Source organism: Labeo rohita, chromosome 20 (assembly GCF_022985175.1).
Source record: "Labeo rohita strain BAU-BD-2019 chromosome 20, IGBB_LRoh.1.0, whole genome shotgun sequence".
Lineage (NCBI taxonomy): Eukaryota > Metazoa > Chordata > Actinopteri > Cypriniformes > Cyprinidae > Labeo > Labeo rohita.
Genome location: NC_066888.1, coordinates 4,936,752 through 5,044,284, shown reverse-complemented (window position 1 = coordinate 5,044,284; position 107,533 = coordinate 4,936,752). Strand labels below are relative to the sequence as shown.

Genomic DNA, 107,533 nt, shown 5'->3' with positions numbered 1-107,533 from the left:
ATTATCTGATTTTTACCTTGAAAGAGTCATGAAGGTCTGCTGGGGTCTTCTGATTTCACTTCCTGTTTTATGGTTTTCTTGTCATGTGACAGTAAAATAGTTTTATGCAGATTCATAACACAAATAACTAAAATATTAATATTTTAAAAGGAGAAAGCTTCACTGCTTACCTTGCTTAAAAGCAGTAATAAAAGATTATATAAATACTTTCAGCCTTTTACACGCAAAAAAAAGGGCGGGTGGGATTGTTAACCAGAGGTTGCGTTAACCAAAAATTGTCTATCATCTACAGATTTTTTTTTTATCAGTGACGGAAATTTTGACAGATTACACTGAGGGTAATCTATTATTGTTGCTGCAATCCCACCCCTGGACGAGTGCGCTCCAGTCTGGCAGCAGAGCAGGGGATCCAGAACAAAAATGAAACTGTCAGAATGTTTATCTATGCCTTTGGTTATGCATAGGCGAGTAAACAGAAGCTACAACGATCTATAACGCCATATTAAAGAGCGCCAAAACGGTATACATTGCTCGAATTTCCTAATGAAATAGAATTTGAATTCTGAGACTTTGTTTCATATCAAATGTAACACAAATCTTAGCGATATTGGTTCATTAAAATGAGAATCTATTAAAATGAGAAATCGATTTGTTGTTGTTGTTTACCCAGCCAGCCCTAGTGTATTTTGTTGTTTTTAAACACTACGGTGTCATCCTGTAGGTTCATGATTTAAAATGAAAATGTGAACAAAAAATAAAAGCAATTAAATGTTGTCACGCCTCGTGTGCGGGAAGGAGGAGTAAGGACGAGGAAATAAGGAACATGCACTTTAATAATATGGAACAGGAACAGGAACAGGAGGGAATCCACACGCAAACACAACAAAAATCACACAAAAAGACTTTAGGACCCGACAAACAAACAAAGAACTGAACCAAACTTAAATACCCAGGCTAATGAGATGAGGACAGGTGATAGTGATTAAACAATGACGTCATAACCAGAAACGGAACAGGAAAGACCAAATAAGGACATATAAAGGGAAAAACCAAAGAAACAGTCCACAGGGGTGTGACAAATGTGTTATTCTAATTAAAATATGAACATTACAGTGACGGGTAATAATAGATTATGACTGATTTTTTACGACCCGTCCGTCAAAATGACGGACAATGTTGAAGTCTAGTGCAACCTCTGGTTTTAATGCAACTTTCGGTCAAATATGAACTAACCCAACCTTTGGGTTCAAAAATAATACTAGGCTCGTTTGAGATGTGCCTTGCCGCGCCTGAAATGTAGGCGAGAGTAGGTGGCTGCAGTGAGGGAAGGAGAGAAATAAGCGCAGTTAAGACGGACAGTTCTGACCTCTCGAAGTAGAACAGATACCTACGAGATCAAAGGCGGATATCGCGTTATCACGTTATCACACTCACGTGCTGTGTTGCTGATAAACATGATATAATTTCAGCTCTGCTGTTTTTAGATGAAAATAAATATGATGAACAAGACACTCAAAGTGCTTTCTATTTAATTCTATACGAAAGGCGTATTTATCATCCATTTTTACTTTAATACAAACGTGTACTTTAGATTTTTATAAAAATATGACAACAATCACATATCTCACGCAGAGATCGCACTGGGATAGTGTTTGGGAATATTCATGCACAATTTAAACACATAACCATATGATCAGGGGCAGATCTAGAAAATAATTTTTAGGGTGGCAAAGGGGTGGCATGGGGTCTATGAGGGGTGGCAACTCCAAAGAAAGCCCCCATGCATAGTTTTTGGGGATTTATAGTCTGACATACACAGTTGTGTTCAAAAATACTGCATTACCATTAAGTAATGATCTATACTGTTTAAAATGAAAAAATAAATAACAACATTTCAATGTCCATCATGGCACCAAGTCAATAAACAATATATTAAAAAAAACTTCAACAGGTTATACAGTAAATGTTACTGAGCTTGTATCACTAAAGAAGACATGCAATTCTATTAAATTACTACTTAGATGGTATAAATCACGTTTTAGTGCAAGTTTAAGATGTTAATGTCGATGATTTAATGTTAATTTCCTAACATTAGAAAGAAATTTATTACAATTCTAATTATAATATCAAAGCACTGAAACTGGATCAGTTTTGCAAGCAATGTTTGATTTTGTTATTAACAGAGGTGGGAATGTCTGTAATCACTCATGACACACAATCAACCATAAAATCTAGCAACACCCCAGGAACTGCATAGCAACCACCCAGAATATCCTAGCAACCAACTAGCAACACTTTAGCAAACATCTAGAACATGTAACTGACCAAACTATTTATGTTTTTAAACAAGTCTTAAGACAAGCCAGCATAAATTTGTCTTTCAAATGTTTCTAGTTATTGTAATCTAGTTATTACAGATTATTATTCTTAAATGATTACACACAATTCAAATTCAACGATGACTCTCCTGCCCAGTGAACACTCATGAGATAACACTAACAAAAAAGTCTTATTAGGAATTAATTTGCAACTCAATGTCTATTACAGTATACAACATCAGTTAAATTACAGATTGCTAATTCAGCAATTAACATTTGGGAAAAAATATTTTCATTTTACTACTGTAAAGTAATCTTGCAGCAGATGAAAAGCACCAGAAAAGTTCAAATAACAAAGAACTGTGTATGAACTTGGTATGCACCACAATACAGTACAGTAAAAAATAAAATTAAAAATAAAATTCAGCATCCTCTGCACATTTGACTTAATTTCATTAGAGTATACAGTACTATTTGGTCTCCTGACACAAGACTGTATCTCTAGGTAGTCATTTCTCAGTTCTGCAAAAATGCAAAAAAAAAAAATTGACAGTCACACTTTTGAAGGTGTAAAACATGTGCTACAGTTTACTGTACATATAGAATAGTGAAATTTTCATCATCTAATGTACTGGTACTGTACTATAATTATACTGTATGGGTAACCCTAGTGAAAAAAACTGCATATGCTGGTAGGTATGTTTTGCACCAAAACATACCTTACCAGCATATGCTGTTTTTTTCACCAGGGAAGTATAACACCCATGTAAATGATTCCTTAATTTCTCTCCTCTCTCTGTTGTTGGATGCAGAGATTCTGATTGGTGTGTCATCAGTTTTGCTACTTAATGTTTAACTTACTGTTAAACTTTTTGAGAAATGTGTCTTTGTTTTTAGCACTGAATGAATGGTTTGGGAACATAAGACAACTAGCATCAGTTACATTGTTGTTAACAATTGAGAAAACTGCAATACGACCAGATGCTTAGCTAAATCTGCTATTAGTTTCCGTGATCAGCATCTTCTTATTGATTTCATGCTATTATTGTTTCGTCGGATACGGCAAAAAGGCCTGTATCCATGATGAACGTGGTGTGAGCGGTCAGAGAATCGGATCACCAAACAATTACGCGATAAATCTCAGACATATCTGGACCGGATTAGATGTCTCAGGGGACTTCTGAGTTAGCCAAGAATCAGTAATTATCTGATTCACGAACAAATGTAAAACAATTCGTTAATGAACTGGGCCGCGCTTTGTGTTTTTGACTCAAAACGAACCGGTTCACAAGAGTCATTTGTTAATGAAGTCGTATACACTGGGCGCGCTGCGTGCGCGTGCAACTATCGTGCACATTTTATAGAAATAGGTGTTTTTTGTTTTTTTGCCATTATTTTGGGTTACTCTGTCATCACTGCGGCTAAAAAGTAGCACATGAAACACTGCTTACATTTATATTTTATTCTGTGATAATTCTGGGGTGGCAGGTGGGGTGGCACAGCTTTTTCTTAGGGTGGCAGTTGCCAGAGTCGTATAGAGAGTTGCGACAACGGAAGTTCAAAACGCTCGATCGTCACGTGATTCGTGTAGACTTGGAAAATAGTTCCAGGAAGTTCATAGCGGGCTATAGGTTGTTTGTACATGACGTCATTGCTGTGGCGCGAAATGCAGCTGGAGGGCAGGAAGTGATATTTCTCCATAGGAATCACTAGCAGAAACTCAAAAATGCCTATGTTTTGTGTTGTTTATGGATGCTCAAATCGGTCAAACCGAGAAACCACAAAATATCTTTTATCATGTATGAAAATTTGCTGTTCATAAGGGCGGAAAGGCAAGAAATTGACTGAAAAACGGGATATATTTTTTCCAAATTCTGAGTTGATTATAGCCTACAAAGCGAGCAAATAGCACTTTCATATAGTCACTAAAAAGCTGTGACTCACTTCTCAATTTATCGCAATCTCACAAGGTTCAGTTGTAATCAACTGCAAATATAATATCTTATTTGCATTGTATGTACGTGTGGCATTTATCATTGCGTGAATTCTCACTGTCTCACCCTGTATCTGTTTATATATTTAATATTATTAATCTTTTATTAACCATTCACACACACAAGCATTATCTGATTCTCCTTCTGAGTTCTGACCGCAGACGCAGGTTTACAAGCCACTTTTCACAATTTTTTTCAGTCAATTTCTTGCCTTTTCCACCTTATGCAACAGCAGATGTTCATACACGATATGAAATAAAATTTCTCGATTTGACCGATTTCCATAAACAACTGAAAACACAGTCATTTTGAGATTCTGCTATTGATTCCAATAACAATTCAGTTCACTAAAGCAAGCAGGGATGGTTTGCAGGATTTTATCCAGCTCAAATTGTAGTTTATCTTGTGACAGTAAACTGTGCTTCTCATCAAACAAATGTGTAAGGGGCTTTGGCAAGTTTGTTGCATTTACAGTGCTGTCAGTACAAGGTGTTTCACTCTGTACAACTACTTGTGATTTGTTATGAGATTCTGCCTCAGCTGTAGTGAGAATATCAACCCTGTCTGTGCTCTCCTGCTCTCCCTCAGATGCAGTGACTGTCACTACCAAAAGTCATAGTGGTAAACAGTGCACAGTCTAGGATCTCGTTCTGAAATGGGAATCACATTTAAATCATAATCAAATGTAGTTGTGTAGCATCATATATCATTTCCCAAAAACTTAGTAACCCATTTTTACAGTTAATCCAGATATGTACAATGTCAAAATCATAAATACTTCTCTGACCTGATCTGCCCTTACAAAGTTACTATTTCACAGTTCAAACCATATAAACACACATTATGTATGTACCACACACAGTGGTTGCCAAAATTATTAAAATTAGAACCAGTTAAAAATTGGTTAAGTCAGTTATTTCTATCTTTTGGTGTAGTGTCAGTAGGAAATATAAGTTTACATTTCCAAAGATGCATTTAGCCATTAATTGTAATAGTCCAGTGAGATTTTTGTTTGGCTGTTGTTAGATTTTTTGTACAAACAAAAATCTCACTGGATTATTACAATTAATGGCAAACAGAATGTTTGGAAATGTAAACTGATATTTCCTACTGACACAACACAGCAAAAGATCTAAACCATTTTTTAGCTGGTGAAAACACTAGTGTTGTAATAATTTCTGCAATCACTGTGTGTGTGTATGAAGAGTTTATTTGCAACTCTTTTTTTATTTTTTATTTTTATTTTATCAAAAATCATGTTTTTTATCATTGTGTGCACTTTAATTGAGATTAATTGGAATGCATATTGAAAAACATGATTTTTGAAAACTGTTAAACAAAAAGGAGTTATTTGTTTTTGCAAATGAACTCTTCATATGTACATAACTTGTGTTTATCTATACATGACAATGTGTGCAAAATTATGCTCCTATATGATTTAAGGATATAGTATATAATCTTACATGCATCCTATATATATAGTCACATACACTGAAATGTACATGGATTTTGTCACACATAAGTGCCACTATATCCATTTGCATATCAATGTTTAAGGCTATATCCATGAAAACCATATAGGAACATATTTCATATGTTTTGCATATTTTGTCATTTATCATGTTTCTGTAAATGTTTCCTTACCTTCAAGGACTTAAAAAGAGCGTGCTTGGTGAGACTGGTGTGACTACAGTGGATGTGATGGGATCCCTACTCTGAACTGCTCTTTGTCTGACAGGTTTGGAAAAATCAATGTCTGCCACTGGTTTTGGATCAGTCTAAAACAAAGTGGGATTGTACACTGACTAATCTGCTAGTATCTACTTTTATCTAAAACCAACAACACGTGTGATGAATTAAAATTTTATATTAATTAGATTAAAAAACAACAAAAAAAAAAAAAAAAAAAAAAACACGTTAGCCAGCACTGATTTGCATGCACCTTCTTGTTTATTCGCGACCACACACAGGGCTCAGATGTCACGGATGGAGCATTCAAACCCTCTCTCACACACTGTTCCACCGCAACAAGGATGGCAGCAACATTGCTACACACTTCACCTAATCTAAATTACAAACATTTCCATTAAAACGTATGAAATGATTATGTATGCAATAAATTAATGGAAATCAACAATTCATTTAACAGAATTCAGTTCAGCAATGTGATTTATTATTAGCATAGACATACAGACTTACCCAGCCATGCAAGTACAATGCCCACTAATAACCTCCCCGGTCACTCTAGCAACGAACCAAGCAGAGTACGTTTTTGACAACGTTTGACTTGCTCCAACTTCGCCAAACACAAGATAAACGTCGTCCACATTGTATGAACAAATGCTTCCAACTTTTCCACTAATGAGGTAATTGTAGGCATCCAGACTACGATATGCCTTCACCGCTTCTCTTGTGTAGACGCACTCGGTCTCAACCAGATAATGACACAGGTCTGGATACGTTATTTCAGGTAAACGTTTAACGTTTTGAGTGAAAAGTTGGCGCCTCAGTGTCTGATTTAAGGGGTCCGGTAATTCAACGTCTAGTCTCAGTTTTTGTAAATATCTTGACTGTTCTGTTTTAGCTAGACTTAAAAAATACGTACTAGTCATTTTGTTTTGAGAGGTCTGTGTTTTAAAAATGGCGCCACCGGAAATGCTTTAGGACCAGACATGCGCAGTATCATGGCAACGCATTTGTTATTGTTTACGTCCGTGAAATGGTCTATAGAGAAAAATGACTTCCTGACCTGCAGCTGCATTTCGCGCGTCCTCGGAATCACGTGATTGCAAACAACCTATCGGAATACATGGAGTTGGAGAGGCAGAACTATGATTTTGGCTAATTAGTAGAAAATAAAAGAATGTATTTACATCATTTATAAAATACATCGACATGCATATGTAGTATGCATATGCAGTTATATCAGTGTTGTATTTAAAATATAAAATACGCTAATATTTGAGGATTAATGTGGTCAACTATCGCTGCTTGCCTCGTTAACATATTTTAGGCTAAAGTAACTTTGGTTAAAGACTGCATTTGCTGTTTTGAAATGGTATTGTCTTGTTGGTATGTTGTCTTAATACCAGAGAAGTGAATTATAAAATTAAATTAAGGAAAATTCATCTTGTTTAATGTTTTCGATTCTTGTTCACCCCATAATTATTAATATATAAATATTTTCATAGTATATTCAACTTAAAACATTGTTTTAATCATATATTTTACGTATGTTGACTTTTGTTATACACTTATTTACAGCAACTGATTTATTCATTTATAATAAACGGAAAAGCATGTTGTCCTTGTAGTTTCCTGTGCTACATGGGAATGATCCAGAGTCACTCACAGAAAGCAGAATGAATTTATGGTTTCCTACTGACACGGAGAAAAAAGATGCATCAAGTTTTATTTTATTCACATTTATTTGTATAGCACTTTTTATTATACACAGTGTTTCAAAGCAGCTTTACAGAAAATTAATGTTTCTATGTTGCAAATAAGAGTTCTGTTAACAGGTGTAACTGTCAAAGTAATGTTCATATGGCAGAAATGTTCTAAAATTAGGCTATACAAATCATGCAGTTAGTTAACCTCATGTATTCAGCAGAAACAATGAATACATTAAAGCAATGATCACATGATTTGATCATGTTGATTATAATACAAAGAAAATTTGGTAGTTTTGTGTGTTTATTCAGAGTTGGCGTCATCTGAAGTCCTCTCAAAGCTTGGCGTCATCTCTTCAGAGGTGTTCTCATTACAGGTGGTTCTTGTTCTGAGAGCAAAATAGAGAAGGAGAAAAACATGGGAGAAATGGTACAGTGATGCTCTATCACATATCAGTCCTGTGGCATCGCTGCTCCTCCACACACAGTGTTTCTACAGTAGATAAGAAGTACAAAAGTACAGTAAATATAAAACACATTAATAAAGTACAGGTTTACTGTGATTACATTTATTAAAGTTGAAGTCAAAAGTTTACATACAGCCTCCAGAATCTGCAAAATTTGAATTAATTTACCAATATTAACACAGTATTATGAATCAAGTGTATGTAAACTTCTGAACAGGGTCATTTTTATAAATGTAACTATTATTTTCTCTTATGGACTATATGTAAACAACATCTTTTATGTGAAATATCTCATTTAGGTCAGTACTAAATAAACAATGTTTAAACGTATTTATTTTGATAATATAAATTATTTTAATTAACATTTTGCAGTATCTGCAAGGTGTATGTAAGCTTTTGACTTCAACTGTATACAGTAGTGGTATTTAATATATTTCTGGTAATTTAGCCTAGTATGATTCTCAAATGAAAATTGCCTGCCTCTTTTTCATTCTCACTTAGGTACATCAGCATCCTTTGCAATAAATTTAATTCTAATATTTAACTTTCCACCAGCAAAAATCACGTTTAAAAGCCTCAATTACGCGATGAATTAAACTGCTTTAAGAGAATGAATAATACTGCCTAAATCTACTAATTTAGTGAGGAATAATCTAATAATAATCTGTTTTAATGCATAAGGCAATTTAATTAACTGCTCTGATAATATATAGTTTCGTTCTATAAATGTCTAATCTTGTAAAAGTCGATCACAGTCTCTTCTGCTGCATCTCTATGGCGCTGATAGTATTAGCGTTTACTTCCGGGAACTATTGCGCGCCTCCACGATCTGCCATTGCTGTAAAAAATATATAATGTTGAAAATATATACACTACTGTTTCAATTTTGGATTCTAAGTCTCCTGTGCTCACCAAGCCTGCATTGTTTGATCAAAAACTAAATAAATATTTTTTAATTATTACACATATAAATGCCTTTACTGTCACTTTTGACCAATTTAATTCAATTCAATTAAAAAAAAAAAATACTGATCTCCTACTTTTAAATGATAGTGTATATACACTACTCACAATAAGTTAGGGATACTGTTATTTACATGAGTGCTTTTCCTATTTGCTCTGAATTTTAATGAAATAAGTAAAAGTTCCCTTTGATATTACTAATAATGTATGAGAAGAAACACCATTTTCATTAGTTTAATATTTATTACCCCAAAAATTTAGACAATAACAAGGATAGCCCCAAATAACAAAAATTGACAACGTCAGTAGCGGGTGTTTCCACCATTTGCTGCAATGACAGCTTGACAGCGACGTCTCATGCTCCTCACTAGCCTCATGATGTTGTTCTGAGGCAATGCGTTCCACTCTTCCACAAGTGCTACACGCAGTTCTGCCAGGTCACGTGGGGGTGGGGTACGATCATCCAGTCTCTGCTTCAACTGGTCCCAGACGTGCTCTATGGGGTTCAGGTCAGGGGACATTGATGGCCATACCATATGAGGCACTCCAACTTCCTGAAGTCGAGCTGTGACAATTCTGCCACGATGTGGTGGAGCATTGTCATCCATGAACAGAAAGTTGGGGTGTGCTGGCGGAATTGGGGGATGATGATGGGTTCTATGATGTCTCTGAGGTAAGAACGTGCAGTGACTGAGCCATGTACAATAACCAAATCTGTTTTGCGCTGACTGGTGATGCCTGCCCAGACTGTTGCACCTCCTCCACCAAAGCAAACCCTGGGGACCATGTTGACCTCAGCGTATCGCTCACCTTCTCCAGCAACGCTGACGACCATCATTTCTGTGCAAGGTGACCCGACACTCATCAGTGAACAGGACGGTAGACCACTGCTGCATTGTCCAGGTCACATGGTCTTGTGCCCACTGCAAACGTTCACGGCGGTGTCTTGGTGTCAGTGGAGTCACCTGCAACGGTCGTCTGGCATTCAAGCCAAAGCGGTGGAGTCGGTTGCGAATGGTTTGTCTGGAAACCCTAGTACCCCTCACATCTCGTAAACGGGCCTGCAGCTCTGTGGCAGTTGCATAACGATGTCTGAGTGCATAGGTCCTTAGGTACTGGTCATCGTTGCGGTCTGTCACTCGTGGGGCTCCACTCCTTGGTCTGTCATGAACTCTGCCAGTAGTTCTGTGTCTTGATGCAAGTCTGCTGATGACACTTTGAGACACACCAAGTTCACGAGCAACATCTGACTGCCTGCCACCGACCCGAAGGCGCGCCATGGCCAGGTGGCGCTGCTCGTCCGTTAAGTGACGTCGTGTGTTCATGGCTGTTTAAATGATGAACTTGGAATGACTTACTGACAGTACCAGCTTTTTATACCCACAGAATGTTGAAATTGATGCCACATTGAAAAGGGTTGTCTTTTGGTATTGGCCCCAATATAAGGCACACCTGTACACAATGAGACCATTACATGGAAAACACAAAATGAGGTGTGTCTATCACCCCAATACAATTGCCTCCCTATCCCAAAAATGTCTGAAGTGAAACAAACATCGTATGTATGACATCCACTGAGTCTCTGACAATATCCCTAACTTATTGTGAGTAGTGTATATCAGGGCTCTCAAGTTTCGGAAAAAGTTTGGAGTGAGATTACTATTAGGGGAGGAGCCTCTCAAATATTTGCAGCATCTGCCCCTCGGCGCCACGCAATTCTCTCAAGTTTTTGATAGAAATTCAATTTTATCTATTGTTCAAGATTGACCAGCACAAAATGATCACAACTGGTAAATCTAATAAAAGTCAAATTCATACAAAATTAAAAAAAAATGTTGCATATATTTAAAAAATATAAATGTATCAAAAATAAAAAGAAAGTTGGCCCCAAATGAGCCAAATTAACAGCAGTGCTCAATGTACATACTGTACACATACAGTAGGATTGCAGAACCTGCCCTGAGCATGTAGCCTATGTCAAGCTCTGTGTGTGTGTGTGTGTGTGTGTGTGTGTGTACTTGGTTTTGTCCCCACAATGATAGTAAAACCTGAAATTTTTGGCCTGCGGTCCCCACAATGTTAAAAAATGATTAAAAATAGTGAATGATGTTTATCTGAAAGTGTAACGATACAAACATGTTTTCTGTAAGGGGTAGGTTTAGGGTTAGGGTTGGGTTAGGGGATAGACAATATCGTTTGGTCAATATAAAATCTATAGAAGTGTTTGGAAAGTCCCCACAATTCACAAAAACAAAAATGTGCGTGTGTTTGTGTGTTAACAATGTACAGTTAAGTTACAGTTGCTTAAGAAAATGTTAATGATCCACACATACAGATTTGATTTCCAAAATTGCATTGACTGGTCTAAAATATGAGACACCAATGTTTCAGGAGTTTAGAACACAGAACAGGACACATGCTTATTTGATAACTGAATTTTAGAAAAGTAATCAAAAAGTAATCAAATGTAATCAGTTACATTACTTTTAAAGCACTTAAAATAGTTATGCTACTTATTACATTTTAAATAGGGTAACTTGTTATCTGTAACCCATTACATTTCCAAAACAACCTTCCCAACAATGTTGGTACATTTGTATTTTTGAAATATATAAAACAATTCATTTTATAAATTTGTCTTTTATCAGATTTACCCAGGGTGTAATTTGTGAAAAAAGCTGAGGGGGGATTTTCTCCCTCCATAGGCGGAGGTTGAACCAACTCCAGTAAAGCTATAGCCTAACTAAGTAACCTGATGTTAGTGTAACCTGTTAACAATGCACATTATATACCGTTTTTTTTAGGCAAGTACCGGATAATGAGTGCCATGTCGTGAAATGTTTTAATACGACGAAAACTGTCTAACGTGATCACAATTTAATAAAAACATTGTAAGTTAGGCCTATTAATTGTAATGATTTCATTTCAAACAACGAATAAATTATATAGAGAAAGAAGCAAAGAACACAGTATTAACAAAGCTTTTTGAAACTCCGAATCAGTAAACCACTGCGTCGCAAAATGATTTCAAAGCGCTCCAGTCGGATCGCGAATCATTTGATTCAGATCGGGACTTAGGAGCGGTGTGGCGTGAGAGCGTGTGAACTGGTTGAAATGCGTGTGTCTCACGGTGAATGCGTGAGACTTGAGAGCCCTGTATTATATATTTTAATATTTATGGTAAATATGTAGGTCCAGAAACAAACAAACAAAAAAACAAACAATGTTATTGAACCAGACTAAAAATATATATTACTCTCGACAGCGACTGTGAATTGTATTGAACAAACACAAACAACTCAAATATTAAATATTTAATCAATATTCACCAAATGAAACAATCTACAGTACAATCTGCTTACACATTATGAACTTTGAATAACAAAAGTAACATACAAACGTAATGAAGAATGCTGATGCAGATTTATTGTTATCAAAACTGACCTGAGTGAGTGAATCCATTAAATCTCTAGAAAATAACACAAGTTTTGCTTCTGTTATCTGATGTAATTCTGCAATCTGGCCTGAATGGGCAGTACTAACTACTATTATACTGCAGTACTGTAAAATATAAATCATGGATTGACATGTACATGTTACAAACTGGAAACAGCATTTGTTTTCATTTGTGTAGAACAACTTAATAAAACAATGTAAAGTAAAAGACATTTTGAAAGCGATCCCTGTGGAAAATGTGGCTTTGCTGTTGTTTGCACAAGTGCTCTTGATACAGTTTCTTTTTAGGATACTCTTTCTTTTTGGAACAGGCTGACAATCTAACCACAGTTAAATCACTAGCATATGTGTGCTGAAAAACAGTTTTTTATTTTTTGGAAATGGCGTATTTTAGTTACTCTAGGATTTCTGGGCCTGGTTCTCATACAGTCAGTACTTCCCCAGATATAAATAGATCACAGAGATCATAAAAATTTTTTATTTTCCCCTTTCAAAGACTCTCTGGACAAACTTGTGCCTGGTAAAGCTTAGCTGTGTGTTTCAAAGGTAAAAAAAAAGATCCGCTCCATTCTGAATGTGCTGTTTGTGGCCTGCAGACGCAGAGAAATGAGGTCTAAGTTCACTGAGGTTTCTAGAAAGTTTTGAGTGTAGTCTTGAGTTGTAATGTTTCAGCAACAGATATCCGGTCATGATAAAAACTCAAGCCCGTCAGAAGCTCAATGTCTCTGATGCGCGCCACGTGAAGCTGAGCCCAATTGTGGAACCATGAGTAGTCCGAGCCATTCTGGAGAAATAAATAATAAAACAAACAGTTAAAATGTACATTAAATGTAATTAGCTGAACTTTTCAGTGATTTTTTTGACCCACATTTCATATTTAGTTCTATTGAAATAAGGCTGAAGTATACTACAGAATGTACTGACAAGCATTTTACAAGCTTTAATTCAATAGTTAACATGTTACCTAACAACTACTTCCTGTGTACAATCTTACGGTCGCTGTGGTTTAGATTAGGAATGGCTGATTACATACATGACACATTTCCAGATTATCAGGTCGATGAGGAAGTACGTAAGACACTGCATCTAGAGGACCGTCACACTGTCGGACAGGAAGAGACGAGTTCCCACAACTTGTAAGAATCACAAAGAAATGTGTAGGGATGGGAGCCCTGTTCCTAAAAACAGATGAGAATCATCTATGAGGAAACATTTCAGTATAATGATTGTTAAATGTGGTTTTGGCATTGTTTGGCCACTAGTGGGCAGTATGTGAACTACCAATAGCTATAGATGTAAATGGTACATTTGGCCTATTAAAACATTTTTTTTGTCTCATAGAGTGGCATAGAGGAAAACACTATCTGACCAACATATAAAGTGATCAAACAGTTTGTTTTGATATTAAAGGAAAATTCAATCTGAAATAGATTAGCAGTTTTTTTTTTAAGAAATTAATACTTTTTGTCAGCAAGGGTGCATTAAATTGATCAAAAGTGAAATACCTTTACACTGGTAAAAAAGTAGTGCAGGGCAACGATTAACCACGACTAATTGCATCCAAAATAAAAGTTTTTGTGTACATAATATATGTGCGTCAGCTGTGTATGTTTATGTAGTATATATAAAGACACACAAATACAGTATATATATTGAAAATATTTACATATATATATATATATATATATATATATATATATATATATATTTATGTTCATATAATTTATATACAAATATATTTAATATATAAACTAGGGCTGTCAGTTGATTACAATTTTTAATCTAATTAATTACACGATTCATTCATCTCATTAATTGCTAAATAAATTTGACTGTGAAAATACCCACAAAAGATTATTTAAAGCTATTTTTGTGTCTAGTAGACATTACAGATTGTAGCTTTAGAAAGAAATATTTCATTTGATTCAACATACAGTTTATTACACATAAACATATAGGCTGTAATGGCCTAATGTAAACTATAGAACATAAAAGAAGATAACTTGAGAAACATCTCAGTATTTTTTGTTCATATAATGAAAGTCATTGGTAACAAAAACAGCTTTGTTACCAAGAGTCTTCAAAATACCTTCGTTCATGTTCCACAAATGAAAAGTTTGAAACGACATGAGGATGAGTAAATGATGACAGAATTTAATATTTTTGGTGAACTATCCCTTTAATGTTTTTATTTTTATTCTATGTCTTTTTTTTAAAAGTGCTCCTATTATGCCATTTTAAAGGTTGCTAATATTGTTTTAATAGACTCCCAAAACAGGTTTACATATATGCAAGGTCAAAAAACACTTTAGTTTTCTTCAAAAATAGATTTAATTTGACCTCATTTCTAAATGATTCCTAAACGACTCGTGTGAGGCAGTTCGAAGAGTCTGTCTCTCTAAACCCCGCCTTTTTGTGAGCGCTCACTGCTGTGATTGGTCAGATGGCACAGTCCTTTATGATTGGTCTACCGTGTACAGCATGTCGGAGAACGAAACGCTCATTGTCATAACTGACTGACAGCCCTGGAGACTTGTCAATACATAGAAAAGACGGCATCGATTTTACCTTACCAATTCGAGCCGGAGTCTGACGATGAAACGGCTGAAGTGGCTGATCGACAAGTTAGCACAAACTGCCGTGGAAAGTGCTCACAATTTGCTTATGTAAGCGAACCGGGTACAACTCTAGTGGCAAAAGGTAAACTCATTTGAACTTTGTCCGTGGCGTGCGCTTTGGTAGATGCAGAAACAAGCCGTCCTCGCGTGGCGCAAGCAATTGAAGTCAATGGGTTTCACAGCACAGCACTTTCCGCACTCGATGTAAAAGCCGCTTCGTGCACCATCCTTTATCATTACTCCAACTAATGAGACAGACAGACAAGCTGCATCAATCACACATTTTTAGACTACAGTGGGTCCACAGCTGAACAACAGAACTACAGAAGCGTGATTTAGCCGGTTAGCAAGACATGTGCAGGGTTGTTATGCAACATAACATACACAACTACATATTTTGAATGATCACTAGAAAATACAATCTTTGTAGATTCATCTGTTGGAAGTGAATATAAAACAAACTTGCTCTTACAGCGTACGATACAGCGTCTTCTCGACATGATGGAAATTTGACTGTGTTTGTGGGCGGACAAGTTGTTTGTGACGTAGAACGTGCGTGGACATTATGCAAACGTGTTACTTCGTGACGTGTGGCCGTAACACAATAAGATTCGAATTCCTGACGACTCGTTCAGGCGATTGTGAACCGACTCTTTTTTTTGATAGACAATAACTTTATGTATCGTGCACTGTCGGCTTCACAACTTTGCAGATAGTTTATGTTTACATACAGCTACAGGACACATTGCATGAAAGGTCATATTAGAAAAAGCATAATAGGAGCACTTTAATGAAATGATACTCTAAATAAAAAAAACTAAGTCTGCCAGCAGGTGGCAGTAAATGTCTTTACGAGTCATTTATTTATTCATTCGATTGTTCAAATGAATATTGTTCTTTTGAACTTTATATTCATCAACAAATCCATCAAAAAATATTAAGCACCATATTAATTGTGTTCAGGTGGGATAATAATATTTCTTAAAAAGCAAATCAGCATATTAGAATGATTTCTGAAGATCATGTGAGACTAAAGACTGGCGTAATGATGCTTAAAATTCAGCTTTGATCACAGGAATACATTTTAAAATATATAAATTAAAACAGTTATAATATAATTTTACAAAATACTGTTCTACTGAATTTTTGTTTGTGTCAGGTTTTTGTGTACTCTGTTTAGCTAATATATCTTTAGCTGGCCAATTTTGTAAACTTACGGGGTTCCCTTGTTCATGAAGTCATAGTTCCCATCAAAGTCGCTGTCAAATATTGGTCCGCTTACAACATTGACTCCATTCAGCTCTTGTGAATACTTCACCAGCAGAACATCGTGAAAGCGATTCCAAATATCTGTCACAAACACATCAGACATGAACAACAGTGACACAACCATCAAACAAGAAAGAAGAAACAAGAAACAAGAAACAGACACAGAACAGACATACAGTGGGTTATGGTACTTGAAATAAACATTAACTGAAATCTGAAATGAAATATCTAAAAGGTTTTATGTTAAAGGGGACATATCATGAAAATCTGACTTCTTTCTTGTTTACGTGCTATAATTGGGTCCCCAGTGCATCTACGAACCCAGCAAATGAGAAAAAGGACAATGCAGTCACTTTGTTTTGGTAAGCCTTTCTGTGCCAAAAACACAAATCAATATAAGCCAAAATTAAAAATTAAACAGAAATAGTAAATTCTGAATACCCCTAAATCAGGGTTATTATTATTACCAGCAACTAAAACCATAACAAATTATCACTTAAAAAATAAATTAATATCAACTGTACTAATAAAATAAAATAAACTAAACTAAAATAAAATAAAATAATAAACTTATATTATTTCAGCTAGTCAAGGTTATTATCATTACCTAAAACTAAAACCATACAAATTATCACTTGAAAAATAAATAAATATTAACTGTACTAACAAAATAAAATAAAATAATTTTAGCTAGTCAGAGTTATCATTATCTAAAACTAAAACCATAAAAAAATCACTTGAAAAATAAATAAACATTAGCTGTAATAATAAAATAAAATGAAATGAAATAAGATAAAATAAAATAAAATAAAATAATACTTATATTATTTCAGCTAGTCAAGCTCATTATCATTACCTAAAATTAAAACCATAAAAATTATCACTTGAAAAATAAATAAATATTAGCTGTACTAATAAAATAAAATAAAATAATAAACTTATATTATTTCAGCTAGTCAAGCTCATTATCATTACCTAAAACTAAAATCATAAAAATTATCACTTGTAAAATAAACAAATATTAACTGTACTAATAAAATAAAATAAAATAAAATAAAATAAAATAATTTTAGCTAGTCAGGGTTATTATTACCTAAAAATAAACCATAAAAAAATCACTTGAAAAATAAATAAACATCAGCTGTAATAATAAAATAAAATTAAATGAAATAAGATAAAATAAAATAAAATAAAATAAAATAAAATAATAAACTTATATTGTTTTAGCTAGTTAGGGTTATTATCATTACCTAAAACTAAAGCCATAAAAATTATTGCTTGAAAAATAAATAAATATAAACTACTAATAAAAAAATAAAATAAAATAATAAATGTATATTATTTCAGCTAGTGAAGGTTATTATCATTACCTAAAACTAAAACCATAAAAATGCTCACTTGAAAAATAAAGAAATATTAACTGTACTAATAAAATTAAATAAAATTAAATTAAAAGAACCATATTATTTCAGCTAATCAGGGTTATTGTCATTACTTAAAACTAAAACCATAAAAAAAATCTTTAAAAATTATGCTTAAACATTTTTAGTAGTATATCAATGACACTAAAATAACACTGAGACACACAGTATGGGAGAGGTTTATGTGATAATAAACCGTATGATAACACCAAATCATATCTAATACAGTGATAACATTCCAAACATAATCACAATCATTACAAACATAATCCTGTTTATGCATATACATGAAATACTTCATTTGCACCTGGCTGAAGTTACAAACATCTAAATAGTATTAACTTACTTAAACCAAACAAGTTATTGCAAGAGAGCCACAAAAGATTCCTAATGTTGTTTGGGATTTTTATGATTAATATGCCTATGATTAATGCATAATGTACTTGTGTAATCAAGTCTGTAACTGATAACAGATAAATGTGTTATGAAATGCTGGTGCACCCAAAGTACAAACCACAAAGTAATGTTGGTTTTCATTTTATCACTGTAGCTGCACTAAAGCACAGATGAATGATTTCAAATGGAACACAGATAGTTAATCTTCTACATGCACGTCATTTGGTGGAGTTGAGAAATGAAATGGGTAATGTTTTCTTTGATCTAAATACTTGCACAACACAGAATGAAGAGAGTGTTTACCATACGCAGATGTTGCAATTACCACTGATGAGTCTCTGAAGTTAAAGCAAAACATCAGTTAATTTGGTTCACAGGCTTGAATGGCATGTTACGTAAGTGACAGCAGGTCTGACTTTATTATGACTTCTAATGATTACCCGGCTTTAACCTGAGATTGCTACTGGAAATGTTGGCATGGATTTTTAGGGTATACAATTTCTTTCTATTTCCTTTTTTTTTTTTTTTTTTTTTTTTTTTAAATGCCATATCACTGGAAAGCCAATTTTAAAAAAGTGTCTACATGGCACCACTAAAACAACCACAAAATGTAATATATTTGTATAAATATAAGCAAACAAACAAATAAATAATTCAATTTAACAGGAACCTTTAAAGGTGGGTCATAATGTAGTAATGGGGTAAAAATAAATACATAAATAAAATAAATTCTACTAACCATATAGTTGTAAACAGATTGGATTATCAAGCCAAATATTTTAATTAATGCAGAAGTATGAAGAAAACTATTTCTTCTGTTGACGTCAAAAGCCACACATCCAAACAAACTGAAATATAACCAAAACCATAACATGTTGCTCTACAGTGGCGGTATTTTTTTTTAAAAATATTTTTATGCTATTTTTATTCACAGTTTGTTCTGTAAATTCTGAATAACCCTAAATCAGGGTTATTATCATTACCTACAACTAAAACCCTAAAAAAATATCACTTGAAAAACATTAACTGCAATAATAATAATAATAAAAAATAATAATAATATAAAAAATTAAGAAATTTATATTATTTCAACTTGACAGGGTTATTATTACCTAAAACCATAAAAAAAAAAAAATCACAAAAAAAGAAACATTACCTGTAAAATAAAATAAAAAAATAAAATAATAAACTTTTTTTATTTCAAAATTATTATTATTATTTTTTATTATTATTTCAGATAATCAGGGTTATTATCATTACCTAAAACTAAAACCAAAAAATAAATAAATAAATAATGCCTTGAAAAATAAATAAACACCAACTTTAATAATAAAATAAAATTAATAAAATAATAAGAAACTTATATTATTTCAGCTAGTCCGTGTTATTATAATTACCTAAAACTAAAACCATAAAAATTATCACTTGAAAAATAAACAACCATTAACTGTAGAACAAAATAAAATAAAATAAAATAATAACGAGTAACTTTTTTATTATTTCAAAATATGTTTTTTTTTTGTTTTGTTTTTTATTATTATTATTTCAGCTAGTCAGGGTTATTAGCATTACCTAAAACTACCTAAAACTATTAGCATTACCTAAAATAAAATAAAATAAAATAAAATAAGAAACTTATATTATTTCAGCTAGTCAGGCTTATTATCATTACCTAAAACTAAACCATAAAAATGATCACTTGAAAAATAAATAAACATTAACAGTAATAATAATAAAATAAAATAAAATTATAAGAAACTCAGCTAGTCAGGGTTATTATCATTACCTAAAACTAAAACCGTAAAAAAAATTATCATTTAAAAAAATAAAAAAATAATAAAATAAAATCTAAAATAAAATAAAATAAAATAAAATAAAATAAAATAAAATAAAATAAAATAAACTAGTTGCCAAGGTAACATTTCAAATTTTTGTTTAATTTAAGTTGAAGTAAAACTAAAACTTAATAACTAAAACGAAAACATTACCGTATAAACTATAAACATTCACTATATAAAATAAAAAATAAACAACAAAATTGATACAACTTTAAAATTAAAGTGAAAGCAAAAAACAGAACGCATCTCTTTTATCTCCATCTCTTATTTTTGTCTCAGTCTGATAACAGGAATGAAATTACGCTGGAAAGACTGCAGTTCTTTGGATGCTCTGCTGAATATTCCTAGGTGTTTTTTGGCAGGTCAAGCGCTCCTGCGGGACTCTTTTCTTTGATTTTGGTATAAATGCGACTGGCCTCAATTCAGCTGCGATCAACTGATTCTAATTATAGGGCAGTTTTAACTGGCACACATTTACATTTCAGGGAGTGTTGCATACCTTTATTAAATTAAAGCCCAGTTTTTTAAAGTCTCATTTAACTCAAGTGTGTTTTTAGCAGTTTAGCAAGACAACACTTTTGACAGCACTGTAGCTCATGGTTCACACCCACATGGAAACACTTGCAAAACAGTTTTCATTCTGACGTGATTTAGGAACTAAAAAGTTATTAAAAAGTTATTAAAACATGTTTGCTTAAAGCCAATGTATAATTGATGGGTGCCATCATGTTGGGCAAAGTCGTATTTTGTTATGCATTTCTGCATTGCTTTATTCTGACTTCTAGCGTCATTCCATTACACTGTTTCAAACAGAAAGACTTTATGAGCTGCAATGCAGAATTACAGCCTTCTGAGGAAAACAGGCCACATGTGGATGGCATGTGGAACCCATTCTCAAATCAAAGTTCAACCTTTTGCAATGATCCTTGACAATGGCAGTCCAGATCCATATTTTTTTGCTATTGTGGACGTCAAAGGTTGTGCATCTAATCAAACTGTATAGTATTTATGCACGAACATAACAAGTATTGACAGATTTTTTTTCCCAGCACTCCATGCTTAAATCCCTTATACAAGTTCCTACAGTTCAACCAACCCTAGAGGTAATTATGCGTAGAATGTAGTCTTGCAAATTCATTCCAGCATTTACTTTCCAAGTATACAAGTAAACATAAAATCGTTTGGAAATATTCAAATTGGCAGTCAGAAGAAAGACATTATGCAGTTCTTGGCAGGACAAACATGCAAATATGTTAAACATGCAAACTGCAAATGAACAGTAAATCACAAAAAGTGCAAATGGGAAACAGATCCAAGTTGTCAGGTATTCTCTGACTGCAGTCTGAATGCGATGTTATAAGCTGAATGCAAAACACGGCTTACCTTTGAAAGCAGGAAACATAGGCACCATGTTGCTTGTAATTAAGGAGTCTGGCTCACTTCCTGTAGGACTGAAGTCTAAGGGAGATACAAAGCATTTAGATGAGATGTCATACAAAAGTCAACAGATTGAGTAGAGTAAACAGCTCTGTCATTATACAAATCTCTGGATACTTTCACTGATAGTTTTGCATAATGACCACTAAACTATACTGATTTTTGTTTTGAAAGATATTACTAGTTTTTGTTTTTTTTTTCACCAAGCATGTATTAAATGGATCAAAGGTGACAGTAAAACTTCTATATTATTACAAAAGATCTCTATTTCAAAAACATGTTCATTTGAACTTTTTATTCATCAAAGAATCCTAAAAAAGAAAAGAAAAATGCGAAGAAGCATCATATTAGAATGATTTCTAAAAGATCATGTGACACTTAAAGGAGTAGTTCACTTCTAGAACAAAAATTTACAGATGATTTACTCATCCCTTTGTCATCCAAGATGTTGATGTCTTTCTTTCTTCAGTTGTAAAGAAATTATGTTTTTTGAGGAAGACATTTCAGGGTTTCTCTCTATGTAATGGACTTCTATGGTGCCCCCAAATTTGAACCTCCGAAATGTAGTTGAAATGCAGCTTCAAAGGGCTCTAAACAATTCCAACAAGGAAGAAGGGTCTTATCTAGCAAAAAGATCGGTTATTTTCTTAAAAAAAAAAAATACAATTTATATACTTTTTATGCTCAAATGCTCGTCTTGCCTAGGTCTGTGTGAACTGTGTTTTTCCCCGTCATGACAGTAAATGTATGTCGAAAAACTCCATCTCATTTTTCCTCCAACTTCAAAATCGTCCTATATCGCTGTTTTACCTTCTTTTGTAAAGGATGATTGATATTTTTGCACGTTCACTTTGTAAACCAGGGGTGTCAAACTCCTGGAGGGCCGCAGCCCTGCAGAGTTTAGATGCAACCCTAATTAAACACACCTGATCCAACTAATCAAGTCCTTCAGGCTTAATTGAAAACTGCATAGTATGTGTGTTGGAGGAAGGTTGGAACAAAACTCTGCAGGGCTGCGGCCCTCCAGGAACTGAGTTTGACACCCCTGTTGTAAACACTGGGTCTGCAGCGATTTAGGACGATTTTGAAGTTGGAGGAGAAAATAAAATGGCAGTTCACAAAGAGCTAGACAAGATGAGCGTTTGAGGTTAACAAGTATATAAATTGTAATTTAAAAAAAACAAACAAACAAAAAAACGATAATTTTGCTAGATAAGACCCTTCTTTTTTTCGGCTGGGATTATTTAGAGCCCGCATTTTGGAAGTTCAAACTTGAGGGCACTAGGGATGCGCGGTATACCGGTACTGGGAAAAAAACGGTACATATTTTATTTCAAACGGTTCCATACTATCATTTTTATCAATTCAGTATTTTATACACTGCTGTTCCAAAGTTTACTTGTAGGTGGCAGTGCTTCCCAAATTGCAGCGAAACGGAGCGGGGTATAACTGCAGCCGGGAGATCTCCAAATGGGGGCGGGAACTACAAAACGGGGTGGGCGCTCCAAAATAGGGTGTGGCTACCTCTCTTTGACAGGCAGGCACATAACGCGCATGCGCAATTTTTCCCCCAATCCACTTCAGTGCAAACTCTGCCCCACAGCTGATTTTAAAGATTTTATTGGATGTGTCAATCACAGTGTTGAATGCTACACAAATGCTAACCCCTAAACCTACCCCACCCCTTACCCTAACCTTAACCAGTGAAAGTGACTACACGGCGGGATTGGCGCTGAATAGCGTTGCAGATAAACATACAATTAATAAGATTATGCGATATGAGATCGCCGGGCCGTTCTGTAACTCCCCAACCGGACCTCACCAGAAAATGGGACCTTTTTAGTTACATCCAGCGTCACTACCCACTCCTACCCTGCAAATTTTAAGCCCCAGGACACTCCCATTGCTTAAAACAAAGTGATTTCCCATGCACTTCACTGGCACAGCTCACGGGAAAGCTTGTGGGTGATTCCCGTTTATATCATTAACCACTGACCATGAGTTTTGGGGCTCTGCTCTCACTGAGCATGTTTATTTATATAGCATAGTTTATTTTATTTGAGATTGACTACAAACAATATTTAATTATAAAGTTTAGTTTTGAAATGTAAGCCAATAACAACAGGCTGAAGCCAGAGCCAATGGGGAAAGTTTTTGTGTGGTGAGACCCTGCTCCATTTTGGAGGTTCTGCCCACTTTTGGAGTTCCCATCCCATTTTGGAGATCTCCGGTCTGCAGTTATACATACTTGGCAAAATGGGTAAATGTGACAGATGTATCAAACAGATGAAACTCCATCAACACACTCAAAACTAGTAAATAAAGACAACAGCAGAAGTGAAATATGGCATTATTTTGCATACAAAACAGATGATAAAGGTGAACGAACTGACCTACTGCACCTGTATGCAAGCTGTGCTATAAATCATATGTTGCCACATGAGGCAACACATCAAATCTTGCCAAGCATTTGTCACTTGCTCATCCTGATCTTTAACGCAAATTTAGAGATCAACAGGTGAGTGCATCATTCATCATTCATAAATTCAGGTTTAATAAATTTTTATTTACAATTGATCTATGCACATAATTTACCTAAGATATGATACAGAGTAAACATAAAAGCTCAAATGTGCGTGTGACACGATAGAACCAGTTTAGCTTTGGTCACATAATATTTGCACTTGCATTTCAAACAATCAAATATTAATTGAATTTGAATGAAGCAAGAGTTTTGTTATATTAATTTTAGTATCAATAATATGAAGGTAATGTTTCTGCCATGCCACCGTCCGCTAATATGAAGCAGCCAAGAGAGCGACATTAATATTTAATGCTTTTTCTTTTGGAAATCTGAAAACAATTGGAGAGAGAGATGATAATGTGATTTCGGATACTGACTGTTAGAATAACACTTTACAGTAAAGCTACATTTGTTCAAATTCATTAGGTAAGTTGACCTAACAGTATTACAGCATTTATTAATCTAAGTCAATAATTAGTTAAAATTATAAAAAATAAATGATAAATTAACTAATATACATTTAGTTCATTACTTACTAAATTACTTACTAAATACCTATGGTATCAATTTGGTACCAATACCGAGCTATCACATTCTGGTATTGTACCGAAGCCAAAATTATGGTATCAAGCCATCCATAGAGGGCACCATATAAGTACATTACAGGGAGAGAAATCCTGAAAAATTTTGCTCAAAAAAGAGTTTCTTTACAACTGAAGAAAAAAAGACAGAAACATCCTGGATGACAAGGGGGTGAGTACATTATTCGTAAATTTTTCTTCTGGAAGTGAACTACATTATATTACATTTTACAATATGTTAAAATTATGCCTGTCAGTTTAACGTGTTAATTAATTAATGAAAATATTTTAATGCAGTTAACATGCTGGCCCCTTCCCCAGACCTGTAGGTCATCTTATATGTCATACTGTTCACTATTGACAAATATGGTGCAGGGCATCAACTCCACAAGTGCAGTTATGCCCTAAAATTCAAGATATCGGTGCAAAAAAATGCCCCTGTATGCGTTTTGTTTCATATTTTTATATATCACATATCACACGGCCAGCAAGAGCAATACGATACGAGTGCTGATTTTGTCCCGTTCTATCACGAGCTTAATTGTGATTTTATACAACAGTTGAGTAAATAAGAAGTTGATATTGTGTTATATTTTAAACACAATATTATATGGTTTTGCTCAACTTTGCAGTGAGCAAATTAACTTTGAAGCCATGGCAGAATTGTTGCGCATCTCTGTGCAACACAGCTGTTTAGTTTCTGAATGAATCTGCGTTTTGAACGAATCGTGTGAAGCAATGACTCAAAAGGCCATTCACAAAGAGAGCCATTTACTTCTTTTCTAAATGAATCAGCTGTCTGAATGAATCAAATGAATAAATGAATGACTCATAAAGACATTTTACCGCCACCTGCTGGCAGACTTAGTTTCTATTTAGAGTATCATTTCATTAAAAAGGGGGTGGCGAAACAAACCTCACAAAAACACGTCATAACGAAGTTGTTTTAGTTACCAATGACTTTCAATGTATGAACAAAAAAAAATTTGATGTTTCATAAATTATCTTCTTTTATGTTCCATAGGTTATATTAGGCTATTACAGCCTAAATGTTTATGTGTAATAAATTCTATGTTGAATCAAATAAAATATTTCTAAAGCTTTATACTTTCTTATTTAACACAAAAATAGCTTTAAATAATCTTGTGCAGGTATTTTCACAGTCAAAATTTTAATCAGCTGACAGCCCTAGTTAAAATATAAAGCATGTATTTCAAACCGTATTAATATTTCATAATATTTCTGTTTTTTATGGTATTTTCGATCAAATAAATGCAGCCTTGGTGAGCATCAGAGACTTCTGAACAGTAAATTTCCCAATTGTTAATGGCAACATACCACATTTGCTTACCATAAGGAACTGTGGGCTTGTTTTTCAATTAAACTGCGTAAAAATATTTGTATTTATGGGCTTAATTCCAGATTTCCATAATGTAGCATATCTAACTGAACTCCAGAAGTAAAACTTTTTCCAGAAGTAAAAAAGGGCAAAAAGTGAAATGAATTGTGAGTTTTGTGTAAATGTCCTAAAGTAAATACAGATATCCTGTTGAACTCACTGGGCGGATGCAGGAGGCCAAAGGTCAGAGTGGAATTGTTCTTATAGAATGAGCAGGACTGTCTTGCGCTGGCTTGCACACGTACATCTGCACGCACACATTTGTCTCCTGAGGGCTGGATTCTCACCTTTGTTTGACAAAGAGAGGAAAGAAATCAACAGTCAGAGGAAAGACTGCTTGGTGATTAAAACACTCAGCAAGTGCAGTACACAAATCCTGGTAGACATGTTACAAGCAAAATATCCTCAGAGAAATGTCTTTTGAGCTTTTAGAAAAAGGTCAGTTTGTTTTTTGTTTAAGAAACACACCTCAAATCTTGAGTTAATAGTACGTAAAATACATGCTTCACAATCTGACCCTTTGGAACAGGATGATATGAAGTCATGATGTTTAGTTCTTGAAGTTACTCCCACACTAAATGAAAAACAAGATCAGGCCTGATACCTGAGATTGTAAAATGACAAATGTGACCACAGCTTTGTCATTTCACAATCTCAGGTTGTGGCTTGTAGTCGGTTTGCGTATCAAGAAAATTAGAAGATACAGTTTACTGTGAAGATGATTTCATTTAGTTCACATAAAAAAAGAAAATTACATCATCATCTACTGACCCTGACACCATGATTTGCTATGGAAAATTTTTATTTGTAATTTCTGAAGGATCATAATGGTCTATCAAGGCCCATATTACAAAACCACCATACCAATCTACTGAAACCATTAATTTGCTCCGTTTATGGAACAGGCTAAATTGTAACCTTTTTTTTACTAATAGTATTCTTGCTTTTAGCTTTTAACAAATTCAATTTCAGGCTGTTCCTCACACAAGGTTATTGTATGGTGTCCAAAAACTTGTAATATAGATATTTTGGATAACATTTATGCTGCTTGAAGCCCAGAGTATACTTCGGTTGTCATGTATTTACAGTTGAAAATGAAACTGGCAAGACAATACAACAACGACAAACTACTTTATCATGTCTTTGAAAATTCACACACTGATCATCACTCATTTCACAGAAGCATGTAGCCTCCATTATCCATTATGGAAGAAGTTTGGAACAACTAGGACTCTTCCTAGAGCTGGCCTCCTGGACAAACTGAGCAACTGATGGAGAAGGGTCTTGGCTAGAGTGGTGACCAAGAATTTGATGGTCACTCTAGTGGAGCTCCATGGTCATATATGATTATAGAAGAAACCTACAGAATGACAAACATCACTGCAACACTCCACCAATCTGGTCTTTGAATTCTCAAATCCTTTTTTTCAGCAGCAGGGACTGAGGGACTCGTCACATAAGAGGAAAAGCTCAGTGCACCAAAAAATAGAGACAGCCTTAATGAAAACCCAGTCTAGAGCATTCAGAACCTCAGACTGGGCAGAAGGTTCACCTTCCAACAGGACAATGACCCTAAGCACACAGCAAGAGTGGCTTATAGACAACTCTATGTCCTTGAGTGGCCCAGCCAGAGTCTGGGCTTGAACGCCATCATATATTTCTGGAGAAACCTGAAAAATGTCTGCCAGCCCCCATCCAAGCTGACAGACCTTGGGTGGTGAAGAGGTGAGGCGAAGAATGACAGATAATTGCCAAATACAGATGTGCAAAACTTGCTGCATCATACCCAAAAAGACTTGAGGCTGTAAAGGTGTTTCAACTAAGTACTGAGTTAAGGGTGTGAATACTTATGCAATGTACTAATTTCAGTGCTTTATTTTTTATAAATGTGCAAATTTGTCACAAATCTGTTTTGTGCTTTGTCATCATGGTGTATGGAGTGTAAACTGATGTGGGAAAATTCATTTAAAACAGTTTAAGATAAGGCTGCAACATAACAAAATGTGAAAAAAAAAAAGAAGGGGTATGAATCCTTTTGCTAGGCACTGTAGAAAACACTGACCAGCACATTTAAAAACTCATTTTTTGTATTGCATGGGAGAAAGCAAATAGTAAGGCTGAGTAAATATTTAAAGAATTTTCATTTTTTGGATGAACTAGGCTATCACTTTAAGCTAATTGACAAAAATTACAATAACAATCAAAACACGAACTGCATGAAGCCGAGAAAACACTTGATGAGTGACTGCAGTTTGTCACTGTCTCGCGTTGTGTGGAGTGTCAGCGAGTGTGATGAGGATGCTAGAGACTGTGATTTACTCAGCGGTCGGCCTGCATAATGAGCAGCACATGCTAAATTGTGGAGAATGAGGCCGTCTGTCATATTTTCTGACCTCACAGAGCATCACCATTATACCCTCACGCACATGTGCACCTTCCTTTTTGAACCATCAGCACACATTTCTCTGTAGCTGAATATAACATAAAAACTGTAGCTGAAGATAAGACTAATGATACTAATGAAATCAAAGGCCATTTAACCCCCTGGAGAAGTTTTTTGACATTCCCTGACATTTGTGTTTTTTCAGTATCTTCAAGACATATTCATGGCTAAAGTCTGACAAGACCGTAATCAGCACAAACTGGGCTACAATATTATGTGAGCAGCATGAATGTACATGTTTGTGTTTTTGAGAAAACAACGTTTATGTGTGGTTAGTGAATAACTAAAATGTTTCAGCCCTAAAACACATATAGAACAGTTGTTCACAAGACTTTTAAGAACTAGGTGTGGTAGAATAGAATTTTCCTACAAAATGGTATGAAAATAATCCTGCTCATATACTTACAGTAAAGAGAGTACACTTTTATGACTTTTTCCCCTAGTAAAAAAGTAATATATTTAAAATATATTTATTTTATACTAAGCATAGTTTAATCTATTAACATATTTACTGACATATCACCTGAGACGTCCTGATATAAAATTATAACTAAACTTTATTTGGAGTGCCACTTGCACATAATGCACATTTCTTAATATTTGAGCCTAAAATATGTTTTAATGGCACTATTGATGAGGATTGTATGATCTTTGCATAATATCTGTCTTTAAATGTAAGATATTTATAGTCTACATAAAGTATACTTGCAATAGTTTCACTTTAGCACAATCAAATATGCTTAAGTATATCTTTAGTTGGAGTTCAGCACTACTTCCGCACAATTAAAGTCCATTATGTGCATTAACTGTTCCAATTTTGCAGACTTTAAGTATACCAGTATTAGTACACTAAAAGTACAATTGCAAGGTATTTTAAGTACATAAATAGTACATGTTCAGCTAACTGATTTAATATAAATTTAAGCTATAATATATGTCCATGTATCATTTAATAAGCAATTAAGTGTCTGAAAACATTACAAATATATACTTTTAAAGTATATTATTTCACATCTTTTAAAACATCTTTTTCACAACTGATGTTTGAGGTTCCAGTCCTGTAATGAATAAAAAGGGGTGTAGCTCATTTAAATCCCACCAGACATCTTCAGAAAATAATCACAGGAAAATATTGAATGAAAACCCCTGCTGTGCAACATTGTAAGCGCTTAAAATGAGCTATTGTCTGAGGTCTCGTCCACAATAATCTCCACTTTAAAGACCCCATGTCATTACAGTTAGTCATAACATTTTAGCATATATATCTGTTCGCAATTAAAATTTACAGTCTCTTTTGGGAGGATACGCTACATGGTTCACCTTGTTTGACTCATCTACGTCAGTCTACACGACATAACTCATCTTGACTATGTTTATTTTACTATCTATAGTAAAATAAAGTTACTCCCTAATTATGCATTCCACCTTTGACTAGCAATACATGTAGGAATATGCTCACAAAGAAAAACAGACATGCTTGTCAAGTAATTTGTGATCTTGAACCACAAAACCAGTCACAATTTTTTAAAACTGAGATTTATGCATCATCTGAATAAATAACCTTTCCAATGATGCAGGGTTTGTTAAGATAGGACAATATTTGGCCGAGATACAACTATTTGAAAATCTGTAGGGTGCAAAAAAATGAAAATATTGAGAAAATCGCCTTTAAAATTGTTCAAATGAGGTTGTTAGCAATGCATATAACTATTCAAAAATTAAGTTGTGATATATTTACAGTAGCACATTTACAAAATATCTTCACTGAACATGATCTTTACTTAAAGCAGTCCCATTATGCTCTTTTACCAAGTCTTGATTTTGTTTTGGGGGTGTACAAGAACATGCTTTCATGTTTGGTGATTTGAGAAATTTACATTATTACAATACCTTTCTCCCAGCCTGGAACAAATGGGGTTGTGGCTAGAATGGATACAGCTTCGACAGGAAACTAACAACAAAATTAATTTTTCTACTAATTAGATTCTGTTTTATTAACGTCTACACCTACCTCAACCCTAAACTTAGCCCTTACAGTATTATTGTTGTACAGTGTGACAAAAATAATGTTGGATTGATGTGCGCATGCCCAGCAGCCACAGCTGTATCCCTTCTAGCCTTAACCCCCACAAATGGCTCAATTAGTTCCGGATTTGATGAAGGCCCGGCTTCCAAAAAATGAAATGTGTTGTGATTGGTTAGCTCTCCCACTGTGTTGCAATTGGCAAACAGCTTAGACTGTGTTTCAGTACTGCCACGCCCCTTACCAAAGTAGTAAGTTCTGTGTACAACTGTTAGCACAAGCTAGATTAAAGTGATGCTTACGTTTTAAATATGGATATTTTTCTTACAAAAACGCATGGATTCGCTACAGAGGCCTTTATTGACCCCCGAGAGCCGTTTGAGGCACTTTTTATTATGGATGGATGCATATTATTGGACTTGTTTTGGACTGATGAAGAGAAACACTCGTCTATGCCATTCTAAAGCTTGGGAGTCCCAGGATAATTTTTAATATAACCCCGATTGCATTCGTCTGACAGAAGGAAGTCATACACCCTCCCCACCCCCCAACCATTCAAATTTCTGTAGGTGGGATTTATTTTAATGATATTCTAATGGACCACGTTGTGACATCATAACATGCAAAAACAAACGCTGTAGTCCAAAGGAGCCGCTCGTTGTAGATCTTGAAAAGGGATTTAAAAAACGAAATATCTCCCTTTGGAGTGGACTTTGAGATTTGTAACTTGACCCTTTTTTATGCCTAAACATACACACCACACACTGGCTAAAATTCAAAAAGTGAAAACGTATAATAGGACCCCTTTAATATCCTAATGATTTTTGGATAAAATTTTGACCGATACAGTGTATTTTTGGATATTGCTACAAATATAACCATGCTACTTAAAGGAGAAGTCCACTTCCAGAACAAGAATTTACAAATAATGTACTCACCCCCTTGTCATCCAAGATGTTCATGTCTTTCTTTTTTCAGTTGTAAAGAAATTATGCTCTTTGAGGAAAACATTTTAGCATTTTTCTCTACATAATGGACTGATATGATGCCCCGATTTTGAACTTCCAAAATGCAGTTTAAAAGCAGCTTCAAACGACCCCAAATGCGAGAAAGAAAGGTGTTATTTAGCATAACAATTGGTTATTTTAATAAAAATAATACAATTTATATACTTTTTAATGCCAAACACTCATCTTGTCTTACTCTGCCTGAACTGTTTTTCTCCGGTTCATGACAGTTAGTGTATGTCGAAAAACTCCCATCTCATGTTCTCCCTCAACTTCAAAATCGCCCTATATCGCTGTTTTACCTTTTTTGTTAAGGGTGTTTGATCTTCTTTGCATGTTCACTTTGCAAAGACTGGGTCGGTACTTCTGCAGCGATGTAGTACATTATATTTGAATCTTTGTTTTGGAAGTGGACTTCTCCTTTAAGACTTGTTTTGTGGTCAAGGGTCACATTTTATAGGGTCTTAAGACTAGTCTTACCGTTGCATTCAAAGAGTATGACACCCAAAGGGGCATTAGGATGTTTCTGCTGTATCCGCTGACGTATTCACGGTGGTGAAGTATACAGTAATCTGACTGCTCCTGAAGAACACGCGGGATCCCGTACGGCAGATGAACAGGCTTCACATTAAAGTCTATAAAAGATTAAAAAACAAAGATTGAGTTAAAACGTTTCAAACACAGCGTTTTCTAACACAGTGTCCATATGAACTGATTCCTGACACTTTACTCACTTTGAGAATTTGAGTCGATGAGACGCTGGTTCAGACGGTTCACCTGAAAAAGTTTGGGGAAATGTATGCTTTTATATATTTTTTTATATTTGTTGATATGCAATAAATAAATAAATGCTAGAGACACTAAATCATTTGTAACGGTTAGGCACAAGTAGCTTGACTTACTTCCCTTTCAAAATCTGAAAAGCTATGTGATTGTGACAACCCACAGGAAAAAATAAAGAAATCCAGACAACACCACAAAGCCAAAAATGATTATGTGATGTGGATCAGCATAGAAACACACAAACAACAAACATAACTCAAAGAAACTCCTTGGAGCTAGAGACTGTAATCCATTCTGCAACAACATTAACTGGAAGATCAATGCTAAAGGGAAAAAAAGCCTGAAAACATGCAGCTACTATCTTTTCAATGACATACTGAAACTCTATCCTCTTATTTTTATTCTTTCAGAATTGTAATATGGTAAAAGTAATATAATTGGCTTCTCACGCAGTTTTGGTTGCAGTGCAACTGAATTTAATTTGTGTAGTGACGTGCTTCACCACATTTTAGGTTTAAAATCCCTTGTTAAAAAGCACAAGACAACAATGGCAAGGAAAAACTCCTCAAGAGTAAGGAGGAAACCTTGGGTGGAACCACGGGGAAATTCATCCTGTTTTCAAGAATGAGTCATCTAATAACAGCCAGTTCAATGACACAAGATTACACCATAAAACATCGCAGACATTCGATTTAAATCCTGAGCTTGGCGTTTGAAATAAACTAGTCTTAGTTCATAAAAAGTCAAACAAAGCATGCGCAAAAATGAGGCACTGCAATCTATTAGTAATATCATGACCTGCATTAATCAATCAATATGCAAACTGATATATAAAAATACAAAACATTTATATTTTTATCATTTATATAAAAATATACACTGGAGAAAAGGTACAAAAGGGAAGAATCCTAAGTTACAAACGCTAGATAGATCTCTGTACCTTATTTACCTCTAGATGGTACATATTAGTACTTTAAGGCCTGTTTTCACAGACAGGGCTTGGCCCAAGCCAGGATTAGGTCTTAGTTCAATTAGGACAATTAAGTAATTTTTATAAATGTGTGGCGCCTTAGGAAAAATACATTAGTGGTGTGCATCTTGAGACAAAACATAGGCACTGATATATTTTAAGATCAGTCAGTGCAGGTTTCTTTCAGTTGAAACAGCTCAGACTTACATCTTAGTCTAGGACTAAACGGGGGTAAAAGTACATATTAGTACTAGTGCTGTCAAATGATTAATCACGTCCAAAATAAAAGTTTGTGTTTACATAATATGTGTATATGTGTATATTTATTATGTATATATAAATACACACACATACAGTATATATTTTGAAAATATTTCCATGTATTTCCATGTATACATTTATATTCATATAATTTATATTATATATAAATATATTTAATATATAGACAAAACATTTTTTATTTTTATTTATTTATTTATTTTTAAAGATTTTTGGAATTTTTAGCATTTATTATGACAGGACAGATCAGAATGGACAGGAAGTGAAGTGAGAGAGAGTGAGATAGGGGGCGGGATCGGAAAGGTCCTTGAGATGGGATTTGAACACGGGACACCGGTAGCGCAAGGGCGCTGTATGTCGGCTCACATTTTTTTCCCCTAAAAATATACATGCATGCGTGTGTATTTATATATAAATAATAAATATACACAGTACATACACATATATTAAGTAATCAAAAACTTTCATTTTGGATGCGATTAATTACGATCAATTGCAATGAATTGTTTGACATCACTAATTAATACCTAAATCACATATGGATCCACTTATGGGTTGCTTTTTAAAGCGCAGAGTACCACTTTAGCATTCTTTTTCATTTTAAATTAACAATACTGCCATGACTTACATTAGGGTTTGGTCTTCAGTTCAAACAGCCACAATTTTTTCATTTATTATTTGGACATTTGAGTAGGACTACCTAGCCTGGCCCCAACTCCTAAACCTAACCATTTTTCAATATAAAACAAAGCTAATTATTTACAATTTAGTAAACAATACTAAATTCTAAGTCTTCTAGGCTAAACAATTGATTTATATAAGAAACACACCCAAAAGCAGTCACCGTCTCCATCCACCATGATGCTCAAATCACAAACACATTCAAAAACCACAGCCTAAGGAAACATTTCATCAGCTTTGATTGTTAAATGTGATTTGTTTTTGTGTCTTATGACCAATTACATCCCAATTAAGTTTGGATATATCTTTTTAAATGAGATTTGACTCATTTGGGTGTGTCCACCCAAAAATTTCCCACTGATTTACTCACTCTCAAGCCATTCTAGATGTATATGACTTTCTTCTTTCAGACTAAAAAGTTGCATTAAAAAATGTCCTGGCTCTTCCAAGCTTTATAATGGCAGTGAATGGATGTTGAGATGTCCAATAAAGTACATCCATCCAAGATAAAAGTGCAGATGATAGCGCAGATACATCACAGAGACGTCTATTTGATGTCTCTATTTACATCTGCAAGACGAGTGTTTGCTCATCTGCAATACGACTATAGGATGTCTCCTATCAGATGTCAAACAGACGTGTATTAGATGTCTTTAAGATGTTTATGATTTAGAATGTATGTAAAACTGACATCTTACAGACATCTGACAGATTTTGCTTTCCAGATCAAGTGATCTTTAACAGACGTCTTGCAGACGTACGTGTGCTATCTGGGGCTCCACACGGCTCAGGGGGGTTCATGAAGGCCTTCTGAAATGAATCGATGCTTTTGTGTAAGAAAAATAATTATTATTAAAAAAACATAAACTGCTAAATGTCATATGTGTGGTCAAAAGAGAGTGGCGTTCCAGCAGATTATGGTTTTTAAAGTTTTAAATATGGAAATATTTAGAAGGCCTTTTTATGATGGATAGGTGCACTTTATTGGGCTTCAAAATCAGCTATTTACTGCCATTATAAAGCTTGGAAGAGCCAGGACATTTTTTAATACAACTCCAATTGTATTTGTCTAAAAGAAGAAAGTCATATACACCTAGGATGGCTTGAGGGTGAGTAAATCATGGGGTAATCTTCAATTTTGGGTGAACTATCTCTTTAACAGAGTCACAAGAAGACTTGGAATACAACACAAGTTTGTAATGCTTTTATATTGTTTCCTGGCCATTTTTGCAATAAACATCTGTGACAGCACGTTTATCTGCCTGATAGATATTTTATAATTTTGAGAAGTGGTTAGCATTTTGGGTTAGGTAATACAAAATATCTGTGAAAGAATATATATATATATATGCACTGGCCTCCAAAAGTTTGTAAACACCCCTGGCAAAGTGTGGTTTTGGACAATATCAGCATAAATCTTTATCATTTTTTGGTGCAAATACATTAAAGTAACTTGACATTATCACTGAAGCCCAGCAATAATAATTTTCGTTTTGATTACATAATAATGGCACTATACATGTCAAAGTCAGACATGCCCTTTTGCCAGCTGTGACGTCTGATTACTGGTTTAAACTTGGCCCAGGTTTTTAAAAGATTTTTGGGTCAGCACACCTTAATAGCTTCAACAATTGATTGCCAATTAAGTTTAGAATACAATGAATTTAGGTGTTGTCCCTTATCAGTGCAAAATTATAACAAATTAAAAAGGGCATTCTAGGGCGTTTTCAAACTTTTGGAGGGCAGTGTATATATATGAAATAGTTTCTACTTTTACAAATACATGCAAAGCACCTGGATCTGACATATAAGGAAAGCAAATGAAAGCAGTGGGATTCCCAGCATGTTGACCAATGACACCAATGACTCAGTGTGTTAAAAAGTGACACCCAAGTGACAAGCTGGGAGTGAGAATGTGTTGGACAAGCATTTTCTCCTCCTTTTTAAAAGTGCTGACCTCAGCCTGAGTGAGGGAGTCACAGGTGCAGCCGTGGGGGTCTTGTGAGGAACCGCCAACAGGGGTGCAGGTCGATGGTGCCGAGCGCTCTGCAGGAAACACCGGCTGGTGCGGTGGGTTCTTCAGCAGATGGTTTAAACTTCCATGGGTGCCGTTATTGGGCGCAGGAGGAATACCTAGCAAATCTAAAGAGAGATAAACAGGAGAATGAATTTACATTACAATGCACAACACTGGTACAAGCAGCCAAGAATAGTCTTCATACAGTAGTAAATGCTAAGCTAGACTGTAAAGCCATAATTCTTTCAGCATTTACTCAATAAAACAGTTACTGTTTCCATGGACTTTCACTGTATGGACAAAAAACATACTGAAGTCAATGAGAACTTAAAATGTTTGGTTATCAACATTCTTCAAAACATTTTCTTTTGCGTTCAGCATAAGAATAAAAAAAAAATCATGAAGAAATGACATGAGGGTGAGGAAATGATGACAGACTTGTCATGTTTGGGTGGAGCATCACACTATAACATCAGGGTTGCTTAGCTGTAGAGATTTTGATGACATGGGCCTGAAAGAGTGTGTCTCATATCGAATGCGTGAGAGTTGGAAATCCTGTTAAACATCCTGGTGACAGGTACTATTTGTGACCTTAAATACCTAGTCAGGATGCTTACATATAACTAAAGTAAAGAGAGAGTCAGAGTGGGTAATAAAACCAGACATTATGTAACAATGTTGGGAAGCTTTAAAACTGGAGCCTGTCAAGTTACAAGCTAGTCATTTTTTTTTTTAATCAAATGCATCAAGTCAATCTACAGTTTAAAAATGCACTACCTCCATTTTTTATTTGACCTTGTAATTGTTTATTAATTTATCAATTTATTTAAATAAATATTACATTAGAAAACAGTTCCAATTCCCTTTCTGCAAGTTATATCATTATGGTGACGACAAATGAGTGAGTCACTGAATCATTCACTCAACCAGTTCATTCAAAATCAGTGATTCATTAAGCATTGAAAGATTAATACTGTATGTTGCTTGGACACGTGCAAGTTAAATACACTTTGGCTTTGTTAATAAAATTATAGAGCTTTTAAAGAGATACTTCCATCACCACTTTCCCTTAGGAAAGGAAACAGGCAGCAACTAAAGTAACTAAAAAGCCTTTGTTGGACTGTCATATAAAAGCAATTTCACACCTGTTACTAAAACCATGTAAAATCTTGGGTGAATCAGTTTAGAATGGGTTCATTTAACAAAGTGACTCACTGAAATGAAAATGACTTGCTTCTATAACAAGAATAGACTATACGAGCGTGTTTGATTATGACCTCACTTTTTTGGCCGTTTTGGCTGTTTTTTTAACAGATCTAGATAAGCTGGTGGCGTCACTAACTATGTAACTTCCCAACAGTGTCAGAAAATAAGCTGCCAATGATAGCCACATTGTTTCTGAACTGGGTCATTATGTCCTTGGCAGTGATGGTGGATGACGGAGGTGGATCCCGAAAAAAAGATTCTCATAGTTCTGCACAATTTTCCACAAGACTTCTCTTGGATTTAAACTCATATGAGCTCAAGACCTCATATTCTTATGTGAGGGCTGACCAGTTGGCGTTACTATACTGTATGTTGCTAGATTTAGAAACTAGGAATCAGACACAGTGCATGGCTGCAATTAGCAGCACATTTTAGCATTTAGGACAAGGATGAAATTCCCATTTATCTCACCCTATCAGCACTTACTCTCCTTTGTTAAAAGAAGTAAGCTTTATATTGAATGTGCACTTGTAGTGTACTTCAAATCTTAACGGTAGATTTTGAACAACTGTACTTGCAGAATATTAATGAAATAAAAGGCCACTTAAGTGACTGAGTGTACACTTTCATGGCTATGTTTCTTGACAATAATTTTAACGACAGTGTCATATTCGATATTACATTCATAGTAGGGCTGTCAAGCGATTAATCACGATTAATCGCATCCAAAATAAAAGTTCATGTTTACATATGTGTGTACTGTGTATATTTATTATGTATGTATAAATACATACACATACATGTATGTTAAGGAAAAATATGTTAGATTTATATAAAAAAAAATCTAAAAAAACCTTAAAAATATTATTTTGCCAAAATAAGAGTGATCTTACAAAATGCGTTTTGTTTTGTTTTTTTTGTAGTACTGACCTGAATAAGATATTTCACATAAAGGATGTTTACATATAGTCCACAAGAGAAAATAATAGCTGAATTTATAAAAAATTACCCACTTTAAAAGTTTACATACACTTGATTCTTAATACTGTGTTGTTATCCTGAATGATCCTTGTTTGACCTGAACAGTTAAACCGAAAAAAAAAATAAATAAATTTTCTTCAGAAAATTCTTCAGGTCCCACAAATTCCTTGGTTTTTCAGCATTTTTGTGTATTTAAACCCTTTCCAACAGTGACTCACTGATGCTCTAGAAGGAAAGACAATGCATTAAGAGCCGAGGGTGAAAACTTTTGAACAGAATGAAGATGTGTACATTTTTCTTACTTTTCCTAAATATTGTATTTATTTCATTTAGTACTGCACTTCAGAAGCTACAAAAGGTACTTACATGTTTCCCAGAAGACAAGATAAGTTTAATTAACCCTGATATTCAAATTCCAAAAGTTTTCACCCCCCCGGCTCTTAATGCATCATTTTTACTTCTGGAGCGTCAGTGAGTGTTTGAACCCTCTGTAATAGTTGACCCTCAGTTGTCCTCAGTGTGAAAAGATGAATCTCAAAATCATACAGTCTTTGCTGGAAAGGGTTCAAATACACAAATATGCAGAAAAGCCAAAGAATTTGTGGGAACTGAAGGATTTTTCTGAAGAACAGCAGGCGGTTTAACTGTTCAGGACAAACAAGGGACTCATGAACAACTATCACTAAACAAAAAAATGGCTGTGGATCATTCAGGTAACAACACAGTATTAAGAAACAGGGTAATTTTATTTTATTTTCTCTTGTGCACTATATGTAAACAAATTGTATGTGAAATATCTTATTCAGGTCAATACTAAATAAAAAATAACATGCATTTTGCATCATCCCTCTTTTTTTGTTAAAGTAATTAACATTCTGTAGATTCTGCAAGGTGTATGTCAATGTTTGACATTAACTGTATATACATGTAAATATTTTTTTTAAATATATTTATATACTTTAAAGTATACTTTAGTTTTAGCACACAAGAATATGCACAGTACCAAAAACTTCAATAGTGGCTATCCTGAGATGGGATGCCAAGGAAGTATGACCTCTTTCTAACTTTCACGGTACTTCACAGAAAAAGGAACTTACCACATAGAAGGTTGTAGACTTCAATGTTCTCGAAGGGAACCACAGTCGTCTTAGAAAGGATACCTGGTCCATGTCCGATAAAAATGGCCTGCGAACAGTTACTTTAGTTCATTAAATCACACATATTGCCTTTTTGTTTGCAAAAGTTGTGTTTGATAAAGTGTTACTGAGAATAAGCTTGTTCTGAGAAAAGGTTATTTGTTTGCGGATACCATTTAACATTTTCTCATCTAACGTGATGAAAATTAGACACTTTAAAGTGTGGCTTTAGTGTCCAAGTACTATTCGAGGCCCCTGGATATGTCAACACAACACCCACGACAGCTCCAAAAAACACAGACCACAGTTAAAAATAACTAAAAGCCCTTATTTTGATTTTCAGTCACAGAGAGACCTTCCGCTCGCCTCTGGCTGAAGCACAGAACATTTGAGTGGTAGAAACTAGACTGATCTCATTTCCTTGACACAGAGTCACGAAGATGAAAATGATCTTCATTCCTCCTAACAGGAGACTTCACTTCATCAGAATGGCCTAGAGTAAAGCTCTAGCTATAATAACCATCCCTGTGGTTATGACTAGCTTGTGCAATTTACCTCAACCAGTTAGAGCGTCGCCTCACAAGAGTCCCTGTAAGATGTTTTTGTAAAGCCTACCAGATGCAGTAGACATTCCTAGACAACCACTTAGACCAGGGGGCACAGATGGCTGGAAACTCACACACGTCACAGACATAAACAAGACTCTGTCAAAGGTCCAACATGTGGGATGAGTGTGTGTTTAAAACTGCAATCTGAACACCTTCCAGTCTGAAGGAACTGCTAAGTGTGAATCTGGCACAGAGGAGTTATATTCAAGGCATGAGAGTTCATTTAAAAGCTATGCCTGGATTTTTCTCAGTTTTTTTTGGAAAGACCCCAGGGATCATAATCTCCTTTATGGGAATTTACTCAGATCCTTTAATAAGAATTTTGTCTAATCCCCATCAAAATGCTTGGTCTCCCAAACCTCATTACACTACAGCATGGAAGCATTTGAACAGGGCCTCAAGCAGAAAGTGAAGATAAAAATGTTTACTGGTGTCCATGACAGATTTAAAAAATATTTTCTCTGGATTTAAGGGATAATGCTTCATTTTGTGGTTGAGGGTTTATGTTGATGGCGTGAAAGGGATGCTGAAAGAGAAGAAAATGCTGGAGCAGCCATGAGAAGCAATTCAGAACTGATGTCTGGCAACTCTGCCAACACTTTTCTTCAAAAGAAAAAAAAAGTTTTACAGGCAAGAGACCAAACAAGTAATAAACAATTATTATAGTGTTATTTTAAAAATTTGGTGTTCATCGCAGGAGGGTCCCAAAATACGGCCTGTTGAAGAATTTCAAACGGCCCGCAGCTTGTCTACTAAAATGAAAAATACTAAAATTTGCAGTTTCACATTGTCAACACAAGGTGACAGCACTTAATTTTTGACCAGATGTAGCAGTAAAACGCAGCGATAACAATTTGATAACTTATGAACCGCGCCGGCGCCACACGGACCATTATTAGCTCTGCCTGAAGACAGAACAAATGAGTTCACTGTTTGACTGATCTTGATTACGCAACCACTAAACAGTGCTGAGAGATTCCGTGAGAAGCGTTCGAGTTTGGAGCAGAGGCCTCTGATACAAATCACGGATGTCGCGGTGATTTAAACTAGTTTAAAGATAGAAGAAACAGCACTGCAACAACACTTACATGGAAAACAGGAGAAGCACTGTGCAACAACAATGCAGTTAGAATGCTTTTTAATCCACAAATCACCTACATTTACAATGGATTTACTGTAGTAACAGTAACTGTGGTATTGTGGCCGAGATACAGGATATTCATACCGATTATTATTAATGTGGACATATACACAACCAGTCAACAATTTTGAACAGTCAGATTTTTTTTTTCTGCATTTATTTGACCCAAAATACAACAAAAGCATTACATTTTGTTAACTATTTTTACTATTTAAAATAACTGCTTTGTATTTGTATATATTTTAAAATGTAATTTTCTATTTACTGAACTTTCTATTTATCAAAGAAACCTGAAAAAATTCTGCTCCACTGTTTTTAACATAATAATAATAATAATAATAATAATAATAATAATAATAATAATAATAATAATAATAAATGTTTTTTGAGCAGCAAATCAGAATTTTAGAATGATTTCTGAAGCATCATGTGACTGGAGTGATGATGTGATGATGATATACATATATATATATATATATATATATATATATATATATATATATATATATATATATATAAGATGTTATATAAATATATATATGCAAAACCAGCTAAAAGCCATCTCGGTCAAAAATGAGATAATGATACTGAGTGAATGCTCCTGACACATAGTATACAACCATCAAATACTTTTACTTCAAACTTACTAAATTCCAGCCTCAGCCCAATCAGAAGTACCAGTACTTACATAGAAACCTATACAAAGTTACCAGAAACAAATGCTAATTTTAAAGAAATACATTGGATGGATTTAGTGGCTTTTGCATCTGAACTCTTCATATATATATATATATATATATATATATATATATATATATATATGTATATATGGCCCCTTTAAAAAAAGTTTGGACACCCCTGATCTACAGCAAATGACATTAATACATAATTTAATTATATAGAGGCCTACCTTCACTTGTGAAACAGAAATTTATTTAATATGCACTTGTAATGTACTTCAAATCTCAAATACTTATATTTTTTAAAAAACTACACCTGCAGATAATGTAATATTAATAAAATAGAAATATACTTAAAAAAGAGTAATTTAAAGTATATTTATTATGATTTAGCATTTAAACTGACATTTTGACACAATGAGGAAAGACTATCTATTGGTAACATCAGACTTTGGTAAGAAAACATCTGCTATAACATCATTATCAAAAAGAGTGTGCAATTTATTCATTTCTATGATGCAAGACAAGTGTCTTAAATATGAATTATGTTTTAAAAACCAACCTGCATGTTCTTGAAGACATTATCTGAACCATGGAATCCGCCAGTGCAGTATTTAATTTCGCTTGGTTTGCTGTAGATCAAAGCGGGAGAAAAATACTGTGAAATATTGAGTACATGCCAGAAGTGAGTGCTAATATATTTAAATGCCTTCAATCAAATTCTGTTTACCATTTAAAAACACAGAAAGCTTTGCACATTGTTAAAAAACTCCACAAGGTTCTCATCTAGTTTGATACTTTGTATAAGGTCTGAATTTATGATTCCTATATTTGAATTGCATGTAAAATTTGTTTCCATCTATTTGGATTAGACAGTTTTAACATTAACAAACTAAACTTAATGCAATGCATATTTGTCACAGCAACGTTTTCTTTTTTTAAAATAATATATTACAGCTATTAACTATTTGCATCAATCTGTTTGACATCTAAACACTTTTTTTTTCCAGTAAAAAATGAACACGAACATGTTCAAAATATGGCTAGCCATGGAACAAGCAATACTGAGTTAGTTAAAATGTATAAGATTAAAAGAAATTGGATTTATTGATGATAAATATATAAACCTGGTTATTGTGTATTTAAATAATTCAGTTTATTTCATTTATATGTCTGACTGACAAATTTGAATCACATTAAGTTTATTATCTTATGTTAAAGGGGTCATCGGATGCAATAATGATAAAAATCCACCCAGTGGTATTTTTTTAATCTTTATAAGTAATATCCCCTTTTTTAAATCAAGCCATTCTCAGCATCTTGTCTGTGTGATGTCACAAAAAAACAGGCCACTCCCAAGATAGTTGAATGACATGTCCGTCTTACCATTTACCACGCCCTGAGTGAACTGAGAACAGTCCGTCATTGTTGTGGACTCCGGTGCAGGGGAAGACAAGAATGTTTCAGATTAAGCAAATGAGGTGTTCTGTTGTTGGATGTAATAATGAGCATAGTTCATTTACAGTTCACAGTTGTCATTTTCTGCTGACATCTGAGGCACTGAAGATGAAGAGGATCAACTTTACTTTTGTTTTTGAAAAGAAATGCCTCGGCGATCTACATAAATGCGTCTATTTTCGCGTGAATCATTCGTGATGCAGCTTCACCTACAGCAGAAGTGAGTATAAGGGTTTTTTATGCATCTTTACGAATCGCCTTTCTTAAAGGAGTCTATTATGCTCTTTTACAAAGTCTTGATTTTGTTTTAGGGGTGTACTAGAACATGTTTTCATATGGTTAGAAAAATGCATTTTTTTAACGTAACATACATGCATACATACATAATTACATTTCTCCCAGCCTGGCACAAATGGCTCGTTTAGTTCTGGGTTTAATAAAGGCCCGCCTTCCGAAAAACTAAATGTGTTGTGATTGGTTAGCTGTCCCACAGCGTTGTGAATGGCGAACAGCTTAGACAGTATTCCAGTACAGCTACGCCCCTCGTCAAAGAAGCAAGTTCTGTGTACAACTGTTCGCGCAAGCTAGATTAAAGTGATTCTTACATTTTAAATATGGATAATTTTCTTACAGGGTAAATAATTTTCTTAGGATAAATTTTAATATAACTCCGATTGCATTCGTCTGAAAGAAGGAAGTCATATACACCTAGGATGCATGGAGGGTGAGTAAATAATACGCCACAGTAGTGTTGGTTTCTATCGTCAGCCTGCAAGATCGCCGATACATGATATTATCAGGCTAATTTATTTAATTATTTACATATTTAGTTTCATTGCCCGAAACCAGCTCCAGCATAAGGCTAAAAGCAGCCTAACATTAACATTATCAAAACACGTCATCACTGATCAGCCTAGCCTATTCTAGTGCAGGTTTATGCATTTTAAAAAACGCCTGCGTTATAAGTTCTAAGCTATCTACACTGTATGATGAATAAATCTCTTACCGCACACGTCTGTGGCGCGTTACAGCTCAGATGCAGCAACTGGAGTAGATCGCGGCTTCTGCATGTGTTTTGACCCCCTGTACTGCACACGTCTGCAGCGCGTTACTGCTCTGAAGCGGCCACCCTAGTCAATGCTTGTGTTTATACCTGCCGCGCTGCAGCTCGCTGAAGCGGCTCTTCACGCTGCATTGCTAAAGTTAGGCTAATCCCCCACCTCGTCCCTACCCTCCCTCCAACAATTCAAATTTCCGTAGGCGGGATTTAATTTAATGATATTCTAATGGACCGCATTGTGACATCATTGCATGCGGAAAACAAACGTTGTAGTCCAAAGGAGCTGTTCGCTATAGTTCTTGAAAAGGGATTTTTTAAAAAGAAAAGATCTCTCTTTGGAATGGACTTTGAGATTTGTAACTTTGCAAATCTTTTTTATGCCCAAAGATACACACCACACACTGACTAAAATTCACAAAGTGAAAAACCATAATAGCACCCCTTTAACGATGTGCTAGTTAGCAAGTTTTGTGGCTAAACGTGGCTAAATGCGGCTTAAGTAAACAGTACTGCTCGTCACCCTTACAGAAGAGAGGGGGCGAGGTGAGCAGAGCTCATTGCCATTTAAAGGCAAATGGAACAAAACAGCTCGCTGTGAAAAGGGCAGGGTAAAATGGTGTTTTTTACACTACCACTGAGAAATTTAGACCCTAAGGAATCATATCAACTGTGTAATCCAACTGGATGGACATTCGAATACTTAAATCTTAAATTTAGACCTTTTTTTGACATGACAAGCATCAGATGTGGCTTCTCAACGCTCAAACTCACAGTGCTGCTTGCCAGCCGGGCTGCATGTAGAGATGTGCTCTCTCTATACGGATACTTTTGGCAAAGTGAAGCCGTTTGGGCAGATGCTCCTTCAGATACGGCCTCATCGGCTGATCAGGTTCTCTGCACTTCAAACACAGAGAGACAGAGGGACAGAATAAAGATTTCAACATGATTACGTGGAAGATATGGTCTGTAAGTGAGGTGTGGGGATGTTGTGACAGGATCATACCGAAAGATTCTTCACCAGACCTTCATAATCAACTGCCAGATGAATACAGGAAAAGAGAAGAGATGGATTGTTTGACTTATATTTAATGGACAAAACACTTTTATAAATGGGTGTTTCCTCAACTACAGTCACTTTACGTCTGGATTTTTTATATTTACATTACTGTTCCAAAATCTAAATTTAATTTAATTCAATTTTAGTTTCTAAAATAACTCGGTTCCGCTCAACTAAAATATTTTGAAGTATTTTTAGAATTGTTGTTCTATTGTAATATATTTTAAATGTAATTTATTCCTGTGATCAAAGCTGAAATTTCAGCATCATTACTCCAGTCTTCAGTCACATGATCCTTCAGAAATCATTCTAATATGCTGCTCATGAAACATTATCAACTTTAATTAATTAACATATACATAATTAACATTATTATCATTATCAACGTTGAAAGTAGTTGTGCTGTTTGATAAGAACAGCCTTTGAAGCAGAATATATTTGAAACTATTTTTTTAGATTTTACTGTCACTTTTGATCAATTTAATGCATCCTTGCTGAATAAAAGTTGAAAATTAAAATATTGCTGACTCCAAACCTTTATTAGTGTACATAGATTTCATCTCAAATTGTGTACAACAAATACACAAACTTTTGATAAAACTTTACTACGAACAAAACTGTTGGTCATGGTGGAAATTACACCACAACTGTGGGTCTGTTGCAATTTGTGTAAAAATGTATATGAATTCATTTCACATCATACAGTTATTGAAATGGATGGATTTTCAACATGACATTTTGGGTCAAGGGTATAAAAAATAAAATCTAAACATGGCATATGAAATCCAGCAAAAATTAATGATACGGTTTTATAAACTTATAATCTGATCTTTAATAAATAAAAACAACTGCTGTGACATAAAAGTGTCTATAGTTGAAGAAACACTCAAGTACAAAGACACTCGAGCACAAATGTTTGATGGGTCAAATCTGTCTGCTTACATGAGAAGAATTCATCAGGCAAATGTTTGGGCCGGACTCTCGCTGCAGGACCCTGGATGACAGTGATGTCATCGATGTTATCCAGATAATTGGAGATAAACACAGCTTTCTTACAAGACGCTTCTTCCATTCCTACATGTTTAGAGACACAAACCAGGACAGAAACATTCAAAATGAACTAAATACTATATTTCACAGGTTGCTCACCCAAACAATTCGATCATTATTTTGTCACCTGAACCTGTATGAATTCTTTTCTTCAAGGTCAATAATGCGAGTCAATTTTTGGGTGAACTACTGACTCAAAACGTTAAGTCACTGCGTATGATAACATTTAATTTTTTCCCTCTCACTGAAGTGTCAAAGAAAGAATATAATTTACTGACAGTAAGGCTTACAGCCAAACCTCCACGTCTGTCATTATGTTCTTGAGCGAGTACTAATTAAACATCAGTGATGCAACTGAAGTTCAGCACATAAAAAAAACAGACAAACTCAATATGCATTTACAGTCACTCTAACCACAAAGGCAGAGCGGCACAGACGATTAAAAACCCAGGAGTCAAAATTAGCATGCTAGCAGGCCTCATGGCGTACTCCAAGGGCAGGAGGCACATGTGCAATCCCACATGCCTTTAATTTGCCCCGAACACACAAATGAAGACACGCGTCAAGCAGATGTCACTGTTGATGAACTTCTGTGCCCACCCAGATAGGCGAGAACCTGTGTTATTTTAGTATCATTGAGATACTATTGAAGTTCGTATTAATACTTTGAATTAGTTATTATTTTTTATTTTAATTTTAAAGTTTTAGTAATTTTGTTGTGAGTCTTTGTTTTATTTCATTTTTAGTAATTTAGTACAACAAGTTAAACTTAATTAAATAAGGTTAAGGTCAAATAATTGAAGTTTACAGTTTTTTTTATGATGTTATTTCAAGTCACAGAAGTTTTGGGTGCCTATGGGTGGAGACGTACTTTCTCTTTAAACTGTGGGAGATTGATGGTTTATGGAACACTGTCCAATCCAAAGTTTCCAACAAAAAAGTTTTCTTCTAATATTAAAGTGCCACAAACATGGCCAAATTTATTACTTCTGTTTTAGGACAGACTGCAATTGTTTTCGTAAAATAGTGAATACGTAAGTGCAATAAATGTTTATTAATGTCTGGAAAATAAATCATCAGATAATTTAGTTTAAATAAAATACTTGAAATGTCAATATTCACTTTATTCATTAAATATTTTGTGATCTGACAAAAACAATTATCCCCGCATTTTTCTTTGGAGGGGTTTATGATTGTACTCCATTTATATGTTTATATTATATTTATAATTAATATATATTAATAAATCTAAATTGCCTGATTTTATATTTTGTTTCAAAATGTGACCATATTATCACTCATCTCTTTATATAAATCATATACGCTGTATAATTTTATCAACATACATACAATATACTGACATAGGGCAATATGTACTATACAACAAATCTCAACTTTCTAAATTGGTTGTATCACTGTAAAATGTAAACTGATTTCGCCCAGCCCTGCTAAATACTATAGGGGTGTAGATAATAAAGTGCACCTATTATGTCCCTTTTTACAAGATGTATTTTAAATCTCAGGTGTCCCCAGAATGTGTCTGTGAAGTTACAGCTCAAAATACCCTAACAGAAACAGGCAGCTTTAGTTGTATGTCTCTTTAAATGCAAATGAGCTGCTGCTCCCCACCCTCTTTTCAAAAAGCATCTCTTTGTTTTTGATTATCATGTATATCGCACTGAAATCATGTGTTTTAAAGCTTTCGCACACAAGTTTATGTTAAAACACGCGTAAGTTGCAAAAACACAGTCGGTTATGTCTATGAAGTCAAACAGCTGGGAAAGAAATTGCATGTTTATATTAGATCGGTGTATTAAAGGAGAAGTCCACTTCCAAAACAAAGATTCACATAGAATATACCCCCTTCAGTCGTAAAGAAATTATGTTTTCTAACCCTAACCCTAACATTTTTCTCTATATAATGGACTGATATGGTGCCCCGATTTTGAACTTCCAAAATGCAGTTTAAATGCGGTACCCAAATGCGGTTGTAAACGATCCCAGCCGAGGAAGAAGGGTCTTATCTAGTGAAACAATTGGTTATTTTCATTTAAAACATACTATTTAAATATTTTTTTTAATCTCAAACACTCGTCTTGTCTTGCTCTCGTTGAACTCTGTGTATTCTGGCTCAAGACCGTTAGGGTATGTCGAAAAACATACGTGATCGTATTTTCTTCCTCAACTTCAAAAATCATTTCAAAATCATCCAACATCACTGCAGAAGTACTGACACAGTTTTTGCAAAGTGAACATGCAAAGAAGCTCAAATACCCTTAACAAAAAAGGTAAAGCAGTGAAACAGGACGATTTTGAAGTTGAGGGAGAACATGAGATGGGAGTTTATACCCTAACTGTCATAAACAGGAAAAAAACAGTCCAGGCAGAGTAAGACAAGACGAGCGTTTGACATTAAAAAGTATATAAATTGTATTATTTTTATTAAAATAACCAATCGTTTTGCTAGATAATATCCTTCTTCCTAGGCTGGGATTGTTTACAACCACATTTGGGATCGTTTGAAGCCGAATTTAAACTGCATTTTGGAAGTTCAAAATCGGGACATCATATCAATCCATTATATGGAGAAAAATCCTGAAATGTTTTCCTCAAAAAACATAATTTCTTTACGACTGAGGAAAGAAACACATGAAGATCTTGGATGACAAAGGGGTGAGTACATTATATGTGAATCTTCGTTTTGGAAGTGGACTTCTCCTTGACAGAAACGTAATATACAGTACCTTTACTGCTGTTTGGTTGTACGCTGTTAATATGTCCCAAACAATACAATTAAAGCAAACAATCACTCATTGCACTGGACTGAATAATGTCTACAGCTGTAATAAGACGACATTTCTTACTTGAATCCTGCTTTTAAATGCTCTGGTGTGAAGATAAACATGGTGTGTTTGCGGCTCTCTCATGGCGGGACTCTGCTAATACGGCCATGTCAGTCAACTATCGTGGGCAGGGCTGGTAGTGTGATGTCACACATTACGGATTCTGTGATCAGTAAGCTATGAGACACGGTTTATGATTTATAGAGATTAAAAAAAGAAGCAGGTGGATTTTTTATCATTATAGGGTGGTTGTGTACACACACTGCCAACACACATTTAAGTTTAAATGACATGTAAATGGAATTTTGCATAATAGGTGCCCTTTAAGATATTATAAGCATCACATTCATTATTTTCTGCAAAGCTGCTTTAAAAACAATTTGCATTATGTGAAGTGCTATGCAAATACATTTGACTTGACTTGAAATACGACTACATTGTAGCTCTTGCCAGTGCACGTTTATATTTAGATTTGGGCTCATGTTCAAATTAACGTGTGTGGGAAAGACGCACAGTACTCACCGTGGTCAGAGACCAGAATTAGGTTAACACATTTATGCAACTTTCTCTGCTTGAGACCCTCCATCAACAGCCCAATAAGTTTGTCAACATTCAGTAAGGCCTCAAGTACCTGCAATACAAAAAGCAATTATGATTTGGAAAGCATTTCAGCAGCAGAATCCAAACCAGGGGAATTCATACTGATTATAAACAGTTTTTAAGAATTCTAAACACCAAATAGGTGTTTGCAGCTGTGCTGTTATATGGTTATCAAGCCAATCACTGTGATTTTTTTCTGTATTTCATACACTCCATTAACAAAAAAAATAATGATTTTGTTTACTTAAAGGAGAAGTTCACTTCCAGAACAAAAATTTACAGATAATTTACTTAATAATTTAATGCTTGTCTTGTCTAGCTCTGCATGAACTCTGCATGTATTCTGGTTCAATACAGTTAGGGTATGTCGAAAAACTCCCATCTTATTTTTTCCTCCAACTTCAAAATCGTCCTACATTGCTGCAGAAGTACAGACCCAGTCTTTGCAAAGTGAACATGCAAAGAAGATCAAGGGTATGTCGAAAAACTCCCATGTTCTCCCTCAACTTCAAAATCGTCCTATATTAATAACTGTCATGAACCGGAAAAAAACAGTCTAGGCAGAGTAAGACAAGATGAGCATTTGAGATTACAAAGTATATAAATTGTCTTTTTTTAAATAAAAATAACCAATTGTTTTTCTAGATAAGACCCTTCTTTCTCAACCCAGTGTTTAAAAAGTAAACGCACAAAGAGGGTCAAACACCCTTTACATAAAAAGGTAAAACAGTGATGTGAGGCAAAACAGCAATTTTGAAGTTGGAGGAGAAAATGAGATAGGAGTTTTTAGACATACCCTAACTGTATTGAACCAGAATGCACAGAGTTCACGCAGAGTTAGACAAGACGAGCATTTGAGGTTAAAAAGTATATAAATTGTAATTTTTTTTTAGAAAATAAGCCGTTATAATAAATAATAAATAATCATTTTGCTAGTTATGAGCCTTCTTTCTCGGCTGGGATCGTTTAGAGCCCTTTGAAACTGCATTTAAACTGCATTTTCGAAGTTTAAATTCGTGGGCACCATAGAAGTCCACTATATGGAGAACATTCTTGGAATTTTTTTCTCAAAAAAACACTTCTTTACTGAAGAAAGAAAGACATGAACATCTTGGATGACAAGTGGGTGAGTAAATTATGTACATTTTTGTTCTGGAAGTAACTTCATACCCTAAATCAGACATTTGCCCCCAAACTACAACATAAACTGAAGTTTGTCAGTTAATTTCCAATCGTGGTTTGTCTTCAGTTTACCTGGTTACTCATTGGTCCATATCGATGACCCGAAGCATCAGGCTCTTCGAAGTATAAGGTGTAGAAGTCTGGTCTAAAACAGAGTGTATATACTTTTAATTAAAAGAAAAACAGTAACTTAAAAATAACATCTAAATTAACATCTAAATAAAAGGCAAAAACAGTGTTTAATGTTAATGAATCAACCTAAATACATGAATTTACACATTTTATGAGTTAAAAAAGGTAGAAATAGCTTTTTATGGTAACTCCAAGTTGTAACCAAAAAATAAAGAAATATAAATAAAATAGCATTACCTTTTTCCTTCAGGTAAATGCAACCATTCAAAGATTTTTGCAATCCTCTTTTCAAAGGAGATGTTCCTAAAGAAAGAAAATTATATCATCCATTTGAGCTAATTTGTTGGCTATTTAAACTCAATTTTTGATGGCTGTTACTAAAAACCCATATATCTTTTATTAAGCTCAGCAGAAGCTCATAATTAGAGTAATTATCTGTGTAACCTGCTTCAAAGTATTGCTTTTGAATTTAGTGTAATATGATGTGTTGCTCTTAATTGCTAGTTTTAGATGTGAATTATATTCAGTCCTCACAACTCTTAAATCAACCCCAGAATCCAGTTCATAACAATGTTAAAAAAAAAATAAATAAAATAAATAAAAATCTAAAAAAAAAAAAGGTTTTGTAAATATCCACCTGTCATACTTCACCCAGTAATCTGGGTATTGTCCACTGACTTCCACATCAGATCCAGGCCAGAAGAAAGTAGCTGTTTTTAGTTTGTTTTTCATGGCTGTGAGCCAAACCTAAAGACAATCACAGGAAGAACTGAATGAGAGTGCTGACAAAAGATGCAGCACACAAAAGATAAAACACCACTTACAATAATAATAAAAAAAAAAAACTAACAAAGCGAGATAAGAGAAAGAGCCAGACAGTGATAAAAAAAATATGCATAATATAGTATAGTGTCACATTATTAGTTACTTAGATTTTAGTTTTTTATATTTCTGTTTTAATTTTGATGTTAATAGTTTTAATAAGTTTTAGCAGTTTTAGTTTTTTGTTTGTTTTTGTTTATTAAATTTAATTTATTTTAGTACTTCAACTTCAACTAGACTGTTAAAATGAGAAATGCTGCCTTGGCATCTAAATGAAAATGCTTTTACGTTTTTAGTTTTAGTTAATGATAGTAAGCTTTGTTTGAGGAACTGGCGATTCGATTTCATTTAATTGCAGTTCACTTAGAAGGGCAAAATTAAAAAACTAAAATGGTTCTTACTATATCAAAGTCATGAAGAAGCTCTACAAAATCAAGCATGTACGCCTACAGTCAGAAACCACAAAGCCTGCCTCTGTAATTACTGTAAAAGCCAATATATAGGATGGATTCTAACCCAGGCTTCAATGTAACATAGGCTACCACTGAATGTGAATGTCTCACACATTTAAATGACCATTAGTTTTAGTCTCAAATGCCAACAGCTGCCTCTTTTCAAAAGCAAATCCTTATATCTTCTACTAGAAGGTTTTATGTTGCATCATTTCAGCACCATGGACGGGGCAAAGCAAAAAGCGCATTGTTGAAAGTCAAGCATGGAAACAAACAAGAAGATCTCAACTCTCAGTCTTGGATTTTCACAATTTCAGCCACCCACCACTGAAACATTTTGTGCTCTGGCATTTTTTTTATCATTTGCTACCCATTTGATTGCAAATGTGAATACGTTACAGAGTGTTAGAGGAGAAGTCCAATTCCAGAACAAAAATTGACAGATAATTTACTCACCACTTGTCATCCAATATGTTCATGTCTTTCTTTCTTCAGTCTTAAAGAAATTATGTTTTTTGAGGGAAACATTTCAGGATTTTTCTCCATATAATGGACTGATATGGTGCTCCGATTTTGAACTTCCAAAATGCAGTTTAAATGCAGCTTCAAACAATCCCAAATGCGGTTGTAAACAATCCTAGTCGAGAAAGAAGGGTCTTATCTAGCGAAATGATCAGTTATTTTCATTTAAAAATATACAATTTATATACTTTTTAATCTCAAATGCTGGTCTTGTTTTACTCTGTCTGGACTGTTTTTTTTTTTTCAGTTCATGACAGTTAGGGTATGTCGAAAAACTCCCATCTCATGTTCTCCCTCAACTTTAAAATGTCCCTATATCGCTGTTTTACCTTTTTTGTTAAGGGTGTTTGATCTTCTTTGCATGTTCACTACTTCTGCAGCGATGTAGGATGATTTTGAAATGATTTTTGAAGTTGAGGGAGAAAATATGATTTGAGTTTTGACATACCCTAACTATACACAGAGTTCAGGGATGTTCAGAGTTAAGACGAGTGTTTGAGATTAAAAAGTATTTAAATCGTATTTTTTTAATGAAAATAACTGATCATTTCGCTAGATAAGGTCCTTCTTCCTCGGCTTTGGGATCGTTTGAAGCCACATTCAAACTGCATTTTGGAAGTTTAAAATCGGGGCACCATATCAGTTCATTATATGGAAAAAAATCCTGAAATGTTTCACTCAAAAAACTATTTTGTTACGGCTGAAGAAATAAAGACATGAACATCTTGGATGACAAGGGGGTGAGTACATTATCTGTAAATTGTTGTTCTGCAAGTGGACTTCTCCTTTAAACATCACCACCCTCTGTTTCCCCCAAATGGGGGTAATCTTGAACTCCAAGAATGATGATAAGGGCGCATCCAGAATTTCCTCTGACCCACCGTGATATAGAAAGAAGTATAGAAGAATTCTATCCCAAGAACTTGAGGAAAGTTCCACACCAGTACACTCATGTCAACAAAAAAAAAGACCAAATGTAAGGTGACGAAATGGCTCCATCAGATCTCATAAATCTGAAAAATAATGTGCTGAAGACTTCAAGTTTGCAACAGATGGTAAGGTCTTCAAGAACATCAGGCTTCTTCTAGCAGTGCTGACCTGAGACTTAATAATGGGTCATCAAACAGGAATTTGAAACAATTTTGCATTTTGGATGTTAATTTCAATGCATTCATGCTAATGCTGGTTGCACAAAGTCCTTCTTAAACATCTGTGCTCCGCCCTTCATTACCACCAAACCAAAAATCTTGGAGAACTCCGAAAAGAATGATGATAAGGGTGCTGCCAGAGTTTCCTCTAACCCACCCTAATATTGAACGAAATATGGAAGAATTAAATCCAAGAACTTGATGAAAGTTCCACTCCATTACACTTTATTATGACAACAAAAGACCAAATGTAAAATGGTGAAATGGCTCCATCAGGTTTAAGAGGGTTTTGACCTTTGTCCAGAAGAGAGTGATCTAAAAGAACATCAGGCGTCTTTGTTATTGACGAAATACGACAGTAACAATCCAAGCCCAATTGGTTTGGCTTTCCAAAGATTCCTAAAAACATTCATGAATTCCCAGCAGAACTAGTTTGGCTGGTCTGACTTCTAGAAATGATGGTCAATCAGCATGGTCTCTCTGATGAAGCCGGTTGATCAAGAAATCCTTGTTGGGTCAAGCTAGTTGAGAAGCCTGCTGGAGAAACCAGTATCTCATTCTGGGATGGGGACCAACATCTGTTTACATAATGTCCTAAAGACTAAATTAGGATGTGAAGTTCGCACTAGGGTCTTAGTAATTACTTGTAAGTTTTAATCCAAGTATGCTCTTGATTTGGGTTGCACCATTTGTGTTCAACATCTGTGCACCACCCTGCAATAACCCCAATCAGCTATCTTGGTGAATTCTAAAGATAAAGATGATGACTGCTGCCAGAGGATGGGTGTGACCTTCCTTTCATCCCATCCTGATACAGGAAGCAATCTGGAAGGATTCTACCACATAAACATGAAGAAAGTTTCACTCCAACACTCTTTATCTTGACAGTTCAAATGAGCATATGAAGAAATATCACTAGTGGCAGGAGCTGCTCCATCAGGTTCCAGATGTTTCCAGAAGAGTGGGATTCAAAAGAACATCAGGACTCTTCAAGCAATGCCTATCCAAGACTTAATGGCTCATCAACTAAGAATTTTGAATCGGGTTTGCAAAGATTTCTGGATGCATTCATGAATGTCCAGGTTGGTTTATGTTGGCTAACGCTGGTCTGACTGCTAAACATCATAGGATGTTGGTGCCCAGGTATGTTAATGACCATTGCACCAGTAATTTCTGATAAACCATATCTTTATTGCAAAAACATGAATATGAATTGTTATATACAATCACATTCATATTCACTTTTTCAGTCTAATGCTCACACTAGGGGCTGAGTAACTTATTTTAGTTGTACTATTTGTTCTTATGGTAGAACAACCCATGAGAAAGCAAAACAAACCACAAGGATAAAAAGGGAGGGCAGGTCAGAAAAGGACAGAACCGCAAACACTGTGCCAGAATCTGGTGGAAAAAAAAAGAAAGAAAACAGTTCTCACCTACAGACAGGGTCAAAACGGCACAAAGCTGAGCACACAAAAAACACAAAGAAAAGCATAGGAAAGAGAATACATGGGAAATAAAATGGGAAGGAAAACACATCAGATAGGTGGGGCAAATTAACTAGGGACAGGGCAAACGAGAGGGCAGAGTCAGAGGAGTACATGGCCAACAGACACAAACTGAGGCCTGGAGCATACAGTAGGTGCCAGGATCCCACGCCAGGATTATAAACAGACATTACACTCTTGTTTTCTGACACTAACAGTAGAATAAAAAACCAAACAAGAGTGCTGGGATTGACTTACACGTACAGTACCACGTACAGTAGGTAACTGTTAAAGGTATATATTTCTAGTTAAAATACTTATCCAGAACCTTTCAAAAAAATAGCATCAACAAAACACTGAGGGGATGCAAACTGAGTTTAAAAATTTTACAAGAAAATTACCTAATCTTTTTTAAAAATATCATCTTAGATTACTGCAGATGTGTTAAAACTGTGCATATTGATTTCTGTGTGCATGTACTCACTGGTTCACCCAGGTACCACGCCGGGTTGAATTTCTCATCTACCCTTAAACTGAAAGAGGCATTGCGAGTGACATCATACATCTTATTGTCCACAATTCCATGGGATTCTGGATATAGACCCTGCAAATAAACATTTAATGAAAACATTAGTTCACTCATTAAAAAACAAAAAAACAGAACAAAGCAACAATTGAAACTCAAGTTAACTGAAGTTTAACTTTTTATAGGACCTGTAAAAAATGGGTGGGTGACAGAACCACAGAGATTTAAAAAATAAGCTGGAGTGTTAAAACCAGATTCCAAAATTAACACTTAACAAAACTTTTAGTCTTAAAGGAACACTTCATTTTTTTAAAAAAAAATAGGCTCATTGTCCAACTCCCCTAGAGTTAAACAGTTGAGTTTTACCGTTTTCGAATCCATTCAGCCGATCTCCGAGTCTGGCTCTGGCACTTTTAGTATAGCTTAGTATAGATCATTGAATCTGATTAGACCGATAGCATCTTGCTCAAAAATGACCACATGATATTTTTTCATATTTAAAACTTGACTCTTCTGTAGTTTACATTGTGTACTAAGACTGACGAGAAAATGAAAAGTTGTGATTTTCTAGGCTGATATAGCTAGGAACTATACTCTCATAACCTGAGGTGAGTCCCTTGAGGAAGGCCGTGACCCCCAACTGCTCCCCGGGCCCCGCAGCGATAGCAACACGGCTGCCTACTGCTCCGGGTGTGTGTTCACGGTGTGTGTTCACTGCTGTGTGTGTGCACTTGGATGGGTTAAATGCAGAACATGGGTCACCATACTTGGCCTCATGTCACGTTCCTTTCCTTGCCCCATGTCCTTGGGGGCAGTCGTGGCCTAACGGTTAGGGAGTCGGGTTTGTAACCGAAAGGTTGCGGGTTCGAGTCTCAGAGAAGTGAATAACCAGCGCTCTTAATAGCATGACTGAGGTGAGTCCCTTGAGCAAAGCACTGAACCCCCAACTGCTCCCCGGGCACCGCAGCAAAAGCAATGTGTGTTCACAGTGTGTGTGTGCACTTGGATGGGTTAAATGCAGGTGCAATGATGTTACGCAGTGCCTGAAGGTGAACAGCACTAAGTCTGCGTAGATGCATCAGAGTTGACAGCTGCGTAATATCATTGCGCTTGCTGCACCCATGGTACAGCAGCAAAGTTCCTTGATTATTACGCCGGAATTGGATTCAATGACCTATGCTATGCTAAAAGTGCTACCGCCAGACCCCCGGAGATTGGCTGAATGGATTCAAAAACTGTAAAACTCAACTGTTTAAGGGGATTTGGAAAATGAGCCTATTTTCAAAAACAAAGAGGAGTGTTCCTTTAACTTCACTGATGTGAATAGTAAGTGATTAAAATCAAACACATAAAAACTGTCTACTAAAGAAAGCAACAGTTTCAACTGTTTCAACATTTTGACACATATGTGTTGTTCTTCAAGAGCAATTGTGGCTTAATTTCTACCTGTCACTTACTGTCACTATGGTGTAATGATTTGGGAAGGTCTTGGTGGGATAAGCAGGTCGCATATACGGAGTGGACGTCCCACATTTCCCTGAAGAAACAAGATGAGATTAACCACTGAAACTTAAAGGAGAAGTTCTTTATTTATTTATTTTTTTTTCATAATTTACTCACCTTCTTGTCATCCAAGATGTTCATGTCTGTACTTTTTTCAGTTGTAAAGAAATTATGTTTCTTGAGGAAAACATTTCAGGATTTCTCTCCATATAATATTTTGAAGTTAGAGGAGAAAATGAGATGGGTGTTTTTCGACCCACCCTAACTGTATTGACCCAGATGAAATCTTCATTTAAACTGCATTTTGGAAGTTCAAACTTGGGGACACCATTGAAGTCCACTATATGCCGAAAAATCCTCAAGAAACATAATTTCTTTACGACTGAAGAAAGGAAGACATGAACGTCTTGGATGACAAGAGGGGGAGTGAGTTATCTGTAAATTTTTGTTCTGGACGCGAACTTCTCCTTTAACTATTTTTTTAACACTAATTAAAACCAGTGGTTAACAACCAGGGGGCTTCAAGATGACTTTAAATAATTTAAAAAAATGAGACAAAACAAAGAGACAAAAAAACAAAACAAAAAAAAAACAAACAAACAGAAAATCCTGAAAAATCTGGATATGTGAGGTAGCCTAATATTAAATATGATTTCTAAACCTGGAAAAGCCATATAAATTAATGTTTCTGTGCATTAATCTTTAAATGTCACGGGGTTATGTATAGTTTAATTGTTTTAGTAATTAAATTTTTCTAGCAATACCAAATTCTAAAACATTTTATCAGATACAATTTGTAAGTAAACAATATTTAATATATATATATATATATATATATATATATATATATATATCCTTAATCCTTATCCAGTAAGTCACGAATGAAAAGAAAATTCATATAAACTCATTAGTTAAAAGAATAAGATTCCTGAAGCACATTCAGCTCTTAACATTTCTGAAATTCTAAAACATAATTTAATCTTAATTATATTATTTATAAATTATTATGAACTTTACCTAGTCAAAAACCTATTAGTCTACATTGTTGTGGACAATGTGGGGCCTTGGAGTCAAAAAGAGAAGAGAACCACTGGTTTAGACCAACTACAATACAGTGAATATTATAATTCATCCTACTTGACTTTGTGAATTGCTTTTAATACACCAATTAACTTATGAGCTTACAACTGACTTATTAATTTATCAGAATGACAAATGTGGAAAATGGATTTAAAAATGTTCATCACATACACCAGATATAACAGACATAATTCTATAACCAGGGTCAGACTCTGAATAAAATGTGACATACTGAGTTTGCTGATGACAGGAAGCAGGGTGCTGTACGCTTTCATGTATCCTGCCCTGAATCCATCGAGAGACACCAGAAGCAGCGGTGGTTTAGAAAATCTACGGAAAAAAAACTGTGTTTTTAAAAATGCTTGTCATGCCATGGAAAAAAGTAGCTTCCTCTTTCAGTTGAAGTGCTCATGGGCAAAAATAGCAATAGGAAACTTGAGCAGGGTTTTACCCAGAGAACTGCAGATGTTGATATATGTCTACGGGCCAAGCCTAAAACAACCTGTCACACCCAAAACGCCAAACAATCAGACCAATGGGGAAGAATATGCTCCATTTCACAGTCCTGAATTACCACAAAAGCTCTCAATAAGAAACAAGCTTGCACTTGTAATGTTATGAAACGTATTTTCTATGCATTGTTGTCTTGATCTCGATCATAAAGCTCTTCAGACTTCAAGTGCCAAAATATTACAAAAGGCACAATATTCATGTAATACCATTCTGTTTGCTTTACTGCAGATGTCTTTAATGACATCACTATAAAGTTGTATTAGCAGTCCTGCCTGCTTCAACACATCCTCCAAAACCAAAACAAAAAAAAGTATCCATAAAACAAAAAGGTGAATTTATTATCAGAGTATTACATTCCAAACTACAAAAAAAGCTAAGAAATTGGAATTAAACATACAATTGTCAAGTTTTTTTTTTTTTTTTTTTTTTTTTTTTGAATGTATTTCAGAGTATGTTTATTATAGCTAATGGAAAAACATCACTGACCACAGTCCATTTAACCAGACAGTCAGACATAAACACAAGCACGCCTAAACATCTCTCTGTGCATCTAAATAGATGCATTTATATACAGTGCCATTTAAAAGTCTGAGTCCACATGTGATTTAAAAGCTCTTTTAAACCCAGAAAGACACAGAAAGTTTCAGGATGCTGACCATTTCAAACAGTGTTACGATATGAAATGAGTACTATTTTTAGGCCACTAATCAAATAATGAAGTTCCTCCCAGTGAACAACAAAATCCTCTTTCTTATTCTCACATCATGCTGGATAACATGATCATTAGGTTTATGTGGAGTTCCTGAACTTATTCAAGACCATTAAACATAACAGATGTCTGTCTGAAACCAGTTTTCCTCAAACAAAACCACCGTTTGTGGCTTAGCTTTCAGACGCAGCCAGGGGTATAATAACGAAACAAATATTTAATCCCAAAAGTTGGCAGTGTTGTGAAGGCTACTTTGGAAATGTAATAGGTTACAGATTACAAGTCACTCTACTGAAAGAGGAGCTATCATGAAAATCTGACTTTTTCTGTGGTTAAGTGCTATAATCGGGTCCCAACCCAGAAATTGCAAAAAGGACAACCCTGTAACTTTGTTTTGCTAAGTCTTTTTCTGTAAGCATGTGAAAAAACGAGCCGCTCAGATTTTGCTCGCCTAATGACGCTTTATCACGTTTTCATCCAGTTGCCAGATGTTTTTTGGCAGAGTATCTGAGATGCGAGCTGTAAAGGCACAGCCCTATTCTAGGAAAGGGGGCGGGGAGCAGCAGCTCATTTGCATTTAAAGAGACATGCAAGAAAACAGCCTGTTTCTGCTTCCACTTAAAATGAATAATTAATGATCTTCATGGTATTTTGATCTGAAACCTCACAGACACATTCTGGGAATGTGCCTCTTTATGATGTAACAGTGTGGCTAAACACAGCCTCCACAGAATAAGATCAACCCCTGCTTCTACATCACTGTTTAGCCCCATCTACAGAACTTGCACATGTAGTGTAAATAATGAGAGGCAAACGCATAAAGATGGCTCCAAATACAACAAAGACGCTGTGAAGTGCCAAGTTGTGGAAGAACAGTCTTTGCAATGCCTTTCTTCTGATCCAAATGTGAGGAAAAAGTGGATGAACTTTATCTTCAAAGTTCTAGACTGCCTCAGTAAGAACTTGGTCCTTTGTTCACTTAATTTTACCGCTGATTCGTTTACAAACAAGGAACAATTTGACATAGGGTTTTGAAAAAGACAATGCTGTGCCGCCTATATTGAATCTGACAATAATATCGCAACACACAAGTGTGAGTCACTGCTTAGTGGTCACTATTGCTTTGTCTGTTATGACAGATAGTTTGATATGTGAGTATTTCTGGATTTTTAATAAGGCTGGTAAACGATTAATTGTGAATAATCGCATACAAAATAAAAGTTTGAGTTTGCCTAATATGCGTGTGTGTACTCTGTGTAATTATATATATATATATATATATATATATATATATATATATAAGCACATTCATGCATATATTTAAGAAATATTTACAAGTATACATATTTATTATAATTTGTATAGAATTGATATTAAATACAAATAAAAAATATTTTGTACATAACATATTTCTTTTCAGTATATAAATTAATTTGTGTATTTATGTATTTATATATACATAATAATTACACACAGTGCACATAAATATATTAGGCAAACTCAAACTTTAAATTTTGTATGCGATTAATTGCGATTAATCACGATTAATCGTTTACCAGCCCTAATTTTTAACCTAAAATCACAGCATCGTCCATCTATGAGAATGTAGGCTGTCAAATATACACAACTATTAGCCAATCATAGCAGTGGTTATTTACTTCCAAGCTTACAATACACCACAACTATTAAAACAGAGCGTTCTGCTATCAAAACTTAACAAAAATAGCATATTACTTCTAAATTATGATGTTAAAATAATTCATGCGAATTTAGAGAACAGTACTAAAAAATAAAAAAGGAAGTTCACTACATATTAAAATACATAACACTGTTATATGAAACTAGTTATCCTGAAAACTAACAACATACTGTCAAAGGGCCAACACACACACACACGCACACACACACACAATGTGCCTAGAAAACCGATAAAGCCTCATTAACTATAGATGGAGATGCTAATTTCTAAGCTTTGAGTTAATGATATTAACCTGATTGGATTCTTGATACAGAGCCATCTCATTTATAAACATAAGTCAGTTACCCAGCAGGACATTGAGGAGTCCTGATGTCCTCACAGTCCTCTTCAAGCCAAGGTTTTTCACCTGTGAAGAAAAGAAGGAAGAGAAAGGAAGTATTACTAGTAACTCGAAACTCTGGCCAGGTACTGAATTTTCTAAAGTTTCCATTGATTTAACAGTAAGAAAGAGAAATGAAAGGGCGTTGAGGAACAGTTTAGTTTTCAAAGGCAGGACAGAGTAAAACTGTAGGCCTTGATAAGACAATAGCTCTCTCTCTAACATACATTCAAACATAATCAATCTGGAATGAAGCCAAAGTACAGAACAGAATATTGGAACTTCATCACAGAGTCTTTTAATGATACAAACAACTGACGGTCCAGGCAGCCTTTTTCAAGTGATAGTAATTAGCTGTCAGCAGCTAATGCACAGGCAGGAACAAACATTGCTGTGATTGTGTATTTTAGCATGGCTAAAAATAAGACAGATACTGGAATTATGAGTGAACACAGCCAACATGTGGAATCTTAAATCTGTGCTCTGATGCTCCCAGTTGTGTTTAACAAATGTCATATGTGAACAATTTGTCTTTTCAGAGGATTCAAAGAGCAGATGCAGTGCTTTAACATACAGCCAAATCCTTTTTTTCCTTTTTTTGTTCTTACACAAATATCTTGCTAAGAAAATGCGGAAATCAGCTGTCCCACAGAAAAGTTGTCACAAGGGTTGTATTTCATTAACTAAAGGGTTTGAGTCAACATTGCTTGTTTTCTATAGTAGATTTCCTTTTTTTTATGTTGGCTTATGTAATGTTTTTAATCACATACATACTTTTTGACTGCAATTAAATGAAAATGTATTATAGGTTAAATTTATATTAAATGCAGTTAGCTGAACTTCATAGTGTTTTTTGCTATTACTTAAAGTAATAGTTCACTCAAAAATAAAAATGTAGTCATCACTTACTAAACCTCAAATAGTTCCAAACCTGTAGGGTTTCTATATTCTACTGAACACAAAATAAGCTATTTTGGGTAACCAAACAGTTTCTGGTTGCCCTTTACTTCTACAGAATGAGAAAAATGTAGGAAGTCAAAGGGGACCAGCAACTGCTGGTCTTCACTTTATTTTTGGGTGAACTATTCTTTAAGTACACCTTTATGTCGTTTTATTATGATATTTATTGTCTTTGAAATATGGTTTTAATTGGCAGCTTACTATAGTGTGACAACATAAATCTTTTTTACAGTGTAATAAAACTGAAAATGTTAATGCTCTCTGTGCAAGACTTTAAGATTCAATACAAAACCTGATTATTAATATGCATTGCTAAGAACTTCATTTGGACAACTTTAAAGGCAATTTTCTCAATATTTCGATTTTTTTTCCAGATTTTCAGATAGTTGTATCTCTGTTAAATATTGTCCTAACAAACCATACATCAATGGAAAGCTTATTTATTCAGCTTTCAGATGTATAATTCTTGATTAAAAATAATTGACCCTTGACTCTCTCTTAAAGGAGATATCTACTTCCAGAACAAAAAAAAAAAAAAAACATATAATGTACTCACCCCCTTGTCATCCAAGATGTTTATGTATTTCTTTCTTTAGTCGTAAAGAATTTTTTTTTTTTTTTTGAAGAAAGCATTTCAGGAAATGCTTCCAAAATGCAGTTTAAATGCAGCTTCAAAGGACTCTAAACTTCAAACTTCCAACTTCAAAAATAATTTCAAAATCATCCTATATCGCTGCAGAAGTACTGACTTTGCAGAAGTACCAGTCTTTGCAAAGTGCACAAGCAAAGAAGATCAAACACCCTTAACAAAAAAGGTAAAACAGTGATATAGGACGATTTTGAAGTTGAGGGAGAACATGACACGGGAGTTTTTCGACATACCCTAACTGTCATGAACCGGAACAAAAACAGAGTTCAGGCAGAGTAAGACAAGATGAGCGTTTGACATTAAAAAGTATATAAATTGTATTATTTTTATGAAAATAGTCAATCATTTCGCCACATAAGACCCTTCTTCCTTGGCTGGGATCGTTTACAACCACATTTGGGATCGTTTGAAGCCGCATTTAAACTGCATTTTGGAAGTTTAAAATCAGGGCACCATATCAGTCCATTATATGGAGAAAAATGCTGTTGCGTTGTATGGGTCAAAATGATAGATTTATGCCAAAAATCATTAGGATTTAAAGTAAAGATCATGTTCCATGAAGATATTTTGCAAATTTCCTACTGTAAATACATCAAAACTTAATTTTTGATTAGTAATATACATTGCTAAAATCTTAATTTGAACAAATTTAAAGGTGATTTTCTCAATATTTGGATTTTTTTGCACCCTCAGATTCCAGATTTTCAAATAGTTTTCTAGGCAAAATATTGTCCTATCCTAGCTTACTTATTCAGCTTTCAGATTATGCATAAATCTCAGTTCCAAAAAATTGACCCTTATGATTGGTTTTGTGGTCCCGGGTCACATATGTGGTGACTAGTATAAAACAGTGATGCTATATCACCATTTGGACATTATTCTGTCCAAACACACCCAAAAAGTGTCCTGAAATAACCATATTTGTGAAAACAACTAGCTATGAAAACACCATTTAGGGAAGCTGCTCTCTATCCTGCTGAGAGGAGATGAACTCCCAAATAACTTCAAAAATAAATCCTTCAGACCCATCACAACCTCACAGACACTACGAACCTTTCAATGAAACAGATACATGTCTGTTCAAAAACATACTCCTAACTAGCTTGAGAACTTTATACAGCCCTTATGAGATTGTTTATCAACCCATTTAAACAACATAAATACAACTAACACGATACGCAGCATGTCATGTACCTTCACATGTGTGCTTGTAGTTGAAGCAGCAGTCACCCTTTTTCACACAGTCTTCAGAACAGGAGCAGAGACTGTTCAGCAAACGCTCTTCACCGCAGCGGAATTTAGAACACGTCCAGCGCTGGCCTGGAACACAATGATAAACAGCAGGACAGGGATGACGTGGGAAGATATGAGAGTATTGAGATTGTTGATATAAACTGCTAAAAGTTTGGTATTATGAAAGCACTTCAGAGCTGTATAGAGGAGTGCTTTCAAAACCAATGGAGCGCATACAGCGTATTTACATACAGACCTTTGATTTAAAACTCCGTTTTCTGAAATTTAAAATAAAATAAAATAAAATAAAACAAAAATAATGTAAAATAAAATAAAAATAACGAAGAAATTCACTGGAAAAGGAAAATTTCTGGTTCTTACAGGGACAGTTTACCCATTTACCCAGTCCACATTTTAATTCAGCAAATCATTTTGGGAAAGCACAGACAATTATTAATATTCATGAGCTTAGACTGTCAGACAATATGAAATAAAGCAAGAAGCAAAGAAGCTGACTGTTGTTGTTAAACAAACTGAAATATTGCACATTTTGGTAACATTTAACAAGATTTTTGATGCTTTTTGATTTCTTTGAACCTCTTTATTGTAATTTTCACAGAAACACAGAAACACTCACTGACCAATAATATCTCATGCACAAACATTAAATTATAAAATAATTCTTCACTTTATTATGAAAATGTTCATCCGTTCGTGGATCAGTTTTATTTTCGTATAATTAAGATACTATTATAACTTTACATTTAATTTTATTTTAATATTTTCTGTTTTCACTTTCATTTCAGTTAAAGTTTTAGTAATTTTGTTGTGTTTTGACATTCCTATTAGTTTGTTTAAAAGTGTATGTATATAGTGTTGCATTGGCAATTAGTTAAAATAAGTTTAAGTTTTTATGTTTCTATTTTATTTTAGCTAAAGGTTATTTTATGTAACATTTTTTTGTTTAGATTAGTTAAATGGTTAATAACCCTGTAAATTCAGCATTTTAGTTATAATTATTATTATTATTCGCATTATATTCTAATATATTAATATTTAGTTCTAGTTATTATTTTGGTAACACTTTACAATAAGGCCCATTAGTTAAAGGTGTCATCGGATGCCCATTTTCCACAAGTTGATATGATTCTTTAGGGTCTTAATGAAAAGTCTATAATATGCTTTGGTTAAAAATTCTCAATGGTTTTGTAAAACAACACCCTTTTTACCTTGTCAAAATCAGCTCTGCAAAAATCAACCCATTCTGAGGGGCTGTTCCTTTAAATGCAAATGAGCTCTGCTCGCCCCGCCCCTCCCTTCTCGCTGTGGAATTACGAGCTGCTCTGAGAGATTGTTTACTTTAGCCGCATTTAGCACATTTAGCCGCAAAACTTGCACATTATTAGGAAAGGTGATTGCAGAGATTTATCAAAAAACCCTTATACTCACTTCTGCTGTAAGTGAAGCTGGATCACAAATGCACTCCCTTCACAAACAAACGTAATCCACTGCATCTTCAACGTCTCAGATGTCAGGAGTAAATGGTGCCCACTATGTTCATTATTACATCCAGCAACACAACACCTCAATCTGAGATATTCTTGTCTAATTTACATCCCTGCTCCGGCATCAAAACAATGGAGGTCGGACTGTTACAACTGATCTGAGGTAAAACACTCATGTCTATCAACTATCATGGGAGCGGCCTCTGTTGGTGTGACGCCACATCTGAGCATCTGAGAATGGCTCGATTTGAAAAAGGGGATATTATTTTTATAGATTAATTAAAAACCACTGCATGGATTTGTATCATTATAGGGTAGATGTGTACATACACTGCCAACACACATTAATGTTCAAACAACATTAAAAAAAGTTTGCATCCGATGACCCCTTCAACATTAGTTAACTACTTTAGTTAACATGAACTAAGAACAATACATCTACAGCATTTATTAATCTTAGTCAATGTTAATTTCAGCATTTACTAATGCATTATTAAAATCACAAGTTGTGTTTAACATTAACTACATGAACTAACAATAAATAAATTAACATTAACAATGATTAATACTATAATAAATGTATTGTTCAGTGTTTGTTAATGTTATTTAATACATTAACTAACATTAACTAATGGAACCTTTACCACAAACACTGAGGTCTAGCATTTGCTGGCATGGTAATGTTAATGTAGGCTATATGTGTGTTTGCAGTTGGTAGAAGTGCTCACCTTGAGACATATCAGTAAAGCTTTATATAGGACTAAGATGTTAGATAAAGAGAGAAAAACACATTCTGAATGTAGGTCTGTGGGTTTTTGCATGCATGACACAATAAACAGCTACAGCTGTTAGGTAAGGCAGTGTGAAAAAATGAGACAGGAGAAGACAGTGAGACAGAAAAAGAGTCTGTCTCTCAGCAGACCAAAAGTCACCGATCCTTTACATGCAATTTGCCAAATGACAGCTAAATCCACCCATCCCACACATGCAGTGCACAGGGTAGGCGCCACAGGGAGGAACATTCTGCTACTGTGCTGGAAAGTGAAGTTGATTCAAAACATTAAGGAAAAAAAAACTACAGGGCGGGCCTTTAAACCCAAACTCAGAGAAACCCACAGAGCTCTAACACTTCACTGAAGGAATTTCAACAGGTGGGTGTTGATGGTATAAACAGACATTCTTGTTTCCAGTGTGTGCAGGCCTTTTTTGGGCTGTTACGGCCCTGAATAAATGGCTAGTGTCTGTACACATACTATGAATATAACTTAATTTTCCTTTTCTTTTTCTGTCTCAAACACATGCACACACATTTCCGTTTTTGTCTCAAACACATGCACAACACAGCTGGATTTCCAGGCTACCAAATAAAAAAAACAAAACATAATTTAACTCTTCCTCAAAGTGAACATAAGCAAAATGTCTTAAAGGTAACACTGGCTGCAAAATTCACTTTTTTAGCAGTGTGTGTCCACAACCATCCCACAATGATAAAAATCCGTTCACAGCTTTTTTAACCCCAAAAACCTTAACAGTCTCAATATCAAGCCGTTTGGTTTTTCTGAGCAGTATGTCATATTGCTCAAACCCCACCCACGACTTCTGATGGACTGTCCTGTATTAGCATAACAATCTATAAGAGTCTTAATTTTCTCCCGAAAATCAGAGCCACTCAGTATGCAGTCGATTAGTTTTGTTTTTTTATGGCAGCGTGCCTAGTGTGCCACCGAATACACAAAAACAGTAGAGAGGGGTGGGTGAGCAGTAGCTCATTATCATTTAAAGAGACATGCACTGAAACAGGTCAGTGTGAACAGAGATATTTTTGACAAGGTAAAAAAAAAACAACCATTGAAGAATTTTAACCAAAGCATTTTGCAGAAAATAGGCAAATTGTGGAAAATAGGCATCTGATGCCCTTTTAAGATCCAATCACCCAAAGTATTATAGTTTAAATTTATACTCAGTACAACTAGTTCACAAAATGAAAATTTTTTCATTACCCCCATGTCGTTCCAAAACCGTAAAAGCTTTGTTCATCTTCGAAACGCATTTTAAGATATTTTGGATGAAAACCGAAAGGCTTGTGACTGTCCTATTGACTGCAAAGTAAATACCGCTGTCAGAAAAGTATGAAAGACATCGTTAAAATAGTCCATCTGCCATCAGTCGTTCAACCTGAATTTTATTAAGCAACGAGAATACTTTTTGTACACAAAGAAAATAAAAATAACAACTTTATTCAACAATTCGTCTCATCTGCGTCACTGTAGCGCCATTTTGAAAAATATCCCCTGGACGCAAACTGCGTATGCTGTTCTGTGTCAGCTGCACCACATCTTTACATTTTGATTTGAACAAAAACAGCATATCCGTGTGGTGCGGCTGACACAGAACAGTGTATACAGTTTATGTCCAGTGGATGTTTTCCAGCATTGATAAAGCACTACTCCCTCACACCTTCAGCACTCAATATAAGACCTTTACTACCACTGAACGTCAATATGGGAACCAGGCACTTCTCACTGTACTCCTCCTCTAGCAACACTAGAACATTTTGGATGCTTTTGAATACAAAATGATTGACTTGGTCTCTTGAGACCAGAGAATGGATTCCCACAACCATCACGTCACTTCTGCACTTCTGTGTCGTACTCTGTGAGATAAAGTGTCACTCTTTTCATAACTTTTGCCGGCTCTGAGACACTTGCATGGTATTTCTCCTGCTCTTTTTGTAGCAAAAATTCACTCATCATTAAATGAAAACTTAAAGTGAAGACCTGATTATTTCAGAAGCCCTGTCACAAGTCCATTGCTTTTGAATGTTGGTGCTACTTCTGCTTTCACACTTAAGACAATAATTTGGTAGCCTTTTGTACCACTGTTCTCTTTATGCTAAAAAATAAGTCACCTGGCAGTTCTCTCCCAAGTGGTTTTATTGCTGCCAGCATTAAGTATGATTCAGTAGGCTATAAAACACTTATAACTGTCAGGAAATAACTTGTCTTTAAAAGTTTTGGTTCAATATACTTACCTGTTGATCAAAAATAGACGTAAACCTATAATTTTGTTTTCTTTTTTTAGTTTTATTTAGTAACATTCAGGAGGGTGTACTCATTTTTGCAACACAACATTTTATCACTTTAATAAGAAAATCTTATTTTGCTGAATAATTTTGACATTCTTCTTTGGTAATTGATCAAGCAGACTTGTTGGAACAATATATCTCCAAAGAACCCTAACATGTCTTGCAAGTAAAGAGTAATTGCTCAATTTGTGAAGTTTTAGAGGGGGTGTACTCATTTATGATGTGCACTGTATATAGTGTGTGTTCAACAGAAGAAACTCATAAAGGTTTGGAACAAGTGGATGATGAGTAAAATGACAGAACTATCCCTTTAAGTAGGACTTAAGTAAATCACTATTTAAAATGTACTTTAAAGTAAAGCTAAACATTAAACATTATTATAAAGTGCTCTTTTAGAAAAGTGTGTTAAGAAACAGTAATGAAAGTGTACTCTCTATAAATATACTAAAGAGCCTTTTATTTAATTAATATTATATTATCAGCAAGTACAGTGTAAATCAACTACTTAGAATATTAAAATAACATGTTGCCATTTCTGTCATCCTTCACAAAACCTTGTGTGGTGAGTTTCATTCTTGTGTGGAACATAAAAGGGGAAGTTTAGCAGTATGGATGGGGTTGCCAGGCTACAAAAATTACACAAAGTCTTCACAAAAGTCATCCTTGTGGCTTTAAGATGACTACATTTAAATGAAGTCTTCTGAAGCCGGGTTGTATGTGAGGAATAGACTAAAATTTTACACAGTTACTATTCACTTTCAAGTTATTGAAGCATCAAAAGAAAAAAGAAAGTTGTGTGGATTTCGAAAGACATGAGTGTGAATAAATGATGACCTTTTCTTTTTTTCCTGCTTTATCAGCATTCAGTAACGCATTGACGTCAAAAGTAATGTACGTAGTCATGAAATCAGAAACCTTCCATGAATCTGAAGGGAAATGGTCACAGAAGATGCATGAAATGTCACTTACTTGGTTCCACACACACTTCCTTATAGTCCAGACAGCAGGTGCCTTCATTTTCACACGCAGAATCACAATGGCACACTGCATTAGAGTCATGCCTTTCGGACAAGCAGCGATTTCTACAGCTATCAGTAACTAGAAAACATCAAATAAAGACCATGATGGAATGATTTTTCAAATTTAATGTGGATATAATGACACAGGGCTTCATTCCCAACCTCAAAGGCAACAAAAATCCTTACACAGTGGATTAAAGGGTGATAATCGATATCTGTCCCCTGGTTTCACAGACAAGGCTTAAGCCTAGTCCTAGACTAAAATGTAATTCTAAACTATTTCAACTGAAAAAAACCTGCATTTACTGATCTTTAAAATTCTTTTCTATTTCTAAGGGATGTTTATAAAAAATACTTAAATGTCTTAATTGAGCTATGGCCTAATCCTGGCTTAGTCTAAGTCCTGTCTGTGAAACAAGGCCTATATATATGTACTATTACATGGAAAAGATTATGAAGGGTGAGCTTTAAAACCATGACCAGAAAAAAAGTAGAAAACTTAGATACCTTTATCACTGCAACGGAGTTTGAGTATAAATATGATTGTGAGAATTAAAGCCAGCAAGGCAAGCAGAAGGACCTATAGAGAAAAAAATAGCAACAGGACAAAAATTGTAGTTACAAAATTCAGTAAAGAATGAAACATTTTACATAAATGTTGCTAAATACATCCTGCTTTGATATATAATATCAAATAATATATAATATATAGGTGTGTATATATATATATATATATATATATAATTACTTTAATATTAAAAGGTGCCAAATGACTTACAAAGCATTCAATTAATGACAATCCTTTGTTACAATTATTTAATGAACGAACCAGACAATGAAATGACAAAGCCCTGAAACAGACAATTGATTGGCATAATCATCATAATTGTCAAACGCCCTAAAACAGACAATTAATCATCATAATAGCAACTATTTCAGTCAATTATAAAATTAGCCAATTTTAGTCAATAGTCTTGCAAATTTTATAATCTTGACAGCCTTTAAAAACAACAAGAACCAACAAGAGTGTGATTTCACCAAACTTGCATACACTTTTCATTCTCTCTAAATTTAAAGTGAATTGTTCAGTTTAAATAAAGGATTGCTGAAATATGAGATCAGCAGTTCAGGAAAACAGATGCAGCTTTGTTGAATTTAGAGTGTCATACTAAATTGGGCCTGGTATTTGTTTGCATTTTGAAAGCAGTTTTCTTCTCAGATGATTCTTTTAACTAATCATTAATACAGAAATGCAGAACAAGCCATCAGCCCGCTGGTGACTGCAGCTATTTGCTTAAAGTGATAGCTCTCAAAATGAAAGCTCAAGCTGCTGATCACAAATGTAGATATTCTGAAAAAATGAAAACAGCTGCAGTTTCTGGTCTCCACTGACTTTTTGTGTTCAGCAGAACAGGAACTTACACAGGTTTGCAAGAAGTTGAGCATGAGTAAACATCGTCAGGACTCTCATTATTGAGTGAACTATCACTTTAAATGAAATGAAGGAGGCATTTTAATCAAATACATTAGCATTGTTTAAAAAAAAATAAATCACCAAGGTGTCAAATACTGTGTTTCATACACCAGTCACAAATTTGCACATTTTTAAAGAAATATCAAAACAAAGGATTGCTGTTCTCAACTATCTCAACTCAAAGAGACACTGTAATGCTACATTACACAATGAGTTACTGTATGCTGGCTTCTGGAGGTAATGACCAACATTTCCTCTGAAGCTCCAATGCAGCCAGTTGTTACTTGCTTCACAGCTTTGCTTTTTGGCATCCTCAAACAGTGCAGTAGTAAAAAAAAATGGTTCCACTGTTTGATAAATGAATTTCCATGACTTTTCCCATTGTTCATGATTACAGTGCAAACTGCCATGAACTTCAAAGATTCTATTCACTTCCATGACTTTTCCTGGCCTGCATATCACATTTGTTTCCAGGTTTTTAACTGGTCGTGGGAATCCTGATGATTAATGATGCTAAATCCCTAAGTAAAACAGCCTACTTTTAACAGCGGAAAAAAACTTTACATACATGCACATGCATTTTAGAAAACATCCTTTTTTTCTTATTTTCATTAAGTGCTACTTAAACCTCATTATCTAACTTAACAATCCATGTACAGAATTGGCTATACACTATACAATACTGTATAACACAGTGGTCTTGTGAAAATATACTGTATGTAAACTTACTTCAAATAAATAAATGACAAAATGAAGTTTTATCATCACAAACTACTAAGATTAAAAGTGAGCACTGAGTCACTCATGGGTTGCTTGTTTAACCTAGCTGTAGAAACTAAACTGCTTTTATTTCCCCCCTAGTGTCCCATGAGACTTCGCTTACCGCACAGAGGATTTTCAAGTATCTTGACTTTGTTTTTGTGGCGCTTTGTGTCCGTTTGGACTGCTGTCCTGTCCCTAGTAGATTGGCGGCGTGCTCGCTCATGTGTTCATCCCGCTTGGCTGAATCCATTATTGATCGCGCGCTCAGTGTGCGTTGCACCGGTTTAGCAGGCACTCATTTCAAACTTTGTTCTCTAGTGACTTTGTAGCTTGTGCAGTTAAAGGACCGCCCAGCTGCAGTGTAGTCAACCAAAGGCAACATGAGCAGCAGCACATGCCCTGTGATTCTGTGTAATTAAATTTCAACCCGAGAAAGGGCAGTCGACTGGGGCGAAAACCGGTTGCACTGAACTTACCTTTGTAATTTGTAGCTGTATGATGTATACGTGTCCGTGTCTGGAACAGCGTCGTTGACTAATTTTTCAAAGCTCTTCTTTTATTTTACTGACGCTTGCAACACTAAAACTTAAGAACTTTGAGTACTCTATAAGAAAAAGATGCAAAAATTGTACTTTTAGGGGTACAACTGCTTGTCACTTGGACGGTATTCTCAGTGAGACACCTTTGCACCTTCTTTCCCCCTGGTAGTAATATGTAGCTTTATGGTAGTAATACGTCCTCTTTTGATATTATTATGTTTAAAAAGGTACAAAGGTGTCCCTTTGAGGCTACTGTCCTAGTGACAAGCTGTCGTTGTACATGTGGTAAATTAGGCCAGCTGTATTTTGAAATGTTCTGGGGATTCAAACTTTTGTTTGGATATGTCAAATAGACATTGCAAGTTGAAGTACACGTTGAAGTGTGGTAGATTCACTCTAAGGTAAATGCTAATACTGGTTTTGGAAATGTGTTGGCTGTATTTTGCATGGCAAAACAAGCACAGAAATATGCGTAACATGCAACATTTGTTGAACCGTCAAGGTTCAGGTGTTTGTTATTGAATGCACTGTGTCAGATGGTGCGTTACGTTATGATGACCTTAATGTGCATAAAAGTGGTATCTGCTGTGCATGTTATGGATGTATTGCACAACTACTCCCTCTCATGGTCAGTGGACGCATGTACACTTAATCGTTCACCTGCCATTCAGTAATTATACGAGCACGATCTTTAGGTAAGAGTGGAAGTCATTTGACCCATTCAGCCATCTAATCAACATTACAACCTTTCTAGCATTATTGCATATGACCTTACTGTAAGAAACGAAAAATTGTTTTTCAATTGCCATTTCAGCACAAACCACTTGTTTTTATCTATTTCCAGCCTGTTACCCGCTGTATTTCCATCCAGATGAAGATGGCTGTATTTTGCAGTTGATTATGGTGGAATATCTGTGATATCTGTTGTCTGACTTTGGGCAGAGTCAGCGAGGCTGATTATCTGAGCTGACAGTATCACTTTCCTAATTCATTTAGTCTCACTTACCACATCCTTCAGGAAACGGAGGGAATCTAATTAGAATGAACAATACAAAGAGAGGTCATTACATTAAGCTCAATTATTGATCAACATCAATGGAATTTTGGTAAAGCGTTGTCATTTTTAAAATGATAGGGTGCGGTAATTTTAATGTGATATGGAAATTTGAGCATAGTTAGGCACTTCCTTTTTGTAAATGTTTTGTGGAACAGATCATAAGCTGAGTAAATTTTTAGAACAATGAAATACTACAAATGCTAGTCTTTAGAACTATGAAAATACAATAAGTACAGTATTGTTAAGTCTGTGATACTCTCCTCAACTTAAGATGAATATATACTGGTTTTGAAACATAGTGACAGGTACCTGTATGTTACTGGTGAAAGGTAGACTAACTGCTTTAACCAACTTAATTAAGGTCTACCGGCTTGATTTCAGCCCTACAACTCAGTAGTCTAACTAATCCATTAACTGGGTCAGCTTGGACCGGTTCATGACCAGCAGTTTGTAACTAAAAACTGTGTAAAATCACTTTCAGTCATGTGCTTTTATAGCATAATTTGAATATCACAAAGGATAGAATCCAGGATAATTGATAGTGTGTATAACTTTCTTTCTCATGTTGAACATAAGAAGATATTTTGAAGAATGTTGGTAAACAAACAGTTCACGGCAGCCATTGACATCCTGGGGATGGAAATTGGGAACCAGAAACTGTGGTTATCCACATTCTTCAAAATATTTTCTTTTGGGTTTAGCCAAAATAATACAAATTTGGAACAACTTGAATATTTTATTTTATTTTATTTTGCTTTATTATTATTATTATTTTATTTATTTAACGGTCCCTTTAATTCGAAAGCAACACTGGAAAATAACCTAAAATAATAACATCTAAATTAACTGGTTTTATTCAGTTTAAAAATATTATTTACCTTTACTGAGCCAACATTTATACATTTAGCCTAAATAGCTTAACAAATTTTTATGGCTAAATCGGGTAATATGGTACCTCACAATTCGATTTATATTGATTATTAGGGTCATGATTCGATTAAAAACTGATTCATGAATTTTACATTTTTAATCACAATTCCTGATTTTTTATCAGATTTTTTGTGCACACTGGACATCAACCACACAAGTATTTTGATACATAAACACAACACTGATTTAACAATTAACTTCCCAATAAGTGAAAAATATTTTAACAATAGATCAATAATTAATATAATATTTTTCCAAACACTTGCCCTTGCTGAAAATGGGGCAGGATGTATTTGTTTTTTTTTCCTCCAGTGCTGTTGCTATTTTGTTCCAACAACAATGCTGTTGTTATTATTATTATTAACTAGAAAATTGATTTTTGAAATTTGTGAATCGATGCGAATCGCTCAAAGACTGAATCGCGATTCAAATATGAATCGATTTTCCCCCCGCCCTTAAAATCGGGTATAAATACCTTTTGGGGGTAACAAATGCAAGTTACCACTTTATTTTCTAACATACTTAAAATAGGCCAATTCAATCACTGAGTAATTGAATAATTCTTTAAAAAGGCGTATGTTGTAGAATAAAGTTTGCATATGCCGGTGGATTTTTTTATGTACTTGTCAGTTAGATGTTAAAGCTTCTTGATTACCTTCATTATGGTGATGTCATGCAAATTTATTTATGAACCATTGTTACATTTCATTGCGCTTGTTTGTCCCACTTTACCTGATGTTTGCTGAACCCACTCTGTATAAAATGAGGTTATTATAGATGACAGGTTTAGCTCCATCTTCAGAGGTCCCTTTAAAATCAGTCTGTAAATGAACTGTCTGTTTTGTACCAATGGGAGGTTATGAAGATGAAACACGGCTGAGATGTGTTGACTCAACAGGCACATGTTCACCCGTGGTGCTGAAGGAACAGCTCAGTGAGCCCCGTCGCAATGAAACAGCCCGGTGCTTCCTCATCACCATCACTCCTCAAAGTTTGCGGCTCATTTCATTCGCTCTGACCATGAAGAGACAAAACATCAGGACCCTCGTGTTAATCATCTGCACTTTCACTTATTTGCTCGTCGGAGCGGCTGTTTTTGACGCTTTAGAGTCCAAGATGGAGATCACCCAAAAGAAGATCCTGGACGATCGGAAGCGAGAGCTAATGGACAAGTACAACTTGAGCAAAGTCAATTTTGACGAGCTGGAGCGGGTCGTGCTGCAGCTGAAGCCGCACAAGGCTGGAGTCCAGTGGAGGTTCGCTGGCTCCTTTTATTTCGCCATCACGGTTATTACCACCATAGGTATGTCAGACATTCAAATCCCATGCCTGTCAGTTTGTTTTCCACAAAACTTTTAATTGCTGTCATTTTGGTTAAGTTCCTCACGCAAATATGATTGTAATAAACCATAGATGAGTTCTTGGTCGCCAGTGATGTACACTAATCTGCGGGAGTCCTGTGTGTATTTACGTCATTTTGATTAGTAAAGTACGCGAATTGAATAAATAACAATAAAACAAACCGCACATATTTTGTTATTTCGAACGCTGGATTAATCCAGTCAGTTTATTTTATGATGAGTAACAGCCTTGCAAATCGTTTTAGGAGAAATTAAAATAGCACACCCTGCTAGAAAACCCAGTTTAAGATGATAGCTGTGTTTGGAACATGATAACTGGTTTCTAGCTAGTCTAGGTTGGTCATTAGCTGGGTCAAACTGCCCTTTAGTTCCTCTAAATTGGTCATTAGCTGATCTAGACTGGGAGTTAACTGGTCTAACATGGTCATTGGCTGGTTGACCATTGTGGACCAGCAACAAATCATCTACAATCTGCTCATACTTGCTTAAGGGGCTGCAGTGATTTGTAGGTTGATGGTCAAGCAAATTATCATCTTAAAGACCAGTCAGAACACGTCTGCTATCTTCCAAAACACCGTGACCAGCTCAAACTGGATTTTCCAGCAGGGACACAGATAGCTTGTGTGCACTTACACAACCTTCAGAAAAAGTCAGACTTCCTAGAGGCATTGAGACATCTGTGGGCTTTGGTTTAGCTCGGCAGTGTACTACATGTGTGACACTGGACAGCTCTTGAAGAATCCACACTTAGCTGACAGAACAGGGTTGTGCAAGGTCTTTTAATTCATCCAAAGGCCAGCCGACCATGTTCAGTGACAGGTCTTCATCTGTCTGTGTCTTTCTGCTTCATTGTCTCAGCAATAGGAAATATGGAGTTGACATGACATGTCGAGCAGTGACAGCACTGTCCTGCAGTGTGCCCTGCTGTACTTAATCTAAAATGACATTAAACATTTATGTATAATTCTTTGTAATAATTTATAATAAGTCTCACAGTTTTATAAAATTGCAAATAACATGTAATTATGTTTCCCATAAATTTTACATTTAACAAGTCTATGAAAGTAATAATAAGAACCTTTTTTTAAGTATACTTAAGTGTACTCACAAGGGTACTTACAGACTGAACTTGCATCATTATGTAATGGACTGTAAATCATATTAAAATCTCCACCCCATTTTAGGATTCACAAAAACTGGAACAACTTAATTAATTTTTCCATTGTCATGTATGCTGGGTTTCCTCTTATCAGACACATCCATGGTCAGGTCTGTTTCATGTGTCTGCTATAGATCAGGTTACTGTGTACACTTGCAATGAGTAATCTAATCATCAGTTAAGCAACCAGCCTGCCAGCACCTTATTGTCAATGCAGGACACTCTGTAAACAAGGAACTGTTTACTATCTGCGGTCTGTGGTATCAGCTTAATACACTGAGCTAACCTGATCCATTAGTCTAGTGGAAGTTTCGTACTGTTATTATCTGCCCGGAGTTCTCTATCACCAAACAGGACAGTAACCAGCATAGATATTGAGGCAGATGTGTTGCCCTGAATATTTAGATGAGGGGTCAAACAGTATCTCAAATATTTGGTTACATCCTTGTTTCCAACAGGAAGGTTTAGTTTGCATGGTGACCAGATCGATTGATTTAAGATGGGAAGAGTTTATAGCAAGTGACTCACCCACAGATAAATCAATAGCTAAAAAAATCATTTAAATCTTTTCTAAATGTGTTTTACTTTTGAACGTGAAAAAAGCGACTTATTATTCTTATTTTCTTATTTTTATTTTCACTGACATTGAACTTCCTTGTTAAGATGGTTTAGGATAGTCAGCTAATTAATTACAGTTGAGGTCAAAAGTTTACATCCCCATGCAGAATCTGCAAAATGTTAATTGTTTCACCAAAATAAGAGGGATCATACAAAATGCATGTTATTGTTTAATTAGGACTGACCTGAATAAGATATTTTACATAAAAGATGTAGTCCACAAAAGAAAATAATAGTTACTTTAATAAAAAATGACTCCATTCAAAAGTTTACATCCCCTTGATTCTTAATACTGTGTTGTTACCTGAATGATCCACAGTTGTGTTTTTTTTTTTTGTTTAGTGATAGTTGTCCATAAGTCCCTTGTTTGTCCTGAACAGTTAAACTGCCTGCTGTTCTTCAGAAAAATCCTTTAGGTCCCACAAATTCTTTGGTTTTCCAGCATTTTTGTGTATTTGAATCCTTTCCAACAATGACTGTATGATTTTGATTTTGATCCATCTTTTCACACTGAGGACAACTGAGAAACTCATATGCAACTATTACAGAAGGTTCAAGAAGAAAACACAATGCATTAAGAGCTGGGAGGTGAAAACTTTTTGAATCTGAAGATCTGGGTAAATGTAACATATTTTGTCTTCTGGGAATCATGTAACTGTCCTCTGTAGCCTCAGAAGTGCAGTACTAAATGAAAAAAAAAAAAAAAAAGATATTTAGGCAAAATAAGAAAAATGCAAAAGAAAAGAAAAATCTCCATTCTTTTCAAAAGTTTTCACCCCCCTTAACGCATGGTTTTTCTTTCTGAAGCATCAGTGAGCGTTTGAACCTTCTGTATTTAGGTTGAGGCATATTTTTCCAGTGAGCCTGTTATTAAATTGTGTTATTGTATTGTATTATTATATGTAACACGATTTAAAATCGATTATTGGTTGTCGTAACATAGTTTCGATGACATATCATAAACCCATTTTGTAGAACTTCTTTCAGTCAATTGAATCGCTTCAATTCATCAAGTAGACTCATCTGCATTCTGTTACATTGAGCACAGTGTGCATGTTTTGTAAACAACAGCCATGAGACATTTCTGATCTGATTTTTAGTGATTCAGAAGAGGCTTAATTATACACGGCTTCCATAATGCAACCCACCGACTAGTCAATTTCGAAATACGCAGCTGACTGATTTCAAAATACTGTTTTACACATAAGTAGCAGAACTCTTGAACATTTGGAAAAACAGAAAACAGAAATTGCTCAGCACAGATTTTAAGGGAATTTGTGAGAGAATAATGTGCTCCCTAGATCATTTTTGAATTTATGCTCAGGATGTTGATGTGAAAGATGTGGGATCAATACAGTTCCAGGGTCCGGCGACAGTACAGCAGGACACGAGCACCTCTTCTGCCCTCCTCTGTGGGGAAGGAGTGTTTTGAATGGAAAGAATGTGAACTGAAAAAACAAATACCCTCCTGGCCAGCAGAGCAGCAGGTCATACATCAGTTGGAATCTGTGGCTTTTTGCACTTTATACATTTCGGACGACTTTTCACATAGAGAATCTGCTGATCAGCTCTGGTGTCCCAGCTGATATTTCAAAAAGACTAGGTACTATCAATGCTTTATATTCGCAGCATTTTTTTTTTATTAAATTAAATTTTTATTATTTTTTTTTAATATGCCACTTTATCCAAAGCATATTTACAGTCCACCAGCCAGCTGGACAGACCTTTTTATGACACAGACGATGCTAAGACACACTTACAAAGGAAGTTATACAGAGATTACAACATGCAATGCACTGCATATCCTGCACTAAAACGAACAGAAAAATCATTATTTTCTGATATTACGGAACAAAAACCGGTGTGTCTAAACGGAAAGATTAAACTTTTACAACTAATTTAGATTCACCCACAATCAAATCCATCAATACGTTATCCAAAATTGTTAGTATTATGCTGTTGTCCCGCAGATGTTCCCACAGAGTTCACAGAATGCACAATATTTAAATACTGTAGGCCTACACACAAAATCAACAAAACAATATTAATACTACATATTGCTCATTATTTAAATGAATGAATAAGTTAATTATATTGCTAATTGATATCCATTATGAATTAAAAGGAACATGTTGAACATGATAATGCTGTACCTGAGATAGGTTGAAAGGTTGAGGAACACTGATCTACTCCACCAACCTGCTGGATGTCTGAGTAAGAGATGTTTAAGCAAATGGCCTTGGGATGTTGTTGGTATGACTCTGCACAGTGCAATTAATGCTTACATATACAGTATATGTGGATACATTTTCATTCAGTGTGACACATGGCCAGTTGCCTAGTAGTGACAGCATCAGCTTTGCATGGACAGTCACCATCAGTCATAATGAAAGACTCATTTCTGCATCCAAACAAAGCTATGATCTTATATTGCCCCATAACTCTAAATACAGTTGCATCACACACTGTAAAACGCGCTGTAAATCTGTATTGCAAAAAGTGCTATATAATAGGGATGTCACAATTCTCAATATAATACCGTTCGGTACGACATCCACTGTTCAATATGCGATTGTGAATTGCGGTTTTGCGGTTTCAGCAATTAAATAACTTCCTTGTTTTATTTCTCTCTGAATTTGCTGTATGTGTGCCCACGATTTCACGTGCTGAGATGAGGAAACTAGTGATGGGTAGGGCTGGGAGTCGATTCCAAAAAGAAACGATTCCGAGGCGTTGGGAATCGAGAGTCGATTCCAACGGTTGGAATCGATCCTATCAAGGGGAATCAACTCCCCATTCATAGTCGTTTTCAGTTCAACAAAGCTTATCTATGGGCGCCTCTTAAACGAACGGCTGTATCATACGAAGGCTGCATATCTCATCTGCTGTCATAAAACGTCGCTGAACATCGATTCCCAAAAATAAACTAAATGAAAATAGTCGGTACTGAGCTCATTTGAGTTTGAGGATGCAGCCTTGCTCAATAATAGTGATTATAAGTCTGATTCGTTCCCACGAAAAGGTTCTTTCGGATAGATCGATTTAATGAACCAGTTCAAAACGAGTTATTTTACGGTGGAACGGCCTCATATTGTCCATAGTTTTGAGCACTGCACGAAAGAATAGATCATAATCAAGGGTCTTGATCCTATTTCCATCTTAAATAAACTGCTATTTATTAACCTTTCTAACAGCCAATGCTAATTCTGAAAGAAAACGCTGAGAGCACAGATCAGTGGCCGAGAGCGCATCTGATTGACAGATAAACAACGAGCTTGTTCTGGTTATTCATTATATCTGGTTTCAGTACAGTTTGTTAATTTTGCGCAAAGCATACCGTTGAAATACACATCGTTCAGCTGAACTGCGCTGTAGGCTATGACTAATTTCATGTGCAATGCAGACAAAATTACAATTTAATTACAGAAATGTATCATAATTTTTTAAAATAAAGCTTCATATTATGATAAGGCTACTTTCTAAGACCTTTATAGCCTACAGTCATGGCGAAATTAGGTTCCTCCACTCTAAAAAACCAAGAATCGAAAACAACAGTGAGGAATCGATTCTTGGAATCGAATCTCATCGATTCCAGAACCAGGAATCGGAATCAGACTCGATTCCAAAATTTTCGGAATCGAACAGCCCTAGTCATGGGTCGTTCTTGAACGATTCGTTCATTTTGAATGAATCTTTAATGTGACTCGGGACGAACGAGTTGTCTCGGGGAGTGATTTATTCAGTCACACATGCGCAACATCCTATTAGGTTCTGTACTGGAATTAGTTCACCTGTTTCGAGTCTTCAGCTTTTTGGAGTCGTTTGTTCATCTTATAGGGCTGTCACGAACGACTCGAACCCGAAGACTCGAGAGATGAACTAATGAATTGTCTTTCTGGCTCAGACTGCATAGGTTGAACTTATGGGGCTGTCACATGATGAATGAATGACTCGAACCTGAAAACTTGTCAGATAAGAGGTGAGGTGAGCTAATCATGGACTAAAGACCCAGGTAAACAATGAATTATCTTGAATCTTTTCTGTTTCTTATAGCATTATAGTTTTGTCTTGTTTGTAGTGTGATCAACTTTTGTGTAAGCAGTAGATGTGTTAGGTAGGTCACACGTAACATAACTATATTTTTCTAAAATGAACGAAATGACTCGAAAAAAGATTCGTTCATTTTGCTGAACAAGACTCAAAGGTCCGAGTCGGTAAAATGATCCGAACTTCTCATCACTAGAGGAAACGCTTCCCTGCTTATATTTGAAAAAGCAACACACGCAGAGAATCTTCTATTCTAATCATATGCAACGATAAGCCTTTCTAAACTTGTTTTCCAACAAGAGCTATAAAAACAAAAGTTATAAAAATTATTATAACTTGTTTTTAATTCACAGAATCAGTCGAGTTATTGAAATAACTTCTTTATGTGATCTAATGTGGATTCTTATCGCAGAATGAGGCTGACAATAAATTCTATACTTATATTCTATGTATGTCGATTAGCAATGGCTTATGAAAATACACGAGATGGCTTGGAGAACACAGATAAACCATATATTATTACAGACGAGTGTTTATTGTCCTTGCATTTCATCATTCAAAACGTTTAACGTTATATTTTTGTTTTAATCAGTTACAGCAATAGCCATGCTTTTATCCACATTAGAGAAGCTGGAACGGAACGTCATCAGTGATACTTCTGTGACGCATTTGTGGATTTTCTGCACGAGGGCGCCCTCTGGTGTCCAGCATGAATGAAACCCATTTTATTTTGCGTAAAAATCGAAAACATAATACCTCTCTCAAAAGAAAAAATAAGCAGATATATACTAAACCACGCTTTTCCAGTGTACAGAGGTATACGGGAGTATTTTGTTAATTTGTTGCAAAAAAGCACACACTGAAGTGGCAAGATATCAGAACCGAACCGAACCGAAAACCATGGTTAAAAACCGAGGTACGTATTGAACCGTGGACTAACTGTATTGTTGCATCCCTACTATATAAATTAACATGACTTGACACTCTCAGAAATAAAGCAGAAACAAACGCTGTCACTGGGTTCATACCTTTTCGAACGTTAACAATAAATATAATTGAGCTACTAATATGTTAACTAAAATGTACTAAAATATGGGGGTGGGAATCTTTCGGTACCTCACAATTGAATTCATATCGATTCTTGGGGTCATGCTTTATTTAAAAATGGATTTACGATTTTTCGATTTGTAATCACAATTTTTTTATCAAATTTTTTTGTGCACACTGGACATCAACCGCACCATACAAAAACACATAGTGTGTCCTGGTTAAGGAAATTAGTGTTTCCTATTAACTATGAACTTCCTAATAAATGAAACATATTTTAACAAAAGATAAATAATTTTATTGGTTTTTTTTTTGAAAATGGGTAAGGATGTATTTGTTTTTCCTTCTCCAATGCTGTTTTATTCCGACAATATCATGCTACGATTGTTATTATATTAACTAGAAAATCGAGTTTTGAAATTTGTGAATCGAAGCGAACCGCTAGAAGACTGAATCATGATTCAGATGTGAATCGATTTTTTCCCCCAGCCCTAATAAAATGTACCATAAAAGTATATATGCACCCTTTAGGGGTAAATAAGGTACTATATTATATTATATTATATTATATTCGTGTCAAGTTGTAAATAAAATAAAAGATTTTTGGGGTATGTTTCACAAGAAAATACTATTTTACTTTTAGTTTATCTACTGTACTTTAAAATTTCATTTCAATTTAGCAATTTCAGAGTGAAAATTATAAACTATATTATTTTTTTCAGCGTAGGACATTTGGAAAAGGACATGAATTGGTAGTATGTAGAAATATATATATATATACACTACCTTTTTTTTCTTAAAGTAATTAATACTTATTAATACTCATAAGTATTTTGCATTAAACTGATCAAAGATGACAGAATACTTTTACATTATTAGAAATTTCTATAACAAATTTCTCAAGTAAATGCCATTCTTTTAAATTTTGTAGTCATCAAAGAATCCTGAAAAAAGCATCATGGTTTCCCCAAGGACATTAAGTACAAAAATCTAAACACTGGATGAAGTCAGTTTAAAAATTCTTGTTTAATTTTTTTTTTTTTTTTTTTTTTTTTTTTTTTTGGACATATCACAGTCAAATGTTTTTACAGAAGGAATTTTGGGTATCCCATTTTTGTCACTCCATAATTCAGAAAATACTGTACTTAGAACAGACAGAAAACAATATATTTTCAGTTTTTTGGGGAATAAAATGTATATAATCAAGCAAATTATATATGAACATATCCCTCTGTTAAAACCTTCAGGATATAGACAGAAACAAAAATGTAAAGTTTGGTGTGTGTAAGTGCTACTAAAATGAAGATTTATGTCTCAGTGTAGGAGAAAAAACTCATTTTGAGAAAGTGGCCTTTAAAATATGTATTATAATGTTAATAAAAATTTATTGACACAAATAGGTAAAATGCTATAAAAGAAACACTTAGCAGTGTCTTTAGTGTGAAAAAAACCCATCATGAAAGCCCAAAAACTTAAACTTGACAGATGCATGAAAAAACATGCAAATCATGTTTTTTTCCTGCGGTGTTTTCCCTTAAGCAGCAAAAAAAAAAAAAAAAAAAAAAAAAAAAAAAAAAAAAAAATTGTTTCTTAAGCAGAAAATTCTGCTTTGCATCACAGGAATAAATTATACATTAAAATACATTACAATAGAAAAGTTATTTTAAATTCTAATGATATGTCATGATATTAGTGTTTTTGCTCTGTTGTTTTGTTGTAAAAAAAAAAAAAAAAATAGATGAAGCTTTGGTTAACATATGAGCTTTATATTTATGTAAGTGTATTTAAAAACTGTACAAAATTGAAAATGTACTAATACTATATCAAGGAAGGGAATCTGACATTTATTATCAAGTAACCAAATGCTGTCTTACGTAAAAGAGAAAACCAAATAGCATTATATAATCACACGACTCTGCAGCACTGGTTTGCCATCTCGTTTTTCAAGAAGATGTGAAAGATTAAAAGTGACAGCAGCGGGACATCTGACCGGAGTCTGTCCACCCCCAAAACACTGCTACAGTTACATATAGCCTACTAAACATAACGGCTCGGCACATGTACACACACACACACACAAATATAAAAACAATCATATACATAAACAAACTATGGGGTTTTATTTCTTCATATTATCCAGGAACATCTGTGGAGGGTCCTACAAAGCAGTTTTATGCGTGCCATAGGATAATCTGATTATTAATAATTTCATTAATCCTCGATGTAGGACTGATGAGCTGACAGTGATGTAATTCTAATAAAGGTGGATGCATCCCAGATCAGCCTTTGATCTGCCTTTAACAAACACATGCAAACACCACATGCACTTGGTACATATACATTATATTTTTTCCCTTATGTTTATTATTATCACCCCTTATTTTTGTCCCTTAATATGGTTTATATTGTAATTTAACCAATGGGGAACATCTTTAATCCTTAATTTTGCACCATCCCTTCCCCCAACTCTCTCACACCTTCTCTAAGTATTTAATCCCCAACCCCTTTATAATATGTGTTCAACTACTGAATGGATTTGCAGTGACTGCAGCACATTTGATGATAATAATTCAGAAAAAAAAAGAGTTATTTTAGGAGATGTAAGCTGAATGGATGGAGAGAAGCAGAGACATGAAAATGAGCTCTAAACAGCAGCCTGTATGTACAGATGGCTCGACTGAGCCGCTTTCAAAGAAATAATTCATGCTGCTTCTATAATAAGAGCAACTGGACTCCATCAAAGTGCAGTGCAAATACAATTACAGATGATCAAGCAAGATGAATCTCAATTAAAGAATTTCAACAGGTGCAGGGATAGTAGGGATATTGTTGTACTTGCAGTGCCATTTCATCCCGAACATTAATATTTTAGCAAACAAGATTTCGAATTTTGAATGCTTGATTCCTATGGAGAAGTTCACGCAGGTTCTTTAAAGGAACAGTTCACCCAAAAATTAATATTTGCTGGAAATGTACTTACCCTTAGGTCATCCAAGGTGTAGATGAGTTTGTTCTCATCTGAACAGATTTGGAAAAATTTAGTATTACGCCATTTGGTCACCACTGGAGTGAATGGGTGCTGTCAGAATGAGAGTCCAAACAGCTGTTAAAAACATCTAGGGCTGCCCACGACCAAAGATTTTTCTGGTTGACTAGTAGTTGTTCATGTTAAGCATTTGTCAACTATTAGTTACATGTTTATTAATAAAACATATAAATCATAATAATTAGCCTTTAAATGCTTACATAGCCTACATTGTAAAAAAATAAATAAATAAAATAACTTAAAATAATTTTTTACCCTGCTGTCTTAAAATTTTAAGTCCAGTCAACTCAAAAAAGTTTAGTCAACTTGAAATGTTAAGTTATACTAAGTGACAACTTAGATATTCGAGTTGACTAAACTAAAAAAAAATTGGTTTGTTAAACTTAAAAGCTGTGTTTGTTTAAGGTGGCTGCCTTAAAATTGATAAAAGTTGATTCAATTCAAATAAGTTGTCACTTAGTACAACTTAACATTTCAAGTTGCCTAAACTTTTTTTGAGTTGACTGAACTTAAAAGTTTAAAGCAGCCAGAAGCAAATTAGTTTAAGTTGACTCAAAAATTGTTTTTTTTACAGTGTAATAAGCACACGAGTGCACGCAAAGAAGCTTGCCATAGCGCACCGGCAGATATTGTCATTATGAATGTGTCAGGAAAACAGTAAGGAGGCTGCATAAACGTTTTAATAATTTACTGATAAACTAGTGCTTTCTTTGTTTTCGGCTTAGAAGATGAAGTCCGCGACACTGACTTGTCGTCATCTCTGCAGTAGTTTTCTGTTTGAATTGATTAATTTAAAAGTAGACATTCTACTCTATAGATATATTATTCATTTCTGCAAGGCAAGTATACACAAAGTTACGAAGTTTCACACTCAAGTTAACAGAGACCAAGGCTAAAAAAGCACATCCTGTTTGTTGTTATTATTTTACAAAAGCGCAACATTTCGTTGTTATTCTAAGTGCACACAAATAAATGCAGAGTTGTTAAAAATTCAAAAAATGTATTGCTTTTATCTGACGGAGTATTTTAAGAGCAAGTGACCACACCGGTGCCACCATCTGTCATGCAGTAAGCACACTACTATTCAGCTTCTAAACTCCACACAGACACCTAAATAGTGCACATTTTTCTAGGTTAACATTAGATTGAGGGGACATGTAAAGTTGCTACGACTTACATATTTCTGATGAAAAGCCATATTTGAGGTTGATGAATGATAGGTGAGCATTTTGATGTCCTGCCCGATGTACTGTATTACCACACAGACCAGCCGTTAACGATCTGTCTGTCACAGACTACGTGACTTCTGATTTTTTTTGGATAGTCTTCTATCCATAATATAGGTTTTTCCAGTAAAAATGCATCTTGTCTGAATCAGGAGCAAAATACAGTCATGGCCAAAAACATCGGCACCTTTTTCTCAGAAAATTGTTGCAGATGCAAATGTTTTGGTACTCACTTGTTTATTTATTTATTACTTTTGTTTGTTTGCATTGAAGCAACACAAAAGTCAAATCTGATACAATTCCACTCAGAACCTTGGACAAAATTATTGGCACCCTTAACTTAATATTTGGTAGAAATTTGGAAAAAATAACTGAAATCAATCACCTACTGTAACCTGAAAGCTTGATTCCTATGGAGAAGATCACGCACGTTCTTTAAAGGAATAGTTTACCCAAAAATGAATATTGGCTGAAAATGTACTTACCCTTAGGTCACCCAAGATGTAGAGTAAGTTGACACCCTTAACTTAATATGTGGTAGGACCCCCTTTGGAAAAAATAACTGAAATCAATCACTTCCTGTAACCATGAATGAGTTTCTTACAGCTCTCTACTGGAATTTTGGACCACTCTTCTTTTGCAAACTGCTCCAGGTCATTCAGATTTGAAGGATGCCTTCTCCCAACTGCTGTTTTGAGATCTCTCCACAGGTGTTCTGTGGGATTCAGATCTGGACTCATTGCTGGCCATTTCATAACTTACTCTCCAGCACTTTGTTTGTAACCATTTCTGAGTGCTTTTTGAAGTGTGTTTCGGGTCATTGTCTTGCTGGAAGACCATGACCTCTGGTGGAGACGCAGCTTTCTGACACTGGCCATTTCGTTGTGCCCCAGAATTCTTTGGTAATCATCAGATTTCATGATACCATTCACACAGTCAAGGCATCCAGTGCCAGAAGCAGCAAAGCAATGCCAAAACATCTTTGAACCTCCACCATGTTTGACTGTAGGGGCTGTGTTATTTTCTTTGAAGGCCTCATTTCTTTTTCTGAAAACAGTGCCATGATGTCCTTTACTAAAAAGCTTGACTTTTGTCTCATCTGTCCACAGTACGGATAGTGGTTTTGTCACGTAAGTTTTGGCAAACTCCAGTCTTGCTTTTTTATGCCTTTGTGTCAGCAGTGGTGTCCTTCTGGGTCTTCTGCTATAGCGTCCCTTCATTCAGATGGCGACAGATAGTGTGAGCTGACACTGTTGTACCCTGTGTCTGCAGATCAGCTTGAATTTGTTTGGAAGTTAATCAGGGTTCTTTATCCACCATTCGACCAATCCTTCATTGTAATTTTTCATTGATTTTGCTCTTCCGTCCACGTCCAGGGAGGTTAGCTACAGTAAACCTCTTGATGATATTGCGCACAGTGGACACAGGAACATTAAGATCTCTGGAGATGGACTTGTAGCCTTGAGATTGTCCATGTTTTCCACAATTTTTTTCTCTCAAATCCACAGACAACTCTTTACACTTCTATCTTTTCTCCATGCTCAGTGTGACACACAACACAAAGGTTGAGTCAACTTCTCTCCATTTTAACTGGTTGCAAGTGTGATTACTATATTGCCCACACATGTTACTTGCCACTGGTGTGTCTAAATACAAATTACATGAGCATCACATGCTTGAAAAGCAGTTATTTCTTACAATTTTGACAAGGTGCCAATAATTTTGTCCAGTCCATTTTTGAGTTCTGTGTGAAATTTTAAAGTTTGACTTTTTTTTTTTTTTTTTTTTTTTTTGTGTGTGTGTGTGTTGTTGCAATGTAAACAAAAACAAAAAGCATGTGAATACCAAAACATTTGCAGTTGGAACAATTTTCTGAGAAAAGTGTTGCATTTTCTGACAGAATTGCAAGTGTGACAATATTTTTGGCCATGACTGTATGCACAAATCAAGCACTGGTTACTAATGAAAACAGTCCAAAAAACTTCTGAACAAATATGTGGGTGAATTTTGATGTGGGAGGAAAACAGGAGATGGACTTTCACTGGAGGAAGTGCTATTATGAATTATGGACCTGTATTTTGGACAGAAATTATGGTGTAAATGGAAAGGGAAGGGTTGGAGACCCTTTTACTAAAACGCCTATAACTCTTTAACGAAAAGAGATATTTTCAGAGCTTAATCTGAGGTCACAGTAAAAAACTTGGTGGTCTTTATCCAAAAGTGTCTATGAGGACATTTGTGTATCTCAAAAATTGCCGCCATTGCAAATGTAAACGCCTCAATATGAAGTGCAAAGTTTCATGGAGATCAGACCATAGGTGGCGCTATAACAGTCAGAAATGTTAAAATGACCTGGAATGCCTTTTTCCATATGTGCTTAAATGCCTTAAAACACTTGAATCCCCATAATCGCTGTTTGCAGCTATATTTTACTATTGATTTTGCTGCTGACATTCAATGGTTTCATCATCAAATCACTTTAGTTCAGCCTAAATGTTTATATTATAAATAAAAAAGGTTAATAGCTAATATTAATAATAGTGTTATTCCATTACCATATAGGTAATTTCATTTTACCCCTAAATTTTAGTTACACGAACAACCTCCCTTTCTATCCTGTTGTAGCTTTTATTGTTTGTATTAGTGACTTAGCAGATTTTGCCACAGTTTTTATATTCTGTAAATGAGCTTGTCATTGTGGTAATACCTTAAAGAAACATTTCAGGCCTAATATCATTTACTCTAGGACTAGAATATGTTCCAAGATAAACATGCATTTATGTTTGATTTTTATGTCACGTGGTGCGCGTCTTTAGTTAAAGTATAATATTTGTACTAGCAGCCATAATACATATATTATTATGAAAATGTGATGGTGAAGCTTGTGTACTGAAATTTTAATCCTGTAGATTTGCCACTGTGTTCATGAGCAACACACTAAATTAAGAGCTACATTCTACTAAGAATGAAACATCTATTTGACTGGTGTCTTCTATAGAGCTGCTTTACAGGTTAATTTCATTTGTTTCAAAATGAATACACTTTACAGCATTAACTCATATGCAATCATGTGCAATATCTCTTCTGACAAATGTAATTATGGTGACTCATTATTTTGATGGTCCCCTTTAGACACTCTGTTGAGTATAAGTAAATTTGCAACTACACATCAACTACCAGTCATTAGAGTGTTGGTGACTGTCTGCTTAATATCTGCTAACACTTTATTTTGATGGCCCACCAACAGACATCCTGCTGCCAGTAAGTAACTTTGTCAACTACCGGTCATTAGAGTATAAACAGCCTGTCTGCTTAATATCTTCTAACACTTTATTTTGATGGTCCCCCAAACAGACATTCTACTGATAATTTTGCAGTTTTAAGTACATGTCAACTTATTCTACTAACCCTAACCTAATTCTACTATAAATAGAGTTAGTTGACGTTGCAACTAGTTGTCTAAAGGGGACTATCAAAATAAAGTTTCAGATTTCATAAAATTGTACATTTTTGGTTCACTTGCATGAACTACAAAACAAATTATTATTCAAGCCTGATTCCATTTATTTATTTCTTTATTTTTTACATGTATATTGGCTGATTCCAATAACAATTAATGATTTTTTTTTCTGTTTAAACTGGCCTTAAAAATATCTGTATCTATTTAAAATTAGAAGCAACCACTGCATTTTAATCACAATCCAAACAAAGATGCTACAAACATGTAGCATGAGCATGATGAGCAGAATGAAAATAACGTTAAATGTACTAGTAGCAAGTGTGCAATGCAGTTTTGCATGTGTATGAGCCTGTTTACAAACCTGTTGTCCAACAAAGATATCATTTATTGGCATGCTTTTTCTCCAGATTAACTTCATAACATAGTCGAGTGTTTGAAATAACCTTTTGTGATTGGCCATGGTTTCATATCAAAGAATGAGGCTGAAATCATACTATTTTATAGTATTATAAAGGCTATATCAATTAGCATTGCATTATAAATATATTTTCCCTGCTAAAAAAAAACAAAACAAAAAAAACAGCTAACACCAGCCTAAGCTAAAACCATCCAGGTTGGTCTTAGCTGGCTGGCAGGCTGTTTTTAGAGGGGTTTTGGCCACTTCCAGGGTGGTCTTAGCTGGTCAGGCTTGGAGACCAGCTGGAACAACCAGCTAAAACCAGCTACGTCCAGCTTAAACCGGCTAAGACCAGCCTAAGATGGTTGACTGGTTTTAGCTGGTCATCCAGGCTGGTCTTAGCTGGTCAGCAGGCTGGTTTTAGAGGGGTTTTAGCCACTTTCTTAGCTGGTCAGGCTTGGAAACCAGCTGGAACAACCAGCTAAAACCAGGCTGGGAGACCAGCTAAAACCAGCTACTTCCAGCCTAAACCAGCTAAGACCAGCCAACCAGCCTAGGCTGGTTTTAGCTGTTTTTTTAGCAGGGTAATACTCACAACACTCTGTTTTGGGTAGAAATAGGAAAGATAATACTTTTCTCTAAAGTAACAGGATTTCTCTGAATTATCGTCATTGATATCGCTATCGCAATAAATACCAGAAATGATCGTGATAAATTTTTAAGCGCATATCACCCATCCCTACTAATCATTAGTCGATGAGAGGAGGCTTGGTCGACCAAAATTTAGTTTGTCACTTAGTCGGAGGAAAAAAAATACACACCAAGTGGCAAAATCATGTAGTCCATGACAGACAGAACGTTAACGGCATAACACAGTACATTGGATAGGACACCCAAATGCTCACCTATCATTTGTCTACATCAAATATGGCTTATTATCTAAAATATGTAAGTAGTAGCAACTTTACATGGCTGCTCAAACTAATGTTAACCGAAAAATGTGTGCTATTTATGTGTCTGTGCAGAGTGTAGAAGCTGAATAGTAGCACGCTTACTGCATGACAAATGGAGGCGCCAGTGAATAGTTCATCAATTTTGGTCATACAGATAAGATTAATATATCTTTGTGTGAACTCACAATAAACAAACATTGCTTTTGTAAAATAATGAAAGCAAACAGGATGCGCTTTCTTCTGTCTCGGTCTCTGACCTTGAACAAATCAACCAAAACTCTGTGTATACTTGCATTACATACATGAAAAATATAACTATAGAGTGCAAAATGTTTACTTTCAAATGAACCAATTCAAATGGAAAACAATTATTCTCAGATTATGCAATTAGTATGAAACATGCATACAACCCTAGCCTGTATAGTATTCTCTCCTCTTTGTGTCAGTCTTCAGCATCTCCGCCCTCTGTTAACTTTCTATGTATAGACTTAGTAATATCTCCACACAAATGTCATTTTTTTATGCAAAAGATTGCAATGCAGTTTGTGTGCAATACTAGAATAGAAACTGGGCAAAATAAAAGTAAAAAATGGCCGGTTGATGATCTTGCATTGGAGTAAAAGCATCCGGTTCCAATTTGTGGCTGGCCGACTGGTGCATCTCTACAAATACTGTATACGTATTTTTATGTATTTTTATGACAACCATCAAAATAATGAGTTGCGTCCATTATATTTTCTAGGATATGGCCATGCGGCCCCCAGCACGGATGGTGGGAAGGTGTTCTGCATGTTCTACGCTCTTCTAGGGATTCCTCTCACCCTGGTGATGTTTCAAAGTCTGGGTGAACGCATCAACACATTCGTCAAGTATCTGTTGCACCGTCTCAAAAAGTGTCTTGGCCTTCGGAACACCGAGGTCTCGATGGCTAACATGGTGTGCATTGGCTTAATATCCTGTATGAGCACCTTGTGTGTGGGAGCAGCGGCTTTCTCCCGCTATGAGGACTGGAGCTTCTTCCACGCATACTATTACTGCTTCATAACCCTCACCACCATTGGTTTTGGGGACTATGTAGCCCTGCAGAAGGATAATGCGTTACAAACCAACCCCCAGTATGTCGCGTTTAGCTTCATGTACATCCTCACGGGACTCACAGTCATCGGCGCCTTCCTAAACCTGGTGGTTCTGCGTTTCATGACCATGAACGCTGAGGATGAACGTCGCGATGCCGAACAGCGTACGTTGCTGTCCCGAAACCGGCAGAGCGGCGGCGCCGGAACCAACCACTGCATGTCTGACCCGCCATCTTCATCCACCGCAGGCCACGGAGGAGGCTCTGGGAAAGGGTTGTGTAACGTCTACGCCGAAGTGCTGCATTTCCAGTCCATGTGCTCTTGTCTCTGGTACAAAAGCCAGGAGAAGATGCGCTACTCGATTCCCATGATTATTTCGCATGATCTGTCAACTTCAGACACCTACATGGAGCACAGCGAGACCTCCGACGCCCTTCACTCCAACGGCTGCGTGTGCAGTGCCTTGCAGGAGCACTCGGCCACCAGTTCGGTGTACACGGGCCTGCTCAGCCCAGCACATTACCAAAGACTCTCCAAACGCCGCAGCTCCATCTAGAGGGCTGGAGGATGTATTGCATGTGAATCTCTTCGCCTTACGAAACCAACCACTGTTATACTTGGGGTTGAAAAAAAAAAAAAACGCTGCTTCTAAGCTGCTCGGATCCTCTGTCAGTCGAATATATGTAATGTAGTGATAGACGGGGGAGGGCGGCCTGTCAGCAGGTGCTGCTTGAGGACCGGAGACGTAGCAGCGTGCAATAAACACAGGGTAAAGGCCTGTCTTATTTAAGGTACACTTTGAGGATTTCGAGAAAAGACAAAACGCAAACTGCTAGCTCTTTTCTGAGCTTAAGGGTAAATGGAAACAAATGCAGGTCTTTCAAAACCAAGTCCCAAAGTGTCAGGCTCTTCTGGTTTTGAGTTGAATAGATAGTTTGTGTGATGCAACCATTTATACAGTTCTTTATTATTTTTTCAGGAGTTATGAAGTAATGATAGTAATTAAAGAAATAAAATATTAACAAACAATTATTTTATATAACAACTTTGCTAATGATTAGTATAGACCTTAGTCAGGTAAGTGCCTTATTTAATTTCTGAAAAGGAATGGAGCGCTGCAGTGATGACGTATGTTTGTAGGCCAACCTTAGCTGGTTCATCATGATCATCTCCACAGATGAACACAACTTTTATGAATTCTGAAGGCTAAATACCATGGCCAGAAATAGAAAGCTAAATGTAAGCTACAAATAACTAAATACTCAATGTCACCACCAATAAGCTTGATTTCTTTATTTTAAAGGGGTCATCGGATGCTAAGTTCTCTTTTGCATGCTGTTTCAACATTAATGTGTGTTGTACAAATCTACCCTGTAATGGTAAAAATCCATGCCTTGGTTTTTAATTAATCTGTAAAAATAATGTCCCCTTTTTCAAATCGAGTCATTCTCAGATGCCTGTCGTTGTTGCGTCACACCCACAGAGGCCGCTCCCACGATAGTTGATTGACATGAGCATCTTACCTCAGATCAGTTGTAACAGACCAACCTCCATGTTTTGATGCCAGAGCAGGGATGAGGTTAGAAAAGAACTGAGCGGTTGAGGTGTTGTGTTGCTGTATGTAATAATGAACGTAGTGGTCATCATTTACTCCCAACATCTGAGCCGCTGAAGATGCAGTGGATTACGTTTGTTTGTGAAGGGAATGCGCCTCCCGATCTACATATATCCGTCTATTTTCACACAAATCATTCATGATCCAGCTTCACTTACAGCAGAAGTGAGTATAAGGGTTTTTTATGAATCTTTGCGATCGTCTTTCCTAACAAAGTGCTAGTTAGCAAGTGTAGCGGCTAAACACAGCTAAATGCGGCTAAAGTAAACAGGCTCGTCACTCCACAGAGAGAAGAGAGGGGTGGGGCGAGCAGAGATCATTTGCATTTAAAGCAGCCTCGACCAGAATGAGATGATTTTTGCAGAGCTGATTTTGGCAAGGTAAAAAGGGTGTTGTTTTACACAACCATTGAGAATTTTTAACCAAAGGATATTATAGACTTTTCATTAAGACCCTAAAGAATCATATCAACTTGTGGAAAATGGGCATCCGATGACCCCTTTAAAAATATTTTCCTTGAAAGTTTGAATTAAAATAGTTTTCAAGAGTGTGATTATAAACACAACAAGACTCTGAAAGGTGTCTAATCAGTAACTTCTGCAGTCCTATTTAGCCACTTATTAGCAAGTATAAGCATTTAAAAAAATCCAGGGGGAGTATTACTGATGTAGATTGTGTAAACCACAGAGTTATTTCAGACATTTAACCAAAAACCCATTCAAAAATCATGCTGTCTTCAGAACCATGGAACCAGAAGTGCTAAAATGCACTATGTTTGGAGGTTTTGGCCTATAAAAATATCTCATCCCTGCAGCACTCCATGAAAACAAGGCTGTGAGGGAGAGATACACGGTGCGTTTAATGGATTGTATTGCTCTTGAACAACTTGCCGATTGGTTGCTGGCGAAAAGTCTTTTTGGAAAAACTTTCAGCAAACAAAAACTCAAACAGTTTTAAAAGTTCTGAGTTGTGAATTACATATCGATATTCCTCACAGCCTCTTTTTCATCCATGTAAAATTCAATATGGTGTCTAATCTGACTAAGGTCTATTTGCTTTTTGTTTTCTTCAAACTCACATTCACAATGAATTGTATTGTTCATCTATCCACGAGTTCCCTTTTTCTGTTTTTATATCCACTGTTATTTTAACCCATCACTATGTTTGTCTGAGTAATTATTTGTTTGCATTATTGTAGCTATTGTAACATCTCTGTTTTTTAAATGATATTTGATTATATAATTGCATAGGATTATATTGTACTTGAAGTTGCACTTTAGATGATAACTATTAGCTTCAGGGCTGTAGAGTGCACAGATTATCTTTTAAGGTCGACATGAATCTGAATGGACCCTATTTACATTCTTGTTCCTGGTCCTGTAGTCGTGCACAATTCATCATGTTATTCCAAAGGACGAAATTTTTTGTAATCTTTGATTAAAATGTATATAAATAGAATCTGCTTCTAAAATAATTTAAAAAAACAAGCGAAGCCAATTTTTAAAAATGAAATTAACAACCATTTAAGCATTGTTTTAGGCCAATTTTGTTGGTAATGTCTTATAAAAATCTTTCTTGCTGATAAATAAAGGTTACAGCAATAAAAGCAAATCAGAATTTGAACATGATCCCAAAAAAAATGACCCTGAGGCCATGCAAACATGAGTTTGTTTCTTCATCAGAACAGATTAAGAGAAATTTGTCATTACATCACTTGCTCACTAATGGATCCTCTGTAGTGAATGGGTGCCATCAGAATGAGAGTCCAAACTGCTGATAAAACGGTCACAATAATCCACAAGTAATCCACATGACTGTAGTCCATCAATTAATGTCTTTTGAAGCAAAAACTGTATGTTTGTAAGAAACAAATCCATTTTAAGACATTGTAAACACATAATTTAGGCTAAAATACAAGTCTTTTCTCTGAATCAGGAGAGAAATATGCACAGATCAAGCTCTGTTTACAAGTGAATGCAGTCCAAAACAGTTCTAAACAAATGCACTGCCCTCCAAAAGTTTGGAAACACCCCTGGCAAAGTGTGGTTTTGGACAATATCAGCATAAATCCTTATCATTTTTTGGTGCAAATACATGAAAGCAACTTGACATTATCATTGAAGGTCAGCAATAATAATTGTAATTTTGATTACATAATAATGGCAATCTATACATGTCAAAGTCAGACATGCCCCTTTTCCAGCTGTGATGCCTGATTACTGGTTTAAACTTGGCCCAGGTTTTTAAAAGATTTTTGGGTCAGCACACCTTAATAGCTTCAACAATTGATTGCCAATTAAGTTTGGAATACAATGAATTTAGGCCCAGATTATGCAAAGCTGTAATAGCTGCTACTGGTAGATATTTTGATGAATCGAAAGTTTTTTCTATGTATAAACTGTTTATGTAATAAAATATGTTTTCATAGTTTGTGTTGTCCATTATCAGTGCAAAATTATCACAAATTAAAAAGGATTTGTGCCAGTAGTGTCCAAAACCCCACTTTTCTAAGGTGTTTCCAAACTTTTGGAAGGCAGTGTATGTCTGTGGATTTTGATGTGAAAGGACAACAGGGGATGGATTTTTTCACTGGAGGAAGTATTATGGATTATGGACTTGTATTTTGAAGCGATGGTTTCAAGTTAAAAGCCTTGATGGATGTTTTATTTATTTATTTATTTAATTACGAAAACAAACAGCTTTACACCTCTCAAGAAGTTAATTGACAGACTAGAGTGGTTTGGATTACTCGTGGATTATTGTGATGTTTTTATCAGCTGTTTGTACTCTGACAGCACCCATTCACTGCAGAGCATCCGTTGGTGAACAATTATATTTATGATGTGATAATCTACATGTTGGATAGTCTGAGGGTGAGTAAATTTTCAGCTAATTTTCATTTTGAGTGGTCAGTTCCTTTAAAAGGGTCATCGGATGCAAAACTCACTTTTACATGTTGTTTGAACATAAATGTGTGTTGGCAGTGTGTGTCCACAACCACCCTATAATGATAAAAATTAGGGATGCACCGAAACGTATCGGCCGAAATGCTTGCGCGTTTTGTCAGTAAAGCCGGTTCTGTAATCAGCGGTAAATGCCATCAGGTGCGTGATTTCACGTTGAGCCGTATATACTACACACAGCCGTTGTTCACCGACGAGCTGCGCAAATTCACACTGATAATGAACATGGATTTGCGCAGCTCGTCAGTGAACAACGGCTGTGATCCACCCAGTGGTATTTTTTAATCCCTAAAAATAACATCCCCTTTTTCAAATCAAGCCATTCTCAGCTTCTTGTCTGTGTGACCTCACAAAAACCCAGGCCGCTCCCATTATAGTTGATAGCCGTCTTACCTTAGACCCGCCCTGAGTGAGCTGAGAACTGTCATAAACATAGCAGTCTTCATTTACTCCCGACATCTGAGCTGCTGAAGACGCAGAGGATTAAAGTTACTTTTGTTTTTGAAGGAAATGCACGTCTACATAAATGCGTCTATGTTTGCGCAAATCATTCGTGATTCAGCTTCACCTACAGCAGAAGAGTAGGTATAAGGTTTTTCATGCATCTTTGCAAATCGCCTTTCTCAATAATGTGCTAGTTAGCAAGTTTCAAGGCTAAATGCGGCTGAAGTAAACAGTATTGTTATCACCCCACAGAAGATAGGGGCGGGGCGAGCAAAGCTCATTAGCATTTAAAGGAACATGCAACCTAACAGGTCGCTCTAAAAAGGGCTGATTTTGACAAGGTAACAAGGGTGTTTTTTACAGTACCACTGAGAAATTTTAACCAAAGTATGTTATAGACTTCTCATTAAGACCCTAGCGAATCATATCAACTGGAAAATGAGCATCCGATGACCCCCTTAAGTTTGAATGTGACCTTCAGCCTCGACATCCCAAGCACTGTCCATTCGGTTACAGAATTTTTACCTCCACTACAGAATTTCACAATCCAATGAATTTTTAATGGCTAAAAACCAATCCTGCATTATGTTCTCATTACGTATGTTTTTTTAAAACTTGGAAATACACCGCATTACAAACGAAATGGGTTGCATAGCATTTTGCGTTGACTGTAACTAAACAGCAATAGGGTTTTTACTATATATTTTTGTCAGTACACACATTTTTAACCTTGTATAATTGCATTAGGTCTGAAGGTGTTAATATTTGAAGACTCACTAAAATTTTTAGCATCAGGTTTGAAGGCAAGTTTTGTATATTTACGTACATAAAACGTATATTAACAGGCACAAATGGGCAGTAAAACTGCACTTTTAAAATTCAAAAACTAATCAAACGGTCACTGATTTCCCTTTAATGACCTTGAACTGTCATCAAAGCAGTTTTCTCATCTAAACCCACGTCCGAATCCAGATTTGGAAATCCAAAGTGTAATAAAATGTGCATAGAGATCATGTGGGCCTGTATTTTCTCAATTTAACTTACTTAGAGATGTCATATGTGCTTGTTGTTGCTACTTTTAGCACATAGGAAATATAATCTAAGCAATATGTCAGGAGATCATGTATAAATGTTTATTATATTAATGTCTTAGTCTCACATAGTTACATACATACTACAATACCAATAACCTGTCATTTGGTGCTTGTCATGTCATGTTTATGAAAACAAGTTTGATATTGTTTGCTGGGTGCCTTAGATTGCTACTAATGTTTGTTCCAAAATGTACTAATTGCACATTGCATGATAGAACTATGTAAACCCCCCCCCAAAAATGAAATATTCTGCCTTGATCCTGTTCGTTCTTTCTTACATTGTAAATCAAAAAGCATCCATGCTAATGTTACTCTACCTCAGAGGGTTGAGTCAGTGTGGGTTTTTTCCCATCTCCTTCATCTCCCTTCTCCTGCAAAAGGAAAAAAAAAAGCCCCGTCTCAGCAAAGTTGTCAGTTCGGATCATCTTCATCCAAGCCTCTCTTTCTATTTGGGAATGAAGCTGCATAATATGTCCACCTAGGGGCAAAGAAAGTATTTGACAAGTGGTTGGGCAGAGGGCACACATTAGAGCTGAGAATTGTGTTTGTGTGCATGTTGAGATATAGAAATGTCAAATTCTCAGTTAAATAATCGTTCATTTGGCACTTTATCCACTGCTGTGCTTCTGCAGATGAAGGGAAGGAATTTAAATTATAGAATACAGAAAGAAATTCGTGTACTATTCTAAATTTTGCATCATTGTGAAGAGTCTTCTATATTCCCAAACATTTCTTGATTGTGTTTCAACATTCATTTGAAAGGGGCCTGTTAAATGCCATTAAGGGATGTATTTTTAAATTACCATAATTATTGTATTTTGCAATCATAAACTAATGTCCCAGCTGTCTGTTCAATAAATACATGATGTTAAATATGTATTCAAATCTTTATTTTGTTAATAAGCCACACAAGTTCTGCCTTGTAACGAATACTAGTTTACCTTTTTATAAAAAAGCTGTGATGTGATGTCTCACTGTGCTCTGAGTATATTTATTTTTTAGTCTCTTAAAGGAATAGTTCACCCAAAATGAAAATTTGCTAAAAATGTACTCACCCTCAGACCATGCAAGATGTAGACAAATTTGTATCTTCATAAGCACAGGTTTGGCGAAATGTAGCATTGCTCACCGATGGATCCTCTGTTGTAAATGGGTCCCGTCAGAATGAGAGTCCCAACAGCTGAGAAAAACATCACAATAATCCCCGAGTAATCCACACCACTTCAGTCCATCAATTAATGTCTTCTGAAGTGAAAAGCTGTGCGTTTGTAATAAACAAATACATCATTAAAATGCTTTCATTGCCGAGTCCTCCATCCATAATATTGTTTTCTCCAATAAAAAAGTCATCTCGTCTAAATCAGGAGCGAAATATTCACAGATCAAACACTGTTTACAAACCAAAACAGACCAAAATTGTTGGAAATAAATATATCAGTGGATTTTGATGTGGGAGAACAAAAGGTGATGGATTTTCACTGGAGGAAGTGAAGAGTTCATTTGCAAAAACTGATAACTCCATTTTTATTTTTATTATTATTATTATTATTATTATTATTTTTTTTTTTTTTCAGAAATCATGTTTCCAAGTAATTCACACATTCCAAGTAATATCAATCAAACTGAAGTTGGTTTGTTTTGATTAAGTAATAATAACTTGAACAAATACAGGTCATTTACAAAATTAAAGTCCATTGAAAGTAAGTTTTTTGTTTGTTTGTTTGTTTTGTTTACATATTTAAAGTTTATTTTATAGCAAAAGCCACATTTCATGTTTTAGAGTTTAAAAAACACTCGTTTAATTATTATAATCTCTTCAGATTAAAATGTAGATGCCTGACAAACGTTGTTGTTGTGGTGATCATAATAGACCGTAGAGATGTGATTGCACGCAATAGGGGAGCGCTGAGCACAACCTCTGAGCATTAAAACCCATATATGTCATAGAATGGCATAGTTTAATATAGCGGGGCAGATTGTAACGCAGCGTTACAACATTCCTCATCTGGGTGACTGGACTTTAAAACGGGTTATAGTGCACTGCTAGATCCAGCGAACCATTAAAGAACTATCTAAACTGATAAAGAACAGATTGGAAATTAAAATAATAGCAAATTTGTCTAATTTTAAATGAATACTAAAAACTGAGATGAAAACTTTACTTCAGCCAGAAATGTACTTTTACTATGGTAAAATAAATATTCAGCGATATCTTCAAAAGACTTCTGAATTTTGGCACACTTTTTTTCTCTGTATAGTGTTGATATGGCAACTAGTAAATACTAGTAAATTTGGTTATGCTGCATGTGTGGAAATATTTAAACCACGTGTGTTACAATTAACCCCGCGTTAGTTACTGGCATAAAGTTGGCTTGACGTTGGACGTTGGATATTCACAAATTTAGGGACCGTCTCTAAAGTTACATACGACATTAGTATACACTTTTCTAACTTCAATAGCATTTATAGCGAATGACTTACAGTCACACAGCCAACTGTAAAGTGTTTATGTAGGTGTCAACTATGATGCACACCTTTTACATTTTTGATATTAGCATAAACTGTAAATCATATGTTAAAAATGCTATTTGTTCACTACCAAATGGGCTCAAAAGCAACATTTTCCAAATTTAAAGCTCAATAGCATTTTAGGAGAATCACAGTCACAAAACCAACTATAAAATGTTCATGTAGGTGTCAACTGTTTTACATTTTTGATATTTATTAACATAAACTGTAAGTCATATGTTAAAAATGTGATTTTAAAAATGTAGCGTTTAAACCTATTGGGTAGTGAAAAACCGTATTTTTAATATGTGATTTACAGTTTATGTTAATAAATATCAAAAATGTAAAAGGTGTGCATTATAGTTGACACCTACATGAACATTTTATAGTTGGTTTCATGACTGTAAGTGATTCTCCTCTAATGCTATTGAGCTCTAAATTATGGAAAATGTTGCTTTTGAGCCTATTCGGTAGTGAAAAAATAGCATTTTTAACAAATGATTTATAGTTCATGATAATTAATTTAAAAGATCTAAAAGGTGTGTATTATAGTTGACACCTGCATGAACACTTCACAGTTTGTTGTGTGACTGTAAGTCATTCGCTTTAAATGCTATTGAAGTTAGAAAAGTGTATCCTAATGTCCTATGTAACTTTAGAGACGTCCCTAAATTTGTGAATATCCAACGTCCAATGTCAAGCCAACTTTATGCCAGTGCCTTAGTTTGTGCCCCACGGTTCCCTACACTGAGCTTTTCCCTCACCATTGTAACGCACTGCTTTTGTAGGGTTTCAGCTTTTATTTTCCTTTTACGCCCTAAAGAAGATATTACAGGTTCATCAAGTTCATCGAAGTTATCCATCCTTGATCACTTTTAGTCAGCTAGCACATCTTTTCAAGTAAAAGTAGCCTTGTCACCTGACCTGAATACAGCGCGCTGATTCGCTAAAATGGACTTATCGGTTTCTGTTCACAAACAACAGAGGCGCTTATCGGCTTCTGCAGTAAAACGTGAACTCTCGATGCCTTGGAAATGGACAATACCGGCTTTTTTGACAAAACGTGTTTAGGGTTCATAACCTGCTATATGTGGAGAATAATGCAGGGCAATCAGCTCATTTTTTATTGGTTTTCGCAAATAAACTCTTCAAATGTTATTATGGATTATGTTAGAAATTATGTTAGACAGTTTGAAATGCCTTAATGATACATTTGTTTCTAACAAACACCAGCTTTTTGCTTCACAAGATGTTAACAACCTTATAGAAAATCTAAAAAAAATAGCATAATATAGCATTTAAAATTTAAAATGACTGTCAGCTTATAGGTGCTGTGTGAGTTAAAACCTGTTTTTAAAACATTTTAGAACTCATGCAAAGTCTCAAGCCCCTTTTCACAACGAAAAAAGGAGAATTGAAAAGAGCGGGATCTTGAGGATTTGTGGGCTGATTAAATAATACAAACACGGCTCCCACAGCTGTGACATTCCTCTGTCACGTGAGGGACTCTCACAGCCTCTTATGTGTCTCCAACTTCAGCTTCTATCAGCATCAAACCCACCAGTCTCTTCCCACGTCAGCTGAGATCAGATGCCCTCACGTTTCAGACGAGGACAAACCTAGGGTCTGAAATTAAGCTGGCATTAAAAAATAACAAGACTGTGACCAAGGTTATGATTTATTGAAGAGGCAGAAAGAATGTTTAATAAATTATAAATTCTGAATTTAATGAGCATTTTTATAACCTTTGCTTACATCAGTGCACTTCATTAATGCTGACTTGTTCCTGACTTTAACTGTAGTGTTTTTTTAAAGGCAAAGTGTTCTTTAGCGGAGTTACTTAATCATATGCCTATTATAAGACAGAAACAGAACATAATAAAATACAAACACATTAAACACTGACTAAATGGGAAAAGATGCATTTGCTGTCTTCTGAAAAAGCTCTCAGAACAAAATGATACTGCATTATGTTGTGAATAAGAAATTCAGTAGGCAGAATGCATCAAGTTTTACCTTTCAAATGGCATAGTTTCCTCATTTTTATGTTTAGTGCCCTAGACATGCTTTATTTATTCATATTTTGCTTAATTATACATTTGCTGAGCATTTCACTATGTAAGGGCTTCTTCTGATGTATTTGACAGAGCCCTCGGGCCGCAGGAGTCCTTAACTCAGTCTGTTATGTAACGTTGCTGACTGCACTTTTACTGATGTTTCAGCATGTGCTCCAGGATCCCTCCACACTAGCCTGTTCCTGCGTTCTACCTCACTTCCTGTGCAAATATGCAAATACAAAAATACAATAAAAACCTCTACTTAGCTCAAACATATCATAAAATGAATTTAAACATCCTCGAAAAAATAAATACATAAATAATAGTAATAATAATAATAACAACAACAACAATAATAATTACTGTTAGTTGTAGCAGTAGTAGATTTCAGTATTTTCACTATATTCAGTATTATCAATATTCACTTGAATTCAAGTTTCCTTTAGGACAATCCTGTTTTATTTATTTAGTACTTTGTTTATTTGTTCTTAGTGGTTAAATATTGAATGTCCGTCATAATAATAATAACAACAATAATAATAATAATAAACAAACTATTTATGTAGCTAATAAATTAACATTTATTTGTTTGCCAGTTTATTTTGTTAATTAGTTCTAAGTACAATACTGAATGTTGATAATAATAATAATAATAATAATAATAATAAACAATAATAATAAATATTAATATTATTTGCAGTCCAATATTGAATGTCAACAACAACAACAACAACATAATAATAATAATAATAATAATAATAATTATAATAAAAATTATTATTATTATTACAGTTGAATATTTCAGTATATTCAATATTATCAGTATTCACTTATGAATGAAAGAATGAATGTATGTTAAAAAATTTCATTAATTATTATTTAAGTTTTCTTTAGGACAACCCTTTTATTAGTGGTCAAATACTGAATGTAAATAATAATAATAATAATAATAATTATTATTATTATTATTATTATTATTAGGTCCTCTGCTATTTTCAATACACATGCTGCCCCTTGGTAATATTATTTAAAAAATATTGGATTAGTTTCCATTGTAATGCTGATGATACTCAACTGTATATCTCAACACGAACAGATGAAACTTCTAAATTATCGAAGTTAACAGAGTGTGTTAAAAATTTCAAAGATTGGATGACTAATAATCTTCTCCTATTAAATTTTGATAAGACAGTGATATTACTTATTGGACCAAAAAACAATACACAGAATCTCTTGGCTTACAATCTACAACTACAACTGTTACTTCCACTACAGTCAAAAGTCTGGGTGTTATGTTAGACTGCAACTTGTCTTTTGAAAATCATATTTCTCATGTTAAAAAAACAGCATTCTTCCATCTTAGAAACATTGCCAAGCTATGAAACATGTTACCTGTTTCTGACGCAGAAAAGCTAGTTCATGCATTCATGACCTCTAGACTGGACTATTGTAATGCACTACTAGGTGGTTGTCCTGCATCTTCAATAAACAAGCTACAGATAGTCCAAAATGCAGCTGCTAGAGTCCTTACCAGGTCAAGAAAATATGATCATATTACCTCAATTTTAAAGTCTCTGCACTGGCTACCTATTAGGTTCTGCATCAGTTACAAAATATTACTTCTTACCTATAAGGCCCTTAACGGTTTAGCTCCAGCGTACCTAACTAGTCTTCTACCACGCTACAATCCATCACGCTCCCTAAGGTTGAAAAAAGGTGGACTATGGGTAGTTCTTAGGATAGCAAAGTCCACTAAAGGAGGTATCTAGATTAAATCTAGATTAAAGACACATCTTTTTAACCAAGCATTCAAATAATGCATCTCATAAACTTTTACTGCAGTTATGTCTGATCAAATGCACATTATTATTCTTTAGCTCTGGTTGAACAAATCTTTCTTTGCTTGGTTTGAACAGCAGTTACGCTAATTATGTTTCTATTTGTTCTCTGTTTCTGCCATGGAACTGACATCCCGTGGTAACTAGGAATTCACAAGCTTCAGTCTGGATCCAGAACACTTAAGAAGAGATGATGCCAACCCCTCAGAGGACCTCACTGCACTACTGAATTTTGCTACTAATTTATAGTGTTCTTTGTCTGTTTGATTACGTCATTAATTGATCTTTACCATACATCTCTGCCATATGTACATCAACTTGACATAGTCACCACTAGTAAGCTACTACTAAATATATTGTAAAAACTTTAATTTGCTGTTAAGTTGCTTTGCAACGATATCTATCATGAAAATTGCTATACAAATAAATTTGAATTGAATTTGAATTAATAATAATAATAATAATAATAAAAATCAATCAATCTAATCACTGCAGAAGTACTGCAGAAATGTTTTCCTCAAAAAACATAATTTCTTTACGACTGAAGAAAGAAAGTCATGAACATCTTGGATGACAAGGGGGTGAGTACATTATCTGTTATTGTTTTGTTCTGGAAGAAAGGCCTTGTGTTTGAATGAGGTTTATCGTGAGGCTCACCAGCAGAACATGTTCCTGAATCAACACCCTTTGTTATTCTTGGATCGCTCTGATTGACCAATCACTGCCATGAGATTTGGAATCATAGTTATGACTGGCTCATGAAATCAGCAGAAGGTGCAGCAGGTGTGCAGCTATAAATCCACTGTCCATTTGGGGGAAAATTTCCAAAAGGATATTTTAGTCTCAGATAGTTGGAGGAAGTAGAATGAAAATCTTCAAGTGACAGTCTCTCCTTTTATTTGCCGCTTTTCGGTCACTGCAGCTTCAGGGCTGTCTGTACAAACACAATTTATGGCACTATTAAAAGACCAAGAACAAAAAGGCAAGCAGTACAAATACATAAATAGACTTCAGTGAGAAAGAGATAAAGAGAGAGAAAATAACAGTTAGCCCTAAAAGTAGCTTGAAATAACTACCTACGTGTATCGCCTACTAAATTAAGTCCACAAATAAAGACTTGTTTAACTGTGTAATTTCCAAAACATGTCGTATTTGACGTTA

At 35.1% G+C, this 107,533-nt stretch overlaps 2 protein-coding genes across 2 annotated transcripts; one reads left to right on the top strand and one right to left on the bottom strand.

Annotated features, from left to right (window-relative positions):
• Positions 1–12,867: 12,867 nt before the first annotated feature.
• enpp1 (ectonucleotide pyrophosphatase/phosphodiesterase 1) lies at positions 12,868–73,325 on the bottom strand. The gene is made up of 25 exons (XM_051138761.1): positions 73,059–73,325; positions 71,209–71,281; positions 70,652–70,780; positions 65,054–65,179; positions 62,217–62,277; positions 59,183–59,280; positions 57,825–57,904; positions 56,326–56,445; positions 52,048–52,157; positions 51,648–51,713; positions 51,351–51,423; positions 50,019–50,127; positions 46,546–46,677; positions 45,550–45,581; positions 45,318–45,445; positions 42,591–42,660; positions 39,561–39,648; positions 36,217–36,401; positions 32,281–32,323; positions 32,027–32,181; positions 26,234–26,360; positions 21,516–21,590; positions 16,426–16,558; positions 13,624–13,768; positions 12,868–13,374 (listed from the first exon to the last, which is right to left on the bottom strand). The coding sequence occupies exons 1-25, from the start codon at positions 73,185–73,187 to the stop codon at positions 13,222–13,224; spliced, it is 2,640 nt and encodes an 879-aa protein (XP_050994718.1). The 5' UTR covers positions 73,188–73,325; the 3' UTR covers positions 12,868–13,221.
• A 2,980-nt stretch (positions 73,326–76,305) lies between these two features.
• On the top strand, positions 76,306–100,320 carry kcnk3a (potassium channel, subfamily K, member 3a). Its single transcript, XM_051092148.1, has 2 exons — positions 76,306–76,766; positions 93,520–100,320. Exons 1-2 carry the CDS (start codon positions 76,313–76,315, stop codon positions 94,407–94,409), a joined length of 1,344 nt encoding a protein of 447 aa, XP_050948105.1. The 5' UTR covers positions 76,306–76,312; the 3' UTR covers positions 94,410–100,320.
• Positions 100,321–107,533: the final 7,213 nt, after the last annotated feature.

Bases quoted from the DNA above. Each gene is read 5' to 3' on its own strand.
- enpp1 (XM_051138761.1), bottom strand. From the start codon at position 73,187: ATGGATTCAGCCAAGCGGGATGAACACATGAGCGAGCACGCCGCCAAT. The intron at 71,282-73,058 runs GTAAGCGAAGTC...TTTTCTCTATAG, and splicing joins ACTTGAAAATCCTCTGTGCG to GTCCTTCTGCTTGCCTTGCT. The intron at 56,446-57,824 runs GTAAGTGACAGG...GTTTATTTGCAG, and splicing joins ATCATTACACCATAGTGACA to GGTCTATATCCAGAATCCCA.
- kcnk3a (XM_051092148.1), top strand. From the start codon at position 76,313: ATGGGAGGTTATGAAGATGAAACACGGCTGAGATGTGTTGACTCAACA. The intron at 76,767-93,519 runs GTATGTCAGACA...TATATTTTCTAG, and splicing joins CACGGTTATTACCACCATAG to GATATGGCCATGCGGCCCCC.